Source organism: Lemur catta, chromosome 8 (genome assembly GCF_020740605.2).
Source record: "Lemur catta isolate mLemCat1 chromosome 8, mLemCat1.pri, whole genome shotgun sequence".
In the NCBI taxonomy this organism is placed as follows: domain Eukaryota; kingdom Metazoa; phylum Chordata; class Mammalia; order Primates; family Lemuridae; genus Lemur; species Lemur catta.
The window spans coordinates 55045659-55167554 of record NC_059135.1 but is presented as its reverse complement, the minus strand read 5'-3'; the positions used below and the strand labels follow the sequence as shown (position 1 = coordinate 55167554).

At 42.3% G+C, this 121896-nt stretch overlaps 3 protein-coding genes, 3 long non-coding RNA genes, 1 other non-coding gene and 1 pseudogene across 9 annotated transcripts; 6 read left to right on the top strand and 2 right to left on the bottom strand.

Annotated features, from left to right (window-relative positions):
• Positions 1-5427: 5427 nt before the first annotated feature.
• SP5 (Sp5 transcription factor) lies at positions 5428-8387 on the top strand. 2 transcript variants are annotated; one of them, XM_045558720.1, is made up of 2 exons: positions 5428-6048; positions 6755-8387. In XM_045558720.1, the coding sequence occupies exons 1-2, from the start codon at positions 5998-6000 to the stop codon at positions 7901-7903; spliced, it is 1200 nt and encodes a 399-aa protein (XP_045414676.1). In that variant the 5' UTR covers positions 5428-5997; the 3' UTR covers positions 7904-8387. The 2 variants fall into 2 exon arrangements, with proteins under 2 accessions (XP_045414676.1, XP_045414677.1); XM_045558721.1 differs by having other exon boundaries at positions 5858-6592.
• Positions 8388-14155: 5768 nt separating this feature from the next.
• On the bottom strand, positions 14156-19260 carry LOC123643265. Its single transcript, XR_006736742.1, has 4 exons — positions 19158-19260; positions 18059-18112; positions 15655-15850; positions 14156-14519 (listed from the first exon to the last, which is right to left on the bottom strand). It is a non-coding gene; the product is annotated as an uncharacterized LOC123643265 (long non-coding RNA).
• Positions 16321-20392, top strand: LOC123643266. The gene is made up of 3 exons (XR_006736743.1): positions 16321-16340; positions 17958-18045; positions 20330-20392. It is a non-coding gene; the product is annotated as an uncharacterized LOC123643266 (long non-coding RNA).
• Positions 20393-22063: 1671 nt separating this feature from the next.
• Positions 22064-23562, top strand: LOC123643264. The gene is made up of 3 exons (XR_006736741.1): positions 22064-22124; positions 23151-23355; positions 23468-23562. It is a non-coding gene; the product is annotated as an uncharacterized LOC123643264 (long non-coding RNA).
• A 10215-nt stretch (positions 23563-33777) lies between these two features.
• On the top strand, positions 33778-60513 carry ERICH2 (glutamate rich 2). Its single transcript, XM_045560288.1, has 12 exons — positions 33778-33829; positions 34161-34323; positions 40218-40253; positions 41906-41936; positions 42142-42190; positions 42401-42437; positions 44517-44612; positions 46692-46837; positions 48336-48523; positions 54755-54812; positions 59635-59706; positions 60315-60513. The coding sequence occupies exons 1-12, from the start codon at positions 33778-33780 to the stop codon at positions 60437-60439; spliced, it is 1053 nt and encodes a 350-aa protein (XP_045416244.1). The 3' UTR covers positions 60440-60513.
• LOC123644178 lies at positions 47375-47491 on the top strand. The gene has a single exon (XR_006737005.1). It is a non-coding gene; the product is annotated as a U5 spliceosomal RNA (small nuclear RNA).
• Positions 60514-76929: 16416 nt separating the features above from the next.
• On the top strand, positions 76930-117584 carry GAD1 (glutamate decarboxylase 1). 2 transcript variants are annotated; one of them, XM_045558719.1, is made up of 16 exons: positions 78436-78657; positions 81960-82022; positions 88052-88210; positions 89921-90163; positions 95325-95415; positions 102142-102254; positions 103762-103877; positions 103961-104040; positions 104263-104317; positions 105663-105779; positions 106978-107042; positions 109874-109952; positions 111056-111205; positions 113264-113371; positions 114787-114876; positions 116167-117584. In XM_045558719.1, the coding sequence occupies exons 1-16, from the start codon at positions 78576-78578 to the stop codon at positions 116338-116340; spliced, it is 1785 nt and encodes a 594-aa protein (XP_045414675.1). In that variant the 5' UTR covers positions 78436-78575; the 3' UTR covers positions 116341-117584. The 2 variants fall into 2 exon arrangements, with proteins under 2 accessions (XP_045414674.1, XP_045414675.1); XM_045558718.1 differs by lacking the exons at positions 102142-102254; positions 103762-103877; positions 103961-104040; ... (6 more) ...; positions 114787-114876; positions 116167-117584 and adding exons at positions 76930-77097; positions 100662-100741 and having other exon boundaries at positions 78513-78657.
• A 1914-nt stretch (positions 117585-119498) lies between these two features.
• LOC123643262 lies at positions 119499-120168 on the bottom strand (annotated as a pseudogene).
• Between the last annotated feature and the right edge of the window lie 1728 nt (positions 120169-121896).

The following is a 121896-nucleotide window of genomic DNA, read 5'->3' as shown; positions in this document are numbered from 1 at the left end:
ATTTTTGTGTGGATGTCTGTTTTCAATTCTCTTTGGTATATACCTAGGAGTAGAAGTATAATTCCATGTTTAGCCTTTTGAGGAACTGCCAAATTGTTTTCCAAAGAGACTGTACCATTTTACATTCCTGCGAGCAATGTATGAGGGCTCCAATTTCTCCATATCCATACTAACACTTGTTATTATCTTTTTCATAATCTAGTCATCCTAGGGGGTATGCAGTGGTTTCTTACTGTAGTTTTGATTTGCATTTCAGTGATAGCTAATGCTGTTGGGCATCTTTTCATGTGTTTATTGGTCATTTGTACATCTTCCCTGGAGAAATGTCTATTCAAATTCTTTGCCCATTTTTAAATTTGGTTAGTTGTCTTTTTATTGTTGAGTTACTAGAGTTCCCTTATTAAATACATAATTTACAAATTCTCTCTCCTATTCTGTAGGTTGTCTTTTCACTTTCTTATGGTGTCCATTAAAGCATAAAAGTTTTAAATTAGGTGAAGTTCAATTTATTTTTTCTTTTGTCACTTGTGCTTTTGGTGTCATCTCTAAGAAGGCTTTCCCTAACCCAAGTTTATGAAGATTTACTCTTTTGTTTTCTTCTAAGAGCTTTTAATTCTTACTTTTAAGTCTATGATCAATTTCAAGTTAATTTTTGTGTATGTTGTAAGGAAAGGATCCGATTTCATTCTTTCACATGCACATATCCAGTTGTCCCAGCACCATTTGTTCAAGAGGGGTCCTTTTGAGTTTTCCCTTCATTTTATCTCTTAGTCCAACCTGTCACCAAATTTTGCTCTTTTACCCTTTAAAATGCTGAGTCACCCTTGGAAACTACTACCAGTTTCCAATCAAAGCCTTCACCATCTCACACCTAGACAAGTGCATGAGCATCTATCCTTCCAGGCGCTCTACAAGCCAACCCTCCTAGGGAAAAAGTTTTCAGAATTGGAATTCTGCTATTCACCTACTCAGGAGCGATCCCTGCTATACTGTATATAGCATGTGGGCAAACTCCTCTCCCTGACTTCTCTAACCTGGCCCTACCTTGTCTACATCTTTGTTCAACTTCTCTCTGAAGGGGAGTTCTCTTTCTTCTGTTGTACCTTCCCTCCTTCACCTTCTTTCTTTGTACCACGTTAAAATTCTGTAGGCCCTTAAAGGCTCCTCCAAACCCCACCTCCTTAACAAAGTCTCAGTTAACTACTCCAGCCCTCACCAGTCCTCCTCCTCCCTCAGTTCCTACTGCATTTGTGTGTTCTGTATGCAGATGACACTGGCACACACAATTCCACTCTACCACCCACCACCAGTGAGCATTTATGGAGCATCTACTGATGTCTACCCCATAGTGCAAGCATGATGCATATCATGCAAATGCTGTTTCCTCTTGCCATCAAATTAGGGAGTAACATCGGATGAGATTTAAAAAAAAAAAAAAAAAGCCCTCCTAGTACTACATCCATTCTATACTGATTCAATTTGGAAGTTTAAGCTTAAAATTAACTTAAGACTTCCAGTTGAGGGAACTTTCCCATTTCTTTGGGAAGTAAACTTTCTACAAGAAAACTTGGTCACCAAGCCAGGTTTCCAGCATTATAATTGCCTGTTACTAAATACTCCCCTGAGGTGAAGTGCCCCCTATTTCAGATAGGCTTTAGGGCATCTGTGATTTGGTCTGAAGCTTAAACTGGGAGATTGCTCCAAATCCTCAAAGTTAACTTAGAGAGTATCAGATTGCATACTCCCACCACCACCATAAAAAAAAAAATCTTTCAAATTGAAGAGGCAAAGTTTGATCCCTTCCTTGTTGAGAGCTGAGAACAATAGCAGCTTTCTGCTCTAACACAACTTCAAAAAGCTGCTGAGTGACTGCTCTGAGAATACTTGGTTGTAGATGACTCAAGAAATGTATGGGCAACCTCCTGCGACTCAGTGCCCCATTAGTACGAGGAAAATTCTGCCCTCACCCCTCCTAGCACCTTTAATAACGCAACGGCCGGTACTGTATTAACAAGGCAGATGCGGGCAATTGGAAGGTCGAGCCTTCTTGGCAGGGAGGGGGCGAGATCTGGCCAGTTAAGCAACATCCTGCTATAAAAGGCCAATGAATTAAGAATTTGTTGAAATGACCTAAATAATGTATAGATTTTTAAAAGAATCAACTGGAGAGGGGTGAATGTCTGTTTGGATTTATGCCAGGGGCGTCCTTCCCCCGTTGCTTCAAGAAAATGCCCGAGGCGAGATACCAGGCTTGGGCTGGAAGTAGCGACCCCCAGAGTTGATCTCGCAGAGATCCCAGAGCGCGCAGAGCAGGGCTGCCCCGCCAAGTGCCGCCGCGGGGTCACCTACCCGCCTCTTCTCGCAGGCTCACTGAGTCTGCGCTTGCCGCCCGCCTGCGAAGAAACCGCGATGCAAACTTCCCAGCCTCGGAACCCCGCTGCTTGGAGAGCTGCTAGGAGAAAGGCTCCTCAGTGCCAGCCGCCGCCGGGAGACAAGTATTCAAGCTCCCCGCCCCCCGCCTCGGTTAAAGTTTGCTCCACATTCGCTGCTCGCACCCCGCCCCCATCTCCGCCCCCAGGCGGGAGGACCACATTGGAGTTCTTGGGTCCACTGTGCACAAACACACCCACCCCCAAAAGAAAGCCCATTAAATCTTCCCTCCTGTGAACTCGCACCCCAGCGGATACTTCTTTGAACTGACCCCCGCCCCGCAGCCCCCGCGCCGTCTGGGGCGCGCCCGGCCCTCCCGGGCTTGCTCCCTCCCTCCCGGCTGCGCACTTCTGCAGCGTGCTTGGTCTTTGATGTCTCTTTACATTATGGCAGAGCAGCCACACGCTCTTCCCCGGCGCGAGGCTTTGTGTAATGGAACTGACATTTGGCCTTGATACCTGTATCTCTTGGTGATTGCAACAAATTTCTAAAATAAATATTGTACTTTGATCTCCTCGCATTGCATTTTTAATGGACGTTCCTAACATTAGTTCGTTAGGAAGTTTTTCAGGAGCTAGGACGGCGAAGGGAGGGAGGCTAAACAGCAGTTCGGCAAAGTCTCTCTCCAAACTTCTGCTGGGCCTGGGTGGGCCGGAATCCCGAATCCCGGGTGACTTTCACAAATGGAGATGAAGCCAAAAGCAGCGACTTCCAACACGCGGGAGACTCCTACTGTGTGTTCCGCATTGTCCTAAATACTTTGCATATATTAACTCTTTTAAGCCTACAAACATTCTACAAGGGGAACACTATTATAAATAACTCCCATTCTCCAAATGGGGAAACCGAGGCACAAAGAGGCTGAGTCACTTGCTTGCTAAGGTCACCGACTAGAAAATGGCAAGGCAGAAAAAAATCCGGCTTCAGAGTCCAAGCTCTTAACTATCAAGACATTACTCTCTTTCGCCCTGCTGGCCACTGATGGTGGTTTAACTGGCTCGTGGGGACATCCTGGAGAAAAAGTTAACTCCTGTAGCTTTGGGGATGTGAAATGGCTCTTCCTGCCTTTTTGTAAAATAACTATTAGATTGGCAAAAGAGGATGCCTTCCATCCTACTTAGCCCAGTCCAGCCCGCCTCCCGGGGAAAGAGGGTTTGAAGAGCTCAAAGGAGCGGGAGAGGAAACAAACGCTAAGGAACCAGACCTGCTTCGAGGGGACGGGCCTATGTCGGCGCAAGGGGCTACCTGGCCTCTAACTTGCATCCGGGAAAGGGCTCCCTTGGTCTCAGGCTTTATCTGGTACTCGACCCCTGGATGGGGCGTGGGAAAAGGAGCAGGTCTGCCAGGCCTCAGATCAAACCACTAAGCCCTCTCCCCTTCCTCGCTCCCAGAGCACCCCGACCTCATCTTGAGGAGGTGCCAGATCCGGTCGGCCCAGTTGCGTGGTCACTGCTCGCCGTTCCAGAAGTGACACATCGCTGGGGAGAATTGGGTGCGTGCGAGTGCGGGATGTGTGAGGGATGCATAGTGTTTGGGCCGCGTGCTGCCCTTTCGTCTTCAGTAAGATGTTCCCAGTTCGCGGGCGCGCGCTGGGCGTGGGAGACTGTGGGCCTGGCGGCATAGTGTCCCGACCCCTGAAAGAACTGCGAAGGGCACCGTTATACAGGTGCCAGCCTCCAAATCCGCTGGAGTTAGGCTAACTTCGGTCACCGCATCGAGAGGTGGGCCACCAGTCCCGCCCTCTCAGGTCAACCCTGGGCGCGGTGTGGACCCCAGGAGGATGACGCGCCGAAAGGCCGGGCGCGAGCTGGTCTCTCAGAGAGAGGAGACCATGCCCGCCGGGAGTCCGGACCAGGAGCCGGGTAGGCCGAGCTCTGGCGGCCCACTGCGCTGCGCGGTCACGTGAGCCGGGGCCGAGGTACCCCAGTGCGGTGGGGGCCCCGCCGCGCCCCGCCGCCTCTCCCTCCTTCCCGGCCCCCCGCGCTCCTGGGGGGAGCGACGCGGGTGTCCGAAGCGCCGCAGGAGGATGCGCCCTGCGCCCTGGGCTGGGAGGAGGCAGGCGGCCGGGGTACCCTCCTCGGCCGGAGGTGGGCGGCCACGGAGGGTTTGGGACTAACCCAGACCCTGGCGAGCGCTTCCCTGCCCAGGGCGAGGCACGCCCGCGCCTGGTGAAGAACTTTTTCTTTCCAAAGGAGACGGGAACAAGTTTGTATTGATTTTTCTGTCCCCCCAGGGGCCTCCAGCGTATGATTTGTGGTTTGTTGAACCACCACACACACACACACACAAAAGGCTTCCTCTACCGCACCTTACTTTTTTTAAGTAGTTCCCTGGTAGGTCTGTCCGGCCGGCGAGAGCGCGCACTCACTTGGCGGGGCTTAGGGGAGAAACTACAGCTTCGCGGGGAGCTTTCGGTGGCGCCTAATAGCGGTCAGTCGCCTGCCCGGCCCTCGGCGTCCACAGCTGCCTGCCTGGGAGAAAAGGGCGGCATAGCACAATTTCTCCCCCCGGATGCATATCATGGGTTGCTCCCGGTGTCCTGCCAAGCTCAGCTTTGGGGGTAAGCGCGGTGCGAGGGTTTTTCCCAGGTTTCCTCTTGCAAAAGTTATGGCCTGAGGAAAACTTCCAGATCTGCAGCAGGAACGTCACAAGAGAGCCCCAGTCGCTTGTCAGGCGGGCGGCCCGGGAGCGTGCGCGCCACCCACCGCCTCCCTGGGCGGCCACCCGGCCCCGCCCCGGGTCACAGCCCTACCCTGGGCTCCACCGTGACGGGCGGGGGGACACGCGACCCTCCGGGTGCGGTCGGCCCCACGCCCCGCCACGGGAACGCGCTCGGGTCCAGGTGTACGCGGCCGGGGGTTTGTGTTGTGAGAGTGCGGGGTGTGTAAATACGGGGGAGAGTTCCCTCAGCCCCGTCTCAAAGTCCAGCGCCTGGAAGCCGAAGGCAGATTTTTCTAGAGATAACAAAGACACTTTGTCACTTTGGGCGCTGCCTCAGTGCAAATCTTTAATTGCAAGTGTGTGTGTGGTGGGGGGGGATCGAGTGTCTCTAGCAACCCAAGCGCGGGGTCTCCAGGCGGCAAGGCCCCCTTTGATCAGGAAAATCCAATTATTTGTGTATATACATTTCCCACATAGTGATTACTTCATTAATTGTCCCGCCTTTATCTCCTCCCTTCCCATCCCCCCTAATAATCAGTTCTTTTATCCAGACCAACAAACACACCATAGGAGCTTTGTGGATTCAAAGGATTTGCTTTCGCTTCTGAAAGAGCCGCTATTCTTTGATGATTGGGTAGCGGCAAACTTCAAAGCCATAAATCTTCCCTCTGACTGGCTGGCGGCCCAGCAAAGTCCTTATCAAATTCTTGGAGGTGATCCTGAAGCGCTCAGACCGCGCGCGGGGCGAGCGAGCGGGGCGCGGCGAGGGGCGCGGGCGGGGAGGGCCCCGGCGTGCAGAGCGGGCGCCGGGGAGGCACGCTGGGCGGCCGTGCGTCCTCGCCTTCGGGTGTCCATGCCTCGGCGGCGGCGCCCCGCTCCGCAGCGAGCGGCCTGCAAGCCGTAGCCATGGCCGCTGTGGCCGTCCTCCGGAACGACTCGCTGCAGGCCTTCCTCCAGGTCAGGGCCGGGCCCGGAGGGGGCGGGGAAAGGTGGGAAGTGCCGAGTCCGGATCTTTCTCGGTACTCTGTGCGCCTTGAATCTCAAAGGGAACCCCACCGGCGGGTGCAGCTGGAGCCAGACCTAGGAGTGCCCGCGCCAACTTCACACCTAATCTGGTGTCAAGAGTGTGGCCTTTGGGGGAGGGACTCGTGGATCCGGGGGTTCGGAGGTGCGCGGCTGGCAGAGAACTGGGCCGGAGCTCATCCTGCTGGGCCCTCCTGCTGATTTCAGCCTGGGGCGGGCCGGGGAGGAGCGCAAGGGTGGCGGGGACTAGAGAGCTTAAAAGATGAGAGGGAGGATGGATGGGCAGTCGGGCTGTGGGTGTTTCCAGACTCCTAACTGACCGCGGAGCTGGGAGCGGCCCGTCGGATCCCTCCTGCTCCCACTTTGCGCCCGCTTCCTCTAAGGCTGGATGGCGTCTCAGTGCACCAAGTAGTTTAGCAAGAAGCGCTCGCGTGCCCCACGTTCAGGTCGCGCAGGCACCAAAAGTTTCCCGGGACCGGTGGGTGCGCGCTTGTGACGCGGTGGCGGGGCAGGGTCCGCGGGGCGGAGGAGGAGCAGCCGTATAATAGCCGGCGCGGGGGCGGCGGGCGGGCCCGGAGTCCGCGCTTGGAGCGTTAACCTTTTGTCTCTTCTCCGCCCTCCCTCGCCGCCGCCTTTGCAGGACCGCACCCCCAGCGCCTCCCCGGACCTGGGCAAGCACTCGCCTCTGGCGCTGCTGGCCGCCACCTGTAGCCGAATCGGCCAGCCCGGCGCGGCGGCGCCCCCGGACTTCCTGCAGGTGCCCTACGACCCCGCGCTGGGCTCGCCCTCCAGGCTTTTCCACCCGTGGACTGCCGACATGCCCGCACACTCGCCGGGCGCGCTGCCGCCCCCGCACCCCAGCCTGGGGCTGACGCCGCAGAAAACGCACCTGCAGCCGGCCTTCGGGGCTGCGCACGAGCTGCCGCTCACACCCCCAGCCGACCCCTCCTACCCTTACGAGTTCTCGCCAGTCAAGATGCTGCCCTCGAGCATGGCGGCTCTGCCCGCCAGCTGCGCGCCCGCCTACGTGCCCTACGCGGCGCAGGCCGCGCTGCCTCCCGGCTACTCCAACCTGCTGCCCCCGCCGCCGCCGCCGCCCCCGCCGCCCACCTGCCACCAGCTGTCCCCCAACCCGGCCCCCGACGACCTCCCGTGGTGGAGCATCCCGCAGGCGGGTGCTGGGCCGGGGGCCCCCGGAATTCCGGGGGGCGGCCTTTCCGGCGCCTGTGCAGGGGGGCCCCACGCGCCCCGTTTCCCTGCCTCAGCGGCTGCCGCCGCCGCCGCCGCCGCCGCCGCCCTGCAACGGGGCCTGGTGTTGGGCCCGTCGGACTTTGCGCAGTACCAGAGCCAGATCGCTGCGTTGCTGCAGACCAAGGCCCCCCTGGCGGCCACGGCCAGGAGGTGCCGCCGCTGCCGCTGCCCCAACTGCCAGGCGGCGGGCGGCGCCCCCGAGGCGGAGCCAGGCAAGAAGAAACAGCATGTGTGCCACGTGCCGGGCTGCGGCAAGGTGTACGGCAAGACGTCGCACCTGAAGGCGCACCTGCGCTGGCACACGGGCGAGCGGCCCTTCGTGTGCAACTGGCTCTTCTGCGGCAAGAGCTTCACGCGCTCGGACGAGCTGCAGCGGCACCTGCGGACTCATACCGGCGAGAAGCGCTTCGCATGCCCAGAGTGCGGCAAGCGCTTCATGCGCAGCGACCACCTAGCCAAGCACGTCAAGACGCACCAGAATAAGAAGCTCAAAGTTGCTGAGGCTGGGGTTAAGCGGGAGGATCCGCGGGACCTGTGAGCCCAGCCGGGTGTCCTTGAGGCCACTCCTGCCTCGGACCCCCTTCCCAGCACTTCTGTGGGAGATCCCGGGGGTCCTTCGAGCAGCTGGCAGGGGGGAGACTCGGCAGACGGCCTGTCCGCTGCCCCCCTCCCAAAGTGGAGCCAGGCTCCCATTTTCCTCGGTCCTCGGACACAGGGACCTGGTTCCCAGGAGTAGCGGGGGACGGAGGGTTGGAAGCTGGGGCCATTTGGGTCACGGCCCGGAGCCCTGCTTTACGCCAGGGCGGTTCCAAACTCTGAACCATTCCCGCCGTCTGGGAGACCGACAGTTTGGGGGCACCACCCTGGGCGGGCCTTGTATATAGGAAGCGCTGCTGAATTAAAACGGAAGGACCTCGGGAGATTTGAAATCGTGCTCGGGTTTTGATTTGGGCATTGTACAGGTTATTTAATAGCTTTGTTAAAGAATAATAATATTAATAAAAATGTTACCTTTGTCCTCAGCTCCATGCAGAGCTACAGCATGATATGTCTCTGTAAAGTGATCAGCAGTTGCAGCGTGAAAATAAATACGTTAACTCCGAGTCATCTCGGGAAGACCCCGCTGAGCCGGTCTCATTTGATCTTTTCTTCTGCGAGGCTTTGCTAAGCGGTCAGGTTTCACCGGGAATTTGGTGGTTCCTAAAGGCTGCCTGTGTCGGAGGGTTCTTTGGTTTGGAAGGCCCTGGGCAAGTGTGTTGGGTGCACGGTTGGGAGAAGGAAGACCACCTCAGTTTTGTGGTAAAGAGGCTAGGGCGAGATTTTTCAGTCACAACTTGAGTTTCTCATACGGCCTTAGGACTTAACCCGAGAATGCAGGGTTACAAGTTCGATACCTGCTGCTTCTACTTTTTATCAGGCGAATTCCCTGTGGCTTTCCATTTGTTGGTACTCTCAGGACAGGTCACACGCGGGCGGAGCTTTCTCCTCCCAGCCGGCTGTGCTGGTGTCTGGAGAGTATTAGAGACTCGAGAATCTCTTCACAAGTGAGACTTTAGAGAGGTGCGGAGAAACGGGCGACTTCTGTTCAGTTTAATCTTTGTCTCAGGGAAGGGGGAAGATAGCTTCCCAGGCATCACTTCTGTGTTTCAGCACCGTCCTGATATACAGTGTTGTTTTGCTTGTTTTCTCGTTTTGCTGTGGAGACCTTTACAAGTCTTGTTCCACAGTAACCACCCAGGGATTTCTGGTTAGGCCAGGAAATTTAGTTCCATTTTGTATCTCAGAATTTTATTTTTTTAATCACCGAATTAGACTAAGATTTTCTCAGAAAGGAGCCAGGAATACTCACAGCTTGGAAATGTGGAAAAGGATTTTTAAATCCAGGTTTCTCGATTTTCTCTAAAAGTTGAAATTGTAAAGTTTACAAGTGTTTTTTCAAATATCTCCACTAACTCCTTGATGTTTTCTAATATTTGAGTTTTTAAACCTGAAACTGAAACCTGAATCATCAGTTAAATCGTCTTTTTAGGATTAGCAAAGAAGTGTATGTTAATTGATCGAATTTGACAGTTTACAAACTGCTGTTATCTTACTTTTGTTAGAAGTCAAACTGAAGTGTCAGTTCTTACAAGCTATGAGGGTTGTTCTTGAGACTTACTGTAGTAAGTAAAACACACACATCAACATAATTGGGATGAAAATTATTTTTATACTCCTAAAAAATACCATTTTTGCCCTGTCATTTGGGACAATGTAGAAAATGAATGATTTGTTGTGGATATATGCCCTAGAACCAGTTACTCTCAGAGATTTTGGACTGTTTAATGACAAATTAGAAAGCAAATCTTCATGATTCTTTACCTGGGAAAAGCAGTTTGGGTTAGTTAAACGTTCAAGGGTGTGGCAGTTTTGTGAGCAACAGTAATAAAGTTGCTAGACAGTAACGTTAATATACACCTAAATGTGTAATCTTAATCAAAGTCATTAGATCTAAATCATGAGATTAAGATGACATATTTAGATGTATAAATCAATGTGAAAAGTTACAGAAACTCTTACATATCCATTAAGAGTTTCAGAAACTCTCAGATCTGAACCATGCCCAGGAATCAACTTCAGAGTCAAAAAGTTTTTTGGCGGTTGATGGGTAAAGAGGAATGCTTGTTACAGAGTGGAAAGACCAAGGGTTTTGGACTCAAAATTTGACATAGTTCTCTCATATGAAAGAATGCCCTTGGTAGAAGAAAAAAATGGCGATTATTGACAGCTACAATCCAAACCGATGAGGTGTTGAAGAATAAAGTTTCCTTACAACTACAACTTTGTGGTTGTTCAGAGAGAAAAATAGGTAAAATGTACAAAATTTAATACCTAGACAAATGAGGTGTTGCAGTTTCCTTGTAATTATAACTGTGGTTGTTAAGAGAAAAACTAGATAAAATGTATGGAATTTGCCAAAAATATGGTATATATAATTTTTTAAAAGCAGAATAGTGTCACTTGACAAAATAGCTTTCTTATAGTTTCACTTAATTGCACCTGCAAATTTAAAAAGTATGGTCTTTAGTTAACTTGGTACAGCTGAAAGACTGTTCTTCGTTGTCCAACTGCAAATCTGTGTTCCTGTAACTTTAGAAAAAAAAAAAAATTTGTGCCATTATCCAAGTGGAAGTCAGGAAACCACAATGGCTTGATATTATTATCCAAGTTTAGGAAAGTATTTCATGTTTATACCGAAAAATAAGCTGATAAAAGCTCAGAAATACAAGTTTGATAATACAGAAATGCATTAGTGTTTACAAGCTGTTAAAATGTAAACTTCTGCTGCATGCTTTGTTTCATAAAACTGCAACCAGAGTACCACTTAGGACTTTAAAAATTACTTTCAAATACATCAATATGCAAGAATTAACATGCATAAATTAAGCACATTCATTGTAGAAAAAATTTAATGAAATTCAAATGAAAATAAGTTTAGAAGCAAATTACTTATAAATGTAAACTAAAATTTATTTTCAGTTGGAGTTTTGCCAACATCAAAAAACCAAGTTTAATTCACCAACTTTATGCAAGGTTTCACTTAAAGACCCCAGCACTCAATTCAGTTGCTTTAAAAACTAATTGAAGAAGATATGTTAATGATTGCCTCAAATGTCAGTAGACATTGTAGATTTTTTTTTTAAGGAACTATGGATAGCATGCAAATGTAGTGTCATATTTTTAAAAATTCTAAAAATTAATGTGATATATTATTTTAAATTTAACACTTAATTGATCAATGAACTATTTTGACCAAGAACTTGGGAACATGAAGAAATTGAGTTATCAGAAAATTAGCTAATTTGCAATTGTGTTTCTGAACTTATTAGCACTATAGTTTTCTGCTTTTCTCAAGGGAAAACTGTGCAAATATACCCTTCACTGGCTACTAATTTTTAATAGTTCTGGTAATTAATGAAAACAAATTATGTTAAAGAAAATACAACTGTTATTCACCTCCATGTTTTTCTTTTCTAGTTTCAGCTACAGTTTAAATCTTATAACTATATTGTGTATATTGTTTTAAATTATTTTGTCTTAAGTCAATCAAACAAGACATGCCAATTAAAAAATTAATCTTGCTAAGCATGCTTCTTGAAGAAAACTATTCAAAATAATTACATATGTAGAAAAGGCAGTTTTTACCCCAATCTGCACTATTTTCTATTCTAATGCTGTGAATTTTTAAGTAATTAGTTTAAAGCAGCATCTTCAATGTTTTCCATTTATTTTCTGCTGTGAGAGTTTCACTGTTACTACAGGAGTAGCTATGACTTCAAATTCATATAAACACCTAGTAAATTGTTTAGGACTCTAACATTACGAGCCATTTTTACTTGCATTAGCTCATCACATTAAATAATGACAAGTAAGGTAAATTGACAATATGTAATGGGGAAATAGTCTGTGTTATGGAATCAGAGTCAAGCCTTAAGCTTCACTTTATAGTAAAAGTAATTATAGTTTGCTAATGTCCCAAACTGAGGGCCACTCAAAAAAGTCATATTAATTTTCTATTAAATATATTACCTTTCTCTGGTTTGCATGACAGAGGGAACTTTTATTGTTTTTATTTTTTGTCTTTTTAGACTTCAAGACTAGACAGCATGGCTCTTTTGTAGTTTATTGCATGAAAGAGTTGCACTAGTCCAAGTTGAAAACAGACCCCCAGAGGGAACTTTTAAAAGTGTATGACACCGAGGACAGTTTTAAAAGCCATATGCCAACATAGTTTTATAAAGTAGGAAAAAACAAGGAAAACATCTAGATAGATGGATGTTGGCAATGAGATATATATTTAGATCAATACACCACAAGGATATCTTTCATTATTGGGCCACCTTAATGGTAACCTGATTAATGTGGCATTCAGTATATTTAATTTAAACAGTAAATTTTTCTCTGGTATTGCTCAGACTCAACACATTATTGATAGTGATCTTGATGTCAATTGCTCTTCTCTTGATTGTTTTTAAAGAAACAGATATGTTACCAGAGAGAGCAATGTTTCAAATTAATTATGTATTGTAGAATAATTTACATAATGTGTCTAACTATAATGAATAAGTGATATTTATCCAACAAAGACGTAAACAGCTATAGACCCTCAACTTTTTTTGATAGCTTCACAACTGTTTTACAATTACAACTTATTACCAGTGGAAGATTTGTACATGATGATTGATACAGTTTCATGCTGACATTTTGATGACTTCTCTTTCTAGACTTTATACACTTTTTCTTCCATGTCTTTAGTGATTGATTATCTAAAGCATAATCCCCCATGGGACATTTGACATTTAATTCATAATTCAGTCCATGCATATGAACTACAGTAGTATCTTCACAACACATAATAAACTACATTAACTTATACATTTTGGTTGTGTACCTAATATCAAAATTAAGTTCAAGGGAAATAAATCCAGTTCTTAGTTTGATATCACATGAAAAATCTGCAGCTTTCCCTTTTCAAAAACTTGTTTCAAGATTATGAAGATTCAGTCTGTCTATTAGGAAATGGAAGTTTGTTTTATGGTAAAACTATTCATCTAATTTTTTCATTACTTGTCAAAACTCTGATATCAAAAATACACTAAAATTTTCTAAAGTCTAAGGCAGTATTTTGATGTCACCTGACTTTTTAATATAAAGGTAAACCATTCAGTCATATATGGGTATTTTCTAATCATCTTATGTTTAATATAATCTAAAACACAGATGGAAAACATCTGGCCCTCAGCTTAATTTCATCCAGGCCACAAGGCAAATATCAAGACTAACTCATTTATCCTTATGGTTGGGAAAATGTGTCCTAATCTTAAAAGTATTTGGTGGCAATTTCCTAAAAGTCTACATAAGACACCATGAAAGCTAATTTCTCTTATTTCTGTCTATGTGAGTTTTATTATAGTCTGTGTATTGCTTTCCTTTTCCATTGTTTATGTCTCTTTACTTGTGGATATCACATCTTTTATATATTCATGTCCATCTCTAGCATGGAAAGTTTCATTTTGTGTCATGTGTCTCTCTTCCCAAAGTATTTATGCCCTTTATTTGATTTTGCTCTCAGTAAGGCAGAAATCAACAGGATTCTAAATTGTAGTTATTTTAAAACTGTTTCATTTTTAATAGACACTTGTATTCTTTGGTCTAAATTTTACATGTAGGTAAATTAAATTTATAGTTCTATTTGTAGATTCAACTCATGTTTTATTTTTATAGCACATGGCTAATGTTGCCTATTAATTTTTGAACATCAGTGGGAAAAATGTTTACATCACAATTGAAAATAAAATTGTAAGATATGATAGAGGATTATGGTTTAAGGCAGTGCTAGTTGGATAGATTTTAATTAGTAAAAAATATACAAATGGAGTAGGTTACCTAAGTCTTTAAACATAGCCCTTTATTTATTGAGCTAAAGTTTTAATGAATGGGATATGAACTAAGTCTGGGAAGCACATAGCTATATTTCTTATTGAAGTTATTATATTTGATAGAACTGCCTTTTTCTCTAAAGCCTTTATTCTCTTCTGTTTGATTCTTGAAGTTCATGTCATCTCTTGATAGTACGGCAGATAACTGCCAAGAAAGTCTTTGTGCACCTCAGAAGGAACAGGTGTGATACTCCAAAAAGACTAGACCCAGAGCACTTGGCAACAGTCTTGACAAAGACCTCTCTGTATTAGTTACTTTTTGTTGCAAAAAATTACTACAAACTTTCAGGCTTCAAACATTATGCATTTATTATCTCCCAGATTCTGTGAATTAGTAGTCCAGACACAGCTCATTTGCAGCCTATGCTTCAGGGTCTTTTGTAAGGGTATAATCAAGGTGTCAACCAAGGCTGGTACCTAATCTGACGGTTTGACTGGTGAAGGATCCATTTCCAAACCCGAGTCGTTGTGGCTAGGATTCAGTTCTTTGCTGGCTGTTGCCTGGAGACTGACATCAGTTCCTTGCCATGTGGGCCTCTCCAACATGACTGCTTCATCAAAGCTTGCAAGCTACAAAGGCAACAGCGTCTGCTAGCGAGATGGAGGTTCATCTTTAATAATCTAATCACAGAAGTGACAGCCCATCAGCATTCTATTCACTTGCAGGAAGTTACTCTAGAAAAGGGGATAACACAAGACTTGAATTCAAGGAGGCAGTAACCTTTGAACGCTGTCTTAGAAGCTGCCTACCCCACCCTGTGATGCATGTTGTCAAAAATGATAATAATATGAAGTTACATATCCGGACCATAGAGGCTTGGACAAAGAGTTTCTCAGCATCAGCCATGACACCTTCTCACTGGTGAGAGATTTCCAGTTGTCCCTCCAGTACTCATATGTCCTTTCTTCCTTTTAGTAATGGTAGTCCCCAAGTTTTAGGGAGGCACATGGCTGTCCATCTTGAGACTACATATCCTAGCCTTCCTTGCCATTAGGTGTGGCCATACGACTAAGTTCCTGCCGATGGGAGGTGAGCCACTCTGGGTACCACCGTTAAAAGAAAGTTGCATGCCTTCCCTTTCCTCTTTTCCTCCTTCCTGAGGCTGGAATACAGACGTGACACCTGGCATCCAACTCAACCATGTGGATGAGGACAGCACCCTGGAAGATGGCCAAAAAATGAAACAGAGGGAACCAGGGTCCCCACATTGTCACATGAAGCAGCGCATCCCGATTTTCCTGGGCTGCCTACCAGCTGGACTTTTATGTGAAAAACAAACACCACCTTGTTTAAGCCATTGTTCCTTGGTGTCTAATACAGTAACTAAACAAATTTCTTGCTGATAGACCACACGCTGCTTCTAACGCAGTTACTAGCAGTGCTCCCACTGAGTCTTCCTGGGGCAGCTGTGAATTACATCCCTTTAAAAGAGTGCCTGGAAAGCAAGCTCATGTGATAGCACCTTTTTAGCTCCTCCAAGGCTGTGTTTGCTGGTGTCCTCAAAATGAGTTCTCACCCCCTTAAGGGAGTCTTCTTAGGATGCTGCTATGGAAAACTCCATCCCTGCTTTCCTGCTTTGCCCATACTCAGGTACCTAGAGGACTTCATTCATTCAGTTCTTCATTTATTTCACTATTCTGAGAGCTCTTCTCATGTGACAGTCACTGTTTTAGGCACCAGGGAAATAGCAGTGAACAGGACAGACACAAACTTTACACTCTCAGGAACCTGATATTCTAGTAGGGCAGGAAAGACCCAATAAACAAATAAACAAGATAATTTCAGGGAATTATAAAACAAAACAACAACCTGAAATTTGTCTTCGCGTGCCCTGAATGATTCACACAGGAGTTAATGCCCCAGTCGGCAAATTATGACCAACAAAAAATTTCTATGAAGGGAGCTTGCAGATGCACTTTCTCTTCCTTCCTCCCTCTGATGGACTGTTCCAGGTACAGTATGTCCATAGTCTGTCCAAAGAGGCCCTTTGTGACTGAGCAGACACCTGTTGAGAAACCAGCTCTGTTTATTCATGGCTGTTTATGATGCAGTGGCCAGAGCAGTCATTCGTCACCTTGTACTTGCTACCATTCCTTCCCTGCCTCCCTTCCCTTTGCCCTGACTTTTGCAGAGCTGGGATTGTACATCCTAAAAAAGCCTTAGCACTTAAGCTTTGCCTCAGGTTCTGTGTTCCCAGGAAATCAGGCAGAGACAGACATTGCCAATATTATCGATGGACTTACAGCTGTGACTTACGTCATCACTTCCTTCCCTCCAGTGTTCCTCTAGCTAACTCGTTATTCTTAGTTCTATTAGTCATGCTGCAACTTTCCATTTTGTACTTATAGCTTTATTTAATTTTCTAACCGCTGGAGATGGTCTCCTTTGTCTCTGATATTTTGCAGGATGAAGACACTGGTGTCCCTACTCTTCTGTTCACCACTCCTCCCCCATTTACCTCCAAACCTCCATCATCACACTTTCACATCCTTAAGGTTGGTAGCATTTACATTCTGTTCTGTAATCAAAATTATCTTCTATTATTTTCCTAAGTGCCCCTTCTAACTTTGAAAATCAATATACAGTGTCAATTACTATGATGACTATCCATTGCACAATAAATGTTTATTAAGAATTTGCTGTGTTTTGGGACACTATTCTATAGGGTCTAGGGATAAAGTGGGAAAAAAAAACAGACAGAAATCGTTGCCTTCTCAGGTCTTTCATTTCAGTGGGGGAGAAAATAGTAAACACGATGCCTACGTAAAGTGCACAGTATGCTGGATTACGGAGAGGAGCAAGAAGAGAACAAAGCAAGGAGGGGGACTAGGAAGAGTCAGTCTCAGGGGATGAAATTTTAGGTAGGCTGGGCAGGGAGGGCCACTTGGAGAAGGTGACCCTAGGGAAGCACGGGAGCAAGACAGCAGCTGCTGGGGGGAACAGCATTTCAGGCAAAGGGAACAGCAAATATAATAGCCCTATGACAGGAGTGTGCTCGTTGTATTTAAGCAAGAGCAAGGAAGCTCATCTGGCTGGAGCAGATTGACCCAGGGGGAGAACAGAGGGAAATAAAGGAAGAGAAGGAATGAGGAGCACATTTTGCAGGGCCTTCTACCTCAAAGCAAGGATTTTGGCTTTTATTATAAGAAGAGAAGGAAACCTTGACAGCGTTTTGAGCAGTGGAGTGACAGGATCTAAAGTACATTTTAACAGGATCACTCTGGATATTGTGTTAAGAAGAGACTAACGGGAGTGAGAAGGAAGCAGGAAAACTAGTTAAGAGACTACTGAAATAATCTAAGCAAGAGATGACGGTGGCTTGACGTAGGGTGGTAGCAGCCAAGGAGAGGAGACGTGGTCAGAATCTGGATATTTCGAAGGTACAACCAATATGATTGGTGAATGGGTGGCCATGGGAGAGGAAAATGCAGGCAAAAGGAACCCCAAGGTTTTTGACCTGAGCAACTGGAAGAGCGGAGTTGTCATATAATGAGATGGGAAGACTATTTAGAGAACAGGCTTTAAGGGAGAAGATCAGGGACTCCACTCTTTGTTGCTGTTTTAATTATCTATTACTGCACAACCAATCGCCCCAGAACTCAGTGGCTCAAAACAACAATGAATTGCCATCACTTGTGGTTTCTGTCAGTCAGGAATTTGGATGGGATTCAGCTGAGCATTTCTTGCTCGCAGTCTCTTGCTGAAACTCCCCGATTTAGTACTGAAAGTCCTGTGTCCTGGGAAATCCCTCCCAAGGATGTGAAAAGTTCTGATTTTTGGTGACAAGTGCAAAAGATGGGGGGAAAGTACAAAACCCATATAGCAAACCCTCAAAATAGGGACTTAAGTCAGTGCTGTTTTAATGTCAGATGGATACAGCATGGACTATCTGCCTTAGGTAGCCACTGCCACAGCTTTTTCCCACCACTGATGTTGGCAACTATGGTTGTGATTCACAGTAATGGATCACCTGCTGCAGCATCACTTCAGGTGATATGACTGAAGTATGCAAATTAAGTTGAATGGCAATCGTGGGTGTTAATAGTCTGGGTTTGACTTGACCTATGGATTAACTGCTGTGCTTTGTATCGACATTACTGTGGCGCCTGGAGGACTGGGATGGCCCTCGACTCCCACCCAAAATCTGGGTCAGATGTTGAGACTGATGATGCCAAGCACACACCAAGAGATAATGGAAAGGTCTGTTACTTACATACTTGAGGTCTCCGGGGAGAGCAGGACAGGCCTCTCCGCAGGTCTGGAAAGGCTTGAGAGAGCAGAGAATGGAGTTTTTATTGTGGTTAGGGGGTAGGAGTGAGGTGAGGGTTCCCATGTGTGGGGGGAGCTTGTGTAGTGTGGATCTCCCCCCAGCACCAAAGGAGAGAACACTCAAGCCTTCTCATCAGCTGGCCCAGATGTGGGATTGGGGTTGGGGGAGAAAGGGGCGAGGCTTAATGCTGTTAGTAGTCAAACGTCAAAGAATGGGGTCAGACTCTATTGCAGAGATAGTGCTAGTTTAATTTTTAGCATTATGAATATTGTCACAATGTTTTCTAAAAGTTCAGATCATGAAAAGAAGAACAACTGCAATATCACCAGTATGATCCAGATTTTGCTGAAAAGGAAGCTTAAACGACTATTCTTTTCACGAGGAAAGGAAGGACACATACAACTAGATTAGGGAGGTAAATAGCCAAAACAGAGCCTGTTGCACAATATGCAAAAATAATTTTGGATTGGGCACAGAGGAGAAGGAGATTGCAAAAACACACACGGAGACTAGATCTCACAATTCTGGAATTAGCAAGGAAGTACTTCTAAATCTATCAGAAGATTTTTTTGTTTTATTTTGTTTGTTTTGTTTTTCTGTTTCCCAAAGGCACCAATGCTTAGTTAAAAATAGTGACTACTGGCCGAGCGTGGAGGCTCACGCCTGTAATCCTAGCACTCTGGGAGGCCGAGGTGGGAGGATCGCTCAAGATTAAGTGTTCAAGACCAGCCTGAGCAAGAGCGAGACCCTGTCTCTACTAAAAACAGAAAGAAATTAGCTAGACAACTAAAAAAATATATAGAAAAAATTAGCTGGGCATGGTGGTGCATGCCTGTAGTCCCAGCTACTTGAGAGGCTATGGCAGGAGGATTGCTTGAGCCCAGGAGTTTGAGGTTGCTGGGGGCTAGGCTGATGCCATGGCACTCTAGCCTGGGCAACAGACCAACACTTTGTCTCAAAAAAAAAGAAGAAAGAAAGAAAGAAAATAGTGACTACTGAATTAGTTTGGGGGTACCACACAAACAAACACACAGTATTTTACCATTGCCTTGATGACAGTATGGAACTGAGTAAGATTACTCTTCCTGATTCACAGGTTGTAACTACAATGTCCTGTGGGCAAATAAAAGAGAGAAATTTGATGACTGATATGTTGGCACCTGTATTAGGTTGCTCGGGCAGCCATAACAAAGTACTGCAAAACAGGCAGCTTAACACAACAGAAATGTATTCTCACACAGTGCTGGAGGCACGAAGTCCGAAATCAAGGTGTCAGCAGGAACAGGTTCCCTCTGAGGTTCTAGGGAAGAATCTATTCCTTGCCTCTGTCCTAGCTTCTCGTGGCCCTGGCAATCCTTGCATTCCTTGGCCTACACTTCATCATTCCAATTTCTGCTTCCATCCTCAGGTCACCATCTTCCTTCTCCCTCTCTCTCTCTCTCTCTCTCTCTCTCTCTCTCATGTTGGATTTATGACCCATCCTAATCCTGTATGACCTCATCTTAACTTGATCACATCTACAAAGACCCTTATTTCCAAATAAGGTCACATTCACAGGTTGCAGGTGGACATGAATTTTGAGGGTCCGCTGTTCAACCCAGGCCAGCCCCTTACAGCATAGAATTCATTCCATCAGATCTTACCTATGACTGTCCTTTCTACAATATATCAAGTAATACGTCAAATTACAGCAACAAAAACATGTTCCCCTGCTCTTAGGTACTTTAATTTGAAAAATGGAATTTCAAATAATTTTCTTATTTCTATGAAGATTTTAATGAAACCACAGAAAACAGAAAATAAAAAATTGTTAGTATATTGTTGAAGTGAAAACTAGACTTTGCTCATCTATCTGCGTATTCAGCAAAGAGTACAAATATAAATCTTGAGAAATTCCATTCTGTTTATAAACTTCTGTAAAGTTTATAATTAGACTTGATAGTAGCAGAACTGTAAGTCAAAATGAATTTACATTTGACTATATTCAGTTTTACCACTACATATAATAAAAGGAAAGAAGGCTGTCCTAAAGCTGCGGGCAATTCAGAGAAGTATTATTAGGAAAGGCAACAGAAAGATTAAAAATAACTGACTATATCATAGGACAGAAGGAAATATGTCATTGCTATTTTTTATTAAAATATAGGTAATATCTGTTTAACTAGTACTGTTTATGTTTTCCTTTTAATCTTACGTATGTTTACTTGTTTTAAGAATATACAATAATAGGCTGGGTGTTGTGGCTCATGCCTGTAACCCCAGCATTTTAGGAGGCCAAGGCAGAAGGATCTGAGGTCAGGAGTTTGCAACCAGCCTGGACAACATAGGAAGACCTCATCTCTGCAAAAAAAAAAAGAAAAGAAAATTAGCCAGGTATGGTGGTGCACACTTATAGTTACAGCTACTTGGGAGGCTGAGGCAGGAAGATCACTGCTGTGCCACTGCACTCCAGCCTGGGTAACAGAGTGAGACTCTGTCTCAAAAAAAAAAAAGAATATACAATAATAGAGTTTACAAAATTTAACTACCCAATATAGATTTAAAAAGAGATAAATTACTATATTCGACAAGAAGAAAATTATTAAAATATTGTCATATTTTTCTGACACATAGTTTTTTTAATTAGTTCTACTCTTTAATTACTTCTAATTGCATTATTAACTAGTCTTATTATTGTTTATTTAAATAATAACCTATTAGCCTATGTAGTCCTATTTTTAAAGAATTTAAATGGTTTATTTAAATTTATGTTTATGTACATATGTGATCTCTGGTATTCTGCTTTTGAGAATAATTTGATAAAGCTTTTGCATAAAAAGCATAAATAATTCCATTAATTTCATTAGATCATAATCACATTTTTCTGTTTATTTAATGAAATAAAAATGTATAGCTGACTAAAAAAATCAATTTGAAGCTAGCAACCATTTTTTTAATAGGAGGTAGACAATATTTAACAGTTTACAAGATGAGGGTTGACTATAACCTAAATAAATATTTCATGATACAATTTAATAAAATAGGTACTAACTATATTATTTAATGATATACACCCAATGGGAAAGAAATCACTGAAAAGTTTTAGCCACAGCTTTTATCTAATGTATTTTTTTTAAAGTGGCAGTCTCAAATCACTCCAGTTATACTGAAAGAGTCAGTGTTATAATATTAACTTATACTGATTTGCTACTCAAAAATGTTTTTCTTTCTAGCTAATGACATGGCCCTAAGGATGAGTGCTGAGAATAGCTAAAATGATTTGCTAATGTACATTTAAAAAGCCATTTTTCTCACAAATACTCAATATTTCACCAATCAAGATTCTCACCAATCCTCTCTCTGTTCTCCTGGACTATCCCTCAAGAATGTTGCATTCTGGACAAAAGTCTGGGATAGAGGAGACTGGGTCTTTCAGTGAAAATTGCCATCAGTTCTACCACTCTATAGTATATCAGAACTGAAAACATTTCAATGTGGATCAAAACACTCCATTTCTAATGCTGGCTTCACTTTAATGGAAATATACTTAGAACAGAGAATTTAAAATGTTTATGATATCTTGATCAATGGTGAAAGGGAACTAACTGCCCTTTGACTTAGCCAGGAGGTATTTTCACCCTGGCTGCCACCCTGAGATTGGAGGTAGGGGAGAGGTTGCCTTTGTTTCCTACAGTGGGAGAAGGAACTTTGTGATGTGAACGAAAGCCCATTCTCAGGTATAAAAATTTTAGGAGAAGGTTCCTAAGAATGTTGAGGACCTGATAGCTAATTCCCTTAAGCTATATTCTTCTTGGAAAACCACCACACTTTGAAGACCACTGGTTTAGGAGAGAGGCGGAGCAGACAGGCTGAGCACATGTGGTAGCGAGGAGGGCAGCACTGAGAACCTCCTGAGGTTAACCATGAAGAATTTGACGTGAAACTGGTCATGTGTTTCCATTAGCCACAGTCTGCTGCGCGGACACGAACGCGAAGATCTGGATTTAACCAGGATCGTGGATCTAATCAAGTAAGTAGTCTTGAGAATTTCAAGATGTGATACAGGCTGACAATGAACAATAAGGGGGGAAAAAAGAAAGGAAACATAATCCCGGTACACTTCTAAATTCTGCAGTAATACATTTTTAGGCAGATTTTAGCTCCTGACTCATTACACTCTCTAAGTAAGGTCTGTCATATTCTTGGTAAGTTCATCACCATGTAGAAAGGTAAGGGAGATGAAAGTGTGTGCCAGGGAGTGATTAAAATGATTGAGCATGGCATTTAAGCTGGGTAGGAAGGGCTGTGAGGACCCTGGGGAGGAGGCTCAGTGAAAAGGTGATAGCGTCAATAGATTAAAAGTCTGGTGGGGCTGAAAAATTGTTAGTGGTGCGGTCCCATAGGGAGTGAGCTGAGAATGGGATGATTAAAATGGAGATTATGAGGCTGGGTATGGTGGCTCATGCTTGTAATCCTAGCATTGCTGAGGTGGGAGGATTGCTTGAGGCCAGGAGTTCAAGACCAGCCTGAGTCAAGAGTGAGACCCTGTCTCTACAAAAAATAAAAAAAACTAGTTAGGTGTGGTGGCACACACTTGTAGTCCTAGCTACTCGGGAGGCTGAGGCAAGAGGATTGCTTGAGCCCAGGAGTTTGACGTTGCAGTGAGCCATGAAGATGCCACTGCACTCTAGTCCTGGCGAAAGAGCAAGACCCTGTTTCAAAATAAATAAATAAATAAATTTTAAAAAGGGAGATTATGGAGGATGTGCTATTATTGATAATAAGATCTGGGTCACCACTAATAAAAACAGAATACGAGTTACATACATCATTTTAAATATTGTATCAACCACATTTAAAAAAGTAAAATGAAACAGGTGAAATTTGTTTTACTATTTTACTGAACCTATATATCCAAAGTACTATCATTATGACATGTGAACAATATAAAATTATTAATGAGATATTTTATATTCTTTTTTTGGTACTACATCTTCAGATTCCAGTGTGTATCTTACACTTTAGTACATCTCAATTTAACCTGGCCTCATTTCAGGTGCTCCATGGCTAAATGGACCTGGTGGCTACAGAATTGGACGGCTCAGGTCTAGGGGCTGACAGAGGAAATGAATGGGGGAGGCTGGTGGAGGACACATTCACTGGAAGAGAGATCAAGGAGCTGGGTATGGGGAATTGGAAGCATCATCTCTGTGGATGTTGAAATCACCAAGAATAATGACTGGATGGTGTCAGAAGTGATGGTAAGCCAGAATCTAAAATCTTTGTAAATATTTTTGTACTTTTATTTTGCATTGTCTGCCTTTATCATTTCTTTTTAAGTTCCCAAGGATCTTCTCTGAACTCTTTTCGCAGGTATTTCTAGGAGCTGTCATCATAAAACTTATGTATCCGTACAATCCTATGTATCTGAAAATATCTTTATCCTTGATAATTTGACTTGGTGTAGAATTCTCAGGCCTTTGAAGGAATTCTTTACTGCTTTCTAGAATTAAATATTACTAGTGAGAAGTCTGATATCAGTCTGATTCTGACTTTTTTTGTTTTTTAACTGAAGATGTCTTTCATCTCTTTAGTTTCTTGCCATTCTAAAATTTCACAATCATGTTGTATCGGTCAGGATCCAATAAGGAGACAGAAACTATACTAGCACTATGAGCAGGGAAAATTTAGTATGCAGAATTATTAGGTAGTAAAAAGGGATTATTTACTAAGAGGGATAAAGACTGCAGAAATATCAGATGTAAGGAGCAGCCAGTACCTCTAGGACTGAGGAGAGTACCCAGGAAGAAATGAACATGGAAGAGGATCTTAGATCAAGTCTCGAGATTCAGACCTCTTTGGAAAGGATATGCCTGTAGTCCACTGAATGGCAGAGAAATTGGTTGAAATGCCATAGGCTCAAGCTGGCAAGCAGGAAGTCAACTACTGGGGTGCCAGGAATATTCCTGGGAAACTACCCTCCGGGTGCTGGCAAAATTTGCTGGCAGGCGTGCACCACTAGATTTCTTGCATACCACTGTGAAGGAAGCTGCCTGCTGGCAAGGAAGCCATCTGCTAGCAACCACAAAAGCAAGAAAAATGATCATTAGAACCAGGAAGAGAAGCTGCTTCCCCTTGCAATGTCCTTCCAGCATCCTCTACTGACAAGGCCTAACCAATGTTAGCTGGGAAAGGAGAAATATTTACAAGATCCACCTCCAGTAATGTAAAGTAGGGCAAAGAAGGGTGGGTATGGGCCTTGGAGGCTATACATTGGTAACTGGTTCACATGTGCCTAGCATAGAGTTTTGTGGTTTTTGTTTTTCACTGATGGTCTAAGCATTTCTTGCGCCATTTAAATCTGAAGATTTCTGACTTCTTTCTACTCTTGGAAATTTTTTATGATTTTCTTTATAATACTCTTGCCTTCATTTTCTCTGTTCTCCTTTTCTAGGTTACAGCATTTATAGGTTACACCTCCTGGATTGATCTTTATATCTCTCATCTTTTCTCCCATATTTTCTTTCCTTCTGCAATCCAGGAGATGTCCTCAATTCTATTATCCAATTAAAAAAAAATAATTTTCCATTTCCCCTCCCCCCATCCCAGTAACCACATTCCAATCTTTGATTTTGTGAATTTGACTATTTAAAACACCTTATATATGCAGTATTTGCATATGTCCGACTTATTTTACTTAGCAAAATGTCCTCAAAGTCCATTCATGTTGTCACATATTGCAGAATTTCCGCCTTTTTAAAGGCAAGATAGTATTCCCATAGTATGTATGTACCACATTTTCTTTCCACATTCATCTGTCAGTGGACAATTAGGTTATTTCCACACCTTGGCTATCGTGAATAGTGCTGAAATGAACATAGGAGTACTAATATCTCTTCAAGATCCTGATTTCAATTCTTTTGCATATATACCCAGAAGTGGGATTGCTGGATCATATGGTAATTCTATTTTTAACTTTTTGAGGAATCTCCATAGTGTTTTTCATAGCAGCTGAACCATTTTGCTTTCCTACCAATAGTATGCAAGGGTTCGAGTTTCTCTACATTCTCACCAACACTTGTCTTTTGTTTGTTTGTTTTTAAATAATCATCCTGACTGGTGTGAGGTGATATCTCATTGTGGTTTTGATTTGCATTTCCCTGCTGCTTAGTAATGATGAGCACTTTTTCATACTCCTGTTGGCCATTTGTATATCTCCAACCTTTTTAACTAAAAATGTTTAATAAACAATTATTTGTAATTTTTAAAGAGCTAGTTCTTGTTCTTAGACCAATTGTAAGTTTGTTATGGCATCCAATTAGTCTTTCATGGATGCAATATAGTATTTTCTCAAATTTCTCTGAGGATAGTGTCTAGTACATTATTTTACGTTTCCTTCTGTTCTCTTAATTACCTCTTCCCTCTGGCATCATTTATTTTCTAATAGTTTATCATACTGTTTTTATTGCATGTTTTGGCTTTTCTCTAATGTCTGGCAATCCTTGGTTGCTTGATCATATTCAAGAGCAAGGCAATAGGAATTCTGTTTCTGGCCAAGATGGCGTAATGGGGAGGGGATTTACCCTCTAATCTGAAAAAACTTAGAAAAGTATTCTTTAATGAATCTTCAGTTCTCAAAGCATTAGACATCTGGCAACAAAAGAAGTGATCCCTAAAAGACCAGAAACCAATAAGGTATCCCTATGGTTTTACCAGCTTATGCCTGGAGAAATTTTCTGGCTACAGCATGGAAGAGGGAACGTAGGTGGAGCTGGGCAGTCTACCTGAATCAAACAGACAGAGCGAGGGCCCCAGCTAGGTCAAGGCAGCTATAGTTCACAGGCCATAGTACCAGAGGGGAGAAAGCTGTACAGAAAGGAGACTCCAGAGGTCTGCAGAGGATCCCTTGAATATTCATCTGAGCAATGAACAATACACACATGTGAGAAAAATTACTTGAGGCCAAAGAATCACTGGAAAGGATAACAAATGACGGTATGTAGGACTCCACAGGGCTGTGAATAGTGCTTGTTCCCACCAGCCAAAGGGGAAATCCTCATAACTTACAGGGCATAGGGTAGAGTACACAGAAGGGTTTTGCCTCATAGTGGGAAAAAATTAGCTTCAGGCTTAATGCTGCTCTGGTCCTTCCTATCAAAGCTTAAAAGCAAGACCTAAAAGGATCAACTTACATCAGAGAACAAAACTCAAGTATATTTATATGAATACAAAATATCCAGCATCCAACAAGGTAAAATTCATAATGCTTGACATCTATCCAAAAATTTCCAGGCATTCAATGAAGCAAGAAACTACTACCCATCATAAAATCAATCACTCAAAACTAACCCAGATTTAACACAGATAATACAATTAATGGGCAAGGACATTAATGCAGCTATTATTACCACCCCTCATATGGTCAGGAAGCTACTAGAGAAAAGATTGAACACATAAGTGAAGATATGGAAGTTATAAAAAAGACCCAAATCAAATTTTAGAGGGGAAAACTAAAATATCTAATATAAAAAATACACAGGATGGGATTAATGTCAGATTAGACATTGCAGAAGAAATAATTACTGGCTTTGAAAACATTTTAATACAAACTATCCAAAATAAAATGTGCAGAGGGAAAAGAAAGACTGAAAAAAAGAAAGAAAAATGAACAGAACATCAGTGAACTGTGGGACAACCTCAAGTGGCCCAATATACATGTAACTAAAGTCCCTGAGGGAGAAAAGAGAAAGCAGAGAAGAGGCAGAAAAATATTTAAAGTAATAGTGGATGACATTTTTCCAAATGTGAAGAAAATGATGAACCGACAGATCTAAAATGCTCACCAAACCTGAAGCACAAGCAACTTGAAGAAACCATATCAAGGTACATGGTAATCAAATTGCTTAAAACCAGTAATAGAGAATCACAAAAACACACAGAGGAAGAAAAGACATTACACACAGAGGAACAAAGAACAGTATGACAGATTTCTTTTTAGAAACAATGCAAGTGAAACATTGCAAGGCGAAGGTACAAGACAATGGAGCAACGATGTCCTGAAGCGGGGGAGGAGAGGGAACCACTGTAGAATCCTTTACTGAGCCAAAATAGCTTTCAAAAAATGGAAGGTGAAATAAAGACCTTTCTTAGATACACAAAAGACAAAAGAGTTTATCATCACCAGACCAGCCAGCATTACAAGAAATGTTAAAGGTAATCCTTCAAGCAGAAGGAAAATATACCAGAGGTAAATCTGGATCTACACAAAGAAATGAAGTGCAGTGGAGATAGTAATTATGTGGGTAAATATAAAGTGTTCTTCTTGCTATTTAAATCTCTTTAAAAGATAATCAACTCTTTGAAGCAAAAATAAAACAATGTATTGTATATTTGGAAACTAAATGTAAATAAAACACATGTAGAAATACATGACAACAAAAGCACAAAAGCCAGGAGGGGAGAAATGGAAGCATATTGTTTTACGTTCTTTATATTTTACATGAAGTGGTATGATATCACTTGAAGGTAGATTGTTATAAGTTAAAGATATATAGTATACCTTAGCAACCACTGAAATAATACAGCAAAAAGTTAAAATTAAATCATAAAAAATTGATAAGTTCTGTTTTGGACAGTGAAGGAGCTCAGGAAATTTCACCCCAAAATATGACTCTTTGATTTAAAGAGTATTTTGAATTAAAGGCCCTTAGAGATCAACAGGCCACAGAAGGAGCTTCCCCTTCTATCTGCACAAAACCAGACGGACCCATTGATCGAGAAGGACAATTATCTTTCCTTCTCCTCCCCATTATCCCAATATATTGCAGGAAACGAGATCAAGAATGCAACCAGACCTGGCCCAACCCATTTTAAAGATAATACCTGTCTCTTTAAAAGTTAATTTAATTTCCAAAGAGAATCAATTACAAGTCAATCTGTTTCTCCCATCCATTTATTCTCCCAAGTATCTATTCATTCTCCCTAATAACCATTTTTTGCCCCTAAACAGAATCACCTACATTCCTCATTTCCCCCTCCCCTCTAAAATGAGGGTATATAAATTTCTAGACCTCACTGGGATATTGGATAATCACTCTGTGATTCTCCCCGTGTACGTGGTAGATAAATTTATAATCTCTTTGTCTTATTAATGGGCCTTATTGTGAGTTGATCTTTCAGCGACCCTTCCAGGGGCAAAGGGGAAGTTTTCCTTTCTCCCCAACGACAGGTAGAGTTTGAGAAGCCTATGGGATATCTAAGTAAATTTGCTCAGCATATAGTTAGACTACATGAGCCCAAAGCTCAATGGAGAATCAGGCCAGTCAGCATATAGGTGGTAGATAAAACCATTAGTGTGAATGAGATAGATCACCAGGGAGACCATGTCTAGCAGGGTGGGAAGGGATTTAGGTCACACTAAGGTTTTAGAGGGTGGGCACAGGCAGAAAACACTACCAAGAAGCCCATGAATGAGGAGAACTGGGAGAGAGGGGTGCATGAAAACCACAAGTGTTTCAAAATGGAGTGAGAAGTCACTATGTCACATGCAGTAGAAAGATCTCCTAAGGCAAGGGGCAGAGTCCCCGCCCTCCCCCACCTCCAATGAATCTGACACCTTTTGCCAGAGCAGTTTCATCAGCAAGGTGCAGACACAGCCAGCACCAGCATGATAAGCAGTGGCTGAAAATGTCTGAAGAGACATGGTGCAGAGAAGAAGGAAAAAGAGGGCACTTCCAAGTGCCAAGTATTCTATTTTCTGTTTCATTTTGTTTTGTTTTAAGGTTATTTGACTTAAGCTTGTTTATTAGTTGAGGGGAAAGGTAGTTAAAAAAAAAAAAAAGAAGAGTTACACTCTAATGGAATGTTTTTCCAACATTTGCTTTTCCCAGTATTTATGCAAAGAAAGAATCTGCTTGTATTTAGTTTTAGCAAGATCTCCTTTCATCTCAATATATAGTTGGTTACAATTCCTAGGTTTGTTTGCTTTTTCTGTTACAAGTTTAGGTTACTTGATTCCTGATTAAGTTGGGGAGGGACACGGCCTTTTTCTAACTTAGAGCTATCTTCAAATCACAGTCAGAGGAAGTATCTAGTTCTCCAAAGAGGTCCCAAACAGCACTAAGAAAAAAAGTCAAATTCCCTGGTCAAATAAAATTGAAAAAGGCTACACATTAAAAATGTCCCTCTGAGAAACTGACCAAGTATATTAGCATATTAAAGCCTCAGAGACATTCTACATTAAACAACAACAAAAAAACCCACCCTGTTTAACAGTTTAACAAATAAATTTTCCCTGGGGTTGGGGGTGGGTGCACTGATTTTTTTCTCTGCATGTTATTAACATACCGGAAGAGTTTTCTCTTACCACCAGTGTGGGAAACCCTGCTGTAGCCAATTGATTCTACCTATGTTCTGTGGATTCCGTTTAGATTTTATTAATACAATAGTGAGGTTCTTCTCCATCTTAATCTTTAGATTTAGGGATTCATGTTACTTCAGGGACTTGGAGCCCTCCCTAGACTATCAACAGTGAAGAAAATGGTAACACCACCAATTGCCTTAGGAATCCCTTTATAACACCAGGGCCAGGAGGCACTTTAACAAAAGATTGCACCAAGGATGAAGATGGTTGAGGAAAGGTCACTAAGAGACAACATCTTTAATTAAGGTTAACAAAAATTCCTCATCTGTGAAAGGATTGGTAATTTATCAGACACCTTCCTAGAAGGATGTGAGTTGTAGACAGGATCAAAGAGACTCCTTACATGTCTGGAGGAAGCAATCAACTAAACTACAATGACTTTAAATCACTATACAAAAATGGTAGCATATTTTGAAGTTCTGATGCAATAAAGAATTATGATATAATGCCCATGGAAATGAAAGGGTGCTTTACATTATAGGTTAAAAGAGGGAAAATTGTACAGCACAAATGTGTTAGTGTGGCAGTGTGCTGTCTCTAGCATCACTCAGAGAAGGGCAGAGTGGGATTCGGTTTGGTCCCAGTGCAAACCCTGATGATGAAGTCCAGCCTGCCCTGCTCCCAACCTTCTCCTTCCCATCTTATTAAAGTGACTATTTAAGCACAACTAACCCTTTAAAAAAGATTGCTATTTCACATGTGTACCAGTATTTAAATCCATCCACACATCAAGAATTGGAAGACAATCATCGTTTACATGAGGCCTGCAATAACAATGTTTTGGCTCCAGGCTCCCTCTACTGTCTTTGAAATAATAAACAAACATTTTATGGCACCCTCCTGACTTAAATTCTAATACTTATGAAAGTCAAAACAAACACAGTCTTGTGCAATAATAAAGGATATCTTTAGTATGATAATCAGGAAGTTCAGTATTTGGAGAAAGTTGAAAAAAATATGAAATAATTAATGAAACATTTATACAGATAGAACCATATGAAGTTGCCATTATTTGACTATTTCTTATCCATAAATGGCAATTTCATATGGTTCGACCTAATATATGAACATTTAATTGCCAAAGAATAGCAAGGGGTGTGTGTGTGTGTGTGTGTGTGTGTGTGTGTGTGTGTGTGTGTGTTGCAGGGGAGGTTATTATTGCTTTTAACAAATAATCTCCATTATGAAATCCCTAAATGCATTGGTTACTTGACATGATGTTTGTTGACCAAAATTAACTACAGAATATAAGTCCGGTGTCTTATAGGAATGTGTGTATTATACTTTTAGTTTAGAAGAAAGAAAGCTGCCTTCAGGTTAATAAGTGTGAAGATGTCAAATGTTTCACTTGAGAAGGTAAATAAAAGAAATGCAGAAAAGCCATATGTTTACAAGAGCAAAGCTGGAAATAAAATAGTTAACATTTTAACTGTGAAAGGAGGAAGTAGGGCAATTTGCATAGACTTCAAATAATCTCACCCCATTGAGAAAACCAGCAAATCCTGGAAAGAATTAGAAGTAAAAGCTAAAGTCAATACACTTCAAATATCCTTGGTGTTTCACAGTAACTAACAAGAAAGCATCTTCTGGGTAAGCTCACACTTTGCACAAAATAAATATTAATTCTGTTGTTAGTGGTTTTCCAAAAAGTTAATATTTTACACTTCAAGATTTTAGTTTCTTAAGTTTGCCTTTGAAGCTCAAACAACGCCTTTTGAAGTTATGTTTTCATAGTCCTAGGAATTCAGTCTAAGAATGAGACATGCCATCAAAGATTTGTTTACAACGATGTTCATTAAAACTTTATTTTTTGCAGTTACTATTCACCAGTTAAGTCTTATGCCTAACATAGTGCCCAGTATATAGTAAGCCCTCAACAAATATTTTTGAAAAAATGAATTACAGGAGAAAAGTTGGAAATTTCCAAATTGGGGACTGGTTGAATAAATTATGGATAAATTGGTGGTTTACACATATTATATAATATTATTTAATATATGGCCACTAAACATGTTTTGAAGACTTTAAAACATTGGGGAAATATTCAAGAGAGAATGTTAAGTTAAAAGGGATGCTAGCAATATGTATACCATCTAATCCAAACTTTATAAAGTAAATATATATGTGCACACAAAAAGGCTAGAAGGAAAAATAGAATAATTGAGGTTATTAGTGGGTAGTGGAATTCTGGGTGGTTTTTATTTTTTTCTTTGTGTTTCTCTGTAGGTTCCAAATTGTTTATCATGAACATGTATTAGTTTTAAAGTCAGAAAAACACTAAATGCTATTTAAACATTTTTTATATAATGCTCTGCTAACATTCAGATCTGTAATAAAAATGTACCCATTAAAAAAACAGGGACTTTAATAAAAGGTAGTTGTTGTGAGAATATTCAATATTTGTATATGAGTGTTTGGCTCTTCCTCTTCACTGTGTTATAATAGAACAAACTCTCACTAGACGGATACTTTTGGTAATTTACTCAGTAGTGTGAATGCACAGGCCAAAGCTAAACTATGCTGTACTTTTGACTATTACACCAATAACAATTTCTGCACAAGAGTCATAGAGATAGGTGAATTGTTTCGCAAGTTATGCAAATAAAGATGAAACATAATGCTTTTTCATCAGAGAGAAGTAAAATAATCACCATGGGTTCAAGCAGGCTCTAAGCTAGGCGTTTTTCTTAAATGATCTCTAATCCTTACAACTACCCTGAAAGTAGGTATTTTTATTCAAACACATAATATTATAATAGAAGTAATAATAATATCTAAGAGTTATTGATGAATTGTCATGTGTCAGGCTCTGTGTCAGGGGCTTTAATTATTTTCTCTCATTCCATATTCTGAGCTACAGGGGTAAGTAGTGCATGTGCCCCCACTTCACACTTGAGGCCCAGGGTGGAAGCCAGATCTGTCTAACCACTCCCCCATGTGGAGAAAATATTTTTATTCTCCAAGGTCATTAATCCATTTTTGCCCCTACTTTCAGAACCAATAAATAAACATTAAAAACACTGCATTCTACAAATGGATTTGAGTTCATCTGTTGTGGGGAAGAGAGGTAGGAAGAGAAAGTTTGTTTTTTTTTTCTTTTTTCCTCGACACAAGGAAACAAAGAAGAGAAAGTTTAATCAGTCAGATTTGATGTTTTCTTACACTTCCTTGGAGTAGAACAATGGAAATAGCCAGTCAGCCATTACCCATTCATCAATACTAAGCAAATTCAACAAAACTAATGTTTTCAAAGGTGTTGATCAATAAATATAATGAATTTCCTTTTGCCTTGTTTGAACGAAAAGTCTTCAATCAAACTTAAGACATCTTCTATGTAATGGTGTTCCTGTAATAGAGGAAGTAGTGGCTTGCTAGATCCTTATCAAACTGGGGATGTATTTGTTAATGATTTCATTGAGTTCTTTTAAGAAACTTCCATGCTGGCTTTTTTACTTTGTCCTTCGTGTCATCCAGGGCTCACAGGAGATTTAGAGAATAATTGTGGGCAAGTGATTAAGAGAATTTAAAAGTAACTGAATCTCTATACACTCTTGGTTCCTGAAATTGTCCACCTGGTTCTATTTTATAATAATAAAGTTTTCCCATCTATGAAGCATCTTCTGCATATCAGAGCTTTTTATATATATATATATATATATATTTCTCGATAACCATTTACCAAGGTACATATCCTCAGAGGTCACCTAACCCCAGAGGTTAAATAGCGATTATATTAATATCTCTTATCATGCAGCTACTACGTGAAATTCGAATTTCGATTTGATTTCAACAAACAGGCTTCCTTCAAATCGCGACGCCTAGCAACAAATCGATACTAGTGATTTCCCGAATCCCAAGTGGAGCAAAATAACCAATTCCTTCCTAGAAGCCAGGCTTGAGGGACAATTAGAATTTTCTAACAGAAAAGCTCCCCCACCCCTTTATGACCAAAGCAGTTATTTAAGCAGCAGCCCCGGAGCTCCAGGGAACCTGGACTTGGCCCCCGCCGGTGGGAGCGGCAGGTCTCTCCTAACCTCTTGAATCTGATTTCTGAGAAAAGTGCCGTCCAGAGACTCCCCAGGAAACCTATAATTTTCTTGGGGCGACCTCAGGTTGGGGGACCAAGTCCTGCCGGAGACATTTGTTCATCCACATCCAGGGACACTCATCTCTCCCAACTGAAGACTTCTTTTACTCCACAAGTTTAAACCACCAACGAAGCCACCCCGCCCCTTTCCCTCTCCCCCGCTTAGAATCAGGTATGGACACCCACATTCCAATCTGTCTCCCTTCTGCCCTCCTCAAAGTAGCCGGTGCGTGTGCGCATGCCCGTCCCACGGCGCCGGCAGGCAATTCGCCGCGCGGCGGGACCCACCAGGCCGCTAGGCTCCCGCTCAACCCGGCCACGCGCCCCGCCCCGCCCGCGACCACCAAAGGTTGCTCCGCCCCCGCCCCGCCCCCTCAGCACCACCGCTCAGTCCCGCCCAGATCTGGCCCCGCCCCTCCGTCCTCCGGCCCCGCCTCGGAACCTTCCCGCCCCTCCCGCTTCGCCTCGCGCCTTCCGCCGCTCCCAGGGCTCCGCCCGCCCCGCCCCCGCCCCTCCTCCGCCCCCCAGGCTCGCCCCGCCCCCGCCCCGCCCCCTAGGCCTCCACGGGCCACCGCTTTCCCGGCTTCAGCCGCGCGCGGCCCTGTCTCCATGGCAACGCGGCGTCCCAGGCTCCTGGCTCCAAACCCAGAGCGAGTCGCGAGCAGGGCTGGCCTTCGGTCTTTGCCCTTTGGACGGTCGGCTTGACAAGGCCACAAGCGGGTAAGAGGCACCGCGTCGCCCTGTCCCCAGCCCCACGTGCAGCCTGACCCAGCCCTCACCCCGGACGCCCCCAGAGGTTCCGGCTCTGGGGCCGCACCGCTGCCGAGGCGCAGCCGGAGAAGGCAGGAGGGATCCACGCGGCTGGAGGTGCGCCTCGACTCGGCTTCCTCCTCCCGCTGGGGTCGAGCACTGAGGAAGGGATGTTTGTGTCTACGTGGGTGTGAATGATAACTGGGCGGTTCTGACTGGCGTGTCTACACCGCCATTCTCTGACCTGCCGATTTGTTCGCGCTAGCTCCTCCCCAAACAATGAAAACAGCCGCGTCCCTTCCCAGGGCTTCCTGCTCCCTCCCTCAGCCCTCGCCCCTGCCCAACATTCCTTTACTTATATTTGGAAACAGCTTAATGGCCAACAGGGATGAGCATTCACTGTGTACTAGCTAGATATAACTTCCTTGGCCATAAGAATTTGAATATATCGTTTGATCTCCCAGGCCTTGTATTCATCTTCTGCTAAACGAGGATCACTTCTATAGTCCAATCGTCAGCCTTCTATGAGATGATGAAACTGACCTGAAATTTCCAAAATCACGGTAGTGTTGTGTTTTGACTGTTCAGACTACTCTACACTAAGCCCCTACAGCATTTAAAGTAACACAGGGCGTAGTTATCAATTTATTGTTGGCTGAATCTGTTCTTAGGCCAAAAGAGCCCCAGAAAATTGCTTTTAAAAAATAAGTCATAAAAGAACACTGAAAATGTCTTTTGATTTGTTTCATTCTCCTAGAAACTAAATACAATGATCCCAAAGCCCAATTTGTTAATTTTTTTCTGGTGGGTTTTTTTTTTTGCTAATTAAAGTTGTTTGGGTTTTTGTAATCTCTGGTCTGGAAAACAACGATAACAACAGCATTGCTCTTTAAGTGTTAAGAGTTTACCAGAGCTGAATTCCAACACCTTTGTAGGGATTCCACTGCACCCACTCCTGCATTTCAAAGCTTCCTACCTACCCTCACCAACTGAGCTAGGACCCCAGTTTTTTCTCCCCTTTCTTTGCCCCATCCAGTCTCAGTTGTGCACTAGACCTGGCTTCATTTGTCAGAGTTCACCTTCAGGACTGTCCTTGCTAGGCTGTAGGTAATAATAACAATAGTGATAGGAGAAGAAGGAGGAGGAGTTGTAGTAATTGTAATTCTAGCAGGAGATGTGCTACTATTATTATTATAGCTATTTATATTAACCCTCACAATAACTCTGTGAGGTAGGGTGGCATTTTTATCCTCATTTTACAGTTGAGGAACTGAATCACAGAGAGGTTAAGGCACTTGCTCAAGGTCACACAATTTGCTGGGATTGGAACATAGGCAATTTGTCTCCAAAATCTGGACTCCTAGAACTATATTATGCTGTAAAGGAAATATGTAAAATTTATATTTAGTCACTTTTAAAAATGAATGTAAGTAATGGATGATCATTGAAAGCATTTTTACATACATTTGAAGCTATGCTGTGAAATACCCTGTCTGCATCATATTACATCTTCCCCACCAAGCTCCTTGAGGATGGAGGATAGTGCTTAATCAGCTCTGTCTCTCCTTCTCATCACAGTTTCAGGGCCTGAGCTTGTAGCTGTCTATGTATTTATTCTTTCTTTGCCTATTAGAATACAAAGTAGCTTATAAAAACAAATAGCACAAAGCCATAAAATAATCACTTAGTTGGGATGAAGAAAAAATGTCCTGTTTCCCAGTATGACAAAAGAAACCAAAATAAGAGGTTTTTTTTAATTTGAATTTTAAATTGGTAATTAGGGTTGGCAATTAGGCCAGGCACAGTGGCTCATGCCTGTAATCCTAACACTTTAGGAGGCCAACATTGGAGGATCAGTTGAGGCCAAGAGTTCCAGACCAGCCTGAGCAACATAGCAAGACCCTGTCTCTGCAGAAAAAAATTTAAAAATTAGTTGGGCGTGGTGGTGAATGCCTGTAGTCCCAGCTACTCGGGAGGCTGAGGCAGGAGGATCCCTTGAGCCCAGGAATTTGAGGTTGCAGTGATCTGTGATGATGCCACTGCACTTTAGCCCAGGCAAAAGAACAAGACCCTGCCTGAAAATAAATAAACAAATAAGAAAAAAATTTAAAAATAATAAATTAAATGTTGGTAATTCATTTTATAAAAGGTTTTTTTTTTTTTTGAAATCTGTGTAGTCTAAATCATGCTTACTTCAGCAGCACATATACTAAAATTGAAGTCTGTATAGTCCAGATAAAACCTATTTGGCCCTGTTGGCTATGGGTTAGTGAACACATACCTAGAGGAGTAGGTGTATGAGATGTTTACAGTACATTTGTTTTCAGGTACTATGTCTTTAAAATCCGGAGTGTATATTTCAGTTGGCTCTGAACTATTGCCGTAGCCCCTTCACTAGTCTCCCTACTTCCAGTTCTCAGGTTTACCCTCCACAGAATTTCTTTTCTAAGATCTAATCATGTGATCACCCTTCAAAGCCTTGGTTTGCTTTTACATTGCCTCCGGGTTAAAGTCCTAAATCCTTAGCACATGGCAATTAATGACTTTTATAATTTGCTCTCATGTACATATCCAACTTCATCTATTGCTATTCTCTAACACACAGCTGAACTACAACTTCTATTGACTGACTTCTTGGGCTTAACTTGATTTAATGCCACTTTCATTCTGAAGCCTGACTCAATCTTGTTTTTTTTTTTTTTTTTTTTTGAGACAGAGTCTCGCTCTGTTGCCTGGGCTAGCGTGAGTGCTGTGGCATCAGCCTAGCTCACAGTAACCTCAAACTCCTGGGCTTAAGCGATCCTCCTGCCTCAGCCTCCTGAGTAGCTGGGACTACAGGCATGCGTCACCATGCCCGGCTAATTTTTTTTTCTATACATATTTTTAGTTGGCCAGATAATTTCTTTCTATTTTTAGTAGAGACGGGGTCTCGCTCTTGCTCAGGCTGGTCTCGAACTCCTGACCTCGAGCAATCCACCCGCCTTGGCCTCCCAGAGTGCTAGGATTACAGGCGTGAGCCACTGCGCCCAGCCTCAATCTTGTTTCCCATTGCAGATAGAATTAATCTCTTCTCCCTCTGTGTTCCTATGGACTATGTTAATTCTAGCACTGTAGCTCTTATTACATGATATCAAATACATTAATCTTTTTTGGTTTTAAGGAGTAGGAGCTATATTAGTCAAGGTCTCTTTTGGCTTTAAGTGACAAAAACAACTCCAGTTTGTTTAAGCAAAAAAGAAAAATTAATTGGCCCATGGGAAAGGCAGAGGTTGAGCTGGAAACAGGGACTGCGACATCATCAGGGATGTGTATGTCTCCCCCTGCCCCATCTCTTCATCTTTCATCCCGATTCTTGTGTATATTCTGCTCATTCTCAGGCCTTTCTTTCCTTGGGGGCTAGAACCATGGGTGCTGGGAGCTCTAAACTCATATTCTCCTACCTTTGTGACAATTCCACTTGGAAACATCTTAGGGAAAGGTTGTGATGAACTTAGCTTGGATCACAGGCCCAGAGCTTGGTCCCGTCACTGTATTAGCTTATGAATTACTATGATTGGTCTGTCTTGGGATAGTACTGCCTTTGTGTTCAGGTGAGCTTGATCTGTTAACCAAATAAGGAGGAAGGGACTGTAGGCAGACAATACCTTATTCTAAAGATACTTATAGGAATTACAACACTTGAGAAAAATCTAAGAAACCCAGAGAACAGGCCTCAGAGCTGGATTCTGGAACTGGAAGGTTGTTCAGAGGCAGCTCTGTTGACTGGACTCCCTCTTCCTGTGTCTTTCCAGTTCTACCTCCACTGCCTGCTGACTCTCCTTAGATACTTTGAGTACATGGGCCAAAAAGAAGGATTTTGATTGATCCTGGTAATTGCCGTTCTCTCCGTTTGGGCAGTATGGAGAGTTATGTTGTAGCCCTTAGAGGGACGCTTTTGGTATAGTACTTTGAAGCTGGGTCTGTGCCATACGTATAGGAAGTGAGTACTTATTTCCCCTATAAGATTCTGACCTTCTCAAAAGCAGAGAATCATCTTTGTAGCCTCAGAGCTTAGCCCAGTTATATCTGATATACAGGAGGGGCTCATCAAATATTTGTTTTAAATAGACATTGAATATTGCATGCAAATTTAGAACTATCGTAACTGTGTTATTCCTATTGCCTCAGGGACGGTTGAAAGATTATCAGGAGAGTCAGCCTATATTTCAAAACCCAGAGGGTGCACTTGGTTGAGATTTAAAGGGATGGTTAAATGAATGTTGTGATGTTAACATTAACCATAATGAATAGGAATGAATATACAAGGTGTGCACCTACAGACCATTCTTTCTGGTTACCATGACTCCAATTTGAGCCAGTACTACTGGATGGACAGGAAAATTAAAGTGGCACAAGGCCAACATACTGTTTACATGCCTGCAAGAGATGGATAAACATAGAGATACAAATGGTATTGCAAATTTTAAATTGTCTTTATTTTTTTAAACACATAATATATTTATGTCATTCAAAGTTCAAGAGGTACAAATGGACCTAAAGTAGAAATCTCGCCCCACCCCAGTCCTGCAGCCATCCCTTTTTCCTCCCCAGAATCAACCAATATTATCAGTTTCTTTTCTGAAAGCATTTCGTTTCAGATATTTTTTACATATTGATATCTATTTTAAAAATGCTATTACCTATATAATAGGCATTCCTCATTCTGCTTGGTTTATCGGTGTCACTGCTTTAACTTTACTTGTGTTCTAAATTACTCTGCTTTTTCCCTGGAGTCAATGATCTTTCTAAACAAGTATCAGTACTTTAGGGCTTTTGTGGATTTGTAATTAATTAATTAAAAGCCCTCAGAGCTAGTCTGCTTGACTCAATAACAGCAAAGCCTTGTTTTTGTTTCCCTAAGCAATTTCAATCAGCCCCATAGGACATCTTCTCAGCTTTTCCTTTAGATAAAACCTCAGGTTGTTTCTATAGTGTCTCTTCAGTGTGCCAGGCTCTGTGCTAAACACTTTACCAGATTATCCCATTTAATCCCAATAATAATCCAGTGAACTTGGCACCACGGTGATCCCTATTTTTCAGATGGAAGAATGGAAGCTTAAAGTCACATAGCTTGCCCAAGCTTACCTGGGAAGTGGCAGAACTGGGATGTGAATCCAGTCTCTTTCATTCAAGAGCCCCAGCTCTTAAGTATTATTCTGTTCTGGCTCCCAAGGAATTCAATTTTATGAAAGGAGATTAAATGAACATTTCCTAGGTAATGATAAAGCCAGACCGAGCAGAACCTGGGTCTCCATCCAGGGCTGGGATCTGCCCCACCTAGGTTTTCTTTTCACCAGGTGAAAATGGGAGAATTATCTGCACTGATGTTTCATCCAGGTGAAGGGTGGAATGTTGCAAACTATGAAGATCCTAGAGCTAGAAAGTAGGGGAAGGCTCTAAACATAAAGGTGATGCTCTATGTGACTGTGGAGTGAAAATACCTCTCAGGAGACGTCACCTCAGATTTCTTTTGTTAGGGTCTTAGTTAGTTCTTTATTACATTGTTTCAGCTTTGGAGCTTTACTGCCCTAGAGAATCAGAAAAATCTTTCATTTATCCTAGAGTTTGGTCTTCTACAACTGTTTTCCCCAACAGATACCTTGCTGTTCTAATAGACTTTAGATAGATCTCTGTGAGCTTCTCAGAGGGATAATCAAATAATAACATAAATAATGTCTGGCTTGGTCAAGGTTCCCCAGAAAGCAGTGCCTGAAGCAAAAGTTTATGTACAACTGCTTTATTTGGGAGTATAAATCAGTGATGGGAGATGGATTTTAAAAAAGAAAAAATGCAAAATAATGACACTTCTCTTTTGTTGTCCACAGTTTTGGACCTGAATTTTGTATTCCGGAAATCCCTAGGTATGTAATAATAGTAACAATTTTTTTTTTTTTTTTGAGACAGATTCTCACTCTGTTGCCTGGGCTAGAGTGCCATGGCATCAGCCTAGCTCACAGCAACCTCAAACTCCTGGACTCAAACGATCCTCCTGCCTCAGCCTCTCAAGTAGCTGGGACTACAAGCATGCACCACCAGGCCCAGCTAATTTTTTCTATATATTTTTAGTTGTCCAGCTAATTTCTTTCTATTTTTAGTAGAGACAGGGTCTTGCTGTTGCTCAGGCTGGTCTCGAACTCCTGACCTCAAGTGATCCTCCTGCCTCGGCCTCCCAGAGTGCTAGGATTACAGGCGTGAGCCACCGTGCCCAGCCAATAATAACAATTTTTAAAGTCTGGCTCAAAATGTAGGGACAAGTGTTAGAGCGGGGAGCAAGGAGATTGTTACTTATGAAAAATTTAAGTGTGGCCACTCCCATACTTGAAAAAAACCTTAACGGTTTTCTCTCTACTATTAGAATGAAATTTATTCAGATATATGAAGGGCTAAATTCTAGGAAAATCAATCCTATAATTGGGTAACTTAGAAAGGTAAAAATTCATAGAGAAAACACTATAACTTGTAAGTATTAATAAATACATAAGAAAACTTATAAGTTAAGAATTATATTTTAAAGTATATCTTTGGGCTTGGCATGGTGGCTAATGCCTGTAATCCCAGCACTTTGGGAGCTGAGGCAGGAGGATCACTTGAGGCCAGGAGTTCGAGACCAGCTTGGCAATATGGCAAAACCCCTTTCTCTATAAAAAATAGAAAAAACTAGCTGGGTGTGGTGGTGGTGCCCTATAGTCCCTGCTACTAGGGAGGCTGAAGTGAGAGGATTGTTTGAACCCAACCCAGGAGTTTGAGGTTATAGTGAGCTATGATTAAGCCACTGTACTCCAGCCTGGGTGACAGAGCAAGACCCTGTTTCTTAAAACAAAACAATAAATAAAATAAAGTAAAATAAAATAAACAAAATAAAAATTATCTGGATAAAATCAAAAGTACATTTCTATAGTTTTTGTTTGGAATACTTTATTAAAAATACCATGTCTTGAGTTATCATAGAAAAATGTCTTCTTGTTAGTCACATACATTCTAAAAGGTGTTTTCATAACACACAAAAAAACTGGAATGTGGCAGATACTATAATTTACATATTGTGTTTTGTTTTGTTGCAGTACGGGAGAGCAATGGTGTAAATGTAAGCCACGATGAATTCATGATTTGTAGGGTCAGCTCAGGAGGAAAGGGGGTCCTTAGCCTGCTGTTGATTGTATTTGGATCTAGATCTAGAGTCTATGTGATATAAAACAAAAAAGTAACAGAGAATTTGAGTCTTATTTAATATATCACTTTTCTTCCAGGCAAAATTATTCCTATGTCTCTTTTTACATAAACTCCAAGATGAGATAGGGAGAAGGGGAAGGCTTAATTTTTCTAGATTTTTTTAACCCAATTTCATAATCCAGAAGAATGATATTCTACATTTAGGATGGAAACAATGTTAATAAATACAAAAACCAAATGTATACTTAATCTTCTACTGACAGACTGAATTCTGTGTTCTGTTTATTTATATTTTAAATTTATACAAGATTTTAGAGGCTAGTAAATATTTTGATTTTTGCAGGAATTATGTAGACAAGACAAATGCTGTAAAGGTAAGAGTATATAAACTTTTTTAGGATGCATTGGGTCTATTTTACTATCAATTTGTAGAGTTTTTAAATAATTAGCTTTAGTATAAAATTACATTTTAGCCTAGCTAGTAGAAATGTTTATATAAAGGCTATGAATAATTATTTCAAATACCTCAAACTAAAATAATAATGATAATGTTAGTTTTTATTTCTGCTTCTATTTTAGGCACCAAAAAATAGACAGACTGGCAGATTGCTAGTGTTTGATCCAAAGGGTAAATGATTTATTACTTAGAAAGAATGTGTTTGACCACTATTTTATACTAAATATTAAGAAGAATATTGAAATGGTTGAGTGACTTAGCAATTAAATCCTTTGTTATATTGTCTATCTTTCAAAAAATCCTAAATATTTGCCAATTATAAATTTATATTAGAGACATCATTGTTGATAAAATACTGAGGGTTTTTTTTCCTTCTTTCAGAAAAAGTGATGATGAAACCAAATGAAGCAATGTCAGAGTAAGAAGATGTGTTTGATTGCACAGCTGATCTATCACATGCCTTTTAAGCAATTAGAACTAGATAATGCAACCATTTGTCACCCAATTAAATTTGAAAGGCCAGAAATGCATGGATTAGCACTTCAGCTTGTGCTTCAGCCAAAGCAATTGATACTTAGATAGGAGACCATTTAAAATGAAAAATGAATTTTGATAAAAATGTAGAGGTATAGATAATATTCATGTCCAGTTGTTAATGCTTAAACATCACATATTGTGTTTTACTTATATAATAATTTTCATTGCTCATTCCTACTTCCCTTTGATACTAGCTTATTCTTTCAGAATATCTCTTTAAGTGAATATTTTCTTTAAAATTAAGCAGAATCTTTATTTACTATAATGTGAGTCATTACTACTAAAGAAAATAATTATCTCATTGAAGAAACTAGTATTAAAAAAATCACAGTATAATATCAGTTTAGGAGTTGAATTTTAAATATCTGCTCTGTTCAAGGCATTGATTCTGATGACTTATTAAAGCCCTTCCTGATATGAGCATCTCCTACTTTGTTAAAAAAAAAAAGCTATTATTTGTTCTATGAAAAATTACAGCTTGAAAGTTGAGCATAAAAACACATTTGTAGGGATTATTGACAAATTTGTAGGTACCATTCTGGTGGGATTCTTCTATTTAAATTTATATTGTTTTGGTTTATTCTGAATATTATTGGCTGGAAAAAATTCCACCTTATGCAACATATACTTTAATTTTCATACTGTCAAGGCTAAAAATGTCTACCTTGGCTCTTGATATATTATATAAATATAACACATATTTTATATTAAAGGGAAAGTAATGTATAGCAGATCAATGGCAGAGGATTTATGTTTATTTCAATTTAAAGGTATAACCAACCAGAAGAAAAAGAGACCTGTTAAGTATATTAATTTACATGTAATTATATGTATTCTATTACATGGTTGCAAACACTTAAATAAAAAAAATCTAAGAAATGTTTAGTTGTCTTTGAGGGAAATATGAGATATAACTTTTAATAATAATAAAAGTTAATAGGTCATTGATGAAAATAAATCATTGTTGTGTCCATGAGCTACAGTGTTCATAGACTGTGATAAGCAGTGTTGGCACTAGAGCAATGGGTACTGCACATCTTGATCTATCCTGAGGTGGATAAAGCCCAGGGATAAATCAGATGCAGCCTAGGAGTGACTATAGGTTCTTTTGATGTCCGTAATAATTGCATCTGCCTATCAAAATACTTTTTGCAAGGTCAGAATGATCATGTTCCCTCTAATTTGCTTGCAGAGAAGAGCAAGGGTGCTTAGTGTAGCCAGTAAGTGGCACAAGTGTGTGGCTTTGTCACCATAGGTACCTCACCCAGAGTTGAAAGTAAACAGGGCCAATCCTGGAAAAAAATGATGAAGTAATAAAATAGAAAATCCTGGAGGACCTTTGCTTGGGGAAGAGCGTGACTGATCTGCAAAGCTGATACATTTTCTCAGCGTAGCTTCCATTCCACTCTCCATCCTGGGGCTGGTTTCATATTCTGACTGGCAAGTGAAATTTGCCAAAAGGCCCTTGCCAGTTGGGTTAGAGAAAACTAGGAGTTTTCTCTTCCCACCAGTTCTTCGCCTTAGTCTTCTGGTTCTCCACTCCAGTCCCAGGCACGAGTGTGTGGACTCCGTAAACCAGAAGTTTCAAACTTCTGAGCACACAAAGCCCACATTTATCATTTCCTTTTTTCTCCTATAAATCCAGTGTGTAACAGAGTTTTGTCTATCCAACAAACTGCTTTTAATTAACAAACTATTTTCAGTAGAAGTAAAATATACCTTTAGGTGCTGGACAGAGTTTTCTAGATCTTGGGCCTTTGATCCATGGTTTTTTGGTCAAACTTTTAAGCAGACTTAAAGATGTGAGGGGAAAATGGCTGGAACAAATTCACAGTACTCAACTCCTTGACTGAGGTTGAAAAATTGTATCTATAGGGTTTTTATTACATAATCGTATGTTTTATCATCTTTTATAAACTGAATGACAGACTATTTTTTATTCCCATTTTTATATTTTAAGTAAATGCCTCTTTGGACGCAGACCAAGACTGGCAAGCAAACTTTATGCCTCACCAACACAAGTCTCTCTAAATGTAGCTAAGATATTCTCAGAAAAGTAAGTTGTAGTTAATTTTGTTTTTTAGGACTATGTTTGACAAGTATAAATCATTTTAAGACAGTTTAAAATATGAATCTTCTGAAAAAATTACTAATTTCAATAGAAATTTTGGGACATTTCCTAAATATACCCAGTGCTCTTCACATACTAAGGAGAAATTCTGAGACCTAGGTTATCTACTTGCTAGCATAAATACGTTCCAGTGGAATATCTAACCTGACTAACTCTGTAACTTTATTAAGTACTACATTAAATTCCTTCCATTTCCAAAGGATATTATTTCATAAAGTAAAATTTTGAATCTTTCCTCAGTTGTAACTGTATGTAAGTTGAAGTTAACAAAAAGAAATCTTTTAGAGCATAGCAGTTATCTGTTTTTCTTAAGTGGTTAGAGGCCTTATTACCATAAATAATATCACCTCAAATGGAAGTCAATAGATTTTAATTGAAGAGAAGGTTGAACTTCGGGCCTCTGATTCTTTGAAACTGTATATGAGAAAGACTACAGAAATGAGCAGAAAAGGAATTTAGATTTTACTGTTAAAATCATGATTTGATCACTTCTTACATAGATATTTTTCTGGCATGTTCATGGCTTCCAAATAGTGAATCTTCAGGTCATTGAGTATGTTGGCTGCGTCTATGTGTGTTTCATAAAGATTATTAAAGGCATTTATAATTATTCAAACACCTAGAAACTGTACTAGCTAAATTCCCCTTTTTAGGGATATAACTTAGTGAATATATAAGTACCATATTTCATAGATTCTAAAAGCACATATTTTTTTCATATTTTAACATCTCTTATAATTGATGTGATCTTAGACTTATATTTGGCAAAGTTTTTCCTTTTTTAGTGGTACATAAAATATGATATGTCTTATAATAAATAGATGGTATCTTAGATTCTGTAATTTCTGGAAAGAAAAAAGGCATCAAAGTCCTTTCTTCTAGATTAGATACTAGAGCATATAAATTCTGGTAATCACTTGTGTGGTGACCTTTGGCATAACAGGAATCTCACCATACTGTAAACTGAACACTTCAGTGATTTCTCAACTTTTCTTCTGCAGAGTTTCTTCTTAGATGCTTTCTTTCACAATTAGAAGACTGAGGGGGCAGAGACAGAATAAATGTAAATCATCTTTGCTGTGCATTTTTCACTTCCAGAGAAGGGTTTTGCTTTAGTCATATATAGTAGAGTAGTAAAGATTCCAATCCCTCCCCATAGTATTAATACAACAAACTGGTCAACCTATTTGCTAAATCAGTGTACAAGACCACTAACTTTACTAATGTTTTGGATTTACATTTCAATGAGGAGAAAAAACAGAGCTACTATAACTTTGGGGAAAAATAATACTTTACATCTTTTTATGTACTTCCATGCAAACTAGAAGTCAGATTTTTAAAACTTTGTAAAGGAGAGATATTGAAAGATTCTTAAGACTTCAAAAGGGAGACTCGTGGTTCTTTTTCCACAAGTGTGGGTACCTGTCTTTGTGAACAGAGTGGGCCACGTAAGAATCCCTTGTATCAGTGCATTACTTTTTAACATGATGCTTCAAGCTTAAAGGCTAAAAGAGAAAATTAACCCGTTTTTATTATAGTTCAGCTACTTAATGAAAAAGGATATTTTATATTATGACTGAGGATTAATATTACTGTTGGACTCTCATTATAGGTGTAGCTATTAGCAATGGCAGGAATTGATTTATAAACTTTAAAAACTCAAGGCTAATTTCCTTAGTTTTATTCCATCATATCATTATGATGTACCAAAGACATTTATATAACTGATTACTTAAATGCTCTGTTAAAGAACTCTGGAAAGATTCTAAGAACTATTACATAGTAACAAATGCTAGGTTAAAATAGGATTTTAATCACCAATAAAAATTATTTGTAATATTTTTCCACAAAGAAGGTACTACACTTCAGCTATTAGTTTATGGTTGGTATATTATAGTGTGTGTTTATATTAAATGTAGTGTGTTTGTGTTTATGAACCATATAAAGCATTAAACAGAATTATGATCTAGAAAATATTTTTTCACTATTCACTTTAACATTTAGGAAGGAAGTCTCTTCAAAGAATATTGAAAATAAAGTCTCTTTAAAGAATACTGAAAATAGAGTATCTTCAAAGAATATTGAAAATAAAGATATCTTAAATCTACAGTCTGACCTGTGGTCATCTTCCTTCTTAAAAGAAAGCACAGGTAATAACATTTGTTTTATTGAGTTGAGTAACTGTGGCTCAATTTAGCCCTCCTTTTCTGTGACCTTTGGGAGTTGACAACTCTGTATGTCTGGGGCAGGTCATGAGAATCAGTAGTTTCTCAAATTCACGTACCAGGTGTTTCTCATATGCAGTCAGGTATGGGATCCATGGGTATACATTACGTAAGATGATAATGACCACGTATTAAATCCTAGAATGGATTAACATACCTAGGAAAGCATTAACAAGTTCCATTCATTTAACAGCAATTGAAAGCCAGACCGCCAGGCACTGGTTTAGAAGCTGTGGATGCAATAGTTGGCAAAACAGGGAAAGTCCTTGCCCTTATGAGGTTCACATTCTAGTAGAAGACAGCCAACTATTAGAAATAAATAATAGTAGGCTGGTCTGAAGGTGGTGAGTTATCTCAGTTGATTGCTCACAACCAGTTACAGATCAAGCTCCTCATTCTACTCTTTCCTCCTTCTCACTACTGGACTTGACTAGTCTAGGAGAAAAAAAAAATACACAAAAAATGCCCTGGTTTTTCTTCAGAACAAATAAATCTTTCACCTTTTACTAAAGATTTCCGTGGAGAGAAACCGTTGTGAGTTGGTAACCAAATTTTTTGAGGCCTTGCTTAGGCAGGGCTAAACAAACAAAACAAAAAACCCCAAACACATACACACACTTAAATAAGCGAGACAATTACAGGTTGTGATAGGTGCTATAAGGTGAATGAACAGCACCTGGGGAGGGGACTACTTCAGCTGTAGGGATCAGGAAACCTTTCATGATGCTAAATGTTTGTGATGTGAATGCGGCAGTTTCTGTGACATCACAGGATGTCCTTAATTGTTAATTATGACCTTCCTCTGATGCACCAGTGTGGTGAGTCAGCGCACAGGTTGGATGCACACTGGAAGGTTAGGGTAGTTGTGAGCTTATGGAGACTGTAATTGAAACAGAAGCAGGTAGGTGAGTGGCTGAATGATGCAGCCATCGAACTCTCAGAAGAACTTGATATTCCTTTCTAGGGTAGCACTTTTGGTTTAGAGTCTGGAGTTTGTTTTAGAGGCAGCAGAAGTTTTAAGTTTTAGCTTTTTTTTTTTTTCCTCTGTGTTTTCTTAACATTGTCTTATCTGGAGTTCTAGATTTCATCATTTTGTTCTTTCTAACACGTGTTTATACATTGTTTAGAGTAGCTCATCACACTCCCATCAAAGAGGGGATCTCAAATGACTTGGCAGGCTCTCAAAATCTTACAAAAGTTCTAAACACTGCCTCATTGATGTTGAGAGAATTAAATAAGGTAAAATACGTAGTGTTCAGAATATAACTTTGTTATGATGATGATGATGTTCCTTTTATTTGATATATCAGTTTCACAGATAATAATAAGATCTAATTTTTTCACAGATAATAAGATTTAATTTTTGAATTTTTCAATGTTTGTTGATTAAATTGTTGATTAAATTATGTTTTTTCTGTTTTAGGTGAAGTGGACAAAGATGCAGTCATTGCAAAGCAGGAGAAAAATAATGAAGATTGCCTTCAGAATATTGATGATAAATTGTCAGAATCAGTAGATGATGATGATGAAGATGATACCAGTGATGAAAATAACAATGAAGACAGTAACCCTAAAAAGGATACTTGTGCCCCACTAGAGTTAATGGCAGAAGTAAGTTTTTCTTGTGCATTATAATTTAGGAAACTTAAAAATATTGAAATAAATAGCCTTGGTGATTAAAGTAATTAGTAAATATTGCATGTTCTCACTCTTGTGGGAGCTAAAAAAGTGGATCTCAGGGAAGTAGAAGTAGAATGGTGGTTACCAGAGACTGGAAAGGGAAAGAGGGTGATGAAGAGAAGTTGGCCAGGGGCTACAAAAATACAGTTGGACAGAAGGATAAGTTCAGTAGTGCAGTAGGGAAATTATTATTTGGAATAATTTATTGTATATTGCAAAATAACAAGAAGAGAAAAATTATAATGTTCCCAACACAAAGAAAAGATAAATGTTTGAGGTGATGGATCCCAACTACTCTGATTTGACCATGACACATTACACATTGTATACTGGTATCAAAATATTGCATGTACCCCCAAAATATGTATACCTATTGTATATCAATTAAAAAAGTGTTTTTTAAAAATTAGCGAAAAGACCGTTACCCATATATAGATCCTTACCTGACTACTCATTGCTGTTACTATAATACTTTCACCAGGTTAGAGTAGAAAGAAGATCCTGGAAGAGACATATCGTATTCTAGTAAGGCAGAGGCAGAAGTAAGAGAAGTTTTGGTCCAAAACTCTGCAAGAACTGCTTTAAGGAATGCTTTCTACAGACGCCACCATGCTGGTTGTTGGGGATAACAGCCATAAATAAGAGAGACATGTCCTTGCCCTTAAGAAGAGGCACATATATAACTAATTACAGTGAAACGAAATACACGCTAGTAAAAGTATTTATGAAGTTCTCTGGGAACGAGAAGGACTAAATGACTAATTGTGGAGGAGGAATAAGGGAGAAGAGAAGCAGGAGGAACAAGGGATAAGAGAAGGATTTTTAGAGGAGGAGACATGAGTGGAATCTTAGAAACTTGAAGGGAGAGGGAAGGATAGGAATTCATCTGGTAAACAAGTGGAAAAGGCATCTCTGGCGTAGGAAACAGCACACGCAAAGGCACTGAAGCTGAAACAGCATACTCAAAAATTGTACGGAAAGGTTTACTGGTAGTTCTGTGGAGAACAAAGCAATTTTACCTCACTTGCTGTGGTATCACAGTCTACCTTTAATTATCATTAATATTACAGAGCTTCATGTATATGGTAGGAACTTCATAACAGGACACTTACATTTCTCCTTCCCATCCTTTGTATTGTTGATGTCATACATTTTATTAATACTTCTATATATAAGTCCCACCATACATTGTTATTATTTTTGTTTTAAATAGTAAATTATCTCTTTTAAAATGTCCTGTTTATTTTCCCACATGTATGCAATTTCTGGTGTTCTTCGTAGCTTTGTGTAGATCCTAATTTCTACCTGATATCATTTTCCTTTTATTTGAACAACTTCCTTTAGTATTTCTTACAGTGCAGTTCTGCTGGCAATGAATTTGTTCAGCTTTTGCTTGTCTGAAAAGTCTTCATTTCATCATCTTTTTTTTTGTTTTTTGAGACAAGGTCTTTCTCTGTTGCCCGGGCTAGAGTGCAGTGGTATCATCAGAGCTCACAGCAACCTCAAACTCCTGGGCTCAGCTTCCAGAATAGTTGGGACTATAGGTGTGCACCACCATGCCTGGCTAATTTTAAAAAATTTTTTTTGTAGAGACAGGGCCTCACTATGTTGCTCAAGCTGGTTTTGAACTCCTGGCCTCAAGTGATCCTTCTGCCTCAGCCTCCTAAAGTGCTAGGATTACAGGCATGAGCCACTGTGCCCGGCCTTACTTTCATTTTTAAAGAATATTTAGCTAGAGAATTCTAGGTTGCCAAGTTTTTTTCTGTGCTTTGGAAGGATGCTCCATTGTCTCATAGCTTTCATAGTTTTAGACAAGGTATCTGCTCTTACTCTTTTTTTTATTCATCTATATATAATGTCTTTTAAACATTTTTTCCTGTGTATTATATTCAGCAATTGTATATGATGTGCTTAGGTATGGTTTTCCTCATGTTTCTTCTTCATTGAGATTCTTGGATGTATGGGTTTATGGTCTTCATCAGGTTTGGAAAATGTTCAGTTATTAATGCTTCAGATTTTTTTCTGACCTCTGCTCTCTCCCTCTTCATTTGAACTATAATTACACATATGCTAGACCACCCAGTGTTGTCCCAAAGGTCACTGAATTCCATTTAATTTTTTTAGTTTATTTTCTCTCTATTTCATTTTAAATCATTTCTATTTCTATGTCTTCAAGTTCATGATCTCTTCTTTGAAGTTATAATCTGCTGTTAATCCCATCTTGTATTATAGTTTTTGCTTTTCAGATACTCTATTTATCATCTCTAGAAGTTCTGTTTAGTTTTTCTATATTTATCCTTTCTCTCATCATCATGTTCATATTTACTTCCGCTTTTGAACATGTAACACATATTTATAATAGCTGTTTTAACATGCTTGCCTGCTATTCTATTATCTTTGGCAATTATAGGTCAGCTTCTATTAATTAAGTTTTCTCTTGCTTATGAGTCTTATTTTCCTGCTTCTTCGCATGTCTGGCATTTTTTTTTATTTAAAAAAATTTTTTTTAGAGATAGAATCTCACTATGTTGCCCAGGCTGGAGTGCAGTGGTGGGATCATAGCTCACTGCAGCCTCAAACTCCTGGGCTCAAGTGATCATCCCACCTCAGCCTCCCAAACAGCTGGGACTACTGGCACATGACACCATACTTGGCATCTGGCAAATTTTTACTGAATCCTAGACATTGTAAATTTTATATTCTTGGGTACAAACTTTTGTTTTGTTTTGTTTTCTTTAAATAATGTTAGACTTTGCTCTAGGACACAGTTAAGTAACTTGGAAACAGTTTTCTCTTTTTGACCCTTGCTTTTAGGCTTCATTAGGGAGGGTACAGGGCAGACTTTACTACTGAGGCAATACCTTTATGAGGATTCCCACCCACCCCCCACCTCATGTTCTGTGTATTAGGAGGACCTTCCACTCTGGCTGGTAAGAACATGAGCTCTTCTCACCCCAGTGTAAAGTCCAGTGATTATTCTACCTGCTCATTCTAGTGATTCTTTCTTCAGCTTCCAGTAGTTTCTTCATACTCACATGCAGATCAGTACCAAAGACTCATAGAGATACCTCTGCAGATTGCTGGAGCTCTTTGTCTTTGTGAAGTTCTCTTCTCTTGAAAATTATAGCCACATCGGCCTCTCTGCAGTCCAAACTGTGTTATAGAGAGATCATTGGTCTCTATCTTGAATCTCTCTCCCCATGCTGGTCCCGGGAATATACTTTGTTTCCCTTCTCTCAGAGACATATCACTGTTCTGTGATGTCTGTTGTCCAGTGTCTAAAAACTGTTGTTTCATATATTTGTCCAGTTTTATGGTTGGTTAAGGAAAGAGAGTAAGCTGGTCTCTGTTACCCCATCATGGCTAAAAGCCTCAATTAGATTTTAGCACAAAGAAAAATACTTAAGTACTTTCCTTCTTAGGTAATTTAATCCAAATGCTAGTCATAGAATCACACAAGGAAATCAGTCATATTTATTGTATTTTCTTTATAGAATAAAGTATGTATAGGACATTCTGAAACTTCCCTGATATTATAGGGTGCTTTTAAGAAGAATAAAAATTGATGCTCAGTGTTGGAAAGATTTCACTTAACCACTCTTTTCTTTTGACTACACACCTAAATCATTCGTGAATTATAGAGCATTCAAAGACCTTTATCTGCCATAACCAAACTCTCTGGAGTTCCTCATTTTCTTTCTTTCCTCTTTCAACATTTAATTATAAAAGTAATCCATTAGTTAATTTTCATGTAAAAATTCAGATAGTATAAGATTGCATACTTTCATATCTTGTGCTGTGCATAAGATCTTTTGTTTTTACAATGCATTCTATTTTGATTTTCCCAACTTCTTATTTTGAATATTTTCAAACCTATAGAAAAGTTAAAAGATTAAACAATGAACTGTATGGTCTTTACCTAGATTCACTCCTTGTTAACATTGTGCTACATTTGCTTTAACTCTGTCCTTTGATAGATGAGCCACAGATACAGTGTAGATGCATATGTTTGACTAAAACATTTGAAAGAAAGGTGCAGATATCATATCACTTGACCCCTAAATACTTGAGCACGGGTCTCCTTAGTTCATTCTTTAATGTAACACTATATCCTTATCACATCTGAGAAAATTAACAGTTATTTTATAATATATGATACCCGAATTCAAAGCAAAGGAGCCTTTGAAATTGATTCCATGCTTCTTTCTTTTTCTGAGACTAGTATTATTAATATAATGCTTCATTAAATAGACTAGATGTTAGATGATAATAAATTCTTGATTTTTTTAGATGTGAAAATAATATCATGATTGGGTTTTCTTTTAATATAAAATGAATTGATATTTATAAACTGCTTTAAAATAATCCAGACAGAGGAGAAGAAAGAGTGTATGGTGATATTGATAAAGCCAGATTGGCAAAATGGTAATTTTGAAGCTGAGAATTGGGGATATGGACTTATTTCACTATTCTATCTACTTCTGTCTGTATTTAAATTTTCTGTAATAAAGAGATTTTAAAAATATATGCAATAGCTGCATATTTTACTGTTCACATCCTCTGACTATGATCAATGAAACTAAGCATTAATTACAAAAATAACTATAACAACAAATTAAAACCACTTCAAACTAAAAGATATTCTTCTACATGATACAAAAAGTAAAATCAAAACTAAACTTACAAACTATTTGGAAAATAGTGATCACCACAACACTAAATATTAAAATTTTTGAAAAGAGCTTGCAGTTTCAAATGCTTCGATGATGATGATTCAAGGAAGAATGACAATAAATGAACTAAATATTCATGCCAGAAACTAGGAAAATAACAAAATAAACATAAGAATATCAAGAAAATGAATTAAAGGAAAAAATGAGTAATTCAAACTAAAAACCAAAGTAGTATGTCAAGAGCTGGATATTTGAAGAAAGAGTGACATAGGTAAACCACTAGATATCAAAATTAAAATGGAATAAAACCACAAATAGGAATGAAAATGAAAATGTCTTAACCTTAGTCAAGAATAGATTTTTAAAATATAAGAATTCTGTTGCAAGTGTTGAACATGGCATTTGTTGATTAATATTTGAATAGATGAAAATTTTGATGAAATTAATGATTTATAGAAAAATCTCTAAAAGAGTTCCAATTTACAGTAGGGGAAAAAAAAGAACCCATGGTAGAAACTGAGATAACCAGTAGAGAACTACTTTTTAAAGTGGTACCTGGGTATTTATCAAATATTGGGAAATATGTGAGAAATGTCTCTTTTATGTTCTCAATGCCCCCATCTCTTATAGAGTAAAACTTACGTGCCTGCATGTGGTTCAGAATATGTCACACACAAGCAAGGGCAATCACCAAAGTACAGGGTTCTATTTTTAATGAAAGCTACTTAAGTAGCTAATATTTGAAGATTAGTTTAGTAAATTGTAGCCTAAGTAAAAAATATGTAAGAATATTTAATGCCATGGGGAGGAAAATGATAATCTATGGGTTTTTAAAAAATTATTAAATAGTCCTAATTTTTATAAATACCTATGTGTTTATTTATGGAAAAATACTGAAACCATATACATGAAGATATTAAAAATAAATATCTCTAGATGATAGAAAGGTAAGTGCTTTTTAACTGGGGACAGAATGTATTTATTTAGCTTTTTAATGTCCTACACAAAAAAATATGTATTACTCTGTAACGAGAAAAATATAATAAAAACAGTGAAGGCAAAACTGGATGATATATAAGAGCATTGATGGAAAATATTGAGTCTACACTTTTTTCAGCTAAGTACTGTCATGTAGTTACCGGCTCAGTTTACAAATGAAACCTGTATCTAAACCAAAGGAATATTACAATAAAGTGATTAATGTCTTCACTATCTGTGCCAGTTGAATCAACTTATGTATTCTCAAGTTGTTCTGTAGTACATACATGGTGTGGCTGCCACAAAGCAGAGCCATTGTCATCCTCATCGTTGCTATCCGAAGTCCTTAAAGGTCCTTGATTAATTGATTGATTATAGATTCATTCCTGGAAAAACATGTATAAATGTTAAAAGCAAAATAATCATTAATGGAAGATTTTCTAGGGAGTTTGTAATTGACATTTAAATTCTCTCTGAGACTACTTAATCTGAAGAGTTTATTGTTTTCCAGTTCCTGAGAGCAGAAATGGGCCGAGACTACCACCTGGCAAAAAAATTATGTCAGATGAGTAAGTACAAAATACTTTCACATTTTTCAATCTTTGTTTCTTAAAATAAATTCCATAATATGTCAGATGGTTTGATTATCATAAGTAGTGAATTCCCTGATAATGTCTCAGTGATTCCTTGATAGAAAATTAGGTTGATTGATATAAGGACCAATTTCGACTTCTAGAGTAACTTTTAGTGGAATAAATTAATGTAGACTAACATAGGATGATTACTACCACTGAAAAATAAGTTAAAGTCTTTACTCTCATGATAATGGGTTAGTAGCTTTGCACCTTTAGTTTCAAAGAAGTGTCAGAGTACAGCAGTCAAAGCTTACTTAACATGCATTTATTCCACAAATATTTGAGTGCGTTCATGTGCCAGGCACTGTTCCAGGCACTGGAAATACAGCAGTCAACAGGACAAATAACACTCCCACATTTATGTCTGGTGTTGACAGATAATAAACTAATTAATAAATAATGTGTCATTAATGATAGGTGCTAGGGAGAAAAATTAAGTACAGAAGAGGGAATAGAAGGTACTGGGAGAAGACAAAGCAGTTTTAAAAAGGATGGTCCAGGAAGACCTCACTGAAGGACTGGGGTAAAGGCTTGAGGAAGGTGAGGAAACCAGCCACGTGGTTATCTGGAGGAAGAGTGCGCCAGGCAGGAAGGGTAGCAGCGTGCTGTGGTGGGAACAGCAAGGAGGACAGTGTGACTGGCGCAGAATGAGCAGAGGGGCATTGATAGGAGGTGAGGGCAGAGAGGTTATGGGCATAGGATCTTTTCTCAATTTAAGGACTTTCCTTTTTCCCTTAGGGAAGTGGAAAGCCACTGGAGGCTTTTGAGTAGAGGAATGATACGATCTACCTTATTTTTCTTTCTATCTTTGGATTTTAGTGGTTTGACTTAATGTTCAAAATAACTGTGGTTTTCTTTGTATTTATACTGTTGGGGAGGTTTACCGAGTTTCTTAAATCTACAGGTTGGTGTTTTCATCAGCTTTGAAAATTTCTTGGCCATTACATCTCAAATATCACTTCTGCCCTATTCTTTTTCTCTCTCTTCTCTTCCTGGGTCTCATAAATTAGAATTTTTTTTTTCATGGTGTCCTACATGTATCTTACACTCAGCTCTGTTTCTAAAAATTTCTTTTTATTTCTATGCTTCTGTTTGGATATTTACTATTGACCTGTTTTTGAGTTTCTTTATGCTGTTTTCAGCTGTGTCCAATCTGCTGTGAAAACTATTCAGTGATTCAAAGATTGCATTTTACAATTTTAGGATGGCATTTAATGATTTGAAAAGATTCTAGTTCTCTATTTAAATTCAACTATCTTTTCAACTATTTTGTCCATCTTTTCCTCTAGTATATTAGTCATAGTTATTTTAAAGGAGAAAATTCACCAGGCTCAGTGGCTCGCACCTGTAATCTCAGCTACTTGGAAGGCTGAAGCAGGAGGATCACTTGAGGCCAGGAGTTCAAGAACAGCCTGGGTGATATAGCGAGACTCTGTCTCAAAAATAAATAAATAGATAGATAGATACCGATTACAGTATGGTCATTCATATTTTCACTTGGCTCAAGGGCTTCCCATCTGGCATGCAGGTGCCCATAGGTTCTTTTCTCTTTGCCTGCCCTTTAAAAAATTTGTGTTGGGTTCTCCCAAGAAATTTTGTCTGTTGGCATAGCCTTGAATTTTATCTGTCTTTAACACACCGTTTTTATATAGTCCTAATGTTTCCTTACCATTTTCCTGCTGTCTCATGCACAACTGATATCTCTGCTCAGTAACATTTTCTGACAGGCAGAGGGGCAGCCTAGAAAAGTGGTTTTTATATGGAACTGAAAGTCAGGAATCCAAAATACTTTTCTTCGTTCATCTCGTGAATGGCTGTGAGATGTCCAATCTAGCTATTTCTTGGTCACTTTACCTGTAATTCGGAAACTTGTGGCTCAGTTTCCTCAGGGCGCCACACTACTGCTCTCAGGCAGCCCGAGAGTCTACCCAAAGGACATTGAAACCCTGGAAGACTTACTTCATAAATTATAACAATTGCAAATGGTAAAGAATAATGGCTTGAAAACCAAAATCGTTCTCATCTTTACAGATCTCATGCAAATACAGATGTACTGTATCTTCAGAAAAGACACACAGTTCCTACAAGGATTTCTTTTCTTTTCTTTTTTTTTTTTTTTTGAGTAAAATAAATGACCCTTTCCTATTAGTCTATAGTATAATTTTGTCTAGGGGTAAAAAGGCTACTTCCTACTCATTTGTATTCATTTTTCCATTTTGTAATGTTTCTGGGGTTCCTGCTCTGTGCCCGGCACTGTCATAGGGATTTAGCTGTGAACAAAGCAAGTGCTCTGTGCCCTTGCATGGCCCCCAGTCTGAGGAAGGTAGAGCCCCATAGGCAGCAGGGCCCCTGCCTCTAAGCCCCAGCCCTTCAGCCAGAAGAAAACACCCACTGGATGCTTGGGAAGGAACCATTCCTCGAGAACTAATAATAACCAACATTTATTCATCACTCATCATGTGCCAAGGACTGGACTGAGTAATTTATATACATTATCTAATTGATTAGCCAAAATAGCCCAGTGTGATAGACAATATTATTACAGATAAGGAAAGTGAGGCACAGAGATATTAAATACTTTCCCCGCCATGACCCAACTAGACAGTGGCAGAGCCAGTATTCACATCTGACAATCTCTCTCTAGGGTCCATGTAGGCTCTGCTTCCCTTATGGAGCTCAGGTTGGGAAACAACCCCTAGAACACAACTACATGTGCTAGAAGCTTCTCTTAACTCTTTACAAACCCTGCTAGCCTGCTAAATAAGAAGAATTTTTCATTCATCACCTAGATATTGCTGGGATAAGTTTCAAAGCAGATACCTTTCCCTACTCTGAAAATTGACAATTGCCAGCAGTTGTTGTTAAACCATCAGGGTAGCTGATCTCATACTTCAATCTCATGGGGTAATCCTAATTCCAACATGAAATTTTCTAAACTGTGTTCCAAGGAATGTTAGTTCAACATTTCTTAATAAGTGTTCCACCAAAAATTATTCCATTGTCAAATAAATTTGGAAAACCACTTTCTCCTCTCTATAGGTTTCTTTTTTCATTTGTTTGAGACATAGTCTCTGTCACCCCAGCTACAGTACAATGATGTCATCATAGCTCACTACACCCTCAAACTCCTGGCTCAAGTGATCCTCCTGCTTCAGCCTCCCAAGTAGCTGGGACTACAGGCACACACCACCACATCCAGCTAATTTTTCTAATTTTTGTAGAGACAGGGTTTCACTCTTGCTCAGGCTGGTCTTGAACTCCTGGCCTCAAGCAATCTTCCCACCTCAGCCTCTCAAAGTGCTAGGATACAGGCATGAGCCACCACACCCAACTTATAGGTTTCTTCATAGTTATGAACATATTATGGTTCTGTAAAATTCTGTGATTATTCCTTACTATAGCTTTACCTGATTAATTTCATTTAACCTAGTTTCCCAAATATATATGAAGAAACTAGTATCTAAAGAAGCAAGTTGGAGAAACCCTATTCTAGAAAGAAGCTTAGCCTCAGAAAGATTTAGACTATTAATGATAAATATAAGTCCAAGTTAAAACTTATGAAAAGGCACTTTTATTAGAAACCTTACATGTATGTGTAATGACACCTAAAATACCGATAAGATCCTTAAAATCAGCTTCTAAGCAGGCACACAGTCATGCTACCCCAGACTGATGAGAAGTTGCTAGTAATGTTAGTGGATTAGGAAATAAAGTCCTTGGTTTGTTGTGTCAGAATGAAAGCCAAGGGCGGGGTCCCATGAGCCAATGGGGTCTAGACCAATCCACAATTATCTCTTACTCTTAGTCAGATGAAAAACACACTTGATGTTTCAGTGCCCCCTGGGGGCCACCAAGATATCAAGCAGGAATCCCAACATTAAATGGATGATGTATGATTATGAATATTCTGCAAGGCAGGTAGGAAAAAAGAAGGGGGAGAGATCAGTAGAGAAAAACCTGGAAAAAACAGTAGTCCAGAAAACTTGAAACAAAAGGTGTAAATCTTTCTGGCCTCTGGAATGGTGGTAACATACCAACAAGTCTAAAAAATTCTATTGGTTGTTATCCAAAAGAAACATAAAGGATCAGCAAAAAGGAATAGATGGTGCTAACAAAAAAAAGGATTCAGTGAAGAGGGGAGAACATCTTTAGGCAGGCAATGACTGGAGTGTAGACGAGGGTTAAAGTTGTCAGGATGAAGAGAAAGAAGTACTATCAGTTTCCCCTATTTGAAAAATGTGAAAAATGGCATCTCTACCATGGAAGAAGTTGCATAAAAAAAAATGCCCTTTTCCTTTGTGTTCGGATGAGACCTTTAGTAAAGAATGTCATGCAGATATTGGGTGGGTTAGATGAGAGGAAGGATTAACAGACCTCTAGGCACACATTCTTCTCATTGACAAAGTCTCCACATTTTGCAGGATTTGTATTAATACCTTCTTTAGGAAATGATTATATTCATGAAATACTTTGGCTCCTGGCCTAGGAGGGAAGCCATATCGAGGTGCTGGAGATTGCATTCTTTGGGTAAGAGGTAGAAAATATAATATAATGAGGATCATTTCTCTTACAAAGCACCGAATATAAGTTGAATATTTTCTCTATTTGCACTTAGATATACCTATGGTATAATTGTCAGTGTTTATCACTTGGTACATTTTCATCTGTTATGATTGACAGTTCTAATCTCATTCTAAGGAGCCTGTTTACTGAAACACTTTGAACATTAATAACACATTCTGTTGTCCATTTTCAGTTCTAATCTACGAACCAGAAAATCCTGAGGCCAAGGAGTTTTTGGCACTTATTGAAGAAATGTTGCTGATGGGTAATTTTAAAAATTGAAATTCCTTCTTTCTCATAGCACTATAAGCAGTCATTCTTCAAAAGCCCATTATCCCAAGAGATTGTCAAAACGTACCTTTAGGAAGTGGTTAAGAAAAAGCTAAATGGCCGTCTTAAATGGTGTAGTGAAACAGCTTGTCCTCTGTGGGCTGGAACCGCCCAAGCAGGGCAGGCTCCTTGGGTACCAGGCATCAGGTACTGACAAGCAGCACATGCTGACACCCCCCGTGGTAAAGGAGTTATCCCATAATTCCAAGGAAATCCAATAAACACCCTCTAAATTACCCTAAGCCTCACTTCCTCTTACTCTATTTAAGAATTTCATTGACAATAGTATTAAATAAAAGTTATTTTTATAGACCTGTGTTTTAAATTAACCTTAAATCCACAAACATCTACATGCCAGTAAGAATATGTTCCTTCTTTACGCTACCACTTTGATCCTACATACAGTTAGCAAAGTTCAGCTCAGCTCTTATGTTCCAAATATACATATTTCTTTGTGGAGGGAGGGGCAAGGAGAATTATGATTTTTTTCAGAGTGGAAATATTAAGAAACATTTTAAGCAATCCTCTTCTTTTCTGTGACAGAGAAAAGTCAGAATCTTAAGAAAGATGATGAAGATAGCGAAGAAGACAGCAGCAGTGAGAGCGAAGAAGAAAGCAGCAAGGACCCGAATGACGAGAGTTCTGACGAATGTGAAGATGGGTCGTGAATGCTGCTGCTATGGTTTAAGCTTCATGTATTTTCATTAATGTATACCACGCAGATATAAAGAAGAGGGCTGCATTTTGGTCTAATTGTTCTTTATTTGGTGCAAAGTTCTCCTAAGTTATTTATATTTTTGCTTGAGCTCCTTCCTAATTTTTAGGCCTTAGCACAATGTGAGTTAGAGAGGAGAAGAGTTGTTGAAAACACTTACATAGCACCATGTGCCAGGTACTGTTCAAGCTGCTCTACACACGTTAATTTATTTAATCTAGCAACACTGTGAAGCAAGTACTATTGTTATCCTCATTCTACAAGTGAAAAAACTGAGCCACAGGAGGGTGAGTAGTTTGTCCAGTATCATACGCATATTGATTTGTAGAGCTTGGATTTGTACATGGACGTTATGGTTCCAGAATTCATACTTTTAGTCCCCCATACATGACCACCACTCCAGGCGCTCTTATATAATTTGTCTTACGTTCTTTATGGCATGCAGCAGTATCTGAAATGCTTATTTAATTTTTCGTTCTTGTAATCTTCTCCCTACCTGCCAGAGAATATAACTTCCATGAGACAGGACTTTGTCTTTTTCCTCATAATATCCCTAGCAACTGAACAAGTGTCTGGCAAATAATGAGGCATATATACCAAAGGAATTGAATAAATGAAGTGAAAGTTAATGAAAATATTTATATTCTTTTATGAAACATTTACAAAACTTTACACTTTTTATGTATCAATCTATTTCATTTTGCTGAGTTTGTATTCCTTGATGAATTTATGCCACCTCCCAATTAGACTGTAAGGTAACTGTCTTAGTAAGATAACAGAATATCTGAGGTTGGGTAATTTATAAATAACAGAGGTTTATTTAGCTCATGGTTCTGCAGGCTGGGAAGTTCGAGATTGGGCAGCTGTATCTGGTGAGGGTCTCATGCATGGTGGCAAGCAGAAGGGGAGTAGGTGTGTGCAGAAATCACACAGCGAGAGAAGAAGCAAGAGAGAGAAACCAAGGAAGCCAGACTCTTGTTAACAACCCACTCTCTTGGGAACTAATCCACTCCCATGGGAGTGAGAACTCAGACTCTACCTTGCATCAATCTATTTATGAAGGACCCACCCCCATGATCCAAACACCTCCCACTAGGCCCCACCTCCCTACACTGCCACATTAGGGATCAAATTTCAGCAAGAGTTTTGAAGGAGACAAACCACATCCACACCGTAGCAGGAACTGAGGGAAAAATGAGAAAAATATTCCTAAGTCTTTTATTTGTGCTACTCTGATTTAAGGGGAAGCATTTTGAATTTTTATTCTTATGTTAACAGTGTCATGGCATATCCAAAATGCTTGAAGCATAGTTTATTCTTTAGGTATTTTATGGCCTGTTAACTTTTAGAGGAAGAAATTCTGCTGCACCGATTCACAGGGGTGACCAAAAGAAATGAAGATGGGTATATGTAGTCCTCTAGTTACCCTTCTTTAATTTGTAGTAAACTCTGAAGGCCTTGTGCATAAATAACCAAATAGTATCATAGGTCTGACTGACACAGAGCTCAGGAATTAACTGCTCTTTCATTTTTATTTGGGGTTAATATTCCTCCCATCATAGAAATACCACTATATGTCAATCTGATGATGCTTAACTGATTATGTAGCACCCTTGCCCATAAAAGCTTCATAAAACTGATGTTAAAAACTAAATAAGTTACTATGATATTTTAGTTTTCTTTTAAAGGAACACAGATGTTCTGAGAAAGAAACTCTCTGAATGAAAAACCATGATATTATAAGCCATGTTATACCTAAGTCTAAGAATTTATGAGGTTTTTCTCATCCAGGATAATCAGTATGCTCTGTCCATACTTTTCATCCTACTTGCACTCCTTAATCAATGAAACTTAAGGTGTTGGCATAATCTGACAATAGGCAGGTGTGTCTGTATGTAGTAATAATAGCTAAAAAATAATCTGCAAAGTATTTTTACATTATTTAACCTATTGGCTTCTCACAATAGCCCTAAGAGCATGCTATTATCCCATCAACTATACAAATTGAATGTGGTGTGATTGAGGACATCCAAGGTTAAATATTAGCTAGAGTGTTGGAATTCAGATGAGGAAATTGAAACTTAGATATGCTAGGTTATGTCCCAGTAGGACAGATCTAGTGAATCGTGAACCCAGTGTTCCCTGCTGCCTCACACATAGCTAACCTCTAAAAACTATTTAATGAGTCAGCCAATAAGTTGTGGATGTGTAGACACTTCAGTTCCAGATCTGTGCCTTCTTCAATAACTTTATAACACATTATACTGATGTTAACAAACCCAAATATCCAACAGTACGAGAACACGTAAGAATACCTACTCGATAGACTTGAGATGGGAGCCCTCTGAAAAAGTTTCATGTATTTATTCAATTAATATTTACTGAAAGCCTACTAGGTATTTCACATGGATCAAAACCCCACCTCTGCTCTTAAGCAGCACTGTCGTTGTTGCAATTGAGGGTGATAAACACTGCCATTGAGGAAGTCCCAGGTGCTAAGGGACCCTAACACAGAAGGGACATCTAACCCAGCCTAGGCATCCGGCAAAAGCATTCAGAGGGAAGTGAAGTCTAAGCTAAGAAGGTAGAATAAGTGGTATTAGCTACAAGAAGAGGGTGTGTGGAAGCCAGTCTGACCAGGGTAACAACTTGCAAAGGCCCAGAGACACAATCTGAATCCAGAAAGTGGATTGTAAAATGAAAATGAACCAGTTAGAGTAGAGAAAGATGAAACTATAATGGAAAAAAAAGATTGGGTAATAGATGGTCTTAGTAGCCATGTTAGAGTTTGAACTTTATTCTTAAAATAATGAGGCATTGAAGGATTTTAAGGAAAATAGTTGTATTTTAGAAAGCATTCTGGTACCCAGGTAGAAAAATGTTTTCTCAAACTACAAGTCTTAATCCATCGATCAATTATGAAATCATTATAGTTAGCCACAAATAGCTGGGTTTTTAAAAATACCTAGAATAGAAAATATCAGTATATATAGCCAAAAAGTATGGGAAGTATTGTTTCAAAAGTGTGTTTGTGTCCTAGATCTTGATGTGAAATGTGTTTCTTCCTATGGGTCTCAAAAAAAAATAAAAATAAAATCTGAAAGTATAGGGAATAGACTAGAGTAGAACATGAAACTCCATTGTTACATAGTAACTCCAGCAGTTCAAAATTACAAACTGAAAAGAGGTAGTGGCAAGGAGCTACCATGGAATGGAGGAGTTACTCTACAGGGATAAAGAATTGACAGAAATTGGTGACAAATTAAATGTGGTAAAGAGGTAGAGGACAAAAATGACTCCTAAGGATAACTAGGTACATGGTGGTGCTAGGCCCTAAAAAACAGGAACGCAGAAAGAAAAGCACATTTGGTGAAGAAAACGGAGGTTCACTTGTTTGAGTTGACTATGGGAAGTGTATTAGTTTCCTACTGTGGCTTTAAAAAATTGCCACATCATGGCTTAAAACAACACAAGTTTATTATCTTACAGTTTTGAAGGTCGTAAGTACAAAATGGGTCTCACTGGACCAAAATCAAGGTGTTGGCAAGGCTGCATTCCTTCCGGAGGCTCTAGAAGGGAATCTGTTTCCTTGCTTTTTCCAGCTTCTAGAGACCACTCATATTGCTTGGCTTATGGGTCCATTTCTCCATCTTTAAAGCCAGCAATGTCTGGCGAAGTCCTTCTCATGCTGCCATCTCTGTTCTCTCTCTCCTGCCTCCCTTTTCCACTTTTAAGGATGTTCGTGATTATATTGGTCCCATGTGAATTCAATCTAAAATAACCTCCTTAAAGTCAGCTGATTAGCATGCTTAATTTCCTTTCTGTGTAACCTAAAGTATTCACAGATTCTGGGTATTAAGACGTAGGCATCTTGGGAGGGTAGAAAGGTGCATTATTCTGCCTACCACGGGAAGTACTGGGTAAGTGTTAACTAGTTTTTTGACATTTGTGGTATGGAGTTTGGAAGAGACATTTGGGCTGGAGATATACCTTTATTAGGAGGCATCAGATTAGCAATAGTCATCAAAGAAACAGAGTGGATGGCTCATGGAGACAGTGTAGCCTGAATAGAAAAAAACCAAGGATAGATTTATAATGACCACCAACATTTAAGTGGTAGTCCAAGAAGGAGAAATGCACAAAAGAGACTAAGAAGAACAGCCACAGGGAAAATCAGGAAAACAAATAACTGTGGGTACTGTTGGTGTCCTACTCGGCATCTATCCCTTCATGCTTCTTCATAAAGAGAGCCCTGATTCTGTTCAAATCTTCACTCCTCACACACAAAGCCATGAAACTCAGCCAATTAGTGCCTGGCCCTGTGCCTGGTGAATTGTAATGGTTCCAGAGGTAGACATGTGACCTACCTTGGCCCAATAAGATGAAGGACATTATTTCATGATTAAGGAGATGTTCCTTCAGTCCTCTGAGAACCAGGAAGCATGCTGCCCTAATTACTGCAGTTGTCTTATGATCATGAGAGAAACTAATCTTAGGAGGAAGCTGTTGCTGTGGATGGAAGAACAAAAAGAACCTAGGTCCCTGATGATGATCAGCTGCTGAATCAATGGTCCTGGGAGCCAGCCCTCTGGTGAGCTTACTGTAGTGACATAAACTATTGTTTAAGCCAGTTTAGATCATGGTTTCTTTTACCTGAAGCCCAAAGCCTCCTAACTGAGACTGATTACCACCACAGAAACCCAGAAAAGAGTTTCAAGGAGGCTGAAAAGATCTAAAAAGCGTGATTAGGTAGCAACAAAGCGGTGGCTGGTGATATAAGGAAAAGCTGAGTGTGGGTGGGGGAGCCATATTTCCGTGAGTTTGAGTGCCTGGACGTGAGGAAAAGGAAACAAGCAGTTTGACTACGAAGGAAAGAAAAACTATGAAGTTCACTGGAAGACATGAGGTAAATCGAGTATTATTTTTAGAACCTTTAAGATGAGCGTGCTTAACAGGGTGGATGATCATAACATACGCTGACAGCTTGTTATGTGTTAGGCACTATACTAAGCATTCATAGTTACTGTTTCTAATCCTCGTGACACCTGTATGAGATAGACATTATTATCCCCAATTTACACATGAATAAACTGAGGCCTAGAGAGGTTGACAGTAACTTTCTGAAGATCACATACCTGGGAATTGGCAGGTTCAAATCCAGGTCATTTTACTCCAATGCCTTGCCCTTCACGCTATGCTTTCCTCCCTAGGAGGCCAGTAGAGAGGAACAGATTGAATTTATAAAGTACTTGTCTAATGTGTTAGAAGGCGCATATAATATAACCTTAATGTGTGCCCGTTGGACGGCTGCCCCAGCAGTCCGAGTGTGGAACCAGAGCTGCTTCTCCTTATTCTTCAGTATGGCTTTCAGTTGCCCTACGTTTCCTTATATATTAAACAAGATGATAACCTGTGTTTATTTTAATTAAAATGTGTATTTTCCCTTTAACTTTACCCTGGTTGACATGTAAGATATTTGTGATTTGGCATTTGCCTGAAATGTTGATGTTGGTCGAGGGAGAGCGCTTGAACAGAAGAGATGTGAAGCCTAGATCCACTGGGGTTTGGGGCTCTGGGAAGTGTCCTGTGTCACGAGGTATTGAGAGTTCACAAGAGGCAGGTAAGATAAGGTTTCCAAGGCTGGACTAAGGAGGATAAAGGGCTCTCGGACTGGCTCTCCTAAGGAACTCCCCGCTGTCATGGTATGTGAGTTAAGGTGGGGGAGGGGGCGTGCAGAACTTGGAGACGCTTGGGAAGCGAGGCCCTGGGAGAGGAGATTGGCTTGTATGTGCCTTTTGAACCAGGAGATAGTCTAGAACACATATTGTGGTTGATTCCCCCTAACTCCATTCTACCCAGCTTATGCATCTAAAATAAACATGGTAATCCCCGTCCCTTCGCTACTATTACTAGGCGTGGTCAGAACTGAATTTCAGCTGATAAAACATAAACAGGAGTTGGATGTGAACTACAAAGAATGTAGCTCTCGTGGCTACTGGCAGGGGTCTTAGAACCAGGAGGAGGCCTTATGCGGTAGCCAGCACTGAGGACAGTAGAGCAGAGAGAAAAAAAGTACCTGCTCATTGATGACATTTTTAGTGGCTCAGTCAACCAGCTCTGGTTTAGTGCCTGCCCTACCTGTGAATATCTTATGTAAGACAATACGTGTTCTTACTATTTAAACCATTTTGCTTCCGGGTTTCTATTACTTGCAGCTGAGAGTGTACCTGATGTACCTTTCACAGCACAGTCAGCATGACAACGCCAGTAACATCCCTAAGACTGTGTAAGCCAAATTGGGCTCTAGGTTACCCTCAGCACCTCCTCTCCTTTTCCTCACCTCCAGGCACTCAACTCACACAAATATGCCTCCCCCACCCACACTCAGCCAACAGTCAAGAAAGAGGAATTGGTAGATCCTTCTGTCAGTTGCAGTGTAAGTAGAAATAGAAAACTGGTTAGAATGATTATCTTTGGGCTGGGCAACTGAGGAAGGGAGGTAGGTAAGAAGAGTTTTGCTTTTCATTTTATGCCTTTTATTTATTCCTTGAAGATTTTTTTTTATCATGGGCATGTATCACTTTTATAACCAAAGGCTTTTTTATTATAAAGTATACATAAAATAATTTACCATTTTAAACATTTTTAAGTGTACAGTTCAGTGGCACAATGTTCACATTTTTGTGGGACTATCATCACGATCCATCTTGAGAATTTTTTCATCTTCCCAACTGAAACTCTGTGTCCATTAAACAATAACTCACCACTTCCTCCTTTCACCAGCCACCATCCTACTTTCTGCCTCTATGAATTTGGCTACTCTAGGTACTATATATAAGTGGAATTGTACAATACGTGTCCTTTTGTGAGGGGCTTATTTCACTTAGCATAATATCTTCAAGGTTCATCCATGTTGTCACATGTGTCAGAATTTCCTCCCTCTTTAAGGCTGAATAATATTCCACTGTGTGTATTTAATATACACCACATTTTGTTTACCCATTTATACAATGATGGGCACCTGGGTTGCTTCCACCTTTATGTTATTGTAAACAATACTGCTGTGAACATGGGTGTACAAATAACTGCTTGAGGCTAAAACCTTTTAAATTAAGCCTATACATGGGATGGGATAATTATGGGGGAAAAATTAATGAAAATCCTGAACACCATGAATGTGTTTTTGGGTCATGAGGTTATTTCATTTTTCATCATTCTAAAGTCATAAATTTTCTTTAAGAATCATATATTCCTTTAGAGGAAAAAATGTACTTTTTTTTAAAGAAAAAATTAAAAAGAATTAAGGTAAAATTGATCTTAGGAACAGAAAAGTAAACATAAGGAAGGGAAGAAACGAAGAAAACAATATTTGTGGTGTGCCTATTGTATGTGAGGCATTTTAGCAGGCTTTAGTACCCTTTTTGGTGTGCTAGAAGCTTCTAAAGAGGAAAAATACTAATAAGTAAAAAAATAAGTCATTAAGTTCAGGAAAAAGTGTCATCTGAAATAGAAATTTGCTGATCTGCACAGAATATTAACTAGTTAGTACATTCACAAATTGCTTACCCTTATGCCCAATTAGACAATTTAAGTAGTGTTCATTGCAATCCACCACAAATAGCCCACAGAAGTCCTTGTTTTCTTAGGATGTATAGTGTAGTCCCTATTGTTGCAGAACTGTAGAAATATAAATTTTTAATAGTTAACTTTCATGAGTTCCCTTCCCCTTTTTAAATACTTCAGCTACTGTGTAACAAGGCTTTTGGTGTTTCATGCCCTCAGGTCCCTAAGTGTATCTTTATCTCTAATAAAAATTATTCTACATGCCTTATCATAAAAAGGATTACTTGAAAATGACCACTGTGTAAAGGTGATAAATTTCACAGTTCCCTGCCTACCACTGGACCATGTGTTAGAAGGAAAATCTCTTTCCCATGATAATAGGCACCAAATTCAGTTTCTTCCTGTTGGCATCAGAAGAACTCAAGCAAAAGTGGGGGCAGATTATTGAAATCAGCAGATAACGTCATCAACCTAAAGCCACCTTCTCTTAGCTCACAACCTGCCAATGAAAGAAAATAAGAGGAAAAATATTGAAAATCATATGTCACTAAATGAAATTAAGAGAATACATCACGAAACTTGTCTCAAACTAAAACGTGGTAAGTTGAGCTCTCTTACAACCTATCAAAGCAATGGCTTGAATACTAATGTAACTGGCTGCTTCTTTATAGGCCAGTTGAGGTCTCCTAGGTGGCTCTGACTTTTTGGGACTTATTTCTTCCTTCTCTCCTTATTCTGCCTCCTTATCTGAATCCAGATGTAGCTAAGAAAAAAAACCAATGCAAAAGAACTGCCCAGGCAGGGCTTGGTGGCTCAGACCTGTAATCATAGCATTTTCAGAGAATGAGGTGGGAGGATTGCTTGAGATCATGAGTTCAAGACCAGCCTGAACAACAGTGAGACCCTATCTACCAAAAATAGAAGAAATTAGCTGGGTGTGGTGGCGCACACCTGTAGTCCCAGCTACTCAAGTGCCTGAGGCAGGAGGATCGCTTGAGCCCAGGAGTTTGAGGTTGCAGTGAAGTATGAGGAAGCCACTGCTCTCTAACCCAGGCGACAGAGCGAGACCATGTCTCAAAAAACAAACAAACAAACAAAAAACCCTGCCCACACTCTTTATTTAGTTGCCAGGTGCTTTTCAGCTCAGTTTGCAAACCTAGATGACCACCCAAAGATTTTAGGAATATATAAAAACCAACAAAAAAAGCATTGAGTGGTTATATTGTCCAGCAACCATTCTGTGCTGGGAATACATTGGGAAAAAAATAAAAATAAAACATTCCTGCCCTCACTGAACTTGTATTTTAGTAGAAGAAAGAAGCAATAAATATGTAAATAAAATATGCAATATGTCACATGGTAAAAAGTGTTCTGGGTAAAACAGTAAAGCAGGGAGAGAGTGCCACAGTAAGGGAGAACTGCAATTTTATGTTATTTATTTATTACTTTTTAGACAGAGTCTCACTCTATTGCCTGGGTGAGTGCCGTGGCATCAGCCTAGCTCACAGCAACCTCAAACACCTGGGCTCAAGCGATCCTCCTGCCTCAGCCTCCCAAGTAGCTGGAACTACAGGCATGTGCCACCATGCCCAGCTAATTTTTTGTTTCTATTTTTAGTTGTCCAGCTAATTTTTTCTATTTTTAGTGGGGGAGGGAGTATGGTGCGGAAGGAGGCCTTGCTCTTGCTCAGGTTGGTCTCGAACTCCTGAGCTCAAGCAATCCTCCTGCCTCAGCCTCCCAGAGTGCTAGGATTACAGGCATGAGCCACTGAAACTGGCCAAGAACTGCAATTTTAAATATAATGATAAAGGAAGGCCTCACTGAGAAAAGAACATTTGAGCAAGGACCAGAATGAGAAGAAACAAACCCTACACATACCCTGGGAAAGAAATCTCTGAGCAAAGGATTAGTAACTGCAAAGGCCCTGAGGTGGGAGCACACCACCTAGAATGTTTAAGAAACAGCTGGGAGGCCTGACTGAGGCAGAGCGAGGATGGAGCAGAGCAGTAGAACTCAAACAGGCAATGAGATCAGGGCCTGGAGAGCCTTGCAGTTGCTGGAAGAACTTTGGCTTTTACTCCGAGACGAGGAATCACTAGCGGGTTTTGAGTAGAGGAAAGCCATGCTGCGACTCTGACCTAATAGTTCACACTGTGTGTGTTGGGGAAGGGGACAGGGGATAGTAAGAAGAGAGATAAAGTTTGAAAGTAGCTGCAACACAATTTACTGACAGATTGAAAGGGAGGAGTCAGTGATAACTCCAAGGTCTTTGGCCACAGCAACTGGAAGGATGGATTTGCCTCCAGTTGTTACTTACTGAGATGGAGAAAACTGACATAGTAGCAGGTTTGGGGGAAAGGATCAGGAGTTTAATTTGGGACACCTTAAGTCCGAGTGGAGGATTCAGCTGGATATATAAACCTGGAATGTTGGGCAGAGGTCTAAGGTAAAGATAAATTTGGGAGTCAACAACATATAAATGATATTTAAAGCCATGAGACTGGATGAGATTACGGGAGAGAATGAAGGGAAGAAAAAAGAAAAGGTGGAAAGGTTGAATCCTGCAGAAATCCATCATTATATGCAAATGTCACCTCATTACAAAACTGGCTCCCTTTTACTCCTTCTCAGGGGAGTCTGACTATTGCATCAGAAAATTTTCCCCTCTAGGAATCAAAACTCTGTGGGTTAAAAATCCTCTAAGTCACTCAAAAGGAGGGCCTATGGCAGGGGATGATCAGCAGCTCCACTGAAACAAATAAGCAAGAAAATAACGTACACACTATGCTCACTTGTACATGCACAGAGAACGAATTTAAATGGATCAAAATCACTGTTGAACTAGGGGCGAGAAGCAGCAACAGCAATGAACATCTATTGAACACTGGAAACCAGGCACAGCTGAACTTGCTAAAACAAGTTTTATGTGTGTCAAATAAACTAGTCCACAAAGCTGGGCTTAGCCCCATTTTGCTAATGAGAAAACTCAGAGCAGAGAAATGACAGCTGATAAGCAGAATCAAGATTGAAACTCAAGTCTGACCGGCTTCAAAGCTTTTGCCTTTCCTCTAGTAAAAGCTGCCTTGGGGACCTCAAGAGGTTTCTGAGAAGATTCCCCAGTGAGAAGAGTCACAAAATATCTCTATTAAATTATTTCAGATGAATGAAGCCGCATCTGATTTTATCTCGTACCCTAACCCTCCCATTACAGGAGTCTGGAGAGATTAAGTGATTTTCCCAAGGTCAAATGATGATTATGTGACAGAGCTGGAAGGCTTTACTGAGCAGTGTGCCAGGCACTGCGACCAAAAGGAGAAAGTTCCAGCCCACTTCTCACTCAGTGTGTGGTCTGGCAAGTCCTGTAACTCTCTGCACTTAAGTTTCCTCAGCTATGGAACAGAAGACCTCAGGTGATGATTACATGAGAATTCATAGGATAATCACAGCACACAATTTCCATGAGAGATTTCTCATCTCCATAATAGGATAACCATTTCTGTTAATTGTGTTGCTAGAGAGAGAGAGAGACTGTGAGAGAGATAGAGAGGTCTCTAATGCCTCCCATCACTCCCCCCCCCCCCCCCCCCCCGACAGACTGGGCCCACAGCAAACAACTCTGGGTAGCCTATGCCAAGGCTTTTCCCCCCAAGTCCCATCTCAGCCCCCCTTGGCCTTCTTGGTGTGAGAGAATGTATTTGCCAGCCATTCTTACAATATTCATGCATAACACATCACCCCAAATCCATGGCTTTGTAGGTCAGCTCTATTTCAGCAGTCAAAGCAAATCATGTGGCCAAACCCAGTACCAAGGCGTGGTAGGTGGGGAGTGAAATATGCAGTCCTGACCTAGGGGGAGAAACAAACATTTTAATAGTTCACGTCTCTCCATGCTTTGAGGTTTGTCCACAGCTTGTCGCTGGCTGAAGTCGAGACAATGTGCCTATAGTCCCAGTGAGAAATAATATTTCTCATTTAATCCTCATATTTAGAGACTGCCTGAGATTTCAGTTTACATAGATCTATCTAAAGGATCCCTGGCTCACCCATGGTCAAAGAAAACAGGACCTTAGCCTAGAAACTGAGGGCAAGATAGAAAAAATGACCTCCTGAGTGCTTTGGGAAAACCCTTGCTACTGACTCACAAATGATACAGTGGGAACCTTGGGCCTGTATAAATTTCAGTGAGCTCTTTCGTATAAGTTCTTGGCATAAAAGGGACTAGGCTGGAGCAGCAATGATGAATCCTCCTGTTAACGTTCCAGTTTCCTCCCTGAGAAATTAACCAAGATTAGGGAAGAAATCTGGCCTGAAATAGAAGTTTAAGTTATCAGATTCTTCACAGCTAAGTCAGAGCCTTCAGAGCCTTCTCACAAACAACAGTCCCAGATACTTACGGCTGAAGATGAGGACTAAATAGCTACTATTTGAAATAGTTGCAGAGCTTTTATACTAAAACAAATGGATCAAATATTACTACACTTAGTCTCCCATTCGATACTCTATTTCACTAAAGCATCCCAGATGGGAAATCCTCTTCCTTGTATCCCACTCTTTGGGGAAAGGACTGATTTTGCCATAGTTTTTGTTGCGAGCAGAAAACACAGATCTATCTTTAAAGCTCCCTGTCAGAGTTGCAATGGATATCTGTTATTTCCTTGTTTTGCAGTGAAACAGTTTTTTGCCTACCATTAAAGGGTTCACTACCTTTGGGAAACAGCTATGTGGGAAAGAAACGGATGCCCTGTATCCGTTTCTCTTTCACCAAAGAGACAGACGACCTTGGGTGTTTCAGGTCACTTCCGGAGCATTTCTCAGCATTTAGAAAGGCTTGCTTTGTGAAATATGGCAGGAATGAGTGTCAACTGGAAAGAGCCGCCTTCTTCCTTGAAGAACTGCTCCCTGGTGGCGCCAGTTGTTTCTTCTCAGAAATTGTAATCTATCGCCACCTGGCGGTCCCTCTGTGTTCGTGTTTGGAATGGCAAGAACTGGGCGTTTTAAGATTTGCACGGGGAGATTGGCCCAAACACAAATCACCTTGCTCCTCCTTGATTAATTTATTTATATTTTGAATATTTTCGTCTCAAACTATCAAGGGGACAGGAGCATTTAACAATCATCTGAGGAATTCAGCTCTCTTTAGGAGAAATGATTGTAATTCCCAGAGTCCTCTCCAGCTCTCGGGCTGGGATGCTGCCTCCCCTCCCCTCCCCCCGCCACACGTTTAACCCTTTCCTGCCTCCCAGGAGTGAGTGTCGTGTGGTCTATTGGGATGGGGGTGTGGGTTTGGCTATGGTCCTCCACGAAAGTCCAGAATGATTCGGGGAACTATCTTTAAAGTACACAAACACAGCGAATGGACCTTAGCTTCGACTTCAGAAAAGCCGAATAGTAAGGTTAAGCAACACCTCCCCCAGTCTTCGTCTCGGGAGACAGACATTTAAACAGTGAGCACTGCCATTTTTTTTCTTTTCTTTCCTTTTTTTTTGGTCATAAATTACATACTTAAAATAGATTTTAAAGAAACAGCTGAAATGAACCAACATCGTGGCTCTAAATTACCTTCCCTGGAGGCTAAAAATGCTAAGTGCGTCAAAATAAGCCCGACATCCCACGTCTACTCACCTTGACCGACCACGTTTTAGGCATAAAGATCTCCCCGGCTGCCCGATTGGGCGCCTCTTCGGCGCCCCTCGCTCCTCCTACCCACCCGCTTTTTTTTCCCTTTGCAGAAAAGGTTCGGCCCCAAATCCGGTTGGAATATCTTTAAACCTCCCGGGGAAAGGGCACTGTGGGCGGATGGTCCTGTTCCCAAGTTCCATCCATGGGTGACCCAAGGAAAGGTTGTCGTCGGCAGACAGGATGGAGTAGCCGGCTGCAGGCTCGCGAGCCCCCAACGCCCCGGAGAGAGAGGTCGGCGGGGTAGCTCAACCCCCCTCCTCCTTCTGCCTTTGGGCGTCGCGTTCCCATTTCTTCAAAGCGCTAAACGCTAGATCAAATGCAAACGAAACAGCTGGGCGGACACCACTCCCTTCCGGGCCACCCCTCATGGCCGGTTCGAGTCCCGGGGAGGTTGTATTTTTTCCGCTGCCATTATCCCAAGAATCTTCCCCCGGGAGTAATAAAAGATTAAAAGAAGAGTGGGAAGCACAAACAAAAATATAGGTTCCAAATGTTCTGAAGAGCCAAATGACAACCACAGCCACCCTTAGTCCAAATTCTTGCCAAGGGAGGAGAGGAGTGGGCGAAATGCTCCACCCCCCACCCCAACCAAGCAAAACAAACACAGCGGTTACCGCCAGGTGGGAGGAGAGCGAGCCCGGAGGGTCGGCTGAGAACCAGAGGCGGAAGTGGACAAAAGGGAGGCGGGAGGCACAGGACCGAGGGCACCGTCCTTGGTGCTGAAAGAGCTGTGCCCTACCTCAAAACTCAACATACTGAATCTGGGTGGAATGCCAGGCCTTCAATCCCTTAGCTTCCCTGCTGAGCCCAAGAGTCCAAGTTGGAGTGGTAGACGATTGAAAATTAAATAAAAGCCATGAAGTCCTGAAGTCTGCTATTCTCCCTGTTTAATCGGAATGTCAACTCCATGTGCGCAAGACAGTATAAATTGCAGGGACAGTGTAGGTTCCAAGACAATAAGCCTGGCACAAAGTAGGTGATTAATAAATATTTGTTTAACTAAACGAATTAATTGCTAGCATTCAATTAAACATTTCAATATTAAGAATGAGCAAGAACTTTCATTTCCTCTCCTCACCATAAAGAAGAAAGAGAGCAAAGTCTCCCAAGCTGGATAGGGACTTAGTTTTAATTTGCGATCCCTAGACTGCTAAGAGATTCTTTTCCCGAGATTATTTTCTTGGTTAAACGTTAGAGGTGAGCATTTTGGATTCTGGGGTCAGAGGAGGAAGTGGCTGGAAATTTCTTAATCTCATGCCACAGGTGAAGTAAACAAATCTTCCTTTCCAGGGAGTCTGGCGTTTGGAGAGAAGGTTAAGGAGACGGAGGATGAGCGGTCGTCTACGCGGGTCAGTGAACACCCAGGGGGCACTGAGATTTGTCGCCTTCTCCCTGCTGTCTCCTTGCCCCGTGCATCTTGAATGATTTAGCACTGGCACACGGCACCGTGATTGGTGCGACCATCTCGTTTAGGGAAGGCTCTTGGAGGGGGCGTGGATGGAACTCCGAGGCTCACCTTGTTGTAAACCAAACCGCTCATTTCAAGCAGCGAGGAGAAGCTGTGGGTTGAGCGGTTTGGGGCGACGTTTCCTACGCGAAACTGGCACCTCCATCCTGCCCGGCCTGGCGTTTTGGTGCGGGGGCTGCGGTTATTGCGCGCCCCGCCGTTCAGGATGCTGTCGTGTCCATAAAAAGTGCCAGGGTTTTTATTGTAAGATGGAGAGAAGGCGATAGAACAGATATTTTCTTTAGTATCAAAGGTAATGCGGTTATCTCAAACCTCACGGCGAGATCTTCCTTGCTAATCGGACTGTATCTTCCCAGGGCGACATCTGCTATCTCCCTTATGGAACTTTTGGTGATTTTTAAGATTTTCGGTGTTTCCATTGGTCATGGTGAAAGCCGATAAGACATTCAACGAGAAAGGACGGGCCTCGGGTGAGCCCTTGAGGCTTCAGACGTGCGCATAAATAACCCCAGCCTGCTGCACCGGTAACAGGGGGAAAAAATGTAAAAAAGAGTAAATGAATCACTGAGCACCGGGTGTCACCCAGACACTCACAAAAATCAACTTTGTTTTGCCCTAAAGAAAAGGGAACTGAGGGAGACGATAACTTAAACTAGCGGAGAGGGGGTCCTGAGCGAAGGCGGGTGGCAGAGCCTGGGCAGCCCTTCCAGGTGGCGGCCCCGGCGCGGGAGCAGGGCCTCTCGGTCTCTGGGCGCTTGGCGCCCTCTGGTGGGACATTTTCCGCCAACGCCTTTTTACAGTGAGGGGCTTTTCCCATCGCAGCAATTCATTTTAATATTGCTTAAATATTGCAAAAGGAGAATCCTTAAAGGGTGTGAAATCGAAGGGGGAGTGAAGAAAGTGGGCCAGGGCGAGGAGGGCCGGTCCGCCCCTCCAGGGCCACCTCTGTGCTCGGGTTCCCCATGCGTGTGGAGCGGCACTCGTGCGTGTTATTAACCTTCAGACGTGATCAATCAGCACTTCTTTCCCCGTCACCAAGGGAGCCAAAGCTACCAGGGAGCGCACAGCGAAAGGGAAACGGAGCCCTTTTCTCTGCCGGCGACATTGGGTCGCTGAGACCAGGTGCGATACTTTGGGGGGAGGGCCCGAAGCTGGATGGGGAAACTGGAGTAAGGAGATGGAGATAGCTCCATGCTCTAAATGGTCCCCCTCGTCTCTGCCTCCCTTGCCTTGGCGACAATCCTAGCTCAGTAGAGAGCCAGCGAGGACACGACCCAGAGCGCTCTTTTGCTCAAGGAAGAGTCGCGGGGTCGCAGATCTGGGGGTACAGCGGGGCTGGGCGGAAAGGAACTAGGCAAACCACCGCTCTGCAAGGTATGGGAGGGAGAAGAGAATGAAGGGAAACGCTCAGAGAGGCGGAATTCTTCGTAGGAATTATCTTTTCCCTCCTCTCACACGACACCCTGCCTATTTCAAGAAATAGAGCGTGTTGAGTACGTTCTGGATTACTCATAGGACCTTCCCTCCCACCCCCGGGCGCAAAACCGTGAGCTGGATTTATAATCGCCCTACAAAGCTTCAGGGGCAGTCAGGCACCTGCAAAGGAGCCCCGCCGCCCCGCCAGCGAGCTGCCCCCGCGAGCATCGGCCTCGTGATTCCCCCGCCGAGCCGGTCCCCGCCTCCCTACTCCGCCCCCGCCTACCCCGAAGCCGAGCAGCCGCCTCTCTGGATCTCTCATCTCCAGGCGCTCGCGTGCGGGACGGAACTAGCGAGAGCTAGGAAGCGGCTGGAGGTGACGCCGGGCAGGTTACACCAGGCAGGGCCGGGCCGAGCCAAGCGGATAGCTGTGCGCTGCACGGAGAGGCGGGAGTGCCTGGCTCGCGGTCGCCTAGCCGAGGTGGGTAAGCGCGCGACCACCGGGACTTACCAGCGCCCAGCTTCGGTTGTTCCGCTGTGTCCTCTCCGCCCGCGGCTTCTCTGCCTACCCCTACACCCGGCGCCCTCCACCCTCCCTCCGGAGCCGAGTGCTTCCCGCCCGCCCCAGTCCCAGCTTTCCGTTGGGTCGTTGCACAGGGACCACCACCACCCTCACTCTTCCCGTCTCTGCCCGCTGGATTCAAGCCCCGGGGACGCACAGAGGCTGAGGCTGTCGCTGAAGTGGGGCGAGAGCGACTTTTTGTACGTGCCCAGGCTGCGAGCGCCGGTCTCCCCAAAGGGCGCTTGGGCAGCAGCTGCTGAAGGAAGGCGCGACTAGAAGCGGTAACCTGTTACTTCCCCAGCAACCGTGGTCTACTCGCTGCCCGCGCTTCTGTGCGAGTGCGCGCGCGGGCTAGATATGGGGCCTGAGGGAGGATGTGGAGGCAGTGGCGAGTGGGTCTTAGATCTACCCAGATTGGCCCACACTCTCTGTCCCGGGGCCTTTGGATGCCTTCGCGGCAGCGCCGAATGCTGAACAGGGACGCCGCGCACGGATCTTTGTCCGCCGCCTCCTGCGCGCTGGGCGCAAGTTCGTTTCCCCGGTGACGTTCCCCTTTCTTACCTCCCCCCCGCCCCGATCTGTACGGCGAGAAAGCTGGGGTCCTCAGGGGGCTGGGTAGAGGAGAAACACCGAAACCGGGACGAAGCCTCTCCCAGGCTTTAGATGGCTCAAAACCCGGTGGGACAAGAGGGAGATGAGCGAGGTTCCGACCCGCTGCTTTCTGGCTGTCTGGAGTGCAAGGTGACTGTGTTTCTTCCCCGGCCAAAGCTGAGCGAGAACGTAAAGATATGGACCTTTTCCCCTCTCACCTTGTCTCACCAAAGTCCCCGGTTCCGGGAGCAGTTAGCCTCCTTCTTTCCAGGGAATTAGCCAGACACAACAACTGGAACCAGACAACGAACCAGACGTGCCCGCCCCGTGCGCCCTACCCCCGCCTTCCCGCACGCCGGCTGCAGAGAGTCCAATGGGGCTTGTCGCGGCTCGGCTGGAAAATCGCGCACCGAATGCTCCCTTGTGCTCCTAACCCATACCCCATACCCCCGCGTCTTGCACTGGCCTTGGACCCCCTTCGCCTCAGCTCTGCACTCCAGGTCTCCTAGCTGCACCTCCAGACTCGAGAGCCACCCAAGCCCCAGTCTGGGAGCTAGCGCGCACGTCTCCTCTGCCCCCACCACCACCCCCAGCGCACTCCGACCCGGCAGGCTCGCTGCCCTTTCTCCCCCCTCTCCCTACGGAGCTGGGACTTCAAGGAGAGCGTCGACGCCCCCGGCCGCTCAGTCCCTTCAGTGTGCAGGACCCCGGAAGCCCTCCCCGCACAGCTCTCGCTTCTCTTTGCAGCCTGTTCCTGCGCGCGACCCGCGGAGTACCCCGGACAGTAGAGGCCCTGGGACAACCGAGCCAATGGCGTCTTCGACCCCATCTTCGTCCGCAACCTCCTCGAACGCGGGAGCGGACCCCAATACCACCAACCTGCGCCCCACAAGTAGGTCCCGCCCCAGTTCCTATCAAACGGTCTGCGGGGAAGATGGGGGCGCTGGGACGTCGGGAGGCTGCGCCGGCGGAAAGAGAAGGGGGAGCGCAGAGATGATGGAGGCTGCGAAATAAATGGGGTTCTGACCCAAGTCCCCGCCAGAGGTCATTCGACTGTCAGGGACGCTAGGTGACTACCAAGACACTCGATAGAGAGGACCACGCAGGGTCTGAGCGGCGGCGATCGTTGAGGGCTTCGCGGTGGGGGAGGAACGAGCGGCGGGAGTGGTGTTTTTATTGTGTTGCGTGTGGTTTCTTTGCTGGATAGGACGACAAGGGTCCATGCAGGGGGCTGTATGAGCCGGGAGTCCCAGCGGGAATAGACTTTTCTGTTTCTAGCTTTCGTTGAGCCTAGATCTGACCCCCTCCTTTTCTCCTGTGCCATGCTCAAAGTCTATAATCAGCGGAAATTTCGACGTTAAATGCAGCTTTTAGAAAACTCAGGGTCCCTAATTGCTCCAAATTTGTGTCGGGCTATTGACGAGTGAGGGAAAAGCCAGGGGCGGGAAAGGTGCATACAACTGAGACTGAACCTCGACATTTCATACAATTAATTACATCTCAGAGACAAAAAGGGGGGAGGGGAGCGGGCAACATCCTGAATGGTTGAGAGACGGGGAATTGGGAGGGGGCAAAAAGGTTTGTCAGGGAGAGAGGAGAGAGTACCCCCCTCCTTTCTCCGGAGCAAGAGACCTGTCAGCAGGTGACACCTCCCGAAGACAGAAGAAAGGGTAAACCAGATAAAGGGAGGGGAGGCAGGGATTTATAAATCTCTACTTTTAGCTCCACGCACTCAACCAATTTCCAGAATCTGTCTTTAATTTGGATTGATTTTCTACCTCTGTAGAGGCGTGGGGATGAGGGAATTGTTTTTCTTTTTCCTTGTTGAAGTGAAGTGTCTCCTTATGTCACCCCCCTTAAAAATCTATCGGCTCCGGACAGTAAGGGTAGCAGATTTTCTATAGAGGAGGGGCTTAGCAAGGACAGTGTGGCTAGAAGGAGTGCCTATTGCTGCGCTTTTATGGCTTTTAAGATTGACAAAACAATTGTCCTCATCAGTGAAGGTGGGGAATGGCATCCAGAAAGCCCTCTCTCCACCCCTTTGGTGCTGGCGCTGGCTCCCGGGCAAGAGGCCTTGTCTTAAGTCCTCAGGCTGCGCGTTCCAGTCCTTTTGCAGCTCCCTCTTCCTGCCACCCAGGAGGGCTACAATTACCCACACAACAAAGAGGGGCTCGGGAGAGCCGCCAGCCCTTGTGGCACACGAGCCGTGGTTACTAGCGGCGGAGCTGGCTGGAGCAGGCGGGGAGGAACGCGAGGCCTGCGCGCCTTTTGTCTGTTGGTTTCGCCTTGATGGATTTCTTTTCTGAGCCTCCCCACATTTCCTGCCCTTTTTTTTTTTTTTTTTTTTTTGCTACCTGAGTGCGGTTGGACGCCAGTTGCGTTCACTCACTCCTCCACGCCCGATGCCCCTATTTCCTGGAGGCCGCCGGCCACCGGGCGCAAATGCCCGGCCTGGGTTGGGAAACTCAGCAGAGGCGATGACTGGAGCCCGCACGTGGCCTGGCGCGCCTGGAAGCCATGGCGGCGAAGGCAAAAGAGCCAGCAGCACCCGATCCCAGGAACACAGCCGCAGGCTCTCAACAGCCCAGCCGCAGGGTCCACACCCCGGGCTGCACGCGCACACCCCGTGCACTATCCATTCTCACCCTCCCTTGCAGACATACCCTCGGCCGCCCAGTTAACTCCACTTCTCACCCCCTTCAAGGTCTCCTGGGAGGTAGCCTTGCCCAGGGCTCACAACCTTACTCGGCCTCTTGCTCCAGCAACCCCTTGGCGGGGCATGGAGCCCTCCTAGTCGTGGGCCACTAGGTCTTCTCGACCCCTGCTACTTCAAAAGATCTCTCTTGCTCCCTCTCCCCATCTCCCTTTTCTTTCTTTTACCGTAAGCCCCAGTTTTTGAAAGGCAGTGTGATGTGTCTGCACTCCAACCTCCCCACTGAGTGACCTTGGAAAACTTGCCTAACCTTTCTGAGACGCAGTATTTTTGTCAAATGTCTTAGATCAACACTCCTTCCTGTTTCATAGGGTTGTTGTGAGGATTCGTTGAGATGACATTTAAAGTGAAAGCATTTTATGGGGTGGAAATCGCTCATCATCTGCCAGGTATTAGGGTTTTGCTTTCGCACCGATTTCCTATCACTGGAGCTCCATTTGTGGCACGCTGTCTCATCGACTTCGGTCTATTTCTTCTACCCGCTGGGGCTCTGTTGTGCCTCGGGTTTAATGGCTGTCACTCTCCTTATCGCAGCCAACACTTGCTCGGGGCTGGAGAGGCGGGCTGGGGTGGGTTGGAGGGTGGGAGCGATTGGAGGCGCCTTGCTTTGAGAGATAGGAAGGGGATTTCACGCTGGGTCCACCCCACCAGCCCGCGCACGGGCTTAGCAGGCACGGGGCAGGTTTCTGCGCTCCTCGCTGGAAGTTGAACCCCAAAGGCAGGTAGAGAAGGAAAAGCCCGCAGCTCCTGGGTCTGCGATTCGGACCCAGAGGAAAGCTGTCTGATTCCATTAGCCTTCGCCTGCTCCAGATCCAAGATGTCCGTAGGAAGGGTTAATGAGGGGCACGTTGGAAAGAGGGGGCCGGGGATGAGGACCCGAGGCGCACTATTGTCTTCCCGACTCCCCAGTCTGACTGAAGAGCAGTCATGCGAGCCCGATCATCTAGTCAAATACTATTTTTCACCCAATTAATTCCTGAACTCTTCCGCGACCCCATTTCATGCCAGTTTATTTTAAGCTGCCACTCGGCTGGAGACCCGCCAAGAAATTATGAGACGTTTCGGTCCCAGATGCCTCTGTGTTCCGTTTCTGGGCTGCTGTGGTCGCCCATCGAGTCTGCGGGGCCTGGCCGGTGGGTGCTGGGCAACTCCAGTGGCGGGGCCTGGCCCTTTGCGCGTGGGGCAGCCTTCGCCCGGCTCTGGCCCCACCACCGCAGCTGCCGGGTGGGGGCCAGTTGGGGGCACCCCTGCCTCTCAGAGACACCACTCTATACCTGAAGCCAGCAGTAAGAAGGGAGCGTGATGGGGGCCCGGAGGGCACGAATACGCCTGTCGGCCCACAGATTCGGCTCCCTGCCTCATTCAGCAAAGAGCTTCTAATGAGGAGCACGAGCGAAGACCTCCCCCTCCCCCGAGAACACCTTTGCCATTCACCCACTTCCCCACAGTCTGCCTGACCGCACCTCTCTCTCTCGTCCTAGCGTATGACACCTGGTGCGGCGTGGCCCACGGATGCACCAGAAAACTGGGGCTCAAGATCTGTGGTAAGTAAAAGGGCCCGCTGGGGCACGGCGGGGCGCGGGCTTTGTGGATTTGGAACAGTGGGACGCGCTCGGAGGGGATCCCGGCTCTTGGGTCTGAGTTTCCAATCACAGCCAGGACGGCGGGCAAAGACACTCCCTTACAGACCTCGGCACTCCTCAGCCCTCCCCTGACCCAGTCCCGAGGGGAGTCCCCAACCCCAGCGATCGCGTAAAGGGGATTCCGAGTGCCCCGTCTGGCCTCGCTCGCGGAAGCAAAGCGCCCCCGCGCGGCAACCCGGCTTTCCTAGGCCAGCACCTAGGCGGCGCTGACCCTGCGCATTCTGCCCGCGAATCGCAGGCCGTGTAGAAATGTGAACTGATCTGGCTTCCTCCAAGAGCAAACCAAAGGCGCGATATCTGCCCAAGGCTGTGGATGACACCTGGTCCCCTTGTTCGTCTTCACCCCTTTCATCCCCACCTCCACCCTTGGTCTGGGCGCGTTGAAAGTAGTATCACTGGCTTGAGGTTTTTGCCCTGAGATGTCACAACGGATTCAAAATTTTTTGAGGCCAAAGGAAAGGATTGCTTGCAGCCCTCGGTGGCCTGCCTGCGAGAGGTGCGGGCAGCGCAGGGTTTGCGTGGCACATTCTTCAAGGCGAGGAGGGAAGGGAAACCGGGCAGGCAGGGCGGAGGGGGGTGGGGTGCAGCGGGTGGGAGCATCGGGGAGTGTCGGGCACGATTTGCCAGGGAGGAAGGAAAATAGATCAGGGAGCTGGAGAGGAGAAAGAACTGCTCTGTGGAGACGCGAGGGTCTGAAATGAAAACGCCCAAGGGATGTAATTTTTTTTGTTTTTTAAAGAAAAAGGGAGATTTGTTTGAAGGGACACAGCTGAGCGGCTCCAGCTGAACAATAAGGACTTGCTTTCCTTGCTACATTTCACCGTCTAAAATTCTCCAGCCTTATCGGGCCAGAAAATACGGATGTCCCCGGGCAGAGGGTGGGGAGGCGGGGGAAGATTAACGAGGGGCTTATTAAAGAGCCATCCGTTATCCCGCTGCGCGCGGGAGATAGCGGCGGACACGCCCGCCCCAGCCCCGGGAGCGCCGGGAGCCGGGCGGCGACTGGGTGCTCCCTGCACCCGATCTTTCCAGCCTCCCAGGGTCCCGGGTCCCTGAGGATGGTGGCAGTTCGGAGTCTCACCAAAGACGGGTTATTTAGCAGCTTGGAGGAACCACTCCCTTCCCCAGCTTGGCCGTACCTTGCCCCCCTGCGTTTCTGAGGCTGTGTGTTCCCTTGGTCCTGGGACCCGCCGTTTACGGTGGGGAAGGGAAAGCTCGATCCCTAGACCTGGCCATTTCCCAGGGAAAGCCCAGCCCCGCCGAGGGGCGGCCGGGGGGTTGGCCCTCTCCCCAGAGCGCCCGGCCCGAGGGCCGAGGCCAGGGACGCGCCTTGGCGCTGGAGCAGCCGGCGACCACAGAGCTTTGTTCTATAAATAGCCCCCCACCTCCACTCCCAGTCCTCCACCCCCACCTCCATCCCACCCTGCCGCCATTCCCGGCTTAATGGCCCGTTTCGCGCCAGGTCCCCTCGGCGGCCGCCGCGCTCAGCTTCAGCAGCAGTCATTGTCATGCAGCCGGGCAAGCAGAACTGAGCAAGCCCTGGGCGCCCGCCGCATTAGACAACTGGGTAGGGGCAGGCTCGGGGTGAGGGCTGCGGTCCCTGCGGTCCCGGCCTGCCGAGGGCGGTGAGGGGGACAGCCGTCATCCACCCCCATCCCGCCCCCAGCTGCCCAGGCTGCCGGCCCTGCGGGTCCGCCAGAATAAAATGTCTGAGCGCCCCTTTGGGGACATACCAGATGTGTCCCGAAGGGGTAAAGGGGCAGGAAAGAGTTGACTTTGGCTGGGTCAGAGAATAGGGAGCCCTAAGCTGGCGTCAACTTCCCTTCCCTGCTGTCAGCCAATGCCGTGAGGGAGAGCTCTCGGGGGCTGCAATCCTCAGAGAATTTCTTCTCTGTTGTAATTCATCACCCCCCACCTCCATTACCCAACACTAATTTCTGAAAGTTGCAACCCGTGTGCCTGGAGGAGAGGACAGGGTAGTCTGCTGAGGGGAAATTGCCCTTGGCTAAAATGCTCTGTATTTGGGGCCACAGGTTAGGAGGCTTCCCATTAGGTTTGATTCTGAAAGAATACGAAACACCAGTAGGATTTGTTTTCCATACTTTTGGGCCAACTGTGGCTTTTCATTTTAATGTAGTGGAGGCAGAGTGCAGTCTTTGGTTTTGGCCACAGATCCACAGCTCCCTGGCTGGCAGCCCCTCCCCCTTCATCCCAAACCTTCATGTACCTTGGAGGGTACCCTCTTGTCCTGACACCATCCAGTTTGGTGTGACCTTTCACCTTAAGAGAGCCCAGGGACTAATGGTCCTCTTCCCAATTCTAAATTCCTCGCCCTGGGTGGCCCCCATTAGCATTTTTCATCATTGCCAAGATTCAATCCCCACCCATGCTCCTGCCTCCTTCCCCCAAAGTAGGGGAAGGAAGCTGCAAGGAAGGCAGTGACTAGTGGTATTCCTGGCTCTGGAGGTAGACTCCCCCAGGAGAGTAATCAGCTAGAAGAAACCCAGGGTCTTGCCAAGAGCTGGAGAGTGGCTGCAGGCATGGTGGCATGACCTAAATAGAATGAGTGGCAGGGATCTCTAAGTTCTGGCCCTGGGTGCTGCTAACTTCCCAATGTGTCCTTGGGCTTCCATCACTTGTCTATGCAGAGGTCCCAAACTTGCTGCCAATTACAGCCCTTGAGCTGTTTTATTTAGCCCATACTCTATGTGTATGCGTGTGTTGTGTGTGTGTGTGTCTGTGTGTGTAGTTTTGTATCAGTTAGTTGCCAACTTTTAAAAAGAGGCTTCAAGTATTCTACATTTCTGATTTCTTAGAAAGTGGGGGACAGAAGATATAACAGGGTGCTGCTAGCCCATAAAAATCAGAAAAAGAGCCCCTTTCTCCAAGTAGATACAATTCCGTGCCACAGCTTGGTGAATAGAAAATGTGCTGGGCTTCAGCTCCCACGTCCCAGTTGGACACACGCACCTATGCCATGCGCACCTGTGCCATGCACAGCTCGAAGCCCCACTTTGGAAACAACTGACTGGAACCAGGCGCTCTAGGTACACACACACTCACTGGGCCCCCAGGCCTCTGTGTTTGGGAGCAGGGGTGAGGAACCAGCTGCAGGAGCTTCCCCTTGGCCCAGAGGTCAAGTCAGGACAGGGCTGGCCTTCTGTTCTACCCTTGAGGCTGGCCACAGTTCTGCAGCCTGGCTAACACCACAGCAGCTGTGCGCCTCTGCTCAGCTTTCCTCTTTGCCTCTAAGGATGTGGAGCTCCATTACCAGTTAGCCACTGGCTTAACTGGGTCCTCACAGCTGGGTGTAGAACAAGAGAAAGTCCAGTCTGCTGCATTCTTAGGGACGCCTTCTTCTGGGACCCTGCTAGCCAGGGAGGTTATCAAAGCACTGACTTCAATATCACCCACCACCTCTTCATTCTTAGAGAGGGAGTTCCTTCCAGGGCCTCTCAGAGCCAAGAGAGGGCTGGATCATTTACCTCTTTTGAGGGTCCCAATATCTTACAAAACAAACACCTTCCTAAACAAAGTGAAAAAAATGGCTGTATACATTAAATGTTTGCATTGGCAAACTAGTATTTTTTTTAACACAAAGCATAATGCAATGTAAGTGTGCTGTTTATAAAATACAGAATTTAGAGAAAATTCAGATTTTTAGTGCACTGCAGGAAGTATGGCCCAGGAAAAGGAAGCAGGTTTAAAGTTGTATCATACTTATCATCTCTCAACCCTATCAGGACATCTTTGGGGTAGCTGAGTCAAAACCTCCTTTGGAGATAACATCCAAAGCCTGGGGTTCTGCTCCTTGCAGTTGTGCATAGGAAAAGGGTTCCAAGGTGGGGAGACTTAAGGCTTTCCCGGAGAGGGAGTCGGAGGCCCAAACAGAGGTCAGAGACTACAGAGTAGAGGTTCATGAGATAGGACTTCACCCCATTAGGCCACATGGATGTGGTCTTTCCAGCCTGGCAAATTCCACAGCTCACTGTTCTGGGACAGAGGGGGACAGCAGTGTCAGAGTTAGGGAGCCAGGTGATCCTGCATCCCTCTGGCAAATGAGTGCTGGCTCTGGTTGTGGACTCTGATGATTTGGAGGAGGAATTCAGAAAGTAGGAGAGGTGACGGAAAGGATACCTCCCCACCTCATCTTTATATCCTAGCTTGGAGCTCTATTATAGTGTACTTCTCCCCCTCTGATGTCCTTTCAGGCTTTAGCGATAAATTTAAAAGCCACTAAAACAATGAAGGGCCTGGTGCCTCTGCCTTCCCATTCTTCCCTCCAAAAATAGCCCGTGGCTCCTGTGTGTGAGAGGATTCTAACCACCACCGCCCTCCCTATGCATCCTCCTTCCCTCACCATGCATCCTTCTTCCACCCATCACTGTTGAATTGCAGTCCTGGGGAAGCAAAGCTGAATTTTCCAGATTATCTTGCCTTTCTCGAACCTCCTGGGACTTTCTTCCAAACCTGCCTTGTGATGTGTGACTCCCCAAGGATCTTGGTATCTACAAAGACAGATTTGGGGTCACTAAGAAGCTTAGAACTTTCTTCTACTTTTCAGTGTGTTGCATTTTGGGCTAAGATCGAGGCTGAACTGGAGGAAGAGAAGCTGAGGGAAAGAGTGAGCTGCAGGCCAGGTGTCCAGAGGCGTGGAGGGGGCGTGGCTCACGGCAGATTCTCCAGCCTCTCTGGCTCAGTCCTGCCTCCCTGTTCGCTGCTGGTGTTCGTACTGCTCGCCACAGGTGGGAGGGACTGCTACTCCCTCCCAGGGGCAGAAGTGAGGCTCTGTGTGTCCCACCCTGGGCTCAGAATTCATCTCTGTGGAGTTCTTGGATGATTTTCTATTTTTGCTGTGACATTAGTCACCATCTGCTGGACTGCAAGCTCCTGGTGGGTAGGGGATCTATCTCGCTGATCTTCATCTGTCCCCTATCTTAAATGCTTAGCAAAGAGTTTTTATACAGCAGATGCTCAGTAAGTACTAATAGAATTAAATGTCAACACATAAGATTCTCATCTTTCTTGTCTCTTGCCCCTGTACCTGTATTCAAGGAGAGGGGGTGATACAGGAAAAGCTGCATTTCAGGTTTGGGTCAGAAAAATACCACTTATATTCGACCCCGGAAGCGTTACCTGCAGCCAGAGGAAAGCATCTTCCCTAATCCTCAGTGATGGACCTCACCCCTCCTCCTCCCTCTGCTGTCCTCACCCCTCCTCCTCCTGCTATCCTCACCCCTCCTCCTTCTGCAGTCCTCTCACCTTCCTCCTTCTGCTGTCCTCAGCCTCCCCCTCCCTCGGCTGTCCTCCTCCCACCTCCCTCCGTGTCCTCATCTTCCTCTCTCTGTTATCCTCACCCTCCTCCCTCTGCTGTCTTCACCTTCCTTTCTCTGCTGTCCTCATCCTCCTTCCTCTGCTGTCCTCATCCTCCTTCCTCTGCTGTCCTCACCCTCCTTCCTCTGCTGTCCTCATCCTCCTTCCTCTGCTGTCCTCACCCTCTTCCCTCTGCTGTCCTCTCCCCTCCTCCTCCCTATGGTTGTGCAGCCCATAAACCCAGTGCTGGCAGCATCCTCTCTGATTGTGTCCCCTCCTTTAAAACCCCATCCTGGGGCTGGTTACTGGAGTGGAAGCTGTCCAACTGACTTAATTCTGAGTTCACTGTCACGTTCAGAGAGGAGAATGGGCTTCACTTACTGATTTTCTTTCTTGCATGACTGGGTCTGTGCCACTGATAACACTTGGCACTGCCCCCTCCCTGCCTGAAGGCGAGTGGTGCCAGAGCCACTATATGTAAAACACAGACATTCGGCTTCTCTTCTCAGGAGAAACGTGAGCCCTGCTCGGAGAGTTGACTCAGCCCGGCAGCGGGCACTCGGGGGCTAGGCTGGGAGTTTGGAGCACTCTCTCTGACCTGGCTTCTTGTCCCATAGGCTTCTTGCAAAGGACCAACAGCCTGGAAGAGAAGAGTCGCCTTGTGAGTGCCTTCAAGGAGAGGCAGTCCTCCAAGAACCTGTTTTCTTGTGAAAACAGTGACCGGGATGCCCGCTTCCGGCGCACAGAGACAGACTTCTCCAACCTGTTTGCTCGAGGTAGTCCTCCCCCACTCCCAGCCCTGGTGCTGTCCAGTAGATTTTTTGAGTTTCTTGCCCTTTTTTCTGTAATTTTACTTCTTTTATCAAGAAATGTCTTTACTGACTGGGTGCAATGGCTCACGCCTGTAATCCCAGCACTTTGGAAAGCTGAGACGGGAGGATTGTCTGAGGCCAGGTGTTCAAGACCAGCCTGAGCAAAATAGTGAGACCTTGTTTCTACAAAAAATTAAAGAGAGAGAGAGACAGAGAAATGTCATTACTGTCTCTGAACTCTCATGAAACTGTGTTTCCAATAGTGGAATATGATCAACCCCCTCTGTCTCTACTGCCCAGGTCTCTATTGTTTTAGAAGCTGCATGAGGGGAGTCAATAAAACAGTCAACTCTAAAGGCAATTGCAGGGCAAAATACGAATTCATAGAATCTCAGAATCCAAAAGAATCGTACGTATAAGGAAAGCTAATGATTCCCTTGGTAACATTTATCCTCCAAGATTGGCCGCACACACAAAAATCACCCTGTGGGAAGCTGGAAGTCTAGGCCTCATAACCAGAGTGTCTTGAAATTCATTTTCCTTGGGGAGCTCCTCCACTAGTTTCTGCAGCCCCCACAGCACTGGCCTCAGGAGGTGCTTTGCCAGACTCTCCCCAACAGCTCAAAGGTAGACCCACCGCCACCCTCTCCCACTGACTCCCCAGCTTCATGTGTGAAGCTCCATTTCACACATGAGTAGCCTCTCAGAAAGTCTATGAACCCCTGTAAAGTGTATGCAAAATTTCCATGTATGTGCATATGTGCCTTTTTCTGGGGATATGGTATATCAGATTCTCAGTGCATATATTAATACATAACCTGGAATGAAATTAGGCGTATAAAGATATCAGGGCTAATATTAGGGATCTCTGTGGCCACTGACTGGCCACAGAAGCCAGACCAGAACATTAAACAAGACCTCACTAAAACCTCAGAAATAATCCGTGGAATAGACACAGGGCATCATGTGCAGCCAGACAACCTGCTCTTGAGCTATGGCTGACAACCGCAATTGGGGCCTTACCTCTCTCCTCACTGGCTAACCTCCCAGCCTACTCTACCAAGCAGAGCCTATAACCCAAAGTCACCTCCAGACATTTCAGAGTCCAGGACCTAAAGGATGAGGTCAAGAGAAAGGCAAGGGCCCCTCTTCCCACCTTCTTGAGCCCTACCTTCTAGTTCTAGTTTCCTGTCTGAGGACACCAAGGGGCCACCCTCTTTGGGGCGACCTAAGCCTCCATCCACAGAGGCCTTACCCTCTGCCATCAACAGATCAAGCACATCATAACACCAAACCAGAGGTACAGGGACATACCTGGTCCCAGGGGAGCATGACGGAAGTCCCCCCACCATACTCTTCACAGGTGCCCATTCAGCCTACAAATGGGAGCTGCAGTGACAGGCTGCTCACAGCTTCTGAAAGCTCCATTTCACACATGAGTAGCCTCTCAGAAAGTCTATGAACCCCTGTAAAGTGTATGCAAAATTTCCATGTATGTGCATGTGTGCCTTTTTCTGGGGATATGGTATATCAGATTCTCAGTGCATATATTAATACATAACCTGGAATGAAATTAGGCGTATAAAGATATCAGGGCTAATATTAGGGATCTCTGGGCCAAAGAAATCCAGATATGAGTCAGGTAATGACCATATGTTGGGTTTCCCCCCTCAGATCTGCTGCCGGCTAAGAACGGGGAGGAGCAAACTGTGCAGTTCCTCCTGGAGGTGGTGGACATCCTCCTCAACTATGTCCGCAAGACGTTCGACCGCTCCACCAAGGTGCTGGACTTCCACCACCCACACCAGCTGCTGGAGGGCATGGAGGGCTTCAACTTGGAGCTCTCTGACCACCCTGAGTCCCTGGAGCAGATCCTGGTTGACTGCAGAGACACCCTGAAGTACGGGGTTCGCACAGGTAAGGGTGAGAACCAGGGGACATGTAGCGGCCCCCGTGCCTGCCATCTTATCCTTACCAGCTGTGAGGATATCACATCACACTGAAGGAGAAACATAAGCCTGGTCTAGGAAGGCAGCCAAGTGCTCAGTGACCACAGGAACAAGCTTGGGCAGTAACAGTTGGCAGAAGGCCCCAATCCCGGCTAAAGGTCATCGTCATTTATTGCTGTAAAAGTAGATCAAAAAGATACAACTGATGCTAGGTCAGTTCTATATCAAGAGTTTTCATTCTTGGTTTTATGTTATTCACAGCCTAAAGAGAGGAGAGTGACCCATCTTCTATTTCCTTTCTCACCTCTATTTTTACACCCATTTCATTCTGATAAATCCAACCCTTGCCTGTCCCTATACTGGGGAGAGTTGGGCCCATTCCCCTCCCTTTCTGTATTAGTTTCCTAGGACTGCCATTACAAATTACCACAGACTGGGTGGCTTGAAATAATAGAAATTTATTCTCTCACAGTTCTGGAGGCCAGAAGTTTAAAATCAAGGTGTCGGCAGGGCTATGCTCTCTCTGAAGGCTCTTGGAGAGGATCCATCTGTTTTAGTCTGTTTGTGTTGCCATAAAGGAATACCTGAGGCTGGTATTTTTCTTTACAAAGAAAAGAGGTGTGTTCAGCACACAGTTCTACAGGCTATACAAGAAGCATGGCGTCTGCATCTACTTCAGTGAGGGCCTCAGGAAGCCTCCACTCATGCAGGAGGGTGAAGGGGAGCAGACATCAAATGGTAAAAGAGGGAGCAAGAGAGAGGAGGAGGTGCCATACTCTTTTTAACAACCAGTTCTCTCAGCAACTAAGAGTGAGCTCCCTGGAAAATAGCACCAAGCCATTCATGAGGGATCCACCCCCATGACTTAAACACTTCCCACCAGGCCCCACCTCCAACACTGGGGACCATATTTCAACATGAGACTTGGCAGCACCAAACAAACCACGTCCAAACCATGGCACCATGGTGGTTGTGGGCAATCCCTGGCGTTTGTTAGTGTGTAGATGCATCACTCCAATCTTTGCCTTTGCCTTCACATGGCATCCTCCCTGTGTGTGTGTGTGTGTGTCCAAATGTCCCTCTTCTCATAAGAACATCAGTCTTTGGATAAGACCTCACTCTAATCAAGCACGACTTCATCTTAACTTGATTACATCTTCAAAAACCTATTTCCAAATAAGGTCACATTCACAGGAACCAGGGATTAAGACTTGAATGTATCTTTTTGAGGGACACAATTTGACTCACAACACCTTCTACTGACTAGGCCAAAAAGTTACACACACACACCCCCAAACACCCTTCACATTCTACTCCAGCTTCTAAAGTTTATACACTGTGAGTCACCAAATCCTATTTCTACCTGGGAGTCCTTCAGGATGTCCTCTTGCCTCCTTTTCACGTTACAAGAGCTCTCTCTAATTAGCAATCCTGGCCAAAGTGGTTACTTTCCAATTGCCTCAAGTTCAAGGACTTTTTGGACCTTTTGTTTCTAAGCCCAGGAGTGAAGCGGTGGTTTCTTCTCCCTGTAACTCTCTCCCCACCACAGTCTGGCTTTCCTGAGCTCCCGGGCAGCCAGATCAATAGGAAACAGCTGTCCCTCGCATGGTTGCCACCACCGGGAGAACCCCAAGGCCACAACTGGCAGCCCCTGGTTCTTTTTTCTTCCTTTTCTCTCCTTCTCCTTTATGTTCCCTCTCACTCTTCTTAGTCATTTGAAGGTAGATTTAAGACCAAGACTGGGGATGATAGAGCTGAGTAAGACTATTAGATGTCAAAAACAAAGTCATATAATGAAATAATGAGGCTGGCCAAGGAAGCTTTTTAAAATAAGGAAGCCCAAATAGCTTTTAAGAGCTGCCAACACCACTGGAATACTTGTGTGGCTTCATTAAATAAATGCTGGATAGACAAGACTCAATTATATGTACAAAGTCTGTGGTGTTTGATTTTTAAAGAAAAGCACTCTCGTCAATTTACATGGAGTTACATCTCTTCTTGGGCTGAGAGCTAACCTATTCCTGATGGAGAATAAGTTGTGTTTGGCTGAATTTTTAAAAGATTCAGAATTCCCCATGTATGTTTTAGCTTGACTTGCTTTGGTCCAGTGTTTTGTTTTTGTCAGTTTCTTCTATATACACTTTCTCAGAGAGATGGGGGCCATGTGAGTTTATTATTAAAGCCCCGATGATATTGTTCCTCAAAGAAAAATACATGATTTTTTCATAATAGCATATCATATTGTCTGTAAACCTAAAGCATCTCACGATCAGAGAGAGCATGGACTTTCATTAGTCCAGTGTCTGAATCCACTTAGGTATTTGGCCAGCAAACATCTATTTCTGTTCTTTAGAGCCACTTCTGGGAGCAGACATTTACCTGCATTTACAGAGCTCACAATCGTCCAAGCACTAGGAAGCCTTCGCCCACACCTTAGGTACCAGCCCTGGTGAAAGTACGCTGTTGCTGCCATGGGACAGCACAGCTCCGGGCGGCTGCTCTGTAATTTAGATGTAGATGCAGCAGCAATAGAATAAACAAGTAGCTACACACAGTGAAAGATATTTTTTAAAAAAAGGATATTAATGCATTAATGCTCAGCCAAAATAATGAATTGGTTTTTAACAGTGAAAACATACTGATCTGGATATAGTCTGTGAAGGGATGATGATGGCATTTGGAAATTGCTCTACAAATTAACAAAATAACTTTAAAATTTTTTATTTTAATAGATTTAGGGCATACAATGGTTTTTTGTTACATGGATGAATTATATAGTGGAGAAGTCTAGGCTTTTAGTGTACTCCTCACCTGAATAGTGTACATTGTACCCGATAGGTACAAAAGCCTTCTTTAAAAAAGGAGCCAGCATATGTAGATTCTCCGTGAATTTACACAGATACTAGTTAGCCCTCAGTCACAGCAGCTACTTAGGTGATTTGTAGATATGCTGGACTCTCTTAACAGTTCTTTTTTAAAACCTTTTTATTATGGAAAATTTTCAACATACTAAAGTAGAATCATATTATGAACTCTATATACCTAACACCCAGCTCTAACTAGTATCAACCCCTGACAAGTTTGTTTCATCTGTACCTCCATCCACTTCCCCCTCTTCTGTTTTATGTAAAAGCAAATCCCCAATATAATATTATTGCATTCATAAATATTCTTCATCCTCAAGAACTCTTTTTTAAAAAAAAATCAATTAAAAAAAATTGTTATACCTGAAAAAACTCCACAAAATCTACAGTTCCTTATATCGTGAAATATTCAGTTAGTTTTCAAATTTCTAATCGTCTCATGAATGTTATAAATGTTTTGTTTAATTTTGTAATAACTCATTTGAATCAGGATCCAAATAGGTCCCTCCCATTGCAGTTGGTTGCTATGTCTCCTAATCAATAGGTTTCCCCTCGATCTCATCTTTTTTTCTTGCAGTTTATTTGTTGAAATACTTTATTTTTAAAAAATAACTCTTTCTCACCCTACCTGAATTTAGGTATGTGCTACTCAGTCTTTCGTCTGTTATTTTCATTGACAATAGAGAGTTGAAATTGAAATTAAACTAGATTATTTTGTTACTTGGTAGAAATTGTGGTACAGCATAAGATTTGGGGAGGCATAAGGTTATAACCATAAGCTAAAAATAAGGTTTTGGGGGACATTGTGTCCTTCATATTTTAGTGGACAAAGAGAGATTGTTTCACTTCACATCAGTCTGACTTTGTCCATCTTTGTCTCTACTGAGCTGTGTGGTTTTGCTACGTTATCAAGTAACACGATTGCATTTATTTATGATTCAGTCCTGTCTTGAAATGTTTACTGTTAAAAGTTTTTAAATGGTAATTGCATATATATTTTAATGGATTTCAACAAAATATGTTTCAGAAAATCTCTTAGATTCTGTTGGCACTGAACTAAGTAGAGTAAAATGGAATAGTTTAAGCTATTGAAAAGTCTCCATTAATGTCTAGAATCTGGCCCCATACTTACTAAGTTTACTGTTGATTTTTTTTTTCTAAAAATCAGTATTATTTCGTGGGGACTTTTGAGATGCAGGGATTGGTACCTTATATAAGAAGTCATAGTCCAGATGTTCTGAATCACATCCAGGGAAGAATAGCCATTTTCAGAGAGGAGAGTTAGAACAGCAACATTCAAACACTAGCTCTCTGACAGTTATTTCAGAGGCAAAGGCAATTTCCACTGGAAACACAGTAGTCAGCATATCTTTCTAACACCAGTTCTCTGTCACACATCCCTAGATAATCTATTGTGTTGACTCCTTCCTGACAGCCAGGCCAAGCCTGCTGCTGTGGAGTTGAGTTTTTTGGTGAACGCTAAGTTGGCAAAAACTTGGCAATACTCCTGAATTTGCTGAGAGCAAAGCCTGTTAAAGCATAGTTTGGGTTGCATAGGGCTTTAGAGTTACGCAGTAATAATTATTTCACCGACAGCTCAGTGAGTGAATGAGGCTGTGTTTGCCCATTTCACAGAGGAGATACTAGGTCATCTTAGCAATAAATTTAGTTTAACTGTCACCTGACTATCCATGGGCAAAACACATCAATGCTTGTTGTCATATTTGCCACAGAGACACAGAGAGCAGTGAATGGTCTCAGCATCAGCATCAGAGCTGGTGCTTTCCCAAAACTCAACTTGATCCACAGAGCCATGAACCCTCTCTGAGGCCTTGAGCCTCTCCCCCATTAGCAAATCTTGATTTGGAGACTAAAATCCTTGGGATTTTAAATTAAAGTTGAAGCACTTATGGAAAAAGTCAGGACCACCACATCCTCTATTGTAATTAAAAAAATAAATGTGACAAAGGGGTTCATCTGGAAGTCAACAAGTAAGATATCAGAAAGCATTATTAGTTTTATTATACTGGATTTTTAAAATTTAAAAGGATGACACTTTAGAAATGCAGAAGTTTGGGGGACATCATTAATGCTAAAGGCTATAGGGTGGGTCAACCTGCCCTTCCTTCTCCAATATCCTTGAGCAGCCCTGTTAGACAGACCAGGGGCCATCAATGGGACCCAGTGGGGCAGGCCTTTTGGCCTTGAAGGTAGCTGGAGAAATCTGGATCTGCCTTGATGCTGTCCTGTTACTCACTTCTCTAGGTCATCCTCGATTTTTCAACCAGCTCTCCACTGGATTGGATATTATTGGCTTAGCTGGTGAATGGCTGACATCAACTGCCAATACGAATATGTAAGTTCTGCGTAATGTTTTCATACAAGCAACCCTGATTTATGGCTATGGCTTGTTGCTTTAAAAGTCCAGTTCCAATGGTTTTGTTTTATTAAAGTTGCCCTGGTCATCTTTTATCTCAAAATCTTTTTGGTTTATCACACTTCCAGTGTACTGGTAGGAACTATTTTTGAATTGAATAATACAGCTTAATAAGAGCATGGTCGTGAGAACTAATAACTCTAGCTTTCAAAATTTAGTGTGAAATTTCATGTTAAAAGACTCTTTCTCTTAATGGGGTATCTAAAAAGGTCATATTTTGGGGTATGAACTTGGTTTCCTTTTCCCACCCAAGCACATTGGTCCTTATCATATTTCCTCTATAATTAAAGCAGCCATAAAGCCACAAATCAATTTGATCAATCTGTTGCTTAACTAAAAGTTCCAAAACAAAATCCATCCAGTACTAATACGTTATATATTCCTTTCAAAATAAACTGCTTGTTTTTCTGAATTTGACCTTTTTCCCCATACTTGTTTGTATAGACAAAGCTTTTGTTTCTAAGTTCTTATAAATTTATATGAAACGGACTCTAAGGTCCTGATGGGTACAAGTCCTACCTGGGTAGTCTTCTTGCAGTCACACCACAGTTTCTTTGACATACATGTGCCCTCTTTGGAGACAAGTTGACAGAGAGTGGCCATAGCCTACAGAGTACTGTCTTTGCTCTCAACACTAATGACAATGTTTTACCACTATCTATACATCCAGACAATGGCACCACATTCTTTTAAAATGTTCAAAAGAAAGTATTGAAGCAAATTTCTTACAATAATTTAGCTATATAAGATTTATATAGATATTAGTCACTGTGGAAATATTCAGAAAATAGCCACCCACTTTTTAAGTTCATGGTAAAGTAGATTCTGAAAAATGAATTTAGGTGAAAGGGTAATACTGTTTAAACTGAGAAATTCCATTTGATATCAATATAGAGTATAAATTACTCAAGTTCAAGGTATTCTATTTTTCTTAAACAAACTAGTACCAGCCACAAAACCTGAAGGGCATTTTAAAATTATATATTGATTCACGTGTGTTCTAAAGCTGTTCAATGCTGTGACTCAAAATACCTATGTTCAGAAAAGTTTCTATTAGTTAAGGATTCCTGCTTTGTTTGCTAATTTAAAACAATAGTGACAAATTTTAAAAAGCAGATGTGACAAGTGAAGCCTTTGGTGCTAAAAGGCATAAAAGATTAAATTGATTGAAAAACTAAAATGGTTTTCATGCTCCCTGCTCACAAGTCATGGTTAACTTCACGGAGTGTCCGTGCTGGATCAAGGAAAGTCCAAAGGACTGAGAGGAATTGAGGTCACAGATGACAATTGCTAGGAAGGTCTCCTCAAACAAAAAGCTCCACTTTGTAATCTTTACTGTATTATGTTATGATTTGTGAGATAAAAATATATCAGCCAGTACAGATACAGACATCATAATACGCTAATGACAACTTGAAAAAAGATAACAGTGCTTAATTGTAGCATCTGACACTAAGAAACAATTTAAATTAGAAAATACAGTTGTATTTACCTCAACTATTTGGAAAATAAATGAGAAAAACAGAGTAAAAGGTACATATTCATTAAGGTCTAAGTACCCATATTATTAAATAAAATAAGCACTGAATTCAGCCAGCATCTCAAAGTGTGTTCTGCAGCTGCTATTTCCTAATATATAGCCATTCTCAAGGTAAATAAAGGAACTCACCCCTTTGAACCATTTATGGCCAGATAGTCTCCCAAAAGGTTTCCCTTGAACCAGAAAGATCCCCCAGAGTCTCCTTTTTCGTATGTGTTCATAAAATCAAAGTCCCTTACTCATCTGTTAGCTCAGCTACAAAACACTAAAATATGTCCCAGCCATCTGAGGTCAAGGCCAATCCAACTAAATGACACATAGTAATTGCAGCTGTACTGAGCAGTAGATATTTATAAAATATGATCCGATTCCAACAGATCAATAGAGAAGGTTATTTAAAATAGTGAAATAGTTTCTGTCAGTTCTAGAGACAGGGAATTGTCTGAAGAAGTAAAAACTATCATCTAGAAATTGTTCTAAGCCAGCTCCCCTGGAAGATCATGGAATGTGGCAGTACTGTCAGGAGCTTAGGCAGAGTTTGCTTCCTTATGACAATTCCTCCTCCAACTGGGAATAGTGTGCAAACTAAGTCCAAGAGAGAATGGCAAAGGGATCTTTCTTTGACAGAACAGGATTTAATTAGTGATATACTCAGGTTTTTGACCTGTAGTCTCATTGAGTTTGGATGGCACCTGGTAACAGAGAATAATAACTATATTCTTCAGCATAGTCTTTTAAAAAGAACCATCCAATATCCTAATTCAAATAGCAAAATGTAATGTGCTTGACTGTTAAAACAGAAAGAATGTCTATGTTCATGCCTTTACACATGCTTGTGCATACGGCTTTGAGATATATTCTTCCAAGCAAGGATCCAATGAAGATCCAAAGAAAACTTCACAAACGTGTAGTTGTCCAAAGCACATCAGCTCTTTCCTTCCAAAACAGGGCCGCCCAGCACAATTGTGCAGGTTGAACAAGGCCCAAGTGTAAACAACAGCCTGCCAGCAATACCTGATGATGATACATAATCTTAACGGCAAGATCTATCAGGACCCTTTGTTGTGAGGTTATGATTTCAAGCATCTAGCACTTTATTGTCACAGAAATTACACAGAAGCAATTTTCCATGGGAGTTTTCCATCATTTTACACCACTAGGCAGGTTGTGAGAAAGGAGCCTGCCATGAGCAGTTCTCATTTGTCACAGAAAAGCAGCTGTGATGTAAAGGACTTGGAATTCTGACGCTGAACCTACTAACTGGGAGATCTTAAGACAAATCCCTGAATTTCTCTGAACCTCAGTTTCTTCATCAGGAAAATGGGAGATAATAGTATCTATCCTACAGAGTGATTCTAAGACTAAAAAAGGCTCCAGTCCTAAGTGCCTAGTGTATACAAGGCACAATACGTGCACCTAGGAAAAGCAGCCACCCCACAGGTCACTGTCGCCATTCGAGACCCTTCCCCTCAGCCTCCAACTCTTGTTTCTGTCTCTCATATCCGGACAGTTGTGGGATTCACTAAGCTCCCCTCAGATGTGTTACCTGCCACATCTGTGAGATGTAAGAGGCAGTCTAAGAGGAGTATCAAGATAGAGTCAATATGGAAAATTATTTGTCTTATTACAGAGTTTCCTGATTAGACAGTCACCAGGGATCCAGGTTCCTTGTGCCTTTCTAATCCCCATTGCAGCATGTGACTTTCATCCTTTAAAGTATGCAGGCTGGCTGCTGGAGCTCCAGCCATCACTCCTGTGTTTCAGAACTCAGGAAGGATAGAGGAAGGAGGAAGGGAGGGAGAGAAGGAAGGAAGGAAGGAAGGAAGGAAGGAAGGAAGGAAGGAAGGAAGGGAGGGAGGGAGGGAGGGAGGGAGGGAGGGAGGAAGGAAGGATAAAAGGTGGACATACTCCTTGCTGCTAAGGAGTCTTCTCAGAAGTCTCATATCACATTCCCATAGCACCTTTTTAGCCAGAACTTAGTCCCATGGCCACATCTAAAATATAATCTTTGATCTGGGTGAACTGCAACCCTAAATAAAATACTAAAATTTAATGAAGCAAGGGAAAATTGATATGGTTAGCAACCAGCAGACTCTGCCCTAAGAGAACTACAGTTTCTTAACAATCAATTGCCTTAGTTCTGAGTGAACCCCACTGGGCAGGTGATTTGAACCACTATAAAAGGGCTGACTCTCCTCCCTACTCAGAATATAGAAATGCTCAGAACTCTCCTTTAGTGTCACCCCATGAATGTCACTGTCTTAGTGCTTTCAATCCCATGTTCTTATGCTTCAACCCAGAGTTTTTGGCAGGTTTAGTTTCTTGTTCTGATTCCGAAATATAATCTTGTACTCTGACTTTAGCATCTGAACAGCTTCTTCTGCATTCATATTTGACCTTTGATCTCTTGACTTCATCTGCTTTCATCTGTCTTTTAGGGAAGGGGCACCTAACCTGGGTCCAGGTTATAACAGAAGAATTTCCTATAGTTGTGTACTAAATGATTTGCATGTCTTTATTTTTTACCTGGAGGGACTATAGCTTTCCCATGATTCCAAAGAGGTCTGTGAGGGATCCACTGCTTTGGGATGAACGGCAAGGCCTTCCATAAGGCTGTGGGTACAGCCTTATAGATTGGAAACATGGCCCAGGATGGGGAGGCAGAGTCAGAAGAAGTGTCAGGAACAAGGACCTCCACTTTAGCTCATTTGTCAGGCCTGGCTGTGGATCAACAACCATGGGTTGATACACTAGCTTTCAGGAGAGGATGTCAGGACTAAGCTCATGAGTCAGGATAAACTTGGTGGTAGCTGTGGGATAATTGGTCCTTCAGACCCAAGCAGGGACTACCAAACAGGATGCAGCTAAGGCCAAGAACCAGATGCTAGATTCATCCTAGTAAGCGTCCTCCTTTAGGTTGAGAATGGTGTCTTATGTTAATCATATCTTAGTCTCCTCAGTACGTAGGATGTCACCTGGCAGAGAATAGTCACTCAGTAAGCATTTGTTGAATAGAACTGAAAGTAAGTTTCAGGAATCATGTACCTGGCATAGCTAAGGAACCTAAAATATTAATAGATGATATCAGATAGTCTCATGATCAAAGTCTCTGGATGTTTCCTTGTAAACCTGAGAGTAATGGCTGCTCCTGGTCCTTAGACAGGGAGGCTAATTCTTGCAAACCTGGGGCCTAAACTGATTGAAGTCACTAAGCATGGAGTTAGACCAGCCCTTGGTATTCATCCCTATCCCTTCTCCCTTGCCCATGTGGTTCCCGCCTGGCCATCTAACACTGACTTGGCTATAACACAGCTTTCATCCAATGCTTGATTCGGTCCTGATATTATGGTGTACGGTTCCATTTGTTCCTTGCATTACCCCAGAGAGCTTTCTTATTTGCTATTGTGCCACCAGTACCTCTTCACCATGCAAAAATTTTTGCCATTTCAACATTTCCAAAAAGCAGTGGAATCACTGATAACACATTTGCTCAAGAATGGGATTCCAGAGCTAACCTCTGGATAGAGTCTCAAGAATGGTTAGAAGCCCTTCATGAGTTCGCCTCTTGGTACACTCAGCAGCACAGGCTAAACCGGGAATCCTTCTTTTCTTCTTCCTTTATCAGGCCATCAGACATGTGGGAGTGTTGGTTGCTACGGTGATGGGGCTCAGAGCAGAACCAAAGCATGATTGTGACCTCCAGAGGTGATGGTAACTGCACACATGGTTTCCAAGGGTCTTCCTCCTAACTTTCCAGGGGCCTCCCAAGGAAAATGGACATGTTCTTTTTGGAAACAAAATGCTTCTACCAACAGATGTATCCTGAGGATCCTCCTGGATCTCTTTGTCCTCTTCTATCACCATGTGATTAATGTGATTGCTCTTTTCCTCCATGATTAAAGCTTAGTAGCCTCACCTGTGTCTCATGTACGACAATAGTTACCCCATCCTTACAAATAGCTTTTCTAAAAGACTAAGCAAGCAATAATTCCCATTAGTCATCAACATTGGCATTCAGCTCAAACACCATAACCAGTGACAAAAATCTCCCCATATCACGTGGCTGAGTCAATCTAGGCATCTCTTTTTGGGAAAGATGGTCTGAGCCCAGCCCACAGATTCTAATGCTTAACAAGGCCAAGCAAAAACAAACAAGACAAACAGCCTCAGAGCTTAGTAAATATCTTTCTGTTTTCTGGCTGAATTTTCTGTGGATGACCTTCCTTGATTTCTCTTAGGCCCTATGTTTGGTACCATGATCTTGTTTCAGTGACTAGTCTACCAGACGGTGCCTCTGTTTTGAATTGTTTTGAAAAGAGCATGGCTTACTACTTTTAAATCAGTTTGTTAGAAGACCAATGTAACCTTCCGGAAAATCTGATGCCCACAGTTAGCTGCGTATGCCAGTTGACTATCTTCTTGTTATTTATAATTAGTAATTAGAAAATCATCACTTATAATTATTCTTGACAGATATTGACTTCAGAGAATTATAGAAACATAGCTGTCCTTAGGGATTATCAGTAGAAAAACCATGTAGATAATTATATTGAGATCTTTAAAACCTGGGTCAATATTTCCAATTATCTTCACAGTTTGCTTCTGGATATTTACATTGTTTTTAAAAGATAGACTTTGGCTATGGCTTTTATAGATTCTACAAATGTGAAACTGGCAGTCGGGTTTTTTTTTTTAAAAAAAGTTGCAACCAATTTTATGTAGAACTTAGAATGCTTTTTCTTTAATTAACATTTGCATTGTCCTACAATCTTAGAGGTAAAAGGGACTAAGAAAGATCATTTTCTTTCCTTTTGTTCCTCTGGGTGGGCCACAGCTGAGGCATTCCATTCAGATGAGAATCTGATTTGTTGGTGAAGTATCACAGTGCAGGTACTGCCACCACCTCTCTCGGTAACCCAGGCTGGTTTCTGACATTTTATGACTGGTGACTTAATGCATTTCCAGGAAATGAATCATTTTATGATAGTTGTTTTGATCATTTTTTTAGAGCCCAAGTACAAATACTAAACCAATCATCTGTGTTCCCAAAATAAGTGGCTTGACTTCTTTATATTCTTTCATCCTTTTTCTCACCACCCTTCCAGGTTTACATATGAAATTGCACCAGTGTTTGTCCTCATGGAGCAAATAACACTTAAGAAGATGAGAGAGATAGTTGGATGGTCAAGTAAAGATGGTGATGGGATATTTTCTCCTGGTAGGTTTCTCTTCTCTTCCACTGACTCTTTTCAAGGTGTGCAGTATGGACCCTTGGGATTCTTGGGAACACTAAATACAAAGTGACTTTGTGGAGGAATGATGCCCTTAAAAATTTATTTCTGATACTCTGACTTCCTACCTTTGTCAGGATAAAGGCCAGCAAGAATGCTACATTCTATGTGAACTAACAAAGGCTGTGCCTAACAGTATACAAACTGACAAAGGCTGCACCTAGATCTTGCTAAGCAGCTCCATTCTGCCGACAGCTGTTTGATTGTGCTGGGGATCAGTGAATCAAGATTATCAATTGATTGATGTCAGCCAAAATAACCTATCTACTTTGAATCTCTAGTTCGAAGTAGATACAATAAGAATCTTTACAATAAGGACATTCAGCCAGAGGTATGAAAATAAATAAATAAACAAACAAACAAGCAAACAAACAAGGACAGGTATTCTTGGATGTAGGGAAGAGTTATACATGGTGTCAGAGACAGTGTGATTGTCTACAATGGCAAAAGAAGAAATAAGAATTGTAATTGCTAGGCCAGGTATGGTGGTTCCCGGGAGGCTGAAGCAGGAGGATTGCTTGAGCTCAGGAATTTGAAACCACCCTGAGCAAGAGCTCAATGAGATGCTGTCTCTACTAAAAATAGAAAAATTAGCTGGGCATGGTGGCACGTGCCTGTAGTCCCAGCTACTCCGGAGGCTGAGGCAGGAGTATCGCTTGAGACCAGGAGTTTGAGGTTGTAGTGAGCCATGATGACGCCACTGCACTCTACCCAAGATGACAGAGCAAGACTCTGTCTCAAAAAATGAAAAGAATTGCAATTGTCCAAGCAATTCAAGCAGACCACAAATTTGCCTTATTTAACTGCCAGATAATTAAGTAAAAGTGACTAGTGTGCGTTGGCCAAACTTACATAAATAGTTACTTCAGTTCTCCTTTTGTCTTTATTTAGGTAACATGAATTTGTTTTTATTTTAATAAACTTAGAGCTCTCCTAAATGACTCAATAACTGAGTTGGGCTGTTCTTTGAAAAGAGTACCCAGGCAGGTAACCAAGCAATGTCTTTGTTTCCTTCTGTGGGCTCCATTACTCTCTCTTTCTCTGTCTTTCCAAACTCCGGGAACAGATTTATCTTTGTTCAGTAAATAGATTGAGCAGAAAATAGAAGCAGGAAGGTTGTAACTCACCTATCCCTTTGCAGCCACTGCCGCTGCTACCTCTTATATTTCTGTCTAAGCTTCAGGGGGGAAGGGCACTAGAATATGTGAATCATCTCCAGCCAGATTGCCTAGATAGCTTCAGTAATGAGTGTGACTACTTGTATTCCCAGGGCAGAGGGTCCAGAGAGAAGCCCCAGCAACAGGGAAGCTGGCAAAACCTACCAGGATATTCTCCTTCCCTTTCCTGGCCTCCCTAGTCTCTAGAAACACCAGCTCAGCCTTGTTAGAAATGATAAGAGCCCTTAAACCTTCTACTGTGTCTGCTTGCCTATAGGGGGAGCCATATCCAACATGTACAGCATCATGGCTGCTCGCTACAAGTACTTCCCGGAAGTTAAGACAAAGGGCATGGCGGCTGTGCCCAAACTAGTCCTCTTCACCTCAGAACATGTGAGTTGGGGGCTCTTGTTCTTGGATTGTGGTGTTTCCCAAGGACTCTCTAACATCTAATCTGAAGTCTCTGTTTGTTGCAGAGTCACTATTCCATAAAGAAAGCTGGGGCTGCACTTGGCTTTGGAACCGACAATGTGATTTTGATAAAGTGCAATGAAAGGTAGGCAGGGGAGAGTGAATATTAGGTTCTTGATGTATTAAATGTGTTCATCTGTTAAATTTGTTTTATTGTGCTTAAGGACTGGCTTAGTACAGTGTGCCAAGCCGCTAATGGTCTGTTGAAAATATCCGATTAAATTACTTTTTGCTGCTGCTAAAGTTTTTTTCATGTGCAATCTCGTTGATTCTTCATTTTAATTCTTTCCTTTTACAATAACTATAGGGGGAAGATAATTCCAGCTGATTTTGAGGCAAAAATTCTTGAAGCCAAGCAAAAGGTATGTCCTCTAATCTATGGTACATCTAAACTCCAGTGAATACAATTTTTTAAAAATACCTTCCTTCTGCCCTAGACAATAAAAGTCTTTAATAAGAGATAATTTTATTGTGTTTATAAAACTCTGTTCCCAGATATTTGCTTATTTCCAACTTGCAAAATAATTTAGTTTTAAAGCTATATCTACACAATATCAATTTTTTTAAAAGATGAAAAATTCATTTCATTAAACTACTTGTCCTGTCTTCATTGTGCCAAGTGCTTAATTTGATGTTCTTCAATAAATCAACTACCTGAGCATCATGAAGATATAGCCTAATTGAACTTTTCACTTGCTGCTTGTTAGGTCTTATCTCATTTTAACAAATACCATTTTAGCTCAAGATTCTGTTTAGCAAAGTGCATCCGTGCCCTGGCAGATGGCCCACAATACTTGGCAAATCCAGCCTCAACAAATTCTTAAACAAAAAAAATCTCATAGAACAGATATATCCACAAGTCACTGCCAGGTAACAGTCGGCCATTTACCAGCACATTGTTGTTTTGGTTACATTCTTGTACCTTCTTCTCTAATAGTAGTTGTTTATTGGAGTCTCAGCAGATGAGGAGGCTATAAATGTTTCGAGGACTGAGCAAGGAGCAGAGGTGGAGCTGAGCTTCACAAAAGCCTAAGACTCATAGATTTTCCCAAACCCATCTTAGCTTTATTACCCCACTCCCTCATTTATTTCCTGTTCATGTCAAAATTTCACTAGGTCCACAGTTACTTAGTGTTTCAGCTTTCACAGTGTATAAAATTATTTCAAACAACTAAACAATGCTTTAGTATAATCATTTTATCAATACACTTAACATGGCACCTAAAAGAACAATGTCCAGATGATATTTGGAACTATCCGCCCATCATTCCAAATACTCAATATTACTTTCTTGCTTTATTTTTTGCCATAGAACTTATCCCTATCAAGCATACTGTATATTTTGCTTATTTAATTTAATTTATTGTCTATCATCCCCCTACACATATGCACACACACACATACACACACACACACGACTGTAAACTCCACAGTGACGGAATTATTCCTCTATTGTGCTCACTGCTGTATCCCAGCATCAACAACAGGCCTGGTGCATAAAAGTCACTCAAAAAATAGTTGTTGAATAAATGAATGAATAAGTGAATGAAGCAATAAAGAATACTACCAGACATAGTATTTGACACCACACCAGCTCAGCCGATCACTGTTAGGAACAAATGCTACTGCAATTCTTCTACTTCATGTGGAAACAAGCAAATGAGAAAGGTTAAAGAGACTAATCAGCCTCTCTCTCTTACCTTGTAGGGCTACGTTCCCTTTTATGTCAATGCAACTGCTGGCACAACTGTTTATGGAGCTTTTGATCCGATACAGGAGATGGCAGATATATGTGAGAAATATAACCTTTGGCTGCATGTTGACGTAAGTGCTGTAACTCACAGAGCAGCCCAGTCCATTGGGGAGGGGGAGGGGATAGAAACAGTTCCGCTTTCTGATTTGCCTCAAGCTCCTCCCCACGCCTCAGCCAGCCCTTTCTCCACACCACATTAGCTCCAGCTCTTCTCGGGCCCCCAGCCAGCCATTCACGACTGGTACGTACCACAGGCCTGGGACATGCTCTGGGACTCATCCCGTCCTTGCACTGGCCAATTGCTGTCTTTTGTGGTTCATCCTAGAATATGGGCTCCATCACCTTCCCAGGTAGCTTTGTTTGGACAAATAGCTACAGAGTAAAATATAACTGATTTCAGAGGGAAAAAATATATATAAGATAGAACCTTTAGAAAGTGGCCATGAATGTGAACCCTCAGCTACCAGCCTTCAGCCCAGCCATCTATGACAATTTTCTTTAAAAAGTGCATATCTGCTACATTTAGGAAAAATAAGGCAATATATGGAAAGTATTATCAACTAAGAAATTTAGTCCTGAATTTTCCCAGAAACACAAAAGGTGCATTTTCGCATGTGTGACTGAGGGTATTTTTTTTCTTTCTGTCTGTCCATTCTCTTATGGATTTAACTTCTCACAGCTGAACAATGGGGTAATCTGCCCTGCTGTTGAACAAATGACTAACAAAGGCTGTTGTGTCACATGGCATCCCAAGCTATTCAGTAAACATGCGTCATGGTACCCACAGAAATGTCGTGCTGTTGCAGGAGCTGTTGTGAGACCTCCAAACCAGGCAGGAGCTGCTGCTGTCTGAGTTTTTCAGGAGTGGTTAGAATTCTACTCCAGGAAGAATCAGACGTCAGGCCCCAGTACTTCAAGTAACTTCCAGAGCCACCCGGGGGCTCCCTGAGTATTCCTGGCTTTCCGCAGTCCTTTGGGCCTTTGGGTCTTGCCAATGCAGGTGCCATGGGCTCAGACCCAGCTTACCTGTATCACTCATGCAGCTACTCTGACAGCAACCTGGAGGGACTTTTGAAAAAGAAATGATAAACAATGAAAAATCACAGCGGCCACTAGTTGAACAGGCAGTGTGGGCTCGTGTGGTCAGAGAAACTCATGCTTTTCATCTTTAACATTCTCTCCCGTGTTTGACTAGAGGTGTGGAGTGACTGGTTTGGGATTCCTAAGTGTCACTGCTCCCCTCTCCCTCTCCTTCCTCTGTCCCCACAGGCTGCCTGGGGCGGTGGGCTGCTCATGTCCAGGAAGCACCGCCATAAACTCAATGGCATAGAAAGGTAAGGGTGCCTGTGCTTTGGTGTCAGCCTGTGCCCCTCTGCACCACCCTGTTTCTGATCTGACTAAGCCCACTTGAGTTCAGCAGGCGTTTATTGAGCACTTATTATATGATTGATTTCCTGGTCGATCTTGGCCTCGGTGAGCTCCCAGAGAGAGAAAGACAAATAAATAAGTAGTTATATAACACGATGTGGAAAGTAACAATGGCTGAAATTGCAGGTGCCCAGGTAGGAAAGAAGAGAGACTAACCAGTGACGGGGATTGGAGGCTAAATCAGAGTTTGCCATGGGCACAGGGAGAGCCACTGGCTCCCTTTGTTCTTCTTCCTCATTAAGCTTACTGCTGGGAAAGGGCAGGATGCTTAGCTCACCTAACTTCCCTTCTTTTTCACCATTCAAGTTCAGTGGGTGTTCTAGGACAAATATGATTTTGATCTGGCTCCTAAGTGTTGATCCATAATGAACTCATGTTGATTTATTGGCTCATTCAGCCTATATTTACTGAGCACCTGTCATGAGCCAGGCAGGTGTGCATGTGAATGTTTGGTTACCTGAACTTCTGTCCAGCCACCTATGGCACTTTTCTGAAAAAAAAAAAAAGCATATCTGATACACGTAGGAAAACTGCTTTATGGAAGGTGTTATCAACTAAGAGACTTGCCCGCCTGAAGCTTAATTCCCAGTGGGCTAGATGTTCACAGACAAATAAATATTTAATATGTCTCACAATAAAGAAAAATAAAACAGGGGCAGGTAACGTGAGTGAGGAGGCATGCTATTTTAGGGTAGTCAGAGGCTTTTCTGAGGAGATGGTGACATTTCAGCAGATACCGAGACAGAGGGAGACAGGAAGCAAGGGTATGAGGAAGAGTATCCCAGGGAGTAAGAATGGCAAGTGCAAAGGCCCTGAGGCAGGACTGTTCTTGGCAAGTTGGAGGATCATTAATGAGGCCTCTGGGGCTGGGGCAAAGTGGGAGAGGTAAGAGAAGAGCAAGGTTGGAGAGGTGGACAAGGAGCAGGTAGCAAGAACTTTGGCTTTTGTTACCTCTGCTGTGCCTCCTCTGTCTCAGTTTTGTAAGGCCATTGTCAAGGTGAGTAAAACTGGCTCTTTGAAGCATAGTTATATGACCCTATAACCCAGAGGATAATATATAAAATGTAGATGAGCCAGCCCAACAGTACTTTAAATTTTTCAGGCAATTTGATTTTCCATCTTTGAGTCTAGGAAAACTTGAAACATTTTGCACTAGAATTTCTCTTTTCTAACATTTTAAAGCACCCATGTCTTCTAAAGGAAATTGAATCCATATCATGTCTTATTGCTTTCCATTTGCAGTAGCAAAGAATCATTTACTTCAGACTTCAAGGATATTCAGAAAACCATTTAAGACATTTTATGAGACCTAAATATAATTTTTTAATGACTTGGTAAATGATAGCAATGAGAAAATTGATTAAATTCACTACCTTTTAAATATGGCCCAACACTGATGCCTTTTAAAGAGAGAAGCAGTTAGTTAACTTTTCCTGGAACTTTTCACAAAGGTTTTATCATGTATTTAAGGGAAAAGTACTTCAGGCCTTCCTCTCTTTTTCTTGAAACACAGTGCTCATATATACTAAATTATTTTCCTTCTAAAGGACCTAACCAAGCAAGATGAAGAGGTTAAAAATTCACAGCAAGGGGTCAGCTCTAGGGAGAACCCAGGCAGTATAATTCCAAGCCAATTGCTATGTCAGGAAGAAAATATCCTTCACAGGTATGAAAACACAGAGCCCAGCTGTGGGCCAGGCCATCGGGAAGGAGTCTGTAAACCACTGAAGCAAATTACCCAAGTTTGAATCATCATGCATTAGACTAAGTTGTTTCTGCAGTGCCCTAGCTAGTGTGCTCCTTAACCATCTAATTGTGTCTGACAGAATGATGCGGTTGCTAGGAGACCATGTTTGTTAAGCTGTCATTGCAGCCCAAGCTGGCAAAATCATGCTCATTTAGCACTGAAACAATGCTGCTAGGTAGTCAAAGTCTAGGACAGTCCAGCTAGGCCTTGCTTTTGGGTAGCACTCTTGATATTGCGCCATAGTGGGTAGGTCAGTATCACCAGCCCATTTCATAAATGAGGACAGAAAGGCAGAAAGAAGCCAAAGTCTGCTGCCTAAAGGGGGGCAATCTAGTGGGGTGGCTGTGAGCACTGGCTCTGCAATGAGATGCCTTGAACTTGAATCTTGGCTCCAACACTTCTTCCGAACTGTGTGACTTCGGGTAACCTTTTTCTGTGTCAGTTTCTCCATCTAAAATAGGAGTAATAACAGTACCTCCATCAAAAGGGCTGTTGTGAGAATTATGCCAGGCACTATGATAAGCATTTTATCTTTATTAACTCATCCTTTATTCAGTTCTGTGAGGTAGGCACTCCCCATTTTACAGATGGGAAAACTGAGGCACAGAGGAATTATGTAATGTGCCCAAGCTAGCAAATGTCAGAGCCAGGAATTAGACTTAGACAGTTTGGCTGCAAAGCCTGAGTTTTTAATGACAATACCATGTTGATATAATACCTGAAAGCTCTCAGAACAATAGAACATATAATAAGTTCTTCATAAATGTTAGCTATTATTAACAGTAGTTATTTAGAAGATACAGTCTGCAATGTAATACCCTGAGACTGCCTGTGAAATATTTGTTTACTACTTGATTAGCCAATTTAGGAGAATAGGCATGGAAAACATGCACTGATTTGAGCTGGGATGGGTGGTGTTTTCCTCAAGAGGACAGTCGCCTCTTTCCGACTCCTGTGCCTTCTCCTCAAAGTATCATGTGCTTCTTCCAGGGCCAACTCAGTCACCTGGAACCCTCATAAGATGATGGGCGTGCTGCTGCAGTGCTCTGCCATTCTTGTCAAGGAAAAGGTCTGTCCTCCCTCCAAAGACACGGTGGTGGCCTGCACATCCTTTAGCAGGCTCAAGAAGAGAAAAGCGTGGGGTCTTTTCCCAGCACTTGTTGGCCAAGTCCTGAGATTGGCAGCCCCATTGTGAGACTGCTGTTTGTTGCTGTCCTTCCCTGCCCTTGAAGCTGACCTAGTTTCTCCTCTTGGCTCGTGCTGTCTGCTGCCCTGCCTCCTTGCTCAGTACTCAGGCCCTGTCGGTGACAACCTTTAAGGGAATTATTTAATTGAGTTTAATTCATGTTTGCACAACCAAATGTGAGAGTGATTGGATGAGGCACCCAATCAATTTTGCCCTCAGTGAGAACAAAAAGTGCTCACTGAAACATACTCTGAGTTCTTAGCATGAATTTGTGGTCCCAAGAGCTGAAATAAATGAAGCAGAATAACAACTACAAATATAATAGCAACTTAGGGTAACAAGGAATGTTAAGAAAAGCTTCTGTAAATGGGTTAGCACTATATTCCCTTCGTTAAGCACCTAATAATAGGACCCTGCCCTCCAACGCATTGTCGCTCTGGTAAAACTTCTGCACACAGAGCCACTCCAAGTCTGCCTGCAGCCTGTGGGAGCCAGAACCCGCATAGGCTCTTTACTCCACTCATATGTGGAGTCCATGTTAACTTCACAGGAGATCCTGGAAAGGTTGGAAGACTTTTAGGGGGGCCCTTTGGGGAGGAAAATTCTTTATAGCATGAAACTGTCCCAGGTACTGATGAAGTTTATATCCCTCACCCCTGCCTACTGAATGCCATAGCACTTCCTAGTCTTTGAAACAACCCCAAACGCCCACACACATTTCCAAATGCCCCTTAGAGGGATGGTGGGGCCCTTGCAGGCATCGGAGACAGAAGATCATTTCTAATCAGTGTGTCAGAGGGAAAGGAGCAACGGTTTTTCCAAGAGTGATTTAGAGAAGGACATCAGAACAAGTGCAAGGTCTCATAAAGGCATCAAAAGAAAGATTGCATGTGCCCCCAAATCCCTCCTTGCAGCCAGCTCTGTCATAGAGCCATCCACATCTCTGATCTGTGAATACAGAAGCCCCATCTTGACTTCCTTGATAGGGGATACTCCAAGGATGCAACCAGATGTGTGCAGGTTACCTCTTCCAGCCAGACAAGCAGTATGATGTCTCCTATGACACTGGGGACAAGGCAATTCAGTGTGGCCGCCACGTGGACATCTTCAAGTTCTGGCTGATGTGGAAAGCCAAGGTATGAAGGAGACAATTCTAAAAATAGAGCAGAAATGTAATTTGCACAGACTGGCTGGCAAAAGAGAGGCAAAGATAATATCACAGATAATTCACCATGTATATAATCAATATCTAGATAATTGAGTTAACTTTATTTTCTTTGTGAATGAAATAACTTTATTCCTTAGGTCAATTTTCCTCTCCTTTCATTCGTTCTCCTCAGTTTGAACTATCTTGAAGTTTTCTTAATAATTTTCTGTTGTAAGAACTAAAAAGTATGCCATGATAAGGATTTCCACAGCAATCCTTAGAGATTCTGGAATTATTTAGTGCAGGTATAGAGAAAGAGATAAAAGATGAAATTACTGCATTATTCTGAGTAGCACCTTAAATTCCTTTATGAGGCCTCTCATCATGGATATATGACAGTTTTAAGTTCTACTTAAATAATGGCTTTCCCATTATTTGTACTTCATATACTATTCTAGAAAATGTATACTTTATTCTGAGAAGTCCTACTGTTAGACTGAAGCATGCTATGTCTGCATCATCAGCCTCTTGGGTTGTGTTTCTTTATCTAAGAAAAAAGCTAACTATAGGAATTGCCCCCAAAATATGAGTGAGGGAGAGGATTACCATTTGACTATTTATATCAGAAGTGTTTTTATGCAATCAAGTAAAGGCATTTTGACTTCACAGCTTTATATTGCACCCACTGTTTTTATTTACCTACTATAAATTAATTTTAACAATTTCTATGTTTAAGATCGAGTTTACCTAATACTCAGACAAGATTTTCCAGCAAAACATCTAGTCAAATATTTCTTCTGTAGGAAAAATTTGGTAGATTATTAGTTTTTTCTCATTAAGTCATTTTGTCTTAATATAGAAATAGTCTAAATTTTATTGTTACCATAAAGTAATTATAGGTATTTTAAACATCTAAATAGCCATAAATTGCCACCAGAAAAAGAACCTTGTCATTTTGAAATATAGGGACCACGGGGCCTTTCTCAGTAATTTGTATCTTCCTCTGCCTTACAATAACCTCTTGAACCATCTGCCAGAGGTTTTGGCCATAATGTGTTGGTTGCTGAGGTGGGACCCTGGTGCAGGCTTCATTCCCAAGTGGACTGCCCAGGGTCACAGTCAGCCATGACACTACTTGGGGCAGGCTCCTGCTGTGCCAGTATTGGCTTCACGTGGGCCCAGTAGCAATCCGCAAGCTAGGCTTGTGCATCTGCTCTCCTTTTTAACGCCAACCCATTCAACAACCGTCATGCTGCTGTTATTTATCTGCCATGCTGGCTTTTGAAACTCATGCTCAACCAGTTTGTCGATAGTCGGAGCTATTGCAATCTCAGGGCATGTACTGAGACCGTTGGCTTCCCCATCTGCCTGCCTGCTTGTCACCGAAGAGGCATAATACTGTTATGTGGAACGCAGCCTGCCCAGGAGGCGTGGGACATGTTTGGCCAGGACTCATTGCTGGGGAAGATGAGTTCTACAGCAGTATCCTGCAAAGTATCTATGATGATGAACCAGTTATTTTGGTTTTGTTAACCTACCATGGACCGATACAATAAAAATGAATTGCTAGAAAAATGAAATTAAAAAACATACACAGTACAAGCCACTATTTTGTATTAGACTCAAGAGACATAAAATTACTCAGTCAACTTGCTTAATATCAATTTCTGCACTCATTTTATCATGGAGCAGTTACAATTTGTGGACTGGCTTCAGTCCATAGATGGCACTTTGAGTAGTGCTGTCCTAAAGCAAACCAGAAATAGGCCTCAGGTCTAGGCTGTGAATAACTAGCAGGAAGCTAAAAGCCCTGTTGAGAATAACTGCCCAGACACTAGAGTGCCTTCAAAAGAGAAAGCAGGCACACTTTATTTTATTGCATGCAGAGCTGTGAAGAAGCTGTATATATTTAATTAGATAGTTCTTCCTAACCATCTCCAAGAATACTCTTGTATGTTTCCCATAGACAAGGACAGCATAGCCTTCCCAAATTCCCACCACAGGGAAATGCAACCATCCACAAACATGACTTTTCTCTTTAAAACAGGGCACAGTGGGATTTGAAAATCAGATCAACAAATGCCTGGAACTGGCTGAATACCTCTATGCCAAGATTAAAAACAGAGAAGAATTTGAGATGGTTTTCAATGGTGAGGTAGGTTATCATCCTGGACCAGATACACAGCATTTCCAGAAAAACTACTGAGGGAAGTTCCTGAAGCCATGTTTTCCTACATTGCCAGAGACTGCTTCTGAATTTTCATTCTTATGCACCATTCATTTAATTCATTTCACGTCCATGAGCTTTTCTTCTGGTAGCACTGGGATGACTTTTCCCTTCACCTCTTCTAAAATTGTGTAGCTCTCAGCCAGCTTTTTGCAGACAAGAGGTCTTTCCTTGACAGGTCTGACTCTTTCATCATTTTTGGGTTGATCTTGTGTTGAACCTCTGTGATAAACTATTTCTCTGTTCTAAGAAGTTTATAGGATGGATATGCTCTTGCCTCTCAAGACTGTTTCTAAAAGAAAGTTCTACTTTACACAGATTCATTATGAGGAGAGTTATGCCCTGAGTTCATATGCACATTGCATATATTTGTCATACCAATATTTACTGAGTACCCGCTGTGCACCAGGCCTTATGCCAGGAGCTGGAGTATATGATGCTAATCAAAACAGATACTCTTTCTGTGCTAATGAAGCTCATAGTTGAATAAAGAAACATGGAATAGGAGTCAATGCTGAATAAAAGCAAATCCACTCATAACCCAGTAAATATAACACCACCTACACTCAACGTTAGTCTATTTATCAGGCAACTAAACTATTAGGAACACATGTGAGAGGCACCAAAGGAACAAAAAAGAGCTCTGAGCAGTTTAAAATCAATGATACAGTGCCCTGATCATTTACACACTATCTTAAACACTCTAATAGCAGATCAAAAACAGCAAACGTGGTGTCTCCAGCCAGTTAGAGGTAGGCACAGTGGTGGCAAACAGCAGCTAGGGAGAAACTGAAAAACCATCTCAAGAATACAGAAGAACTCAAAGAGCATGTCAATCTTTAGGGGAGGGACACTAAACCATTTTAAGTATCTCAAGAAGTCCTGTCTTATGGTTTAGAGCCAGAATTAATGTTCATTATGATAATACTGAGTCATTAAGAAAAGATTCAATATCAATAAACTCAATAAAATATTCAGTATCAATAAAATAAACTATATTTCAATCATCTTCTATATGTGAGGCACTAGAAAATGGCAAGGTGGATAATACATTTTATTCAATTACCCAAATTTTTAACATTTCAATGTTTAAAGGTAGTATCTTTAGGTTATCTACTAAATCAGTTGTGGGAAACAGCTCTCTTGCCAGATAGGACTGGATAAATGAGGCATTGGTGTCCCTGGTGTAGAAGTAACACCGTCTTCGAGATGGACATTCTGCCTCTGTCTTTGGTCTGAGAGACTTCCACCACGCCGGTGTATGGGCTTGGGAACAGCTTTCTCTCAGGTTCTCATAATTTTCTTTGTTTTCTTTGTTTGCTTGTTTGTTACAATCTGTGCAGCCTGAGCACACAAATGTCTGTTTCTGGTACATTCCACAAAGCCTCAGGGGTGTTCCGGATAGCCCTGAGCGACGGGAAAAACTACACAAGGTACGGACTCGTTCTTTGTCTCATCTAATCCTCTGTGATTTCTCTGAATAATGAGGACATCCTCTTTCCAATGTGTCTTTTTAATGTGGGAGAAATAAAAAATAAAGACTTGGGGTGGATTTCTAATACTGAATGGGGTGGTGGGTGCCATCTTGTTATATTCTCCTTGAGAATGCACTGTCCCCCTTGCTGTGGCTACCACAGGAACCTCTAAAGTAGTGGTCCCCAACCTTTTTGGCACCAGGAACCAACTTCATGGAAGATAATTTTTCCACAGACTGGGGATGGGGTGGGAAGGGATGATTTCAGGATGACTCAAGCGTATTACATTTATTGTGCAGTCAAACCTCTCTGCTAATGATAATCTGTATTTGCAGCCACTCCCCAGCACTAGCATCATGGCCTCAGCTCCACCTCAGATCATCAGGCATTAGATTCTCATAAGGAGTGCACAACCTAGATCCCCCGGCATGTGCAGTTTACAGTAGGGTTCCGGCTCCTATGAGAATCAAATGCCACCACTGATCTGACAGGAGGCGGAGCTTATGCGGTGATATGAGTGATGGGGAACAGCTATGAATACAAATGAAGCTTCACTCCTTGCCAGCCGTTCGCCTTCTGCTGTGTGGCCTGGTTCCTAACAGGCCATGGACTGGTACCGGTGCAGCTTGAGGTTGGGGACCGTAGCTGTAAAGGATGCATCCCTGTCTTTGGTCAGTGTTCTTCATTAAAGGAGCTCTATGCAGGGCAACTGAATAACATACATACTCCTGGGATCATTCCATATTAAACTATGTTATAATAATCTTCTACTGATTCAAGCCTATTCTAATGCTGATTCATTCCAGCTGTTGATTTCTATATCTAGTTTATATATTATTTGGAGTTATTTAATTTATATAATATTTCATTCACCCAATTATTTAAAAAATATTTGTTAAACACAGTCTATGTGCCAGGCTGTATCGCAGTCTCTGGGTTATATAGAAGCCTCAATTTGAGTTGTTGCCTGTAAGAGCTTTTCTTTTTGTCTTTGTCTTTTATTTTATTATCCTTGTTCCATGACTGACTTTCAAAATTCAGTCACATGGTACTTTCTGAGGAAACTTGTTATTGGGCAGACTTAAATTGTCATTAGGTGTTAGCCACTGAAGGTATTTGCTTATAAAATATTTCTTTGCTATTATGTCAGTGTAAACACAAATATTACAAAGCAAGTTGGGTTGAACCATTAACAAGAGAGGGTGATAATGTCAGTCTTGAGTTTTATTTTGTGTTTTCCATCACAAGGTGGCTCCAAAAATCAAAGCCCTGATGATGGAGTCGGGCACCACTATGGTTGGCTACCAGCCTCAGGGGGACAAGGCCAACTTCTTCCGGATGGTCATCTCGAATCCAGCTGCTACCCAGTCTGACATCGACTTCCTCATTGAGGAGATAGAAAGACTGGGCCAGGACCTGTAACTGCCCCGTGCAGAACACAAGTTCACGGGAATTCGCTTTCCCCTCTGGCACTCTAGAACAAACCTCTATAAGTCGCTGAAACACATAGGCCATTCCATTGAGGGAAATAGAATATCTTGAAGAATACTGTTAAACCTTACTTAAGCTTGTTTGTTATAGTTAGCAGGAAATAACGTTCCTTTTAAAAAGTTGCACATTAGGAACACAGTATATATGTACAGTTATATATACCTCTCTATATGTATAGTGAGCGTGGCTTAGTCATAGATCACAGCATGTTTCCCACTCCAAGAGAATTAGCTTCACCTTCAGCAGCTACTGAGGGGCTAAACATGCTGCAAACCAGCTTGCCCAGCAGCCACAGGAAAGATGTTTGTCAAAATGCCATGTCCTAGGGACCAAAGGAAATGCTGTTGGTGGGAGCTGACCTCATTGTCAGTGTTTCTCTCACCCGAAGTAATGATGGATGAGAAAAAGCACCACTGGATGACAAGACACACCCTCCCCATTAGTACCTTGTTAGGGGAAAATAGTAGCAGAGTCATTGTTACAGGTGTACTATTGCTGTATTTTTAGAGATTCATTTGTGCAGATTGTGTACATTACTGTTGTCTGAACTTGGAGGGGAGAACACATGTAATGATTTCAATGACTGTTTAATTGTAGGTCCGTGAAATACTTGCTTATTTATATTCAGAGATTTACCATGTTAAAGAGGCATCCTGTATTTTCTTCCCATTTGTAATGTATCTTATTTATATATTAATGAAGTAAGTTCTGAATACTGTTTATAGTATTTTCGTGTATTTGTGAGCCAAAGAGAAAAGATTAAAATTAGTGAGACTTGTATTTATATTAGAGTGCCCTTAAAATAATGATTAAAGCATTTTACCATATGTAAAAGAATTCTGATACTGTACTTGGAGTGGTATGTATGGAAATTCTATTACTTAAATAGCATCTGCTCTTCTATTACCCTGTCTGGCTGTCCGTCTAGTGTTCTCAATGCTTTTCTAGTAACTGTTGGATAATAACTAGTTCTCCTGTAATTTTGTAGTAGTTCATGACCAATCTCTGTGACTTGCTTAGCTGAAACCTAAGGCAATGTTTCCGAAGACTGTCTGAAGATCTCAGATATATTGACCAGGCTCACAACTGTTTTTGAAGAAAGGAAATTTACACTGTGCGTTTTAGAGTATGCAAGAAGAATATAAATAAATAAAAATATTCTCCATGGAGAATTTAACAAAATTTTCTACCAGTTTGTGTTTCATACAGAGAGAGATATTTCCAAGTACAGTTACTTGGATCAGCCCAGCCCATTCACTTTCCACTAGCTGACATTGGGTGATGCTCAGTACCATCACTAAGCCAAGACTCAACCCACTGTCATGGGGTGTGGAGCCCCTCATCTATAAAATCATTCTGACTGTACCTAAATAAAATTTGCAGGTCAAGCCTTGAGAAAGAAAGACCATCCCTGCTTCTCATTTTCCTATTTGCATCTTAGAGTTTCATTCATTTAGTCATTCAACAAACACTTTCTTCCTCTGTATTAGGCACTGTTATAGGCACTGAGGTTACAGCGGTGTGCATGGGTGAGAAATATTCCTTCTAGTGGGGATCTTGCACCACTTGGTGTCTGTGGTATCTGAGTGCCTCTAAGATCACGGAATCGTATCTCCTTGCTGCTTATGCTTGTACTGTGGTCCCAACTTACTTCCTCAGGAAATATATTTTGGTGCTGGATCGTTATTAGGAAATAGGGCCAATTTTATACAATATTCTATTAAGCTATAATAATACCACTTCCCTTATTTGGAATACAAGGATCCTTATTTAGCACTGTAGGGATTAGAGAAGAGTCATTTGTAATTAGCATACTGATTGCAGGTGTAACCATCCTATGAAACAAACTGGATTCCATAGGGAGGGACCATAAAGCCACTATATTCTTCCTCCTACTGTTCATTCAAACCCACTCTGTAGGCTGATTTTTTCCAGTGCCCCTATTTGAATTTAGGCCATTCCCATAGCTTTTCTGGCCTCTCGGGCACAAGAACAGTCTCATTTTCACAATTAAAGGTCCTGCTCAATGTCATAAGCAAAGCTTCAAACTTTTATACAGAGTCTCTCCCCTCCACACACATGCACTCACCCCATCTGGCACCATTGAGGGCTACAAGCCCTCAGTGGCCAGGGGAACAAGGCTGGTGAGGGTGAGTCATTTTCGCTACTGTATTTCCTCATTCAGGGTTGGGCCTAGTGGGAGAAAGGGTTAAAGTAACAAAGGCACAATTTTACTGGCTGTTAAAATGTCATCTAATATCAGGGCCATGAGCTTTTTTTTTTTTTTAATGGGACAATTTTTGGAGGGGGAATGAGGATTTTAAAAATTAAAGTGAAATTTAGATTCAATCAAATTCACTCTTTATAGTGTACTACATATAGTTTTCTGTGAATTTTGACAAACCCATTCAGTCATGGAACCACCACCACAACAGAGGTCTATACCCAGTTCCATCACCCTAACAAATCCTCCACGTCCCTTTATACTCGACACCTCGCCCAACCTGAGCCCTTGCCAACCTCTGCTTTGTTTTCTGTCCCTAGATTTTGCCTTTCCTACAACCACATGTAAACGGCATCACATAATATGTGGTGTTTTGAGTCTGGCTTCTTTCACTTAACATAAAGCATTTGAAATTCATCCATGTTGTCTGGATCAGTGTTTGTTCCTTCTCATTACTGCATAGTACCCCATCTGTGTGGGTGTACCATGGTTTGTTTATCCATTCCCTAGTAGAGGGAAATTTGGGTTGTTTCCAGTTTGGGGCAACTAAAATAAAGCCACTGGAAACATTAGTGTGCAGATTTTTGTGTGAACATAAATTTCATTTAACTTGGGTAAATTCCTAGGTGTAGAATTGTTAGATCACAGTATGTTTGACTTCATAAGAAACTGCCAAACTGTTTTCCTAAGTAGTTGTACCATTTTGCATTCTCACCAACAATGCACAAATTTTCCACTTGCTCCATATTCTTGCTGACAATTAGTATTTTCTATTTTTTTTTAATTTTAGCCATTCTAAAAGTAGTATCTTGTGGGTTTTTTTTAGTTTAAATGCATTTTATTTTTAGACCACCTACATGACATGTTTTTTCCTTAAAAACAATGCCTCCACTCCAAATAAATCACGGTCCAAATACATGAAGAGCTCAGGATGACATCAATCCCATTTGTCTTAGGTCCTGGTTTTGTGTGGGTGACCAGCAGCAGCCAGTTATGATGACAGGTGATAGATCCAAAGTAATTGCCCAATTTGTTAACATTTGTCCATTTCTAAACCATCCTTAAAGAAAATCATATATGGGGCCATGCCATGCTCACGGTAGTCCATAGAGCAACCATGCCATCTGGATTCATGTTTTCACCAATGAAGAACTGGTAGTTTTTAAAATTAGCAAGGATGTGTTTGTTCTGCAGCACCTGTCATAAAAAGTTTTACTCTTTCTGGTCTCTGTTCTTCAAGTTGCTTTTGATTGACTTCATGTAATTTTTTAATGTACTTCTTGTAGGCTTTTTTTGTGAAGCTGGTTTCCTGCAAGTGATGATGGTTCATGACAATATCAGCACCAGTGATTACTATGCTTTTTAGTACCTTCGCCCTCAGGCCCCTCAGTGGAATCATTTCCACCAATGAGCGAGTCATCGATGTTACCCTCTGTCCTACTGACCATCTCCCCCTCCACCTCCAGGCACAGGCCATAGGCGATCTCTCGGATCTTGTAAATGTCGGAGAACATCTCATCATGGCTGATGAGGTCCCGGAGCTCGGAGCCAGCACAGTGGAGCCCAAGCAGCGCTCACAGGGTCGGGGGTGGGGGTGGTACGGGGCACGGCAGGGGTGGGGGGGGCAGGTGGAAAAAGCTATCTTGTGGTTTTAATTTGCTTTTTCATAAAGCACTTTTGAAATCCTATTAGGGTCCTCCCACTTTATTGCACAGGAGACAGTGAAGGTTTCTCCTCCTGCAACCACTTGGGACTCAGACCCTCAGCCCTAGACCCCCTGGCAATCCACACTTGCTAGAGCTTATGTTGGGATTCCTTCTCCTCCAGGCAGTACTTTCAGGTGGGATCCCTTTTATTTAAAAATCAGTTATTATAGATTACATAAAGAAGATTTTTTTAACATACATGTATAGGACAAAGGGTGACAATAACGATATACTTAAGCACCCACTACTCAGCCTAAAATATAGAATATTATCAGTACCTTAGAGCTGTCCAACCCCATCATGACCCTTCCCCAGTTGGATTCTCCCTCCTCCCCGCCTCTTAAGTAATCACTATTCTGAATTTTTTGTTAATCACTCTCTTGTTTTTCTCTATAGTTTTACCACATACACATGCATCCTTATTATTCAGTTTTGCACTTTATATAAGTGGAATAATACAGAATTTTTATACTTCTGTGACTTGTCTTTCTATTCAACATTATGAGTTTGTAGGTCCAGAGTTGACCCATAGAGAGACTTTGTGCAGTTAAAAAAGAAAAAATACCCCTTCCTTGAGGGACACATCCCTATCCGAGTGGAGCTGGAATAACTTTTAGCATGAAAGAGACTTTAGTGTCTATTCAATCCATTGACACAACTTGCAAGCACAGCCTTGTGTGGGAGCCTCATGTTTTTGAGATTCACCTTTGATGATGGTTCCAGCTGTAATTCATTCATTTTTATGGCTATGCTATTCCATTGTATAAATATACTTGGGACAGTTTATTCATTCTATTGGATGTGGATATATGAGTTTTTCCATTTTTTTGCCTTTAGGACATTACTAAATATGAGCATTCTTGTACTTGTTTTCTGGGGCACATGGCAAAAGTGTTTCTAAGGTTTATATTTTAGTTTCCTTTTGCTTCTTCCTTCCAATGTGTAAGTACCTAAGAAATGTAGTCAAAGTTCTTTGTCCTCATCTGCTCCCAAAATGACTGAGTCTCTTAGTGCCCTTTTTGTTTTTGTTCTCTGAAGTTATTTGGGAAAATATTCATCTCCAGCTGGTTTTTCCCTCTAGGAAAGACTAAGGCAGCTTCACTACTTTCAGAAGAAAATAAGATCCTTGGTGCTTACTCTGCCATTGTTGTAAATTAGTTGTAAACATTTCTGAACAATCCTAACAGAATGGGATAAAACATGAATTGGTTTTGCCTTCCAGTCTCTGGTCCCAATTATTGAATCTTGTTTTCTCACTAGGTAGTGGACCCCTTAGTGCTAGCTTAGATTCCGCAACTTCCTAATCACTCTTGATTATCAAAAACATTCCAGCTTTTCAAAGCTTTCTGCTTTCCCATCTTGCCAGGCTTGTGATTCAAGACACCTGAAGTGGTTGGGGCAGGACCATGAACTGCTTTTATCCCCTTCCTTCAGCCCTCACCTCAGAGTGGAGGGGCTTGTGTCTCCTCTGGGATGCCTCCTTCCCTTCAACCTCTAGGCTGTAGCTGCTCTGGGGTGTTGGGCCCCAGTTCACAACCCTGACAAATGCCTTCTCCC

Bases quoted from the DNA above. Each gene is read 5' to 3' on its own strand.
- ERICH2 (XM_045560288.1), top strand. From the start codon at position 33,778: ATGGACACCCACATTCCAATCTGTCTCCCTTCTGCCCTCCTCAAAGTA. The intron at 40,254-41,905 runs GTATGTAATAAT...TGATTTTTGCAG, and splicing joins TGTATTCCGGAAATCCCTAG to GAATTATGTAGACAAGACAA. The intron at 44,613-46,691 runs GTAAGTTGTAGT...TTTAACATTTAG, and splicing joins GCTAAGATATTCTCAGAAAA to GAAGGAAGTCTCTTCAAAGA.
- GAD1 (XM_045558719.1), top strand. From the start codon at position 78,576: ATGGCGTCTTCGACCCCATCTTCGTCCGCAACCTCCTCGAACGCGGGA. The intron at 104,041-104,262 runs GTAGGCAGGGGA...CAATAACTATAG, and splicing joins TTGATAAAGTGCAATGAAAG to GGGGAAGATAATTCCAGCTG. The intron at 114,877-116,166 runs GTACGGACTCGT...TTCCATCACAAG, and splicing joins GACGGGAAAAACTACACAAG to GTGGCTCCAAAAATCAAAGC.
- SP5 (XM_045558720.1), top strand. From the start codon at position 5,998: ATGGCCGCTGTGGCCGTCCTCCGGAACGACTCGCTGCAGGCCTTCCTC. The intron at 6,049-6,754 runs GTCAGGGCCGGG...CCGCCTTTGCAG, and splicing joins CGCTGCAGGCCTTCCTCCAG to GACCGCACCCCCAGCGCCTC.